The sequence below is a fragment of the Lathamus discolor genome, chromosome 4 (genome assembly GCF_037157495.1).
Source record: "Lathamus discolor isolate bLatDis1 chromosome 4, bLatDis1.hap1, whole genome shotgun sequence".
NCBI lineage: Eukaryota > Metazoa > Chordata > Aves > Psittaciformes > Psittacidae > Lathamus > Lathamus discolor.
Window position 1 is genome coordinate 24672624 of NC_088887.1, and position 144179 is coordinate 24816802.

At 36.5% G+C, this 144179-nt stretch overlaps 2 protein-coding genes across 5 annotated transcripts; one reads left to right on the forward strand and one right to left on the reverse strand.

Moving 5' to 3' along the window:
* The first annotated feature begins 6404 nt into the window (after positions 1 to 6404).
* Positions 6405 to 32822, forward strand: CHODL (chondrolectin). Of its 4 annotated transcripts, none has more exons than XM_065675674.1 (8): positions 6405 to 6581; positions 21738 to 22050; positions 22796 to 22953; positions 26290 to 26337; positions 26687 to 26770; positions 28405 to 28507; positions 30724 to 30796; positions 32644 to 32723. In XM_065675674.1, exons 1-7 carry the CDS (start codon positions 6491 to 6493, stop codon positions 30791 to 30793), a joined length of 867 nt encoding a protein of 288 aa, XP_065531746.1. In that variant the 5' UTR covers positions 6405 to 6490; the 3' UTR covers positions 30794 to 30796; positions 32644 to 32723. The 4 variants fall into 4 exon arrangements, with proteins under 4 accessions (XP_065531746.1, XP_065531747.1, XP_065531744.1 ...); XM_065675675.1 differs by lacking the exon at positions 32644 to 32723 and adding an exon at positions 30928 to 30957; XM_065675672.1 differs by lacking the exon at positions 30724 to 30796 and having other exon boundaries at positions 32644 to 32822.
* Positions 32823 to 37062: 4240 nt separating this feature from the next.
* TMPRSS15 (transmembrane serine protease 15) lies at positions 37063 to 93612 on the reverse strand. The gene is made up of 26 exons (XM_065675813.1): positions 93468 to 93612; positions 90948 to 91078; positions 90581 to 90648; positions 89740 to 89784; positions 87475 to 87617; positions 85786 to 85827; positions 80852 to 80971; positions 74822 to 74930; positions 71991 to 72100; positions 71081 to 71218; positions 69637 to 69786; positions 67801 to 67903; positions 67178 to 67328; positions 65913 to 66054; positions 61035 to 61124; positions 59139 to 59264; positions 58534 to 58665; positions 56036 to 56146; positions 53437 to 53569; positions 46293 to 46388; positions 42971 to 43020; positions 42349 to 42523; positions 40274 to 40455; positions 39929 to 40024; positions 38913 to 39052; positions 37063 to 37218 (listed from the first exon to the last, which is right to left on the reverse strand). The coding sequence occupies exons 1-26, from the start codon at positions 93610 to 93612 to the stop codon at positions 37063 to 37065; spliced, it is 3084 nt and encodes a 1027-aa protein (XP_065531885.1).
* Between the last annotated feature and the right edge of the window lie 50567 nt (positions 93613 to 144179).

A 144179-nucleotide genomic window follows, 5' to 3' on the forward strand; every position in this document is an offset into this window, starting at 1 on the left:
TCCTGTGTATTTTTGATGTCCCTTTCCCTCTGCACTGCATTTCTGTTTCAGTTAATCATGACTCCACTAACTTACTGTCCACACAGTTCAGCCAGCAGAGGTGAAAGACATCATCTCTGCACACACACTCATGTCTTGCACTGCAGTCGTGTTCCTCCAGGCCAGGAGGAACAGGCTCAAACAGTTACTTATATGAGGTAGATCTTTAGTAATGTAGCCAGCATCCACATTGCCTCTTTCTTCGTTCTTGCTAACAAATTGCAGGATTTGATCAGAACACATTAAGAAACAGAACATGATTATAAATCAACGGTGTTATGTTATGTTGTGTTTGTTATGTTTGTTATGTTATGTTATGTTATGTTATATGTTTTGCTTTGTTTTGTTCTACTCCATGATTTGCACTAGAGCTACTTAGGTAATCAACAAGTTGAGACACTAACAAAAGCAAACACTAAGTGACAGGCAGGACTCCTTGCTCTACTTAAGAATCATTAAGTCCATCCCAGAGAAGGAGAAAGAAAGACATCCCTACTACTCACAGCTGCCAGAGAACTCTCACCTCTTTGGCTGACATGTAGATCCCACGTCTGAACATCAGGAGGCAGTGGAACCTGGACAAGAAAATAGACTTGTTGGTGAATCTAGATGAAAAAGAAAGGTGGGGCAAGGTACAAAGAAGGTTCTGTATGTGGCCATATCATTGCTATAGGAGATCAGCAGAGATCTCAGCAGCACTACAGAGTTGATTTCACAGCATTACAAGGCTTATGGAACATGATTCAAACTTATCAGGAGGAGCAAGAAGGAACTGCAGGCCTCACTGCCAGCAGTGTTAGATGTTCAAAGAGGATCGAGGCAGGGTAACGTAGCAGGATACTTGCAATAACAGTCATAGAATTATCAAATTGGGATAACAAGGTAAGGAGTAGAGGAACAGGAGAAGCATTGGTAGAGCTGAGAAAAACTGAGAGAGGCATTGCAAGAAGGTGCTTGGAAGGAAACAACATCCTCAAAAGTTAACACGCGATATTCACTTTGTCTCCGACAGCCTAGATGGTCCCCTTCTGTTGGTAGGTACAAATACCTCCAATGACAAGAAGAAACAGGAAGACACAACCCACAGCTCAGATTTCACAGGGAAAGGAAGGATTCTGTCAGGCAACCTCTACTGCTGAGCAGACCTAGCAGTCAACAGTCTTTATTGGTTACCACATCTTTTCAAATGTCTGAAAGCAGCTGAGCATGAAATGATGTGTGTCTGTGCCTAGTAGTCATACTTTAAGAAACAAAGATTTTAGGAGAAAGTAACACTTTGACTAAAGAAGTACAATCTGTAGTCCCTCTCACATGGTTAATGATTCACCAAAGCTCTTGATCAACCCTCCCCGAAAACCTCTCCTCCTAGTTGTCAACGTAGTAGTTAAGAGTAAGCAGGAAAAACCCTACCCGAAAAATTCCTGAGTGAATCTCATGACATTCCTGAACAAAGTCTGTCTAGAAAGTCTATAGAAAATTCCAGACTGCAAAGATTTTGATAAAATAAATAAGCACAAAATAAGATTAGAGAATCACAAAGGTCACAGCAGAAAGCAAATGTTCAGTGCATCTTTCTTGTGAAGTACAGTGGCAAGGTTTACATAAATACTGCTGGTGTCTGTAATACATAGAGACCTCCACATCCAAATGAGGTCATATTGTCATCTCTGGTAGACAGGGAAAACAGATGCTTGTGCTGGCCCAAAGATATAAATTAATCTCCTGCAGTAGAGGCCACCTAGACTTTGAAGCTGGGCATACATCTGAAGAGAATTATCACTGTGCACTTGCTGCTTCCCTGAGAGGACAGAGAAAGAAGTAGCTAGAAATTTGGTTCAGCTGTGAATTCTGGTGAACCACTATTTCTATCCAGAAAAATTAAGTTTCTAACAGCAGTTGTTTTCAATTATGTCCTTGCCTTAAATGTGTTTCTGTAATAAAGCTTTAGAGTTGTCAAAATGCTCATCTTGGCAGTTGTGTTCAAAACACAATTTACTTTCTCATTTTGGGACAAAACTGCTGCTCACTTTGAGTTAGTATTTTGCATCTGGTTGAGAATTAGGCTTCATTAATTAATGCACAGTTTCATTCTACTGATTAGTCTGATCCCAACCCAAGAGATATTAATAAATTGGGTCTGTAGCCACGAAGATTTTGATGAAGAACTAGCTTTAATGGGATTTTAAGGGGGGAGTGAGGGGGAGGACACATGATGTTACTTTAGTAGATACAAGATAGTACAGTCTAAGAATACTTAAAAAATCTGTGAACTTGCAATTTTTGTGCTAATATGTAAAAAAATGTCCTGTGGCCATTAAGAAAAACCATTTATCTAAACCATTTTGTTCTTTTTTTTTGGTTCTTTTTATTTTAAAGCCACTTCTGCTATATGTTACATTTAAATGGATTATAATAGAAGGTAATTAAATTACTTTGGCCCTCCTTGGCAGAACTTGGTGTAACTGTCAGTCATACTGCATTGCACATACAGCCACAACAGCATTTTGCACTGTGCAATGCAGCACTATGCAGAAATACCCGAGTTAGCGCTGAATTAGCTGGCTTCAGAGCTGGAAAGATTACGGTGGGAATCATGCCATTCTAATTGGGGTATTGCAATTCAAGCAAGCACACCTCGCTGTCGCCTGCTAGGTAGACCAGTAACTTGCAAGTAGTTTGGGAATTTCTAAGGGGCATCGTATTTTACAGGCTAGATACTCGTTCTTAGACACTTGGATAATGAACAATGGTACATCTCCTTCTTTCTCTCCTCTTTCCTGCTCCCCTTTTTGTTTTGATTTCTATTAACTTTGTGGGTTGATGGTACCTTAGATGTTGCTAAAAGAGGGGTGAAGTAAGCTTAAAATTTTTCTAATCACTTCCCTCCTCTAGTGCATCTCACATCTTCTCAAATGTTTTAAGCATCTATACTAATCCTTTTCCACAATTACAGAATAAAAAAAATATTAAAAATATAATCCTATTATAGTCCCATGGAAATTGGAAGAAGCTAAATAGCTTAAAATACTTTTGGAAGCCAATAAGATACCAAATTGATAGAGCTCTAGCAAAGTTATTTAATAAATTATCCATGTGCAAGCCATTGCACATGATAAATGCATAAAATTCCTTTTCCTACTTTCCTACTTTCAGTTGTATAACAGGGCAGCTTCAGAGAGTACATCATCTAGGCTCATGGGCAAATGACATCAGAGCTTTACATATAAGGGGGAAAAATAAAAAGAAAATGGAAATAATCATTGCTGAGAAATGAAGTGCGCAAACAGCTGTAACTCAGATTTTAAACAGCACTTCATGAAAGCAATTCACTCTGGTGAATGGCAAAATAGAGCCCAAAGGGCAACTATTACAACTTAAATTTCTTTTTTTCCCTCCTAGGCTTGTTTTGGAATTGACTAGTGACACTAAACAGTAATCATATTTCAGACTGGCCAAAAGTGTTTAAAAAGCAATAAGGAGAAACACATCAGCATTTAATGATCATATTTATTCACAAATTGATAGGCTAAATACCATTAAGTTATCCAGTGACTTAGCTACCTTATGGAACTGCTCAAATTTACCCATTTTCTTTTGTGATTTGGCAAAAAAATTGCCTTAGACTAAAAGTTACCTTTGAAAAGCACCTAGCCCTGATCTGAAAATGACAATATTTTGAAAGCTTTATGTTCAGCTGAACTATTCTCCTGGTACTTTTGTATTCTTCAAATTAGGAAATAAAACCTTGCAATGTGGCTAAATTATGATGCTAGAGAAAAGACAGTCCACGTTTCGGAGTTGTTTCATGGATGTATGAGTTATCAGGATTTTGCGATAAACATTATAAACTTTTAATGCAATAGAAGTTACTAATATTTTGGGTGCCAGAACCTTGAACTATGCATTGCTAGGTTCTGAGTTGCGATACAATTATCGTAATTTGTTAAAATTCCAAGTTGTTCAGTCACTTCATAACGCCACCGTGTCTTATGTTTGTACGTTGCGGATTAAACCACAGTATGAACAGAGTGTATGTATTATAAAGGCCATAAACCCGGTCCCAGCACTGAGTCCTGTTTCCCTCGTTTAGAAAGCCCAGATGAACAATTGCAAATTATGCAGTTGCCAGCTCTGGGAAGCAATTATTTTTAACTGAAAGTGAAATCACCATTTCCTGAAAAAATAAGTATACTTCAACTATGAAAGGGACAGGGAGAAGTAGACAGATTAATAAGTAGCTTCTTAGCTGGCACTACAGGAAACACCTCTTAAGCAGCATCACAGGGCTCTGTGTTTTCTTTCTTCAGGACAGAAAGCAGCAAGTGGCTGCAAGCAAGATGAAGACAAGCCTGGAAAGTTTCTGCAGATAATTATGAAAATGCAGTTTGGTCTCAACACAACTGCACTTACTCTTTTTTTCTTTTTCCCAAAAGACTTTATTGATGAGATGTGCAGCAAAGATCAGCAGAGTGCCAGGAACAGTCACTCTATGTACAATTTTGGCTAATAAACCAGCATAAAGCATGTCAAAAAAGTGCTGCGTAATTTGCTAAAGACAAAATTTGTTTTGTTTCCTTCTGCATACTGTTAATTCAATGGCAAAAGAGATGGTGGTGTGGGTGACTGGGAAGTTTAGCAGTGTGAATATATGAGTATTTTATTTCAATGTGGCTTTTGGAGCTGGCAAGCTAACGAAGTTTTGCAAGGCATAAGAAAAAGCCCTTTTCATTGCCTATGTGTGGTATTCAACATAAGATTCCCACCTATTTGGAGGGTTTAATCTGTGACCAGATGTCATTTTTGAGACAGGAGGAGACTTTACACTTGGGAAAACTTGTAACATTCTAATTTTCCCTGTCCTCTTTTGGTGGGACAACACTTGGGATCCAAGGTGATGCAGACAAACTTGAACTCCCTCATATTTACAACATAGGAGTAAGTTAAAAGCATATAGAGTTGAAAAGCTTTGATTACTGAACACATTTTAAACTTCTCATTGCATTCATTACAGGTTTTGGTCATGCTCTTCTCTTTCTGCATACCACCAGTTTTACATGAAGAAAAGGTTCAATCTCAGGTGCCATGGAGATTTTCTCTGTTTCAGAATGTGTTATTCAGTACAACCAGTTTTAGCCCACAGCTCAACTTACCTACAAACGTAGAAAAAAATAGTTATTGGCTTGGACACCTAAAATCCACATCGAAAAAATCTGTATCAGTCACGCAAATTAATGACTGCTGTTAAATCAAAAGTCAGTAGCAAAGCACAACAGCGCTTGAAATAGTTTCCCAATGCTACCTGAAAGTTTTTTTGGTAAGAAAGGTAGCTAGGAATTCATCAAGTGTTTTGAAATCCATAGTAATCTGAGATGTACTGACTTCAAAATCTGGCTATAACCACCCAAAGGGAAAATATTTATCAGTACATCAAACATATATATATATATATATATATATGAACTCTGATAAGAATTCTAAGATGAAGTTGACTGGCAAACCATCAAATACATACGAGATGTCCTTTAAACCTATCCATAACGATCTATCTCATTTAAAGAAAAGGACTCACAAGAACACAAGTAATAAATCTGCAAACTGTATTTGTAGAAAAAAACCCGTAACAACATGACTTTGAAGAACAAAGTGTTCAAAGCAGTCCTTTGAAGAGGTCCAAAGATTCACCACAACGCATTTTCAGTGACAGTAATGTGAATTTGACTACAGTATCTTCTAGGGCAGTGAGAGAAGGGAACTTCCCAGTACATACATCAGTACATATACTTGTATATATGGCTATAGATTGATACATTAGTAACTTGGCAGTAGAACATTCCTATTCTTGCTAGGGGAAGCACAGACCAGGAAAGCCTATAGAGCCTCTGGCAGATAAGAAATCACAAGGACCCAGGTCTTGCTCGCACTCACCAGCCGGTAAGACAGTTACTAACCCGGAACGACCCGACAGCGTGGGGCACGACGGCAGCCGCCGCTCCGACAGCCTCAAGCCCAGGGCGGGAGGCGACCGCCCCGACGGCAGCGAGCCGGCTGCCGCGCTCCGGCACCTTGGCCGCCCCCTGCTCAGCTCCAGCGGCCGGCGAAGAAGGGCGGCCGCTGGGCTCCTCTCCGCCTGAAACCAAGCCGCTACACGGCAGGACCGCCGCCCCACGGCGCCCCCGAAGGCGCACCTCCCGGGCGGGGTCTCCCCTCCTGCGGCGGGGCTGGGGCCGGGGCTGGGTCCTGTCGCCGTCGGGGCCTGCGGAGGGGCGGGGGCGGGGGCGGCCCCAGGCGCCCGGCTGGGCCGTCCCTCTGCTGGGGAGCAGATATAGGCAGGGCCACGGTAAGGAGGAGAGGTGCTGGCGGGAAGAGGTGCGGAGCCGGGCGGGAGCCCCTTCCTCACTGGCAGGCATCGGCCTGCCTTAAGCGCCTCTTGGAGGGGAGCGGGACAGCCGCTATGGGGTCCGGAGGTGGGCTGGGGCTGGCGGCGGTGCTGGCTGCCGCCGTGCTGTGCGGGCCCGGGGGTCTCGCTGGGCGCGTCCTCAGCGGTGAGTGCCGGGGCTGGTGTGCTGCGGGAATGGGGATTGGCGTGGGGCTGGCTGGTGTCCGGCGTCGGTGCGGGGCCGGTGTGGGGGATTCATCGCAGAGAGGAGCAGGAACCACGGAGGGGAGCACCTGGGAGCGAACCCACTCGTTAAATGACCCACTTGCTGTAAAGTCGCTGCGGAGGGGACCCGAGCTCCTGGCGCATCCCCTGCGCCTCGGCAGGTCCCGGGAGGCTCCGGCAGCAGCCAGGGCACAGGGCAGCTTCTGCCGGCCCCGCGAGGCTCTCCGGGGCTAGGGAGGTAGATGTGGCTCTTCGGGGCAGGAGCTCTGCAGCAGCCTTGAGTCAGCTCCCACCGACACGGGTTGCTCTCTTGTACAGGCAGAGTTTGGGGTGTGATTGATCGCCTGCATCGTGTAGCTCCGTTTTAATTCTTTAAAAAGAAAAGAGCGTGTGCTTGCTGCAGCGTCTTTCTGAGGAACGGCTGTACATTGAGATTTGTTTGCATCTATACAGGAATGTTTCTTCTTTGTTTATAAAGTAGCTAGGAGGTAAAAGCAAACTTTTAAGAGCATACATTGTAAATAGTTTTGTTATGTGCAGGTGTATCTACAACTGTCAAAACCGAGCGGAAGACAGAACTTCAGAAACCTGTATCTATCTAACATTTGAGCTTAGGTTTAACCGAAGAGCTGTGGGATCACATTGTGTGTTTCCAGCACACAGGTGCATATGTTTAGAAGCTGCTGAATTTTTTTTGCAGGTTCTGCTTTGGAGCAAACCCTGCAAGCTAGAGCTGACAGGCTGTTGGAGAGGCATGTTGTATGTGCAAGCACATCTGTACATTTGCCTTGAAACAAAGATTTACACACTTGACCACACTTGTTCACAAATTGTGTGTGTAAATCTTTGTGTGTATATATATATATAAGAACATGCCTTTTTACAGACTGATTCCAGGACAGTGCGCATGATATGTATACAGTTGTTTCAGAGGCTGTAATGGTAGTATGTTGAGATTATTTTTATTAATTTTTTATTTTTATTATTATTATTAGATTTTTTTTTTTTTTGTAGCAAAGATTTGGTTCCTGCTTTCAGATAATTTTTGTAGTTGCTGTTGGAGTACAGTCACTGACTGTTTTGGTGATGTCTTACTCGAAGCAGGTTCCTGTGCAGAACCGGGATGTGCAATTGGACTTTTGGTGAAACTGTATCTTCCAGGAAGCAATAACTAAGTAGCAGTGCCTGAAGTGTACCCTGGAATATTTCATGTATCTCTGTTATGTGAATTATAGTCACTGTTATGAATTATAGTCATGTGTGATACTGCAAAGCTCTTAGTTTAACAATTTCTATGGATACTGTGTAACACTGTTACTTCAATGAAAAGTGAAGATTACTCATTCACAAGATGCAATTTGCATTACTAGCCTCAGCGCAAGGGTCCATGTGTGGCTGAGGAAGTCCTGTCCATTAATCTTCCATCAGAAGCAAACTGAGTAGATGTGCAGCTTTTTAAACAATGTGCAGTATATGTATAGTGCTTAGTCAAGCTGTTCCTGGATGCATATCAGGCTTCGGGGTTTTGAAAGGATGCAGGCTCTACCCCATATTTCCCTGAAGCATTTCAAAGCATATGATGAGTCTCATGTCACTGTATTATGCAGCTAATACTTGGCTGGTAGAATATAGAAGAGGATTTTAAGCATCTCACAAAAGGAACCGTGTATGTGCTATCGGGTATTAGCTGAAGTTGTATTCACTAGATAAAGATTCTTTAGATTATAACAGCCAAAGATAACTAGCATGCTTATGCCAGAACATCCGGATGTACTGACAGGACTCCTCCCCAGCCACACCCCCACCCCCCCAAGGACCACACCCCTTTCCTGTCACATGCACATGGACCAGTCTAGTGCCAGTAGTAGCTGGTATTTCTTCAAACAAGAAATAGTAGTTTTGAATCATTGGGCAGTGTTTGCTGCCCACCTGACTTCCCCCTAGATTATCTGTCTGTATTATCGAAGAACCATCAGTCTGGGCTTAAGCAGGGTCTCATTTCAGATTTTAAGTCTACATCTTAACAGACTTGTTTCTGACAAACTGCTGGTTTATGCTTCAAAGATAACCTGGAATAAATAGAAATCTCACTGTTCTCACTCCAAATAAATTAAATGTGTAATTCTTATTACTCACATTAAAAGTATACCTGAAACTGATCTGACTGCTGATTGGACCTTGTGGAAAGCGCATTTACTGCAGAAAGTTAGTAGCAGGCCTAAATGCAAAGTAGCAACCATTTTAACCACAGTGTCAAGAAAGCAGAGAAGGAAAGCTCTAACTTTTCAAAATTGCATTTCCTTAGGTAAAGATTTTCTGTTTCTTTTTTTATAAGCTTGTTAATTTTCCTAGGTTGTAATTTAGATGGTTATTGGCATCAAACAATTCACATTTAGGTGTTATTTCTTTGTCATCTTTAATTTGGGAATTGTTGGAGAGAAGTAATACAAATGCCTTGTAATTTTTAGTGCAGTTAGATAGATGTTTTCAGAGCAGTGCTCACAAGCCTCCACATCAGAATATTTAGTGTTGCCAGAGAATTGATTCTTAAAGAAAAAAATCAAAGCAGGCTCAGGTGAAACTGCTGAGTCTGCCTTGCTGTCCCATGACATCACAATGAACATGAAGTGATGATAATGCAATTTGCAAAGATGCAATTACTTTAAGTATCTATTGGGCAGAAAGATGCAAGCTAATCTTATTACTAATCATTTAACTGGCTATATATTAATCATAGATGTTATAGCTTAATGACTGCTGTTTGCTGTCTTTTTTTATTTCTATGGGTTTTAAAATTGGCTCTTTGTTACTGTTATTCGTCACTGGCAGATTAAAAACTGATACGTTATTTTAAAGCAATAGGTATCTATTTTGATGTGAAGTATTAAATGCAGAAAAACATTTGGTGAACCGTGAAACAGCAAGAGTCGCCCCTAAACTATAGGCTTACTTGCTTCAGTTGCCTTTAAGGATGTGGATATGTTCATTTGCACAGCTTATGACCAGATTTGAGTTGGTCATAAAGTATTGTAAAGTAAGATAATTAAAGAAGTATCTTTATTGGTAATGAATTGAATAGAGATAACAAGCCCTTTCTCAAAAAGCACAATTTAATTTAGTTCAGTTGGCTTGGCCTGCTTATTACACCTGAGTTTTGTCTGTCAGACTTTCAGTATGTTCTGTGGATGAAACATTCTACTGTTTTTGTTCAGTGGGTTTTGTTTGTTTGTTGGTTGGCATGGACTGTTAACTTTTAGCTACACTTACATTTGTAGCTCAGAATTTGAGAAAGTGTAATTTGAAAGCACACTGCTAGTCTCACCTACAGGATACGTATACATTGTTGTGCATTGTGCATAACATTTTGTTGTGAATGCCCAGCATTAATTCCCATACTAGAAAAGCTTTTAATGGGTATGCATGACCACATGGTACAGGATCTTTTTGTTCAGTTGTAGGTCTCAAAAATCATTAAAGCTGAAACTCTGATGACTGCTGGTGAAGCTGGGCACTTAACTCTCCAGGATGTCTTAATTAATTAGTCTCCTTATGCACCTATCCTAAGCAGTGTCTGTCTGGGGACAAATTGATGATCTAGGTTCTTAAAGTGAAATAAAGTGATGACTCTTGGGTATAATACCTATTTCTGTTTAAACACAGCTTGCTTCTAACCAGGAAATTCCATAATAACCTGTAGAAAGATACTTTGTATTCTTATCTAAGAGTCATAGCAGTTTGCCTAATATAGTTTTGATAACCAGAGATGATGATGGTAGATAAATACTTGGTGGTATTGGAAGACTGCTATGGGGTCTCCCAAGAGCCTTCTCTTCTCAAGCTTCAACAAGCCTTGAGTATAAGATTTTTGCAGGAAAACATGCTTTGGTTCATAAAGTGCCATGTACAGCACTACTATTTGAAACTAACTCTCATAATGACTTTCTACTTGGAAATCTCTCAAGAATCAGAAAAGAATGTATAGTACTAATGTGAAATGAGATGAAGTAATGCCTTGGTAGCAATTTCTTGGTAGCAATTATTTGAGCCTCTTGCTGAAGCAGTCCCTACTCTCACCACTCACAGTTGGACCTTCAGTTCCAACCAGTCTCAAGAAATAATGAGTCCTAACTAAAAAGTTGGCATGGCTCTAACTAGATTTAAATGTAGCTGCGGTAAACAGCTAATCACTCTTGATTCATTTTATAAGCAATGAAGTTAAAAAATCAGTATTTGTAGGCTGGGTTAATTTCACTTAAAAATAGGTCTGGAAAATACTACAGCTACACCATAAAAATGCCTGTTTCTTTCAGCTGTCTACACAGTGAGGTCAGGGATCCAGCTCAGCTATAGACATGTACATTGTGAATAACTAAATTTTTGGCAAGGATGAATCCCACTGTATATCTCAACAGTTCTGTCCCATACAGGGTTGTATACATGTTACGTGAATTAACCAATTGTGCTTTACCTTCATTTGACTTTCTCAATAAAGGATCATTTACCCAAGAGAAAAACATTCTAACTTAATTCTCTTCCTCTCAAAGGTCCCTTCTGTGTTTGCTTTAAGTGAACTGTCACCACTTCTAAGATCCTATGTGGATTGTTTCCCCCCCCCCCTAGTTTTTTAGTAGAAGGTGAATGAGCAAGGATTTGCCTGTTACTTTCCTTTGAACTTGAATTGTTGAACCACTGCAGAAAGATGGGCACTTTGTTGCAATCATGTACTAAGATGCATATAACTTGGTCCATCCAGGGAAACTTTAAGTCCATAAGCCACAGAAATAAATATAATTTCACATCCATATATATATATACATTTTACCTACATCTCATGGCAAATACAATTATCTTGACAACAAATCCGTGAAAATACACTTGGAAAAAGGCATTCAAATTCCACTAAAAAAGAGTAAGAGAATGGATGATGCTTGCTCTGAATGATGACTGATGAAGAATATATTTTAACGACTAAAGTTCTATGAACTATTTTCTTCTAGACACAAGAAATGAGCAATCAGCAGGAGCTGTCAGAAGTGCTTAAGTTTATGCCTGTGAGAAATCCTGTTGAGGAGTTTATTGAGGTATATAAAGTTAGGTATGTGTGAAAATGTCTGCTGGTTTGGGACAGGAGAGTAAGAATATTCCTGTTCCCCTAGGCTGGTACATATTATACTTAAGCCATTCAGACTTGACAGTTTTTGCCAAGTCTATTCCACAACATGCTAACAACAATTTACTAGCTGCCATATTATGTCTGTCTTAAAAGTATCTGGGAAGCCTGTTCTGGTCTTTAGAGCTACACAGAAAGCTACTAATGAAGGGACATAATTTGCCAGTTTTGTCAGTATTTGTGTCAGTATTTATCTCCTTTCTCTCTCTCTCTCTATATATATATGTATATATATGTACATAAAAATACAGCTGAAATGATGGAACACTCTTGTGTGTCTTTAGGCTATGATATATAGAAAAATTATGTTAGTGTTTGTGTATATAAGACTTTTGGTTTTGTTTTCTTTTTTTTAGTCCTGTGTGAATAATACACACCCTGGAGTAGTCTTGTAGATGTGCAAATCTATCTAACACATCATATTTCATCTTATTTTGAAAAGGCTCAAAGAGATTCCGTTCACATTTGGGGTTTATCATTGGCTTGTCTGCTTGGATCAGTGGAATTGAATAGTGTTATTTATACCCATGGAGAGTGTTATACTTTGGGTAGTTTTTCATACTTTTTTTTTTTTTTAACATAATTTGTTGTCAGGGAGACTGAAGTCCTGAGTACGTATGTTTTTATTCCATGTCCTATGCTCATGGTGACTTTTTTCCTCTTACAAGTTGAGAAGATGCAGATTGTACCATGTTGAAATGTAAGTCTATCATCTCTGAGGATGCCAATGCTAAGGAGCTTGCATTGCTCACAGTGACAATGTTGCTAGACCATGCAAAGACAGGAGAAAAATATAGCTCTGACACCAGTCTTGGTTTCTTTTTAATACGGGAAAAGAGAAGGCAGCTTGCTGTTTTTAGGATGTTGTCTTAGCAACTGTTTTGGCACTTTTCATGAACCCTTAGGACGGTGCAGTTGTGGACTGGCCCCTTATAGAAGCAAGTGGCTCTCTGCCATGATCAGCCCTGTGACATATATATACACCTGTAAAGTTCTCATGATCAGAAGAATGGAAAACTGCTATTACAGGAAAAGCTAAATGGATCTCAGGCTTTAAATTTATGATGTGCTAGATAATGAAATGGAGCTGCTGCCAAAAAGTGGGTATTTTTCATGTAGAAGAAAGGGAAACTGTCAGAGTTTTACTGAGCTGGCTGGGGAGAAAAAAGTAGTTCTTGGGAAATACTTTATAGTTGGGCTTTTTTTCCTTTTTTTTTTTTTTTTTGACACTGACCTATCACTCAAATCGGTGACTAGAACTGTTTCATAAAAATGGATATTTATTTTCCAGTTGAAAACACCCTGTATTGATTTACATAATTGAAATTGTATGTTTTCCTGCAAGGGTAATTATGGATGTCGAAGTGTTGATTAACTCCTAATGAGATTTAGACATCAAGCTACTTCTTTACAGCTCCATTATCATTGGCCTGACATCCCTGCCATGTGTGCCAGGGCTGAGAAGCTAACTAAGAAATAAATGTGTGTATAATTTTCTTTGTTAAATGACTGAATAATCCTATCACTGCTTGGTGAAGATGGCAGCTTTTCATGTGGGCAGGTATTCAAGTTGCCAGCACATCAAGAACACGCCTTTATCTGAAACCCCACATTCCTGATTTTAAAAATCCAGGCAAACTTCTCTGCTCTGGGGAAGAAAAATCCTCCCAGCACTTTATTCAACATGATGAAAAGCTTACCTGTGTTTTGCAAGACAAGGATTCCTGGCTTGCATCTTTCCAAGACCTAGAACAGTGCAGGTTCTGAGCACATGGAGGCTTTAACAAACCTCCACTAAAATAATCTATTTAGTTCAGTACTTGTCATCAGTGTTTATATGTAATTTTTTTAACCATCTATTTTAGTAACCAGCTATCTTGCAGCAAAATGCAGGGAAGCTATCAGATTTCATTTTAATTGCATTTGCATTCAGCCAGATGGCAAAATCTAGGTGTTAGAGATCAGTGATATTCTTTAACATTTAAATTAGCACTGCCCAATGCTCCTTTACTAACAAGCTCCCCTTTCTGATCACTTGGTTTTTTGTAAAAATGTAGCTGTTCTGGATCTATTGAGAGCAGTTGTGATTCAGAAATAACCAAAATAACTACTTGTCCTCAAAAGCCCTTGGAAACACATCAGCATAACTAGCTAGTAAAGACCAACATACAGGTGAAAATTTGCTCTATTTCGGCAAAAAAAAAATTAAGTGAAAATCGATTCCCATGGCAAAAGAGAAAATAAAACAGACTGGGCTGGGACATGCTTCTTACGTAGCTTCATATGCTGAATGACTACTAAATCTATGAATGGTTTAATGCAGTGCTTTCTTTTTACTTAAAACTTCCATCCTGCCCTGTTTTCTCTCTGCAAGAGCTGAATTAATCCTAGAGATGGTTGTTTGGCTGGTGTCTGAAGACCTCTATCATAATCTTTGCTAATTCACAATATATGAATGGTTAATGGCTAAAGATAGGTTATCTGGCCTGTGACGGAATAGAAAGAATTTGCCTTTTACCTATGATTTCACACATGCTGTCTATACATCTATAGTTTTTACATGTTAATTCCGAAGAATTCATCAAGAAAGGGTCTCCCTTATGTCAAGTATTGTAAGAAGTCTGGCTGTGGATGAGTTTTGCTTAAGAGAGTTTGGAGCCAGCCTCTATTAAACCATCTTAGACATTGTCTACATGCTAATGACTGTATGATAAGATGCATACAAATTGTCTCTACACATGTATACTTGAAATAAAGCTACTTAATAGGCAAATTTGGACATCAATTATTTTAGCTAAGCTGTTAAAAGGGACTTGGAGCCTTTGAAAGTTTTTCACAAAAAAAAAAAACAACCTTTAAACAAACTGTTATGACAATTGAACCTAAACTCTAATCCAGAAAAAGTAGAAATAGATAACAGATGTATCTTCTGTGTTTGGGCTTGGTTATTAGGAGGTTGGGAGGAAAAAAATGCCTATTAAGGTATGTAAGAGTTAGCTATAAAGATATTAATACAGATAGATACAGGCTAACATAAGATCTGTATACCAGTTTGTATTTGAATGGCAAATTTGTGAACTCAGAAGTGTGAGCTGGGCAACACCTGTGGTTTGAATATTGTCTCAACTGGAGAATGATGTGTCTTCAGTATTACAAATTTTGGTAGAGAAGATGGCAATTTGCTTTTATCATAATTGAAGGCAATATAATAATGAAATCTTATAGCAGTATTTTTTTTAAAGTCATATGAATCATCAGAAAAAACAAATTCAGTAGTTGGGTACAAATATGATATAGTAGAACATCAACTGCAGTAACATAATACAGCAAAATATGATCAGCAGCTGAACCCATAAAATCTGACTGGATGATACAATGGTCAATTGACAAGATGCATCAGCTTTGAATCAAAATGTGATTAGGAAAATGTAATATCTTTTAGCCTCTTACTGACTGTGTTCTGAAGTGCATTACTGGGCCTTGGCATGGAGCACCCAGTGACACAGAGGCAGGTGTAAACAAATTGTGCCCAGTGTCCTGCATGCTGGTTATACAGCCTCAGAGGTCAGTGTCATCACACAAGCCCAACACCAAGGCAAGCAGAGAATAATTATCTTAATACAAACAGAGAAATATTATCTGACCAGTGGAATATTTTGGTTAATTCCCATAGATTTCTGTCTTGCTATTATTTCATGATCACTTTCACTTAAGCCCTCTTATTTTTATTTTGTTACTTTATTTTCAGTGGCCTCCATCAGCATTATGCTGGCTTTTGGGGCTCTGGTTACTGTTAAATATTTCACATTTCTTTGTACAAAATGCTCCTCTGTTTTCTGCTGAACCCTTTATCTTGAGAAGAAGAAAGTGGTAGTGTGAAGACATAATGGACTTTCCTGCATTTGTGCATTCCTTATCTCCTCCTTATCTCCATATGCTTTGCACATGCAGCAGCTATTCCCCTCTAATCTAGGTGGATGCTAATGGTAACGGACCCTGGACTGTAGGTTATTTTATGAAGATAAAGAGGAAGAGGGATGGGATTTACCAGCAGGGAGCTTATCTTCTATCTGACATGTTCAAAACTTCCAGCTGAATCATGTGTGTTACTCAAGATAGCCTTTGTGCCCCTCATGGTCCTTGGGGATGTAATAGTTAGGACTGAGCCTGATGCTCTTAGGGAGATGAGTCCTTGAGCCTGGATACTTTATCAGTAATTTTGCTTTGAAATGACATTTTGTTATAACTTCTGTCAAGACAGACCAAAGAACCTATTATTTCTGTTTAATGAAGCATCATTATTAAAACAGAACGGAGACATAATTGATTGAAATAGTAGCTGAGAATTTGCTCATTTCTCCTTTTCTTGAAAGATATTTTTTTTTTTCTTCCTGCAGAAATGTTTTAGCTAAGTATCCAGTATTTCAGCTAAAAGCTATCTTTGTTTTAATATTGATATCAAAACATTATAGTTTGGATCAGCTGTGTGACATGCAAAGACAAAAACTAATTCATATAGATGGAAATGGTAGCTAGCACTTACTAGAGCAAGTACTGTACACTTGCTTTCTTCACCTAATGGGATGGTGAGACAAAGCGAGTGCAAGGGGTTTTCAGCCAGATCAGGTTCTCCGCAGTAGGCAGCTAGAGCTGCTAAGGCTGAGGGAAATTACCAAAGCTGTATTGTATGGCTGGTGTTCACGGAAGGGATAGAAAGAACAAACCTGGAGACATTTCCATTAAGGACACTGAGGAGATCGAAACTTGCAGTTTTGGAAGCAGGAAAGACAGTAAGAATGAGTTCTTAGATCTTACTAAACTAAATTTTTGGTCTCATGCTGAAAGGAGAACTAAATACAATAACATGCATTTTCATTTCTGGATAACCTGTAGTGAAACACTGTTTTCCTTCATGTTTTCTTCCATCTCAAGCATCGCAGGGCAGATTTTGTGGATGGGTTGTAAATGCCTAACTTGCTAATATTTATTCCCATTGTGTAGTATCTTAGCCTGATTCATTCTAATAATAGACTGGCTTACAAACATAATTTCTATAAATTGTGAAAGGAAAAAAAATTGAATTCAATTTATTCAGTTGAAATAGCAAATGTTGCATTAGAATTAATGCTGGAATCTTGTCTGCTTCAAGATGTTAGAAGGTAAAATAGTCAATAGTAAATGTTTCCATACTTAGCTTGTCTACTGTACAATGTGGTCCATTATTTCATTTTTCATTGTTAAATTTCTGCTTTGTAGTTTAGAAATTAGTAGTGCAAGAAAGCTGTAAAAAATGAAGCTTGGAAACTTAACATCTCGACACGTTCCGAGAAGAGCACTAAAACGTCAACTGATTTGCCAGCTATTAAGGCACAACTGCAGATTTCCATTAACACATTGAACTAGCTCTGCTACAGCAGATGAAAGTCCCCTTCAAAAGAAGAAAGAGAAGATTCAGACTAGGTCACTGCCTAAACACAGGGACTAAATTAAGTAGAACAGAAAGAAAATCACAGCTTCTTGCAGAAAGCTTACTACTCTGCATCACATACTTCATTCACACTGGATAAGTGCCAAATATTTCTTGGTTTCTTGCTGGTTTCTCTATTGTTTTGTAGAGGTATATTCCTGCACAAGTGATCAGCCTCTAAGAAGGAAATAATTTCTATTGCCACAGCTATAGAGAGCAGCAAATGAGAGAAGTAATTTAGGAGTTAGATTGTATGCAAATATTAACTTGTTCAATTCTTTCACTATGTAATACTTGATTTTAGAGTTTGGGCCTTCACATCTGCATTCTGGATGGCTCCAAGAGGGTTTCCTGTTATGAGTACACAACAGTGACAAGCTGGGCATGTACTGTAGGCTGCAGTGACACCTATTGAGCAGCTCTGCTGCCATTGTACATCACATGTGCCTGTCCTCCTCACTGCTCTGTACAGTCCCACCTGGTTTCCTCAGCTTGGTGTGAGTGATGGAGTTGAGCCTTAACACCAATGCAACCTCCATACTGGACCAGTATACATCACAACTTATGGCTTACGGACACAAGCAGCTCAAGCAGCACGTGCCATTTGTCAGTATGAGTCTCTGTGTGTATGTGTGTGTTACAGATGGAAAACTATTTTCCCATGAGTTGGAGGCAAGCATAGGAACTGAGATGGGTAGTGGCCAGCCCATTCATCTCAGTGGATTGAACATTTCTGCATAACTGAAATCATGACAGGGATACTTTGATACCTGAATTTGCTCATAACTTATTACTTTGTGTCAAGGAGGAGTGTGTGTACAAAATAAAATGAATCGTGAAAGAGTTTATTTCTAAAAATTGCCCAATAAATATAAAGAACAAGGCAGTGGATAAAGCATTCTCCATAAATCTGCTTACACATCTTGAATTAATGTTCTGAATCCAATCTTTAGTTACATGGAGAGGTGTGGTCCCTTTTCCTTGTAAGCAATTAATGTCCTACATAATTCAGTGCTATCCTTTGGATGTTTGCACTGTTATGTGTACTTTGGCAATAAGCCATTGTCACCCACACTGTGGTGAAGATAAAAATGTTGATCAGCTCCATCTTCACTGTGCTCTCTATACTGTCAATGAGACAGAGGTCCTGGGAAAAATAAATGATCATGTTAACAAAATTGGAATTGCAGTGTTATAGATGAAGTGAATGAGCTGTGATTTCACATGCAGCTTTCATTCTTGCACCTACTACTTTTGAGTATTTTGTTATCACTTTGTTTCTTTGATAATAGGGAATTTTTTTTTTTTGTTTAAATAAGTCTTATGGAGAAATCCATTGTTTTACATGCATCTCTAGCAAAGGGTCTTCCTTTGATTCTTCAGCACCTTTGCTCAGCTAAGACTATGGCTTTTACTACATTAGACTCATAAAACCATAAAATGGTTTGGGTTGGAAAGGACCTTAAGGTTATCTAGTTCCAACCCTCCTGCCATGGGCAGGGTCACCTCACATTAGACCATGTCACCCAAGGCTCTGTCCAGCCTGGCACTGAACACTGCCAGGGATGGAGTATTTACCAATTCTTTGGGCAACCTGTTCCAGTGCCTCACTACCCTCAGAGTAAAGATCTTCTTCCTTATATCTAATCTGAGCTTCCCCTGTTTCAGTTTAAACCCTACTGCTACACCCCCTGGTGAAAGCATTCATTGATAGCAAGGCTTTAACCTATATATATATGGACAAAAGGAAATGGCAGGAGAGGACCTGGGACATACACAACATTGTTAGGACATTTTCAGAGGAAGTCCAAATAGGTGCTGTCTTCCTGATCTCAGATCCTGGCTTTTCCATAGTTATGTGTGGCACAAACTTGTCCTTACATTAGATTATTCTTGTTCCTGTGTTATTTTGGCAGATTAACTACCTATAAGTGACTCTTCAGATGCCTGTTTGCCAAGCCTAAGTAAGAATGAGATTGTAAAGACACTTTTCTTACTGACATTCTCCCAAGTGAAAGTTAATAGGGTATCATAAAGAATGGGTTTCAGAGATTTTTTTATTTTTCAGCAATATTACAAAAATTATACGAAACACTCGAAAACTAAATATGGTACTGCCCCTATAGTTTAGCTTTCCATGGTAAAAAAGGTGCCCAAAATAAGAGATACATTCACATTTAACTAAAAGTCATTAGATAATCTTGTTTTAATGTTCCTATATTCATGCAGCTTTGATACAGTCTTCTTATTCTCTGTGCAAATATAGAGAACTCTTCAGTCAGGTCTTGTGCTGTATGCAGCCTGCTGTGGCAAGTATGCTACTCATCATTAGTGACAAAAATGAAGCAACACTGAAGCAAGAAGAATTAACTTTATTGTGCCTTTTAGACTTTTTTTTTTTTTTTTTGGTGCCCACTTCTATCCTTATGTATAGAAAACACTGGCTTAAAAAGCTTAAGTACAGCTTAAGCTATAGGATGATGTTGCTGTTTTCGAGTGTCAAATTACTTCTCAAATTATTTCTATTTTTATTTTTACTTCTTTTTTTTTTTCTTTTTTTAATTTCAAGGTAAAGCAGGGTAAAACCCATTCAAAGGTAAAGCCAAAGGGCTATTTGCATGAGTTCTGTATTGCTTAGGAATGGTTAGTTCTGGTTTGCTTAGGTATGGGAGATGAATGCAAGATTTTCAAATGCAAACCTGACATGGTATGAAAATATACTGTCCTTGATGAATTTTCCAGTAAAATGATAAAATTTGTTGGTTTCTAAGTAATCTAGATAATGCCTGATAGTTTCTATTACTTTGCTATACTTCAGTAATTCTTGGTTTACAAAAGAAACTCTTCTACTTCTCTAATGACAAGTTTGCATCCTGAAAAAAGATAGTTAGCTTAATTCCTTGTATTTAGAGCCCTTCTGTGTCTCTAAATAAAACACACTGAAGTTGTTGCAGCTGATAGGTGAGTTTGTTCATTCCACATCTTGTATATGTTGAATAAACTCTAGAGACTCTCACTAGTTGAAGATAATGGTAATTTTTCCTTTTTGGGAAAAAGGCATATGTCTTTCTCATCCAAAGAACTAGAAAGAATAAACATTATTTCTTCATTTGGCTTTTGATTCTTTCTACAGACGTAACTCTGAAAGGGAAGGGGAAATTGGTGTGAATGCAGTAGATCTACTGCTTTCTGAAAGCATCACAAGGCATCTTTACGGTACCCAGTATTGTGATAGCTGCTAGTATCTGGAGTTGTTTGCTGTGTTAAGGGATGTTAAGAGTGTGGCTACCTCTTCCAGCTCCTCCAGTCCCAGGACTCCCTCCTGTCTAGCTGCTGGTGTTCACCCTAATACCCAGTGCCCCCCCTGAGCTGAGGAATGTGTATGGTGCTTTTGCCTTTGCTGGTTCAACCAGTAGCAAGGCTGAGCAGACCCACATGCACAGGCATCACACAGATTGCACAGACAAGGTGCTGCCTGCAACAGCACGCAGGTGAGGATCCCACATAAACAGACACCCAAATCCTCTCCTCCTCGTCAGCTGGCAGAGATGGGTTTTCACTAAAGAAGATGAACATCCAGGCACATACCCTGTTTTACATGTGACTGGCCCCTTTCTCTCTACTCCTGCTTTGTTCTTCCCCATTCCCTAACTCTACATAGCCTCTCAGCAGACTGCATAGTCCCACCAAACCCCGAAAGTCCTTATCAAGTTGCAAAATCCTGTTTGTCCTCAGTTTCTTGATAGCCCACCAATTAGTGTGTCTGATGAGGCTTTTTCTTCGTTTTGGGTTGTTTGGGGTTTTCTGGGGTTTTGGTTTGTTTTTTTTTTTTTTTTTTTTTTCATTATGTTTTCCTGTCTGGTTTGTGCCTGTACATTTTGTTTCTTTGTATTCTTTTTTGCCCTGACCAGATAGCTTAAAGGGGCAGGCACTCTCATTCCACACACCCTTAGAGACATGATAGCAAAGAGTAGCTATGAGGTCCTCCTGAATACAGCCTCTCAAGATTAGGTACCAAAATCAAGAAACTGCTAGCTTCTCGATGCCACTAAAATTGGGAAATGTAAGTACTTTTTTCTGATGAAATAAAAGTGGAGTTAGTCCATTAATATGAAATAGTTAAGAAAATACCCTTCAAACAGATCCTGGCTTTAACAGAGGGGCCTGATGGTACAGTCATTAAAGTAGAGAATATTTTTCTAGAAGTTAGTGGGAGTCTTTAGTGCCTTTCACAGGCCTTGGGAAGAAAGCCATGGATTCCTGTGAACTGTATGATATTTACAATTTAAATTAAAGCTAAAGTTTTCAGCAGTGTTGGCATCATAAGTCCTTTCAGACAGGGGCGTAAGAAAAAACCTACTGTCCTCCATCACTGTATACATGTTGTGCTATATAATTTTTTTTCCCAGTTGTGATATTTGTTACTATACTCTAAACACTCTCCTATTTATATTTTTCAGGTCAAAAGGTGTGCTATGGTGACTTCAAGCGTTCTTGTTACAAGTTAGCTTATTTCCAGGACTTGTCTAGACGTGTGGGCTTTCAGGAGGCCCGCCAAGCTTGTGAATTTGATGGTGGGTCTTTACTGAGCTTGGAAAGTGAAGCTGAACAGCAACTAATAGAAAACATGTTGCAAAACCTTACTAAATCAGGCACTGGGATTTCTGATGGTGATTTCTGGATTGGGTTGTGGAGAAGCAGTGATGGACTAGCCACCTCAAGTGCTTGCCCTGACCTCTACCAGTGGGCTGATGGAAGTATTTCACCATTCAGGTAAGTGTGTAAAACTGCTTATTGAGAAGGTTTCATGGAACAAAAGGGAGAGTTAAATGCCTAACAAGTCTTCTAGAAAGAAGCTTATAGACTTGCTGTCCCACAAAGTTAGTAGCATCCCTCCTTGACTTCTCCAGATAAAGGGGAGCTGGCTGGGTTTTGAATTTGAAGTGGTGAAAGTATGTCATAATGTTGCTTCAGCCTACAATTCTCTTTACTCACATCTCATGGGTTTGCCTCTGAAAGGCTTTCAGAGTTTTTTCTCCTACACACAGTCTTCAGGATGCGGTCTGAAAGGAGGAAGACAAATTGTGCAAGACTGGCCACCTTGAATCAGGGTGTCAGCCACCAAGTAGATTGTGCATGTTACTTAGTGTAAATTGCTCCATTTTCTGCCCTGTGTTTTGAAAAGCCTTTCATTTCCTGAGTAAGCCAAAGGCCAGAGTAGCAGCAGCTCAAAGGACTCGGGACAATGGGACAGGTAAGAGTCAGATAAGAAGAAAAACAGCAGAGCAGTAGGGTGTTATTTCTGCAGAGGTGCTTTGACTGGGCAGAGCTTTTGGTTTTTAAAATTCATAGATGTGGAGCGCAGGCCGTAAACTCCTATCACAGAGGATATGCAGCATATCTTGTAAGAGGATGGAGCCACTGAGGCTTGCGCATCTTCTCTGATGTAAACTCCTTTCCTTGGTGTCCTGATGAAATTTACTGTCAAATTTGAAAATTTGTCTTTGTGTACTGCTAGAAATTGGTATACAGATGAACCTTCCTGTGGAAGTGAAGCCTGTGTTGTGATGTATCATCAGCCAACTGCAAACCCTGGTCTGGGAGGACCATACCTTTATCAATGGAACGATGATAGATGTAACATGAAGCACAATTTTATCTGCAAGTATGGTCCAGGTAGGTGAAACTAAAGTTATGTTTCACAGGTTCGACACTTTCTTATAAAACCAATTGCCCTTTTGTGAGGGAATGTGCAAATATCTTGTGGGCTGTGGTACTGGTTCCTTTGGTGTGTGGGTGCCTGAGCTAGCATTAACAGGGGATATAATATGTCAAATCTAGTGATAATTTAAACAAACTTATCTGAATCCAATTAGAATGTTTCAAAGTTATCTTCACTATCATGCATTCCCAGGTTTACTTTGATGTAACTCATTCACTAGTTATTTTATTCTCCACAGAGTGATTTAACTGGCTATTTTCTACTTCCCTTGCTCGCTGTCAAGTAGAATGACCATGACATCTTCTGGTCCTACTGTAAAAAAAAAAAAAAAAAAAAAAGGAAGAAAAAGACATTGTCCTTTTAGGTGCAGACTTTTGTCATTTTATACCAACTCACATTTGTAACGTGACTTGTTTGTTTCAACATACGTTTGTTTCGAAAAGTTTTAGCTTAAGGAATGAAGTTCTGAACAGCAGGAAGAAAATTCTGCATTCGTGCATGCATTTCATAGATACAAAAAGCAGATGCACACTAATTCAGATGGTGACAGAAAAAGCCAGATCTTAGGCAGTTTGGCTGTACTTGCAGACATGACATGGGTTCTGTGTATGTCAGTAGAGGAAACGTGAACTATAAACTAGAGCTATGTGCAAACAGAAGGACCTGAAAAGTAAACTTTCAAGCTGGGCCTGAAATAGTTTCTACTTTTGGTGGTACTTATGGTAAATTAAAACATGTTTTTCAGCAGGGTCATGAAAACATTTTCAAATAATTTACGGTGTGTCTGCTTTTAAAAAATTGAGCTGAAAGTCAGAATGCATGTGAAATCCTACCCTTAGCAGCAATTTGACCTATATAATTCTGCAGTTTCATACCTGCTTTCTCTATGCTTGTGATCTAGCAATAATCACACTCTCTGTAGAGATCTATCTGTCTGTAGAGGTCCAGGCTATTTTCTTCCCCGAGTTTTGGTGGGTAGATAGCTTTCTCACAGTCTAATATCTTAATGGAGATATTAATGGTAATTAATATTGCAAGTAAATATTAAATACTTGGAAGGCTTGATATACCTACACATTTTACCCCCATCCCCCAGATATGTTACTAGTGAGTGTCACTATCTTATGGTAATTGGTAATTATCTTAGTCATATAGGCCATTCAAGGAACTGTGACATATGCAATTTATTACTTTTGGAACTGACCACAATTTTTTTAAATAAAAACACAATTGCAATGTTTTAGGCTGCTAAACTAACAAAATTTTTATATCAGAAAATACAGGTTTGATTAGCTAAAGGGCTCAGTTTCAAGTATATTTCATATCTTTAAACCCAAACAAATTTAAGTGAAGTAATTATTCTGTAATACCAAGTTACTACTTACCATTCTAGTTGAGACATGACAAATAATTGTGTTTTCTTATTGCTTTCACAACCTGAAAAAAAATGCCAGGTATTTTGGATTTGCAGAAAACCAAGTAATAAAAGTAACAATGAAAATGAATTTTTATTTCTTTCACTATGTATAAGTAGATTACGAGGGTGTAATGGCACATATAAGGCAAACAACATATAGGTAGGTTATTATGACTGGCATTGTTATGCAGCTAAATACAGTACTACTGAATTGTAGCTATTTATTTCTCAAGTTGTTGGAATTTCTGCTTTTTAGCAAAACAGCCTATTCTCTAGAAATATTTTTTTATCACATTAATGTATATAAATAGGTACATGGTATCACTTTCATTGCCTGAAGAAAGTCCCATAATATTTGTAAGCAAACAGAATTTGCTATATAAAACCTAGTGAGACTTACAAATGACATTTTTCCCCTGCCGCAAATCAGTGTAATGGCTTCAATGTCAACCATTTGCAGTACTAAATGCATCCATTTTACTAGGAGTATGAAAGTGCCACATGCATATTGAATTTCACTTTGTTACCTGAGTATATCATTTTTCACAGCTTTCCTGTCCATTTTGAGTATAGGGTATACCAGCCACAGGCCAAAACACAGAGGTTGTAAGTGACCATGATGAAATTGCATCTAGTTGTATCAGTGGCAAGCTGAAGAGCAGTGCTCATTAGGCAGTCTTACTGAGTAGCAACTGGATTTTTCTAAGCCTTTCTTATAGTACCTCCCTTGACAGCATTTACTGTTGCAATGTTCAGTCTGGCTTTAAATCATATTAATCATTCATCAGTCTTAAATTTAATTATAGGTTGGTAATTGCAGCCACAGTTAGTTCCTGACCAGCTCCTGTAGGTTTGATTGTGTAACCAAATTAAAAATTCGCCTCCTCTTCTGCTGTCTAGAGCCAGAAATTCAGTTCTTTGTGGTATTTTCATATCTTTCTTTATATATGGCCAAACACAGTCACTTCTTACCAGAGTAGATGAAATAATTGTCTTTGTTCTAGTAGTCCTTATTGCTCCTTTGATTTCTCCCAGCATTCTGTGTTTATCAGGACACTTGGAACTGCAAGTTCATAGCACTATTATGTTAATCTAATCCTATGATAAAGGAATGGTATTGAAACAGTCATTCAGTTTCCAATCGTATGCCCAATATGAAGTAATGAATTCTGTTGCCTTTGTAAACTTTTAGTTGTAACAATAGCCATCAGTAAACTCGCAAGCCTCTGTAATATAGCTCAAAGCCATCAATTGGTTCTCCAGTTTCTGATGCATTACAAGAAATGATAGGATCATTTATCTTCTTGTGATTTCATTTCCTTATGTGATGTGTTAGAACCAATTGCCCATGATTTGTATTTTCGGCTGCCTATTGCAAACCCAAACTGCACGAAGATGACATTTAACCTCACAAACTTGTGCTGCTATGTTTTGCTTCCTAGCCAACATTCTGTAAGCATTATTTTGAGAATGTCAATAAGATTTAAGTATTAATCAAGAACACTTCTTTTCCTATACTGTTTTAGGATTGTCTGCACAGATGAAACTTTTAATATGTTAGGAGTTTTATTCAGCACAAGAAATTAAGGGATTGAGTGATTTAATCAGTAACCTAGCACAGGTCACCATGAATTGGAGCCAGAATAAGCTATAGTTGTTTTCTAAGGAGCACAAAAGTATGAACTAGAAGTAATCTGGCACTAGTTTGCAGATAAGTGTTTGGTAGGCAGATTAAATGCTGAAGAATTAAGCAATTATTGATTTTGAGAATGTATCTATTTCTGTGATACTGCATGCAAAATAATGAAAATATCTGTTTTAATACAAGCGGTTTTCATTCTTCAACATTCCATTTCAAATATTGATTTGACAGATATTGTCTTAGAAAAAGAGTTAAGAGACAGAGCGGAGCCAGATTACGGTAAGAAATTTTGAAACATTAAGTTGAATTGCAATAGTAAATACATAATTATAGTGATAGCTTGCAAGAACCTCAATTACTCAAGCTTTACAGCCCATAGTTTAGAACTGGAACATAAGAAAAATGAATCCTTTAGAGAGCAATATCAACAAATATATGGCTGGTGTTCAGAATAGCACTGCTCATAATTCTTGTTCCAGATGTACTCCCAGTTTTGCAATAAAATGATGTTTGATAAAAAAAAAAGTTTGCTTTTCCAATTTAAATTAAGATGTAATTACTATTAATTTATTTAACAACATAAAAGCCATATTTTTTTACTCACTAAAATATCTGGTATCCTTTTCAGATATTTTTCCAACAGTGCCAGCAGGAAGTCCTTATGACACAAGCAAACCAGAAGATCAGTATCATGTTATTGCCACTGAAACAGGTAATGTGATCATATGAGTTTAGTATTCTGGTAAAAATATTAACAGTGGACTCAGTTAAATTAATCTTTGACAATTTCCATTATTGTCAGGGGGGAAAAGCAGCCTATTTCCCCAGGAAATGCCCCGAAAATGTACACTTTTGAATAACATTTCAAGAGTTTTAGTCAGTCCTCTTTGTAACTGTGGAAACAGATCTTTTCCGTGTCTCTGCAGACTTTGATATAAAGCTACAGTCTAGCAGTCCTTGAAATCTGCACTATTGTCTCTGACCCAGTTAGTCTCTGTCAAGATCCAAGATTTCAGCAATGTTCACCCAGCTGTGGGGCATCTCCTTCTGGGCTGTGGTAACCAGTGCTTTGCCTCTCCATCTCCTCCCCACCTCTTCCCCAACATGTGTGACAAACATACAGTGCATCTATTATCTTTTATATCTGATAGCCAAGGCTCACAAAAAAGGCACAAATTAGTCTTTCCTAATTTTCAAGTTATCTGCAGAATAGGCATTGTACCTATCCCAAGTACCCTGTGTTTTAAGGAACTCTACATGCTAAGCGGACTTAAGTGCCTTGCTGAAATTTCTATCAGAGATGACACCTGGTATTTTGAAAGTGGAAACCCACTGCCTAGGAGCCTGCTGTAATGCTCCTAGCTACTTTATTTAGCAATTTATGTCCTGAGTGGAGTCCTGAGTTTCAAGAGTTATATCATGGCCTTAATTCAAGGAATAAAACATCTCTAAGGAGCTACTCAGGATTTTACAGGATTACACCATGGGATTATGGAAAGGTGATGCTCCGTTTCCACACTGGTTGGTTGGATATGAGCCAGTTTCCCCGTTGTTTGTAACTCCAGAGGAATGGATATACTGATGAGCTGTATTTTAAAATCAATAATGATATTTATAAAAACCATGCAAAGACTCATGAACAAAACCAACCTGAACATTCAGATTTAGTCTTGCTAGTGAAAATATGTTCAAACAGGACAATGTGTAAGAAAGTCTCCACAATTTACACATTATATGTATACTGTTAAACATGGGCATATAGTTGTTGAAAAATGGTCGTTTTGGCAGTTGCAGACCTCATCATCTATTGCAGGCAGATAACAGAGTCTTAGCTTGAACCATTTCCCACTCCTTTTGTCCAGGGACCTGTAGAGCCCTGGCTTTAGCTCTCTCCTGGTTAGTCAAGGAGAGTGTATGTTTGCCTTTAAAGAGGAGTAAGGAGACAAGAGAAGGGTTTGTTCCTCTTGTGGTCCTGCATGGGTGGGAATCCAACATGTAAGGGCAACTAAATAGACAGATATATGGACTGTAAAAATAATAGGCTGTGAAATGTACTCTGTTAAAATACTTGAATTTTCAGTTACAAAATTGGAAGTCTTTCATGGATGCATAGTGAAAATATCAGAATTCATGTTTCCTTAAGATATGTTTTGCATGTAATTGAAGAAGTACTGTTTTATTCTTGATAGTGCAGAGTTATATTTTTGGACCTCTTCCTATAGAAGGAATGTATAAATGTCCTTTTGCTTACGTTAATATATTTCTGATATTTTACTCCAGAGTTTTACTCACATGGTTAAGAGTATTTCAACATGGGAGGCCTTAATGAGAACTTTTGTCTTGTAGGAATAATTCCGAATCTAATTTATGTTGTAATACCTACTATACCACTACTGCTGTTGATACTGGTGGCTTTTGGGACTTGCTGTTTCCAGATGCTTCACAAAAGGTAAAATTTATTAATCCATAATGGTTTTATATCACAGAATTCATGTTTCCATTGGCAAGCTATTCATACTGAAAGACTGCTTACATCTGTCCCCAAATATGCAAATGCACATCTTTTCATCTATTAGAATCCAAGTAATTTACAGGCGTTACAGATGAATATTCACCTTCAGGCTTTTCCACAACATGCTGGAATAGTTCCATGTTCTCAAAGTATATTGCCATTAGGACTTCACCTGTTTCTGAAGAAGATATCTTTGCCGACCTTTTGATAGGCTGAGCTACTAGCAGCACTTTTACTTACCCTCTTCCACCATGATTACCACCGATAGAGCATCTGGGCTATGGGAAATAGTAGTGGGGTCCTCACTGACACAGGGTGAACTCGAGGACTCGCCTCACTTTGACCTAAAGTCCAGTTTGTTCCAAGGATAAACCTAAGAGGCCTGCAGCTGCTTAATGTTGTTTCAGTGTGCATACCATACAAACAACAGATGGACCACTGGAGCAGACAAATTGAAAACAAAAAGCAAAAATATGTTTTGAGCCACACACCAGTGCAACTCCTTTGTACATCATGTATCTGCCAAAGAAAATGTGTAAATAAGTATGTGTACATAGATGAAATATCAAACAGATATATATAGGAAACACTTCAGCTTATGAAACAGAGTATGTATTGATCCATGATTTAAAATTCTTTTTCTCTTTCTCAAAATATAATATACCAAGATATGACAACATACTTTTTTTAACTCTGAACTAATCTTTCCAAAACTTTCAAGGGTGCTTTTTATGCTGCAGATTTTTTTTTCAGAAGCATTCTCAAGGTAATATAATCCAGAAAAGTTTAAACTGAAATATGTTTTATGGATAAACACTGTTTCGGCAAAATAGCAAGATTCACAAACTGTTATTCTTCTTGAAGAGCAGGAATACTAGTAAGGAATATAATATCACTTTTTTTAGGAAATCAGAAAAAAAGCTTCCTCCTTACTTTTAGTCTTTTTTTTTTTTTTTCTGTGTGCTTTTTATTTAGCATTTTCTGTACATAGCTGAAACATATTTTGGGTGTAAAAACACTCTAAATGTTAAGTCATCTTGTATCTTTATGAGGGTATAGTGATCACAGCACTCCTTAGTAATGTGTCTGTTTGAGATAAGTAATTGTAAAGAAAAGATGTTGTGAGGTGTGCATCACAAACTAGATTGTGTCTTTATTTTTTGCACTTTCCTATAAAGAAAAGGAGAAAATATGCACTTTTCAAAGTGTTTTATGGCAGGAAAATTCCTGCTTGTGAAAGCATGCCCCCTCAGCACTGGGTCTGTCGAAGGCTGGAAACTCAAAGAAAAAGAGTAGTAAAGGAATCGTATGTATATCAGTAGAAATTATTTAAGTATTCTAAATCTGGAACCATTATAACAATGGACCTGGATTTCTTGGTAAGTACAACATACATGTTCATGCCTTTTCTGGCAGCTCTTTCTCTCCCCAGAAAAAGTTCAGCTTTCAACTATTCCTGGGAAAACAATGAGAGTCACGGCCCACTGAAATCAATAGAAATGGTGGTGTTGACTTCACTGGGCTTTGATCAGGCCTATTTGATGCTATAGCAGGTCATCCAGAAGTAATTCAAATGAACTTCCAAGACTTAAAAATTGTATGACACATACTGGAAATTCAGCTTTGAAAATTGTATGTTTTCTGTTAGTTGATTAGTTTGGTATATCAAATGGTACAAAAATCAGAGCGAAAGTTATTTAAATCAAACCAGGTTTGGTTTGTGGTTGTGGATTTTTTAATGTGTGTATTCCCCCTCCCTTCAAAGTGTTCGTTTTGGGTTGCACCAGAGTTTTTAATTAAAGAAAAACTAAATTTACTTTAAAATTCATTGAAGTCAAAAGATGCTATTCTGGTATCACCAAAAATGAAGTATTTTGGTTTTTATCTGTTGAGAGAGAACTTTGTTGTTTTTTTTTTTTTTTTAATATTTTGCCATCTGTTTTCAGTAATATTTCCATGTATAACCTACCTTGTGAATCATTTTGGTTCAACACAGATGCCCAGTTCCTGGGCAAAAAGCAAATAGAAAAAAAAGGCAACCACTTGAACTTATCGGCTGGATGCTATAGAGCTTTAGGAAAGGGATTTTGTCCTGCTGGGGAAGGAGGGATCCCCAACTGTCAAAATGAACCTGACTTCTCATTCTTTTTTAGGCTTCCACAACATGGTGACCTTTCCTCTGAAAGCCACAATCCATGGCCAACCAGGACATGCCTAGCTTGAAAGGTCATGACTAATTTTGCCTAGTGTTGGGCTCTTAAAGGGTAGTAGTAAGGCAAAACAAAACATCACCCCTGTAGCTAGTAGAAATGATCAGCTCATTCATTCTTAGATGCTCTCCCTTTCATTTCTTCCAGGGAAGCAAGGAGAAACTGCTTCAAAGACCCATCTCCATTATCATCTGAATGCCTTGCAGAAAGTTTAAATTCCAACCTGGTATATTTCTCAGTTTTCTGATTGCATTTTATGGTCAAAACAGCAATATCAACATCTTCCTTACCTTTCTTACTAAAACCTATTTCCTGAACCAGATGTATAGTTGTTGAAAATCAGTGTAGGTTTGCTGAAGATAAGCTCATTTTGTACAGCAGAAGTTCTGATCCAAGGTATTTAGAAACTGTTCCTGCTGTGTGGCAAGGAATCTCCATTCAAAGCATTTCATCATTAATCTACACAATATGCCTGTTTTTGCAGTATTGATCTGGAAGGAAGCAGTGAATTTGTTTTGTAAAAAAAGAAGCACCGAAACTACTTGATTCATTGCAATTGCTTTGTTTATAGCATTGTGGCCTGATCTAAAGTCCACTGAAACCAATGGAGTTTTTTCAATTACTCCAATGGGCTCAGGTACTTAATGCATTACTTTGTAGGACTTCAGAGGTAAGTCTGGGGGGACTAGAAATTACTGTTCTGTCCAGTTCCCTCAAAGTATATTTAAAATCAACTCAGACTCACATTTACAACCAGGGAAAGGAGTAAACTGAATGTGTAAGACTGCTGGGATCTTGACTCTCAGGTTTCATCCTACAGAATTATGTAGAGCTACTTCTCCTCTGGTTTTTATCTAATTGGGGGGAAAAAAAAATCACTGTGAAATATTCTGGCCAGAGACTAAAAGATTTTGATTGAAATACAGCTGCAGATGCTCACAAAGAGCCTCTTCAGTAGACTGCAGTGCACTGTCACCTACCCTCTCTAAGTGAGGGGAAAGGGTGTGATGTAGCTGTCACACCAGAGATGCTAGCCATGTGGAAAGACTAGCATCAGTTTACAGGGTACTTCAGGGCTCCCTGTAAAGACTAGAATGAACACTCTTGCAGTATTGCAGAGCACATAGTTTTGTAAGCAGTTTAATCTCTTTTTTGTTGTTAAAAAAACCCAAACAAACGAACGCAGAAACTACTATTGACAGTTTTGAATGAAAACTGGCCTAAGGAAGCTTTCTACCAGTCATTCATTGCCAGAAGTCTGATTCATGTGCCATTACTCCATTAGAACCCAGGTCAAGCCCTGAAGGAAGCTGTACCAGTATGCACTGGAAGCCATGAGCGTACCGCAGTCATGGTGCGCAGCTCCTGGATGTGAATGCACAGGGTTGCTGTAGCTCCCTGGGGTGGGTGGGCTGCACCCTTGGCACATCTGATGTGGGTTCGCATGCTCCTGTCCCATGTACATCCCCTAGATGAGGGAAGTGCCCAGCCTTCCACCACCCTGGTCAAATAGTGTCTGCAACCATCTCGTGAGAAGGCCACCATGTATGAGTAAGTGTGGTTGAACATGCACTGAAAAACCAAAACGCGACAAGTCAGCTCTGTTCCTGGGAGCAGCGCAGCTGAGCAGGGTGGTCTGGTGACTTTGGTAATAGTTGCTTACCTCAGCCCACCACCATGGTGCTATGCTGGGTGCAGTATGGGCATGACCCTTTTGTTGTTCCCGCATGGGGAACCTATGCAATGAAAGCAGCAAATATGTCCTCCAAATAGGGGGTGGAATACCCAGGTCTGATTGCAAACCTGAATCAGGACTGCAAAGGCATGCATGCACTGAAAATAGTTTATATTTTTCTTTTTCAGTAAAGGAAGAACAAAAACCAGTCCAAACCAGTCCACACTATGGATTTCAAAGACGCCTAGGAAGGACAGTAGCATGGAGGTATAATGACTTACTGACTGAAAACAAAGCAAAAATAACATTCTGCAGTCAGGCTGTGTTATGTTGTCAAAGAACATTAGCTTGGAATGGCTTGAAAATGCAAAGGATCTACAAGAATGAACTGTAAGCTCCCCCTTGAGGCAAATGCTCAGATCATTTTTATATAATGTTTGATTATTAATTCAGTAACAAAGTATGCCATGCTAAATAAAGGGTATGTGTTTATTTTGCTAAGAGATGTAAGTTAGCTAGTTGTGAGCAATGAAATGAACAGAGTGTTTGAAGTTTTTATGGGGAAATAGCTACGGTGTATATCGGTTTTAAGACTGTTTGTAGTTAAACAAACCCTCTTTGTTTCCTTTAGTCTTTCACACATTGTAACCCAGTTGATGTACTGTAAATGGAACTGACAATTTTACAGTGTAACAATTACTTATCTTTGCATAAATGTTTGATACAAAATATTTGTTTAGTATTTATTTGCACACTTAACACAGTTTTTGAGCCTCCGGCACACAAATTATTAACATGGCCGCTAGCAGAGGTAGCCACCATGTTGTGACAACTATCTGGTGTGGCAAAATTCAAGGATTCATGAAAGTCATTTGATGTCATATAATGGATTCAGGGAATGACCGTAACTTTTTTACATAGTGGCCCAAGGTTAACATAAATAACTTGGCAAGTGATACCTCATTAATGAGGTGTCCTTTGAAGACAGCTGTTAGTTGTTATTTAAGTAAAATGCTTTTCACTTTTTTGAAAGAAAAGGAAAATCACAATGGACATGAGTTTAAGATGAAAATTACTTATTTGAGTAAATTACGTAAAAAAGACATTAAGGTTCATTGAAATACAGCTAATAGTTATTAATAATGTAAAGTTGGATCAAAGGAGACAAATGGATGTGGTACCAATAGATCGACCTGGTACTAATAGATTGATCCAAACATTATTGAGACTTAGCTAGAAAAGCGTTAATTGTGTTAATTGATAGACAGATTTACAGGTAACCTTGATGCACTGAAGGTTTTAAGAATTATTATTAACATTACTAATGTCTGTTTTCTTTGGTTCTTTAAGAGCTTTCTGAGCCATAAGAGAGGTTTTACTAGTCATTAGGAGCAGATCTTGGGGTGGCAGCAATAGCACTCTAGCTGATTTGTTGGTGACAGTCTGGTGCTATAGCAGAAAGTTAAGAGGTTTTCTGCAGCTGCAGCAAGAGTTCAAGAGCACAAGTTCAAGCCAGTTGGTTTTACATTAACACAGATTCAAAACTATCACTGGGTGGAAGTTGGGGAGAGACAGACAGAAGCAAAACTGTATTGCTCTTTGAATTGCCCAAGCTGTGCTAGCTGATCCTGGTCACAGCTTTGACCTCAGAGTAAAAAGTGTATCAATTTCTCTGAGTAAAGAAAAAAAAAAAATGTAAAGTTCAATGCCAGTAATACTAATGGTATTCATGCTATTGCTGAAGCACTTTTGAAAACATCTTAAAGTTACTGTTATGCCATGTTTTAACTTTCTTTTTGAAGAAGCTGTCTTCTGTATTCAGTTTAAGTATTGCTATTCCTACTTCAAATATTCTGTAGTTTTTCCAGTCAGTCACAACTTCTTTGCTCAATCCCCTACTTCAATTTCTTTTGTAGTTATTGTAGAGAGAAAATACTATGATTCTGTACCAAGACCAGGACTGGTTTTATCCTGACTTATGTGTTGCTTAAGTCAAGTGAGGGCAAGAGATTCCTCTTTCTTGGGAACATTTGCAGTAAAAAACTTAGCTCTTTTTTTATGGTCTTGAAGGATTAACTCCCTTTAACATGTTCCCTTCTCTGAATCTCTTCCAATGACAGCAATAGGTGAGACAAGGAAGAGAAGGATGAACAGTAAACCATAGCTAGTCCTCAGATGGGTGGCATGGGTTCACTTTGGTATTTTACAAACTTTATCCTCCCACCACCCTTATTTTCCCATGAGAAGAGAATTTTTATTATTTTGCTATTGTGCAAGAAATATTTGAGAGAGCAACTTGGTTCCTTTTTTAATCTTTTAAGCTTTTTGGGTGCAAGCAAGTGTAAGTCAGTATCAAGCTTCTGACCTCTCTTTCAAAGCATTTTGGAAGAGCAACTTGAAAATAATCCAAGCAGCCCACATGTTCCAACACAGTAATGACTGGCTTCTCCACAAGATAATATGCAAGCCACTGAAGTCATGGATGCTGAATGAAGGCTAGAATGTGGTTGATTGTTATGTTAGTTTTATGTAGACATAAGTTAGATGAAATAAAAAAAATATTTTTAGTCATACTAGTCTATATTAAATATAAATTTCTATACCAGTTTATAATAGGACATTTTTTAGTCTGATGGAATGGTTTATTAATGCATACCTCAAAATACATTTATGCTTTGCATTTTGGGATGCAAAAATATGTGTAAATAGAAGTATATTACTGTCTTTTTGGGAAGCATGTTTTCTACTAACTGGATCTGCTTTGAGTTGGCTCTCCTATTTCATTAACAGACTAAAACACAATTTGCAATAATGAATGGTAAATATGGTAAATAATGCAGAAATCATGTCACATTTAAATTAAGCATTTGAACGTAATTGCTTTACCACAGAATCATAGCATAGTTAGGGCTGGAAAGAACCTTAAGATCATCTTGTTTCAACCTCCCTGCCATGGGTAGGGACACCTCGCCAAATCAATTTACACTGATAGCAAAATGCATTTGATTTTCAGTGGCTCTTTTCAAGTGAAGGAGAGTAACAAGAGAAACAATAGTCCATCGTGAAAGCTAGGATTAACAGCTTTAACATTTTAATGTTAAAACCTGCGTTGTTTATATGAAAGAAGGTGTCTAAAATACCTTTTATTTTCTTTCTGGCTTAATTACAACTGTCTGTCTTCCTTGTGGTCACAGAGGTATTGATAAACATTTTGGTCTGGACCTAGTCCTGTAGTGCTTAAGAAGACCTGAAAACAGTTTGGGACTTGTTATTTGTTTTATCAATGACTGCCAACCTGTGTTTGTAAGCTAGCCTTTTATTCCCAGCACTTCATATCTGCATTTACTGTTGTAAGCACCAAGTGTGGGAGCTCCTTAAAAAAATCGTATCTCTATGAGTATATCTGTAGTTACGTATACACACTAAGTTAGAATGCATTTTGTATTTTCATGTAGTACTTTGGAATGAAAAATATATTAAATATCCTATACTAGCCTAAAAGAGAAATAAAGGAAATGCATCATATGACACAAACATTAAAACATGATTGCATTTAAGGCATTTCAACAAATAGATTTTTATATTTTAATAGAAACCTATTTAGAAAAGAGCTCAAGAAGATGAAACCAACCATTTCCGTCACATTCTTTCCTTTTTGGAGTGTTGTAATGGGCTATCATGATAGTTTTTATACGAAGCACAAACCCAGTATTTAAAGTCACCAGTACAGAGAAGCATATTGAAGGAACTCTATTACCTTTTATTCACTAGAAATAGCTGGTACTCATTATTGTCAGATGTTTTTAAAAGACATTACTGTTTGTAAGAGGATGTTGTAGTATTGTGCTTGGATGTACACAAGCACATATCTATAATTGCTTGAATAATTGCCAAAGCACTTTGCTAAAAAGAAAACTAAAAAGCTATATTCAATCCTTATTTAACTCTTATTAATTCCAACACATTACACAAGAGAGATCTTTTGGCTTACATTCAGTTTATTCATTAGAAAGCAGCATGATATATGATCAGTCTGTGCACAATCCATAAACCTCATTCCAGAGCTTTTTGTAATAGACAAAACAGAAGAAGTCCCATGAGCCCAGTTTAAACAGATAACATACCTTTGTTTTGATGTGTGATGAGATTACTGAGAAGAGTTGACTATTCATTGGAATGAAAATATACATTGAAAAATACAATGTAAAACATAAAAACGGATATTGTTTGACCTGGAATTAACAATCTAGACCATTTTTCAACAAAGCATTTGCAGTTTACAAGCTTTTTTTATTTTACTGCCCATGGTTTGTAAAGCCCTTCACTATGCATTTAATACACTCATGTTCAAAGAAACTGTTTCCTCACAGTCTCATAGAAAAATTGAAATGATAAAACTATTTGTTAACCAAATCATAGCATCTGTTTTGGAATATTACTCTCAATTGGTAATGGAGTTCTCAATTAGTAATATTTTCCTCCCTGAAATTTATATATTTGTTCAGTTTCTCTAACTGTGAGGTTGAAATGCCAGTCTGGTTTACATCATTATCTAATGGCTTATTTTCAACCTTGAAGTTCTATTTTTATCATTTATTAATATCATGCTAATAGATAATGTCTTTGATCCAGTCCACAAACATGGTGACTCGAACATACACTCCTGGTCGTTTGGAAAGTGCACACTTGTAGCCAAATGATGTTACACCAACCAAAACCCATTTGTCCCCATCTTCACATGTCAGAGGGCCACCTGAATCTCCCTGTAATATGAAATGCAGAAGTTAAAAGTGAACACTGTGAATTCTGAAGCAGAGCCTGTTTATGCTGTTTTGTTTGTGTTGATCCTTAATTGTAGACATTGTATACCTGTTTGTTTTGGGCACCAGAAGCGAAATCAATATGAATGCTTGCATGTGGAAGAATTCTTGAGATAGATAACAGATTTTTTTTTCTTTTTTTCCCCCTCTTTTTTAAAGAATATGATCTTAAGCTCTTATCAGTCTTTCAGTACAGAACTGGGTTTCAAATTATTTTTCTGCTTCTTACTTTTACATTTAGCCAAAGCCTGTGTAAATGTGTAGGATTATTTTTTAATTAAACCTATTCAGCCAACATGCAGTTATATTCTTGGTCATCCCAGACTTTCTGAAACTTCAGATTTAGAGAAAAAATTGCAATATTACCAGAATAGGAGGTGTCCTTTTCTCAAGGACATCTGCTGAACTTCTCAATAGTTTAGCAGATGTAGCATTGCAATTGAATGTGGAAGACCAAATTTGATTCATCCCACAGCCCGAGCAGGTGATGAGTCAGCCATGAGCGTCTTGTTTTGATGAGAAGGAAAGCAATGACTATTTTTTTGTTGTCTATCCAGTTAGTTGGGTATCGTCTATCCAGTATTATCTGTCTTTTTATGGCCCTGTGAATGGATCTTTATGGGAGAGTTCTGCAAAGACTTGAGTGTTAAAAGACTTCTGCCCGTAACTCTAGGGTGTCTGCAAATGTTCAAAGGCTGTGACAGCAGCCTAAAGGCTGAAGCGCTATTAGGACTCGTTCATCTCTCATGGTTGAATGGTCATTGATCACAATGCTGGTCACTTGTACTCTATGTCACCCTGCGTGCTAAGCTGTTTTTTTTTTTTTTTTTATTATGAGGTTCAGAAGGAAAAATGGAAAGATGAAAGCCACAGAGGCTGAAGGAATGGCAAGTAAATTTGGGCTTGCATACACCCCTTCTTCTAGACTAAACTAGCCAAAGCCACTGTACCTGATGAAGTCTTAGGTCATGAGGGCAAGGCAGTTGCACTTACATGGGAGAGCTCCTCATTAGACTTGACGAGACTCAGCCAGTCTCCATGCCATAGACTCCATATTGTTGGAAGAAAAATTATGTGACAGCCAGCTCTGACTAAATCCTCAAAGAGAAGCAGTGTGCTATGACCAGAGCTGGAACGGATAAAACTAGGTCCCCCAGGAAGCAGTATATGAGAACAATGAAGAAAGGCAACCTCTCCAAAACACTGTGGCATCCACCTACACAAGGTCTCCAGAGTCTACAGATTCTGGGAAAAAGCATCATTGATCTCTCCCTTCATGAAGCATTTCTGAGATTTCAGTCTATTTGGTATTTGTTTCTCTGTACTCTGCTTTTCCTTAAGCATGTCCTTTTCTTCATGGAATTACTAAGCAGGAATTATTCAAAGCTTAGTGAAGAAAATTTCCAGTCCTCATATTTATCTTCCTCCAAGGTTGTTTATGTCAAGATGACAAAAAATTGCTTTTTATCTTTTCAACTTTTATCCTGATAGAGTATCAAATGGGCAAAATACTGTGAATAGAAATTACATTGGTGAAAAGTGATTGTCCTGGTTTTAATGACTGGAGGATCAAGGAGCATTGTATTCAGTAATGAGGTGTGGTGTATTCTAGTATGAAATGAGTCACTTGTATTTACCTGACAAGAATCTACTCCTCCTTCGTCATATCCTGCACAGATCATATTATTAGTAATATGATATTCTGGCATCTGTTGTTGGCATTTTTCATTTGAAATGAGAGGGACCTCTGCTTCTTGCAACGTATCTGAAGTGGGACCTGATGAAAATACAAAGTACAGTTACCTGCTGTAATAAATATGTATATCCTGCTCAGAATTCTGATGGCTTTTTTCCTGTTCCAGCATGCTGGGCGTGCTATGGAGCAGCAGGAAACTTTCTCACTGCTGTACTATTCAGCCTTATAGGCCTGTAGCACAGTCACTGATTGAACAGTGCTCATTAACTGAATCCTATCTTGCACTTGTGTAATGGGACTGAATTTGGTTATAATTAAATCAAGATTACTAAAATCAATGACTATGAACTCACTGTGGGGAGATATAAGGGATAATAAAGCGTTTAGGAGCTTGAATTATCCTTACTTTTCATCATGTAACTTTGAGTATTTAAACTTTTAAAATTTTAAATGCAATTTTATTCTGAAAATGTAGAATTGAATGCATACAAGTAACCGCGGAACTGAAATGGCATGTTTATTATTTCACAGAGACTTCAAATCTGGAGTATATGATATACAAACAGAACATACGTTTCACAATACAGTCAGTGTGCTTGGCTTCTGGGGAAAACTGTTTGCACATTGTCATAAAGACTAATCTTCCTTCTCCCCCACCCAATACCTGGAAATAAGATGTATGTATTCCATGTTGAGAAAAGTTGTCATCATAAATTCTAAGGGGACGCAATAAGGTTTTTTCATGATTCAATTATCTTGGGTATGTATATATTTTTAAACAAGTAAGTTATAATTTATTTTGCTTTGGCAAAGAAACAGTGGAGGGGATAGTTCCCAAATTTTTATATGGGGGAGTATCTCTTTCAATTATTTGACTTTAGCAACCCCTGTGGAATCAGGAGCAAGCTTTCCTTCATGACTTCATGCCTATCATAATTTTCCAAGCAAATGACCCACCTTCACTAGTAATAGTACCCCAGCCAGCAATGGAGCAGTTAATTCCTGGTAAAAAGTGCTGATTTTTTTCTGGTAAGCAGATAGGTTGTATATAGCCTGTGAATAAGAAACAAGCAATCAATTTCAGCCTTTTCCCTGTATTCAGGTTTTTATAAAATCACATAAGAAAATGTTCATTAATTCAAACCTCCTTTTTGGGCAAGATAGCCAGGAAGTACTGGACTGCCTCCAGAATTATTAGGTTGTAAAAAAATGTATGACCACCTCATCACCCTCATGTGCTTAACACAGTTAAGAGTTTTGCACAATAGAGTAAATCTGCTTTATGGGAAAAGAACAACTCACCTGTATATTGCACTTTGTATTGCAGGTGCATGAGAGCAATATCGCTATCTTTTGTAGATTTCATGTAATGAGGATTTATAATTATTTGATCAATGTTTTGAACTACTGTTGAAGGCTGTGTCATATCTGATTGGTCATACAAGCCAAGAACTGCTTTCCACTGAGATGGTTTTAATTGCCTCCTAGAAGTTGCAAGGAATATTCACAATTATGAATGATTAATGAATGATTAATGAAAGTTTTGAAAAATATGTTAGGTAAAATGCTCATTTTTAACTTCATTGCAATTCATAGCATTTACACATTTTGTCAAAATAAATAGAATGTAGCAGAAGTGCTTACAATTTTGGCATAGTAATGCTATCTTAAATATCCAGACTCTGGAAATGCATGGTCGATTTTTTATGTTAGCCTTATAATGCATTATGTATGAAGAATTAATCAGACAGTAGTGCAGAGGAGGAAAATACATTAACTAAATTACTCTGTCTTTTTAAACACTGTGAAGAATATTGCTGACTGCCCACCAGGCAATTAATATTGGTCTCAGTTAGAAAATTATTATGGAATATCCAAAGAATAGTAGGCATAAGATGTCGTTCGGAATGCTGCAGCTTATAGACTCAGAAAACTGATCTCTTAATTTTTTAATCTAAATAATAAAAAAAGTAAAAATATGATATAATCAGCATTTTTTTTTGCTGTGCTATGCATGCTAGTTTGAGGCTGCATTTATGTTAGAGAACTTAATTATTTGTTATTTGTTAATCAACTGGTTCATACTTTCAAAAATATGTTTTCAGCCTGATTGTTGTACTGAATTGGTTTGACACCAAGAGGTTATCTTGTTCTAAACTACTAGCATTTAAGTTGAATGTTCAGGATTAAGGTGTAAAACTGCAAGCTCCCACTTGGGAAAATGCCAGTAAAGTCGAGATGATAAAATGAGATTTAAGTGAAAATAGAGAGGTGATTTAAGGGAAAAGGAAGTAAGAAGACAGGTGTGGATTTATTGTGTAAAAACTAAGAGGGGCCTGATCCTTCTCATTTCAATGTCTTTGAATGGAATATAGCTCCTGTCATGCAATGAGGCATCATTAATGTATCAGCATAGTCTCCACTGCCTCACTACTTAGTTATTTATAATGAAAGTTCAACTGTAATTTTGAATATTAATGTTTCTTTTTTTGCCATTCCATTTTCTAGGTGTCTTCCTCAGCACTTGTTTTTATTATAGATGTTATGGAAGCAAACCCTAGAAAATATTTTAATATGCATCACTTCTCACTTCTTTGAATGGTACAAATAACACCATCTAGAGGATGTCCAATATTGCCTATGGACATGAATCAAGATTCATGCACAGTAATTCTTATCAATCTGTGATAATGTACAGCAGGAACAGTCAATGCTGAGTTTACCTTTCTAAGATATGATGTCATCCTTTCTACCACTGGCAGAGATTCAACTCATTAATGGAAGATCACATTAATTATGGGTTAAGTGCAAATGCTCAGTAATGATATTTAAAGTGCAATTCTTCACTGTTCAGAAAATGCTGCTTAGTTTCCATGATTCTCTGCTTTAAAGTAAGGACTCAGGGTTTACCAGAAAGTAAAGAAGCATTTAGCTGAGTCTAAAAGTGATTCAAACCAGTAATTAAACAGTGAGCTAGCTGTTTATTTTTTATATTGGTGTCAAAAATTATTCATAATATGATGCCTCCTTAGTGAACCTGTGCATAAAGTAGATGTTTCATTATCATTAAAATAAAAAAGACATGGCATGGATATCATATGTCCGTCTCAGATGCCCTAGTCAGTGGAGAGAAAGCAGCACTTGTGAATTTATATCCATTTCATGCTAAAGTAAACATCTGAAAAAATGCCTTAAAAAGTGTCACACCACAGTGATTTCAGTATGATCCTTTGAAAGAGTGTTTTGCTCTATACAGGATTGATCAATGGCTCAGGTCATACTTTAACCCAGCCTTACTGACAACTATCCACCACTTGGATACTTGAATGCTGTGGGAGTATCAGAATGTGTTAGCTTCTGAGTGCAATGAACATTACCCATATACACAGTGTGCTGCTGTCACCAGCCATTCATCACTGACAAGGGAAGCTCCACAAACAGGTCTGGAATTAAAATGGAGTGAAACTATCCAAGGCCAAGCCTCTCTTCTGGCATTACTTCCACCTACAATCCTTGTTCCATAGCTCTGAGTTACCAGGTGTTTTCCACAAGCTAAAAAAAAAAAAAAAAAAAAAAAATCAATAAATTAAAAAAATGCAGCTTTTTAGAGGGATATAGCATGTTTTATTAGACTAGCTAATATTGTTGGAAAAATTGGCTTTGTAGTATCTAAACTCCTATTCAAAAATATTGTTACTATGGAAAAAAATTGAGGTTTTATAGCCGAAGTCAAGATACAATTTTATAACTTGGATTTAGATGTGTTCTTTCCTCATACCTTCTGGATTTTTTATATGTGTTTTCAGAATAGTCCCATCTCTAGTGTATACTTAACACTGAAAACAAGTGAAGACTTTAAATTTTCTTATGTTTATATCATCACAAGTATAGCTTTTATAGTCCATTCCCTAGCCTTTCAATTCAAACTATAAACATTAAGCGTTATGGACTGAGCAATTTGATTTCTATGTGAAATATTCCCAGGGTATGTGTACTTACGTTTATTGTTGCATTGCAGATGAACCACCCGATTGTTCAAACAGAATTCTCTAGAATGAAAATGCAATTAAATCACAAATATCTGCACATCAGCAAACACTATATGACTGTCAAGTATACGTACATACATATTTATATATAAATGTCTATATGCTTATAGACATTTCTATAGCTTATAGACACTTCTCTATATAAATACATTATCAGTATAACTGTTAAATGTAATATTTATCCAAGTTTTAATTATATTTTAATTATAAATACACATTATATATAGTACTGTATGTACATATTACTCTTCAATGGACATTGAATTTGTATATTTTACAAAAATAAAAGTAGACTCCCCTTGTTTTTTAGGGAAGTGAGTCATCTGTTTGTGACAGATTCTCCATTAAATTGTAACTGTGTATGGTATTATTCTACATTTTGAGATGTTTTTAATACCTTACCACTAGAGATCAGTGTGACCAAAGAATGTAAGAGGATAGTTTGATATCATTGTATCTTTACTAAGTTTATAATGCACTGTAAAATATATAGCTGCATTTAAATGGTTAGAAATTTTTTAGCAGAGATATAAAGCCAGAGTCTGAACAGCACAAGACCGCAGATCAAAACTACTCAAGCATTTCTGATACCCAGAGGTTTTAAGATTATCTTCATAACTTGTAATGAATCTAAACACTTCAGACAGTATGTGTAGTAGCAATTTAAATCTGATACACATAGAAATATATCAAAGGAGAAAAAAAAGTCTGCCAGTGGGTAGTTTACAATATGCATCTCTATATGATTTTTAAATAGAAAAGGGGAAGATATTATAAGTATTACATATCCCTCATTATGTTTGCTGTAAAATTTTGTTATAATGCGTGATATAACCCAGCATTTTCACAATGGCATAGTGGTGCAAGAAGGACAAGTGGGAACTGTAACCACCCCCCCTACATTCCCAATTAAATCTTCGCTACAAAGGCATAAGAATGAGATATGCCTCCAGCCATGAAAGTCCCAAATAGCAATTTTCCCCTTCAAGATAGATTAATAATTTTAAAACTAATTTAACAAATTACAATTTGTAGTCAAGTCTATATCGCCTTCATAAGGGTGTCCCTTGGTACTGAGATAAACATCAAAAGGACAATCAGAAATGCATAAATCCACAGGAAATCAATACCATTTTCTGCATAACACAGTAACTAAATACTCTTGACCAAGCTCCTCCCATAGGCTCTGGTCGGTACTGTGTATTAGCTCCTTCATCTGATCACACATTTTCTCTTAGGTAGATGCATAAACTAGCCAAAATAATATCCAATATGTCAGATTTGTCCACATTTTTTTTTTTACATGGAAACAGGGACTCACATGTATTGAGGGTCTTTTTCCCATCACCAGTACCTACAGACTGTTTTAGTAGAAATTAATTCATGCCTCTCTGAGTGCACTCTAAGAAGCAGCATACTGGGCAGAAACCTGGTATAGCTGGGAAATCTGAGAGTATGATCTTCACTTAGGACTGACAAAAGCAATTATACATGTGGAATCTGCTCATATATATCTGCAAGGCAGGATTTTTGTGATTCTGTGATTCTGTGATTTTTCCCTGTTACAAAACTATTCTGCCAAGGATATACATTGCCTAAGGACATCAGAGAGTAGTTTTGCTGTCTCTGCCACCACAGCTTTCAAGTTTTATCATATAAGTGCCCTCCTTTGGTTCAATGGTAGTTACATTTGAATAAAGACCAAAGGCAATGTGAGAAATACATTTCATAATTTGATGGATTTGGGTTTTTCTTAATTATCAAGTATGTGTGATCTTTCTATCATTCATTATATGTACAAAAAGCATGTGAATCTCTAACATTTTCACCCTGTAAAATGATTCCTACCAGCTGTCTAGATGAAACATGGTAGAAGATACCTATTTTTGCAACAGAAATACATCTAAGATGAATGAACTTATTCCATTTCCTCCTGAATTAATCACTTTTTGTGTTTAATAGTTATTAACAGAAGACATCTTTAAATCATTACCACTTTTTAAGATCTCTTGTGGCAATGCTGTTTTAGCCATCCACTCAAGAGGAAAAGAAAAATAGCTTGCAATGATATTCCATTAGTTGAAGATACTTCCACCACCAGTGAGAATGATAAATGTTTAGGATTATTAGGTTATAATAAGAACATAAACTGTATCTTTTTAATTTTTTTTTTTTTTTTACTGTAGATAAAACATGGCATAGAAAACTAAGAATTCTCTCCTGCTTCGTTACTACATGGTATGTCTATAAAGGAAACCTGAAAGAACATAGACTCTTTCCATCCTCAACATGGTTTCAGCATTTTAGCAATTAGGCAGTAATTTTCCGCCTCAGTGCTTTTGGTAGGATTCCAGAAAAATGTGTATAATAAGCCCTCTTATAAGCAGAAAGACAGTAATTGAAGTAATTGTGTCTTTTTTACTTTTTAATTTGATGATGGCAACCCTTTCTGCTTTTGGAGGTATATTCCAGAATTTCTTGAGAATATAATCCTGTGCTAACATTACATTTTCATTTAAGCTACAAGAAACTACAAGTCTGTAGGACCCTTCACAATCACTACAGATGTTATTTGGATTGAAAGAGATCAGAATATAATTGACAGTATGCTAACTTCATGATAATGATTCACCTCTAAAGGTGGAAACATCCAGAAGTCATTTATGAGTGGGACCAATTTGTCTAAATAAAGATACCTGTCTGTGAATTGCTTACCTTAGCAATCCACATGTAGTCTTAAATCCAAGAAAGTCAACAGATTATAGAGTGTGACAGTATTTCAAGAGATGCCTTGATGGAATGCTTATTTTTCTCTGTTGATAACAGACAGAACCTAGTATGACAACTGCTACATTACTATGGGTGTATGCCACTCCATTTTAATTCTCTCAGTATATTATATATTCATAATTTAGATATCTCTAGATAAAAAATGTTGGTTTTTTTTTTTTCTTTTAAATAGCAGTATTTACTGTTTCCACAGTAAATATATAAAGACTTCACATAAGGTTGTACTGAATGCTAGCTAAAGATGTAGCAAGTACCTCTCTTCTTTTAATTATACAATAGATGGGCAAAAAAGGAGGGGGGAAGAAAGAGTTTCCCAATGTCACATAGAATTCAGTAGTAGAAAGAGAATAAAACATAGATATGTTTATGGTCCAGACCTCATACAGAATCATTATACATCTTGGATAAACTTGAGCTAGAAATCAGTTGCCACCACACTTTAAGTTGTTCTTTGTATGAGAAAGAAACTGCACTCTACCCACCTTTTTGTAAATATTAGGCTGTTGTTAGCTGCTTTGGCAATGTTGACAAATGGGCCATCTGCAGTGAATAATGCTGTCGATGACACATTTGCGTCCCTGGAAGGGAAAGACATACATGCATATTTTTAGATATTTTTATGTGGAGGAATATTTGGGAAATTATTGCAGTACCAATTCTTACATATATGGAGCTAAAACTCAGTATGTAAAACAGAACAGAAATGGCTGAGCCTTGGAACATCACAGTTTTGGTTTTTTTTGAGGGGGTAATTACATTGATATTATACCTCTGTGTCTAGAGAAGAAATTAAGCTATATTTTATATAAAGAAGAATCTAATGGAATAAATGCTACCTTCCTTAGAAGCTGAGTTTCATGAGTTATGGATCGGTTGAAATAAAATAACTGTTTGGGGAATAAGTCAAGGGTACCGTGTTTGCTAGTGAACAAGAAAGTTCTTCTGAAGTGGGGGGTATTCCTTGACTAATTTTTCTTGCAACAACAGCCTTTTGAACAGCAAGAATTCTGTGTACTATTGATGAGATTTTTTATTTTTTTTTCCTACACTTAGAACCCATACCCAGATTTACTTTATAGCACATTTAAGATCATGTACTTTGTGATACTGCATATGCCCAGCTTGGAACATATACCCAAGAAACATTTGCTTTCTCTTGAAGACAGGGGGGGAGAGGGGGAGCGGAGTATAAATGCAGTCAAGCTAATTTTTTTTGGGGGGGGGGGGAACAGCCTATTCCCATCTGACTCAGACATACCTGAGTCACATACCTGAGTCACATACCTGACATCACAGCCAACATGGTTTTATGAGGGGGAAGTCATGTATGACCAACCTTATAGCCTTCTATGAGGAAGTGACTAGGTGGAGGGATGATGGTAGAGCGGTAGATGTAGTTTTTCTTGATTTCAGTAAGGCATTTGATACTGTCTCCCACAGCATCCTCATAGATAAGCTAAGGAAGTGTGGGCTTGATGATCAAGTAGTGAGGTGGATCGAGAACTGGTTGAAAGGAAGAAGGCAGAGAGTTGTGGTCAATGGCGCAGAATCTAGCTGGAGGTCTGTGACTAGTGGAGTTCCTCAGGGGTCGGTGCTGGGACCGGTGCTGTTTAATATTTTCATCAATGACCTGGATGAGGGAACTGAGTGCACCCTCAGCAAGTTTGCTGATGACACAAAACTGGGAGGAGTGGCTGACACACCAGAGGACTGTGCTGCCATTCAGCGAGACCTGGACAGGCTGGAGAGTTGGGCGGGGAGAAACTTGATGAAATTTAACAAGGGCAAGTGTAGAGTCTTGCATCTGGGGAAGAACAACCCCATGTACCAGTACAGGTTGGGGGTTGACCTGCTGGAAAGTAGTGAAGGGGAAAGGGACCTGGGGGTCCTGGTGGATAGGAGGATGACCATGAGCCAGCAATGTGCTCTTGTGGCCAAGAAGGCAAATGGCATCTTAGGGTGCATTGGAAAGGGTGTGGTTAGTAGGTCAAGAGAGGTTCTCCTCCCCCTCTACTCAGCCTTGGTGAGGCCGCATCTGGAATATTGCGTCCAGTTCTGGGCCCCTCTGTTCAAGAAGGACAGGGAATTGCTTGAAGGAGTCCAGCGCAGAGCCACAAAGATGATTAAGGGAGTGGAACATCTCCCTTATGAGGAGAGGCTGAGGGAGCTGGGTCTCTTTAGCTTGGAGAAGAGGAGACTGAGGGGTGACCTCATCAATGTTTACAAATATGTGAAGGGTAGGTGTCAGGATGATGGAGCTAGGCTTTTTTCAGTGATATCCAGTGATAGGACAAGGGGCAATGGGTGTAAACTGGAACATAGGAAGTTCCACGTTAACATCAGGAAGAACTTCTTTACTGTAAGAGTGACAGAGCACTGGAACAGGTTGCCCAGGGGGGTTGTGGAGTCTCCTACACTGGAGATATTCAAGGCCCGCCTGGACAAGTTCCTGTGTGATGTACTGTAGGTTACCCTGCTCTTGCAGGGGGGTTGGACTAGATGATCTTTTTAGGTCCCTTCCAACCCTTGGGATTCTGTGATTCTGTGATTCTGTGATACCTCAGGAGCAAGAGAACCATTTGTGCAGGTTTAATACACAGAGAGTACCCGTCTACCAAGGAAGCACCTTCTCTTCAAGTGCAGTACATCTCATTCCCCTGTAAAGTATGAAGTCCAGAATCTGCCTGCAAATCTGCTGTGTATGAAGAGTAAGACTAGACACAGGAGAAAGGAGATGTTCAATAGCCCTGCTGTGGCATTAAGGAAGCTGTGTGACTCACCATACTGGAAAAATCATTACTGCACCATAGCTCAACCTAGAAATGACAAAGTCCATTTAATTCTGTCTCTAGATATATAGACATATATAGACAGTCTGGGCACTCTAGTCTAGTGTACAGACTTTTTTCAATGTAAAACACTAATACGTACTTCAGAGATTACCCTGGAACCTTGGGGGTCCCTGGGGAAGCTTTTAAATGGTCTGGGAGAGTGGTAAAGTGCCAATCCAGGTAGGTGAAGTCAAATTCTACTATGAGGAACTTTGCTGAGACCAGTCTAATCACTGATCTATGAAAAGTGCAAATGTGTGAAAAAAGCATCAAGTTGTTTCTTGAGAATGTTAGTAAGCAGAAGCTTTTGTCAATGTAAAAAATGAACATGCTACCAGGAAAAAAATAGAGTATGTACATTTATGAATATTACTGGCTTATATTTTCCATGGCATATTATACCAGGAAACCTTCCAATTCATAGCTTCCACCAGCCTAACAATACTTGTGAAAATCTCACATCTTACCTCAGTGTCTTTATTGGTCTTTTTTGCAGCAAAGACTGAGCAAACCTTTTTTCACGCTTCTTCTTTTTATTTATTTTTTTTTTTTTTTAATTAATGCTGAAGTTTCTGTTCTACAGTTTGGAACTTCTCTGAGCTTTTCTGTAACCACAGGGGCTTTATTAAGCTTTCTCAGCTTTTTGAAATAAAATCTAAGCCCTTTTTTTGAGAAAACCTTTGATAATTTCATTTGGTTTCTTAGTGTGCTGAAGCACACACTACTGGAAATCAAAATGTCTAAGCTTTATGAATGACCACAAAAATCAATCTGCTACTCTTTTAATTAACTTATTGGTAAATGATGAGAGTTAAGCATTTCTGTAAATATAAAAAATCAGACACTTTTCTGGGGATATTCACCTTAGTAACAAGAATATAGCTTCCACAGCTCTTTAATTTCTGTTAATAAAAATGATCTTATAGAAGTCTTGCAGGTTGTGACACAAATGGACTTTAAGACACTAGCCTAGGTGTTAAGTAACCCTCATTCCATTCAATATGCTCACTAGGCAAAACTTACAGAAAAATTAGAGAATAGTCTTAGAAGTTTCTTGCAAATAGATGTACGGAGATATCTGTGCACTAAATGTCTCAGATATTATTGGTCTTCATGTACCTAAATACTGTATGAATCACTGATTTCAGTCTTTAACAGTCTCAGATGTACTCAGTAAAAATAAGCAGTAGCAATTGTTGAGAAAGATTCAGGTGGTATGGTACCATGTTGAAAAAAATATTCAGAATAAGGCTAGAAGGCCAACTGCCCAGCTGTCTGATAGCTACAATTCCTTTCTCTGTTAATAAAAAAAACCAAACCAACCAAACAACAACAACAAAACCCCAAATTTCTTATTTGAAGAAAATACGGTCATGTGTTTTGTAATTTATTGTTTAGGTATCAAGCTGTGGGATGTTTGCAGGGGAGTGTTTCAGTTTCACCTGCTGATTTTCTGACAGTAAAAGAAACAAACAATGAAGAATAGTAGCAAGTTACAAATAATGAACACTTTCTTTGTCATGAAAGCTTTTTTTCCACACGTAGATTCATATGAAGAGCTGCTGTTTTCTAAATGCTTGCATGCACCCAATTTTTTATGAAAATTTGCAAATTATAAATAAAAGTAACTTCTCTATACTTTCCAGGTTTGAAATGAAGACTCTTAAACCGTGTGTGTAAGCCAAGCTCTTAACCTACAAATCCAGAAAGAATCATTGAGATACCTCCTGTGGCTTTCAAGTTAAAGTACACATTATTACTTGGTGACAACTGAAATGAAATGAAATCTGTTACCAAATTATTAGGATCTCAATGGTTACAAACACAGCCCAAACACTCTGAGTACCAGGTTCTTTCTTATATTCAGCACATGGTTCTCATTGGCTCTACAGCAGAGCAAGACCATGTTATCTATTTATTATAGAATCATAGAATCATAGAATAGTCAGGGTTGGAAAGGACCTTAAGATCATTTAGTTCCAACACCCCTGCCATCATCAGAGACACATCACACTAAGCCACGGCTCTGTCCAACCTGGCCTTGAACACTGCCAGGGATGGAGCATTCACAACTTCCTTGGGCAGCCCATTCTAGTGCCTCACCACCCTTACAGGAAAGAACTTCTTGCTTATATCCAATCTAAACTTCCCCTGTTTAAGTTTTAACCCATTACCCCTTGTCCTATCACTACAGTCCGTAATGAAGAATCCCTCCCCAGCATCCTTATAGGCCCCTTCAGATACTGGAATTATCCTAATTTATCCATCAGATTTCTTTTTGATTTTTTTTCTGCATAGATTTTTGGGAATCATTCTTACCACTTTCAGGCCCTATATTTTATTCTCAGCACACTGGAGAACCCGGGTCTGATAGCCAAAGTCAGGATTTTCTGGGGTGCCACAAGGAGCTTAGCACGTAGCTACTACTGACCATTCATAAGTGGGGAGGATGAAAATCTAATTGACCTGGAAATCTCAAGCAAAACATTTTATTCTAATGAACTCATTTCCTTCTCAAGAATTTTGTGAGTTCATGAAGAAAATAAACTGCAGAGTTGAGAGCAAGGCTTAAACTCTCAGTCCTCATTGGACTTTTTGATATGGCAAAATTGCAAGGTCTACCCCCATTTCCAGGTACAATTCAATAAAGATCTGAATGGCTCTGGTTCCAGAGAAATGAGCTGGTTTCACACCACAGCGGTATAATGCTGAAAAGCTCAAGTTATGATTTTGTTGGTTCAAGGAAAAGCGATGCTAACAATACTCAGATTTTAAAAGCGTTGTCAGATGCACACAGTTACAAGTGTACAATGAGCAAAGGATCCTGTTCAGGTTTCTCAAGAGCATCAATTTGTGCACCTGGCACCCCAGACTCATTAAGAATATTTGTAAATTATTTGCCTCGGCTATATTTTGTAGCTGAACACATAGGCATACCTCCAGATTTGCTTCCTGCATAGCACACATCACAAATGTGACAGTCACATATTTGAAAAATGGAGGCAAAAGGATTCACACATGTGATGTATCAGAATCTGTGTGGAACATTGCACTTTCTAGCCCAGCTACATAAACAATCAGGATATGCTACAGGACTCCTATTATTTTAGTTCTTTTCATAACTTAAACAGTAAATGAGACTAGCAAACGTATAAGCAATTCTGCAAAAGTAAATTGTCCTAGATGAACCTTAGCTTCTTTCTTGAATAAAGCATGATTTGAGGTAATTATTCAGTATAGGTGCATGAGCTATACCCTACTTGAGACCTGTTATTACAAACATCCATTTAGTAATAAATATTGTGTCACAGTTATTAACAAATATGCTGCTACAGGAGGATTCATGGAAGGCAGAAATAACATGACGATTACAGGGGTTTTATATAGTTGTATATATGAGAATTTTATCCTAGACTGTAGGACCAGTAACAACAGTAGCACCCAGGATGTGACAATGTGATGCAATTTCAGTTTAAAAATACTTTCTCTTGACAATGGAAATATATAATAAACTGAGAAATTGACTTAAAAAGAAATAACTAGGAAACTTAATAGGAATATTTCTTTTTTAACAAGTGTATCTATCTTATAGAATATAAATATTATATTGTTATGGAGACAAATGTTATGGAGAACGTTATGGAGACAAAAGCATAAGTAATTTTTAAAAAGGTAGTAAAAATTGCCATAAGAGACAAAGTTCACTGAAGCCTATGAAATATAAAAATAGAAAGGAAACCAGCAGACTACAAAATTATTACTGTCCAGAAGTTATAGAGGGAAAAGAGTTAGGCAGGGGGGAGAAAGAATCAGGGGAAGAAGGCTACTGGCCACTGTAAAGGACAATGTGTTGACTAGAAGAACATTTAGTCATTGGATGTTCTTATATGCATGTGTAAATGAGATCACTATGTACATAAATTACAACCAGGATATGTGCATGCAGCTATCTGATATTTACATAAATGCAGTACCTACCCAAAGGGAAAAATGTAAACCAACGAATCAGCACACATTCATCTAATGATTAAAAATATTTTCAAATAACTGATATTTTTCTAAGTCCTAATTCTGTGATTTCTACAATTAATATATCAGAAGGGAATTTGCAGGCATCCTGCTTTGGAAAGAGACCAGCATAATGAATTTAGCTGAATGAAGCTTAGAATTTAATTTGGTTATTACTTGGATGAGTGACATTCTCTAAAAACACCAGCGCTGTCAGAAACCTATTTATTATTCAGTGGATGGCAGTGAATTTTCAGTTATATACCTCCCTCCTCCCTTAAAGTATACCTCAAGAGAAATACGGTTTCCTCTTCCAATAGCTCGTGTCTAATGATAGTTATGAAACATATTTGGAACCCAGCAGCATAATACCCAAGTGATTATCTTGAATTTACTTAAAATGAATATTAAAATGATGGCAGAACAGCCAAGGCTGCTGTTTACTCCAGCTTTACTCTTGAGTCATTCTCATACAAGTGAAGATTTAAATGATGACGTAAAGTGGTAAAAGACTAATATCTCCACATTAGTCTTCCAATGTTTTCCAATATGCATCCTAATGCCTAATCTGCCATATTCAGAGTCATCAATCCTTTAATGAATGCCATCAAAATAGGGTTTGCAATAGTTATGAAGTTGTTAGCACACCAAGCAGATTACTTACTACAGAAAAATATACTTGCCCCTTTTTTGGATGGTGAAGACACCAGCAAAGGGATGAAGAAAACACTGATATGCAGACTAAACAAACCTTCAAATAAGTTACAAAGACAATATTTTCACTCACCCTAAGCCCAGAAGCTGGCAAACACTGTCTGAAATCTCTTCATTCCAATCATCTGCACATGTCAGGTGCCACGTCTTCCCAATCCTGGCCTGTACCAGCCCTTCAGTGCTTAGAGAACCATTAAACAATCTCACTGTAGACCAAAATGGACAGAAGCATTTTAGATAGCTGGTAAATGACCCTCCCCCCTTCACACCCCCTTTGCTCCTCCTGGCCCAAGCAAGCAGAAATGTAATATAAACAAAAGGAAAAAAAAAAATTAAGAAAGAGATTAAAATACATTACAATGGTAATAAACCCAGAATCTCCAAGATGTTGTATTCCCACAGGAAGGAAATGTTATTGTTATCTCCTCCTAAATTTCTGTCACAGGAGGGTTTAATACCCTCATTTTGCAAACGTTTCACAAATAGACAATAAACTGTATATTTTCCTTCAACTCTAACCAATGTTTTTTCTTAGCCAGCATTATGTAATTTTCAGATATTGTGTGAAGTCTTAACTACACAATGCTTAGTAAGACTGATTGGAAATGAGGTTACAGCCAAAGCTGACAGAAAAATTGGGATTTTCCAGTTCCAACTGCTTTGAGAATGTTCACTGTTTTCATTGCAGCTTTAGTTAAAACACACATACACACAAATGGTAAAAGCTCCCTGGAAACCATTTGTTAAATGTCAGTTGTCCAGAAAACCTTTTCCCATCAAAATATTTCCACAAAAATGTAAAGCATATCCACTATAGTAAAACAAAAACCCAACCAAAAAACAAACCAAAAATGGATTGTTAGGAACACCTCTGACACCCACAGTGCACAAATGAAAGAAATGATAGCGATTAATCAATGGTAACCCTCAGTCATAAGAAATTTTTGAGCAGTCTTGAAAAATTTTGAAATCTCTACACTACAAGATTCCTCCAAATTTCTTTTGACACCTCTTCTCTCTTCTTCCACTTGAACTATAATTTCTTTTCTCCTCATCAGATCCATGTTCTTCTCCAAATACATTGTTAGTAAGGAGTAAGAGAGTGATTTAGCACTCAATAACTGCTTCATTCAAATGCCATATATTTTGAGAATTTTGCAAGGGAAAAGGTATCTATATTTTCTTTGCAGTTCCTGGGAAGTTTCTGAAGTTTTAGAATTTGAAAACGTCAGTTTGTCTAGTTCAAATCGCCACTTCTCATAAGAAATTGAAATTGGATTAAGCAAAATGAGCAATACTTTTGGACACTGAAAAGATTCAATGTGGAGATGTTTAACTGAATTTTCATTTTATTTTAAGACTTAGATTGATTCAGCCAGTGTTTGAATTAAATGGGGTTTTGGAAATAATTCTCCCAGTTCTTTAATGTGAGGTAATTTGTTATGAAGTAACAGACAATCTATGGCAAAATAGTAAATTCCCATCTTTGGAAATATGTACATCGTGTTAGTTTAGGTGATAGTTACCTTGTTCATATCTTCTTTAGCAATGACTGGAAAAAAAAAAATTCAAGTCCTCTTTGCTTAAGAAGCAGCTGAAGTGAATTTTATTCCATGCATTTTAAAGGAAGACTATCTTTGCAACAAAATAGCTAATTGCTCTATTGTGAAGAGTGAATCTGTACCTTTGGACATATGTATATGTATACATACATTTATATATGTCATATATAGAAATATATGGGGTTATATATGTATTACATATGCATATATATATGCATGTAAAGGATGTTTAAATCAATGAGAATTGTCAGCATACATCCAAGGACACATCTGGCCCCTAGCAGTCCTCTTTGAAACAAAGGAAGATGATGTTGTACTGAGCTAAAAAGCCCAATTACTGCTCCATAATAAATTGCCAGAACCACCACATTGTCAGAAACATCAATTTAATTTCTGTGCTAGGCCCAATATGCTTTTAATGTCAGTTTTACATTTAACTTATTGTTGAAAGAATGCTATTTCCGTGTTACGGGATATGAGGTCGCATACTCATTGTACACCTACATTTTGGAAATAACAGTTTTGCAAGGGGGCTAAGCAGCAGCATCCATTTGTCTGCTTGTAGCAACATGCACACCTACAATGGATGTTGCTTTTGCAGCTGTGCCATCCTTTCATCCTACGGCAGTGTTTACACAAGATGAAGTCTATGCAGGCTGGAGGGTGGTGCCGTGTGCTGTAGTTTGGCTTCGCAATTAGACTGTCTGGGAACTTCCATCAAGAAATAGAACTTCACTGCAGAATTTATACTGCTTTGAAACTCTAATTAATTACAGAAAAAAGCGATAGAATTTGGGAATAGAAATGGATACAGGAGGAAAACATGTAATGAGTTTTCATTTAATTTTGGGCTGTTATAAGCAGGCACAGTTTTAAGGACAGAGAACTTCCTACCTTTTCCAGAGATCTTCATCAGCTTACATACACTCTCTCAGAAAAGCAACTTTGGTTTTTTTTTGGTCCTGACAAACTCAATGAGCTACTACTGTGTAAACTGGCATGGTCTTCATGAAGCTGCAGTAGTTTACACTATCTGAGGTTTTGTGGCTGTTTTCCTGCATAATTCCTACTAAATATACATGCACTCTTTCTCTTTGAAAGAAACCTTACTGCACTTTGCTTCATCAGAGCCATCTTCACACTGAGGTACGTTGTCACAAAGGTTATGCAACGGTATACAATTCCCACTGCCACACTGATGCTCTTCAATTGCACAAGCTCCTGAAGTAAAACAGGAAAGGAAATTTAATTGGTAATTACAAGGAAGGTTGATGTTCATTGGAGATCATACAGTTCACCTGAAAGAAAGGTTGAGTACATAGAACCTTTGGTTTCCTTTCTTATCCATCTCTTTTTCAAAATAAAGATTATTTTGAGACAAATAGAAGCTAATTAAGAATAGAATCTATTGTATTATACTTTAGTTAATATTGGTTTAGTTAATATTGCTCCATTAATAATGTTCTTCTGTTACATGTAATAAACTTTGGAGAGATGAGAAAAATCAAATCCTGGCCAAATCTTGTCAAAGTGACAAATGATTTCAAGTTTCAGATGTTGAGTACTTTCATTAAGGTTTAGAGACCTTAAAGTATGTTAAGTCAAACATACAAGAGGCACTGAAACCAAGTATCTCCTTTCAGAACCTGCCTGGCAAGAAAGGTGGAAGAGACAAAAGTAACAGGGATGAATGAGAAAAGCATTCCCAAAAGTAGGACTAAGCTACTCCAATATCAGTTATACAACAAAAGCAGATCAAACAGAGAGTAAAAATAAAGTTGTATTTTTTTCTATGGCCGAAGTGTATTTTTAATGGCTCCATTGCATACATTTACAGGAAATCACACAGTCATAAATTTAAATTCTGTTGAAAAATTGTTTATTTTCTTTATTTTCCTGCCTGGACTTACTAACTGAAATATTTAAACATCTAGAAATCTTATTTAAGGCAAGATAATTGTTTTGCTTCTGCATTTTTAATATTAATCTAAAATGATTCATTCATCAGTCAGAATGGCCTGTTGCACAATATGGAGGCAAAATGATATAAAAGGCCTTAACCAGAATTTTCACAATATTGAGTGGCCGTAACTGATGCCAGATTTTCCATAGAATTTATTGGGCAGTTTTTTTATTATATTGCATACTGCCAAAACCTATTAATTATGCTTCCTTAAAAAAAAAAAAATCATAGAAAATTAAAATATGAGGAAAAATCTGCTTTTCTTTTAAAAATTACTTTATTTACTGACAATCCTTTTACCCTTGAGCCTGCATGCTAATGATAATATTCTCTATCATTTGGCTGAAAAGATCATGAATAAGCATCATTCTTTTGCAAATGGAGTTTCTTAATATATTTAACCAGAACTGGCAATGGCCACTTGGAGAACTCTGCCTTGCTAAGTTTAATTTTTGTTTTACAACAAAATATGGGCAAAGCTGGCTCAGCAAATATGCTGAACTAGCTAAAAAAAGGCATAGTGTTGGACTGTGCATATGTGATAAGAAGGCAGAATAAGAAGCAGCAAAATGGTCTTATGTCTGTATAAACCTACCTCTCAGTCTTGCACAGCAGGATTAAATGTAGTTGATTTTATAAAGATAAATCAATAGTTAATATTTTTAGTTTTAAGATTAAGAAAAATATTGCTGTTAATCCATAGAAAAGATGCAGCTGGCTAAACATGCTGGGAACCACTTGCCCTTATGATGTTTAAAGTACAAAAGAGAGTGTAGATTCTTGTTGACTTTCTGTTCATGTAAACTAATGGTATTTCACACATCTCTGAATACATACTGCTTTTTCTTTCCTTTCTTTTTTTTTCTGTTGTCAGACTTCCATAGAAGTAATACAAAGCTTTTAAATAATTCCAACAAGATTTGGCATAGAGTTAGTGTAAGTATTTGTCCTGGTAAGCATATTTCTGTTCCATGTACTTCAGCATTTGACTTCATTTTGCAAGTTTTTGGAGAGCTGATTTGCTGTATTACTTATACGTGTGTCAAATCTAATTGCAGTCCCCAACAAAACCTGAGACTTTTAGAAGGGGACTGGCTGGAAATAGAAACACTGCTGTCCAAATAATTAAAAGACTAACTCTTCTCAGATCCTTCATAAGCTGAGGACCAAATTTTTGAAGGTGCTAGGAGAACTGTATTGCAAACATTAATCAGAGTTACATATACATTTTTCTTTTCTAGTGGATGTAATTGATAATAAATATTTCACAAATGCATTTAAAAACACATTAACAACATCCTCAAGTGAATCACAAAGTGATCTTTTCTGGGGCTTGTATAGAGAACATTTTGCATTTGCATTCTAAACATTTGAATAGCTTTTGGTCAAAATAGTCAATTTTTCACATAATATTACACAGTTTTTCATAGGGTACAGGCATTGGTCCAGTTACAATAAAGCAACAAAAATGTCATTTTTCGTGCTAGAAAACAAACTACAGATGGGTAACTACCAGGCTTTTTCTCTTTAACTTTTTCATATTTCTGTTGATAAAGGACTGAGGGTCAACTTCCACTCTCCATTTTTTCTCACATGTCTTTGAACATCTTTATAACCTCTAAAACACATGGGTTCATATGCTTACCTAGATGGTAGCCAGTAGTAAATTTTGCAAGAAATCCCCTCTTCGTTGTAGATTCGTCCGTAAGGAGGATTACTGTCATCTGATTTGTTGTAGAGAAGACATCTGGCAATGGGTCTTGTCCTGTATATACAGCTATTCTCCAGGAGAACATGGATATATTTAAGCTACTTTTGTTCTTATGTATTTCAAAATGTTTTGGGTTCAAAAGCAAATAGTGCTACCACATGAATACAGTTATTTCCCCAAACACAACTGCTATCAGACTGCAATGATCAGAGCTCCACCCCAAATTTGACATTTGTTATAGAAAAATAAGGTTCAACTAAGAGATTATGCTTCTGTTTGTTAGCACAAATGAGCAGTCTTATTTATCAAGCAGTTAATTTTTTTTGGGATTGCATAGAAAGTTAAGTGTGTGCAAACATTTAGGAAATATGATGTCACACAGATTATGCTTTCTCGAGTTTTCCTTCTAATTTCTGAGACCCCCAAATATGAAGAAATGTTGAATAAAATTAGAGAGAGTTAATTTCCTTCATGTTATATCCAACAGTTTGCTCCAGCTATCTGATTATATTAATTTTGCATGCTATGCTGTTACTTGCCCAAAAGTAAGGACTCTGGTCCTCTGCCATCTCTGACTTCAACTACATCATAAATATTTTCCAGATCAAAAAACTGAAAATGAAGTTGAATGTTTTTTCCATTTTCAGCATTTAAGTACCACACACCTAGAAAATAGAAAAACACACACACACACAAAAAATCACCTTTTCAGCTGTTACATTTACAAATCCTTCTGGTTGAAGGATTTGGGGGGAAAACCCAACTCTGTTAAGCTATTAAGATCACCCAAGAGATTTAGAAGACTAAATCTTATCTTTAAAAGCAATTTATGCTGTCAAGACTCAAAATTCAATTGACTCTCATCTCTAAAACACTTTTGAAAACCGGATTTAGTCTCTTAAGACACACACATGCATTTTTTTACCATTCATTACAACTGTGAGTTTCCCTAAAGCAGCAAAGCTAACTCTTTTGTAACTGTGAAAATGTGACAGACTTGTCACTAAAGGCTTATTTGATAGTAAGATAATTTCTATAATCAGGCAGGCACAGAAGCCTGCCTTTCAAGTGAGATGTCTCTTTTAGAGTAGAAGTGTTTCCTTCTATTTAGCCTATGCTTTACAATATTTAATCTATGTAAGTGTGGAAGCTATTAAAATCTTCCAAAGAAAGTAAAAGAAAAAAAATAAAAAAAAGAAAAAGAAATCAAACCCAATTGTTTTATAATCTGTTCAGGGAATGAAAAACATTTTCTCAGTAGCAGGAATCTCATTTGGGAACTTGTGAAATTAATACCTGGAAATCAGAGCTATAACTCAAATGAGACAGAAACACAAAATTACAACCTTTGTGATTAGCAACACAACACAGTTCTCTAGTGAAAGGTGAAGTAATAAATAATTAAAATTTCATTAACAAGTAATGACAGAGTTCTGTTTCTTTTTTCATCCATCAACAGCACATAGTATACCACCTTGTAACATTTTCATTTTTGCCAGCTGTAGCTTAATCTATATCAAGTAGCATTAGTACAGTAACGGTGTCTTTCATAGAGCCATAAAATCATAGAATGGTTTGGGTTGAAAGAGACCTTAAAGACTGTCTAGTTCCAACCCTCCCCCTCCTACAGGCAGAGATACTTTCCACTATACCAGGTTGCTCCAGGCCCCATTCAGTCTGGCTTTGAGTGCTTCAAGGGATGGGGCATCTGCCAGTTCTTGGAGCAACCTGTTACAGTGTCCCACCACCCTTACGGTAAAGAATTTCTTCCTTAATATAAATCTACCCTCTTTCAGCTTAAAGCCATTACCCCTTGTTCTATCACTACTTATTCTTATATAAAGTCCCTCTCTAACTTCCAGGTACTGAAAGTATGCAATAAGTTCTTCCCAGAGCCTTCCCTTCTCCAGGCTGAACAAGCCAAACTCTCTCAGCCTGTCTTCATAGGAGAGATGCTCCTGCCCCCTGATCATCAATATTTTTCACTAGTGTGTTAAGAAACACTGTATAAAGAGAGGATCCCTTGCAAAATGTATACATACATTCTTTGGCCCTAGAAAAGCTTAGTTGTTTAACAGAAGAGATGATGACATTAACCTGGCAGATATGTTGAGGTATAATGGTAAAATGGGGATGTTCAGCAATTTGTCTGTTGTTACATTGACATAAAGATATTTAACATAATAGGCATGACAGAACTGGCCTGTCTGAACCCATTCCAAAGGATTATGCTGGTTTTCATCACTTTTTAGTCAACTGGAACATGATTCCTTAACTTCTGCTAAAAGCGATAGAGTCTTCAGTTAAAAGATCCCACTACGTATAGCTTAGATTTTTTTGTTTGACGGCATCTGACTTAGGAAAGCAGATTTAGTATGTCTACTTCTTATATATAGCTAAACTTTTTTCTGAAAAGTTGGAGAAGAATGACTTACAAGAAGCTTGATTAGGGTAATTGTTTGGAAAGTTTTCAGAGCTGAAGGTATTGTTTGGCTCCCAGAGTTCAACTGGCCCTCCACAGTCAGCTGTAAAAGAAAACATTTCAAAAACATAATTAGCCTATTGCTTACTTTTGCAATCTGTTGTTAAAAAGTTAGGAAGAAAATAATTTTATGAAGAGGATATTCAAGCTAACTTCATCACTGTAAGGGTAAGAGTTGCAGTGCTATTGATATAGAGCCTGAACAATATGTTGTGAGAAGCCAACACTCTGGTAAGGACACAGAGCATTGAAGAAAAAAGGTTTCTAAGAAATTCACTGTTCTTATTAGTTACAGTGTCTAAGACCTGCTGATACATGCAGTCGGTGCCATAGTGTTATAGCTATAGTTCTTGTACTGCTATTTGTGAAGTACTAGTGCCCAGATGCACAACTGTATTCATGATCATGCCATGAGAAGTCTTCCCCGTGTAGTTAGGGGAAGGACACTGTCTTTCATTTGGTGATTCTTGGTCTGCTGTGCACATGGCAGAAAATATAATAAAAGAATGTGATACATTCTTTAATAAATTATAATCAACTGTATAATTTACTATTACATTAATAGAAAAGCTAGAAAATGTCAAAGAAACAGATGAACATTCCCCCCCAAACATAACCTATTTATGCACTTAGCTTTTATGACTTGCTTATTATCTGATTCATCTTCTTGCAGCATTACCTGATAGCCAAGTATAAAGCACATTTTGTCATGTAGCAAATAAGCTTTATAGCAAAAACCCCATTATACTGTCATTTTGATTTCATCAGGACCCAAAAACTTTTACAGCTAAACCTTGTAAATGGTAAAAGTGGCCATTTGCTTTTTCTTTGAAACAACTGCTCCAATAAGAACTACTTATTATTTTCTTATTGACATCTTTATCATAAACATGTATATGCACTTATACATAAAAACAAATAAAATGTATTTACAAGCAAATATTGTAGATATGTATGTACAGATACATGCACTCACACAGACAGCTAATTGTACTTTATTTACTCAATATTCTCTTTCAATATATAGATGGCAGTTTACATCCAAAACATGCAGCTTCCCATTCCAAAACTTCACTATGTTGAGAAATATTATTTATTTTTAGTTCAGCCATACCATCTTAATGAACTTCGGTGTTTTCCGACTTCTTTTGTTTACAATTACTTTATCCAAAAATAAACAGTACTCCTTCACCTACTTCAGGAATTAGGAGTTGAGGCAAAAGAAATTTACTTTTTTAAATTTTGTTGTTTGCTTATTCTTTGAATTAAAATTGATTTATTTTTTTTTTTAACTTTCAGAATTTGGCTAAACTTCAACACTTCCCTCTGCCCTCACATTACAGCTGAAATTTTGTGTTTCATTATGACTTATCAGCACTCCATAATCTGAATCACTTGGTTGGAGACCGCATAATCTGCATATCCTACTGAGTTTGCCCATTGAATCACGCTGCATGGAAGCTCCTATATACAAGAAAGATCTGAACTTTATCACTTCATCATGACAACCATGCCACAGAACTTTCTATTTCACCACATCACTCCTGGCAAGAAAAAAAACAAACTCTTGTAAGGAAAAGGAACTGCTAACAATCACTCACTGATTAACAAATATATTATGTTTCAGTTATAGCTCACAATGAGGACTATCTGTAAATACAGTTAACAACAAATAAATATTATATTGGCTTTTTTTATAGAACATTATTGCATGTACAAACAGACACAACTATTGTAAAGCTGCATAAAAACCATATGACTCCTAGTCAGCATAATCTGATAATATGAGCAGAACAAACACGACTTTCTTAATAGCAGAACAGGTGCAATTTATGAAGAAATCTGATCTCGTGTTGACCACATGTAAGCCACATTAGTAATGATCTTTTTTCTCTTGCATGGAAAAACTAGAAATAATTTATTTTACTAATGTATGGAAAAAATGTTTTAATAATTTCTGGTAATCTTTAAACACAAATTTATATGGAGTTATTCATATAGCTGTCACTTGTTAGAAACCAAATAGTAATCAGCACAAACGATCTTGTTTTTTTCACTGAGTATAATAGACAATTTTTCTCAGCACTGAAGAAAATGACATATGACCTATTCATAAAGAAAATCCTCTGTGTATTGGCCAAGATTTTAATTTATTTTGACATATACATCTTAAGTGTGTAATCTACACTGTAATTTCCACACTGTTGTTTGTGTTAAAAGATAGGTTATAAATGAATATGAAGATGAAAGCAGTCTTTGTTTTAGATGAAAGTGTAAGCTGACAGTCTTGTGCAAAAGACAAAAGCAAATCCAGCTTCTCTATCGCACAACTAAAGATTTGGTTTTACTTTTCAATGACCTTTTGTGGCACTGTGAATGATGCCAGTGCCTCTTACTAAAGCTCTAAGTCTAGCAGAAGAAATTGGGTTAGCTCACATTCTTTTATCTCTTGTTTATAGACATGACATTTGTATTGAAACCATTAGTGTTAGAAAGCTTGCACCACATCCATCAAAGTAATTTCATGTTTCTTTGAAGATGACTGATAACATTCACGATGTTTTAGCAGGTTACAGACAGCATGTACATAGCATACCTCAATAAAGTTATGCACAAGTTAGTTTTTCCGCAGCAACAGCTTAGCCTGAGCTATCATATCATATAGAAGAACAGTATGGATCCTCTCTAATCTGCTTGAAAAGGAGTTATATGCTATGTGATCACTTCCTTCTTTTGAATATTAAAACTTGATCACCATATTTGCAGTAGAGCTCTATAGTTTGAGTGACATTTCTCTCGTGTTTTGACAGCAGCACTCAGCAACTATTTACCACATGGTCATAATACCACTAATCATTAGACTGACACTAATTTGTGAGGTGTGTTTACCCACAGCACCTGAAAGATGGCTGGAGGTGGCAGACATCAACACCTCTCTACTGTATGACTTTTATGAAAATTGCATTTAAATTCTAAAACCGACTTTGATGATTTATGACTGAAATTACTAGTGTTATTAAAATTTAATTTTGCTGACAGAGACATCTTATTGAATTCTGCTTTCCCATGTCTTCAAGATGGAGCTGCAAAACCAGAATTTTGCTCTTATATTTGGAAGGTTTTGGTTTCTTATCTGTCCTGATGCAGTAGATTTAAAGGCGATAGATTTGATAAAATGACAATATTAGTACACAGTACTTCAACATAAATAAAATGCAAACAGTCTTTTTCTATTATTTCAATTTTAGACCATTTTTATTTACTATATGCTGTCAAGACAGCAACTAGTTGTGCTTTGTAAGTGACAGTAAATCCAATAGGAGGCAATCCTGAAACATACTCACTGTGTGTTTTGATGATTTGAAGCCATCTGCGAATAGGTTTTTTGCAGAAATCTCTTTTTTTTTTTATTCTTCTTTCACATAAATTACAAAGCCCTATCAGATGTTTTAATGCTTTCCACAGGTTCTATTTATATTTGTACCAGTTTTTGCTTTGAATGTGTGTGGACCTGATTAACATCGTATGCTATTTTTATTCACCATTTTAGATATATTTTCCAGATGTATAATGATGGCAACAGGTATTTTTGTATATTTTTCTCAGTGAGATTCTGCTAACTAGCTCTGTGAAACTGGCATGTTTTGAGGAAGCTTACATGTCTGTGCTTTCCTCTAAACAACTCTGCATTTTGATGAGCCTGGATCAAGCTATATAATCTCTTTGGAGAACTGCACACGCACTTTAGGTAGCAATGTTTCATGTTCCATTAACTTCTACTTGACTTGGAGCAGATGGTAACTATGAACAAGCAAAATCAGCTCTCCTCCTATTTCCTTCTCCTTCCCTGACCCTGGGATTTGGAAGAGGTGAAAAGAAAATAGTGAGGTGAAACAAAATCAAGCAGAAAAAAAAGCCCTATCCATTATTACTAGGTCAATCACTTATTTATCACTCCTGCCTTACCACAAGTAGTAGTTACCAAAGGCAAAATTGAAGAAATCAGGCTTCAGTTTTGGCAGATTCAACAATTTGTGTAAATATTGAAACCTCTCATTAGATAAGAGAGTGTAAAGAGTCTCTTGATTGTTTTCTGGGGTTTTTTTTGGTCCACTCATTTCCTCTAAAACCAGAACTAACTGTCATTGTGTCCTTTCTGTTTCCCTATTTAAATTTTTATAAAGCAAATATTGCTTTATGTCATTAGATACAGTAGGAATAACTATATGGCCAAATGCATATTGGAAAGAACTCATACATTTTTGGTAATACCACCATTTTGGGTGTTAGACATTCCCATAGATCATGCTCCACTCTTAAACCATTCTTGCACTATTTTATAGATTCATTCCCCTAAATGTGGGAGTTTTCAGTGTGCATGTGTTCTCAGATCTTGGTGAATCGAGACCTCTAGAAATATTTTCATGTGACTTTGCTCATTCTCTTGTTATCCTGCTACATTGCTTATCATTCAAATATAGAGGTTATAATCTTCCTTTTTTTTTCATCTTTCTTTCTCTTCAGTGGCTTTCTGGCAGCTTTACTAATTAAAGCTTTTAGAGACAATTTTTTAATTATTTCATTATTCTCCAGGCTTCAAGTTTTGGAAGATACTGTGCTGGTATTAGCTTAAGCTGTGAATCTACCAGACATGTTACTATCAACAAAACCATAGGCAGAGAATCTGAACCCTAGTATGTTATCCTGAAGATAATTTTATAATGCTGAAGAGAGATTTTTATAAAACTGAAGGCAGAAAATTCTGAATCACTCATACTGAAATACTAATAGGAAATGTCAATCAACTAACTGTAATTTAGTGTTTACTTACTAGGAAAGGAAGGGACAGCAGTAACAGATGGAATCACAGTTGGCTCTACATAAATACTATCGTTACACTTCCCCTTTGTCAGGCCAATGTCATCCACGGCAATATCACTGAGACCGGGTCTTTTAAAGGCATCAAAAATAACCTGAAAAAAAAAATATATTTTAATTAAGCCTTTTTCATCTTCCTAGGCTGAATCACTTTGTCTTCTTTCTTGATTGCTCTTACTGAGTGCATCACTCAAAGAAGGGCATCGAGGAAAAAACAGAATTCTTCGCAAAAAAAATCCAGCACCATGCCAACCGAGTGGATCATTCTTAAGATTGCAGGAACTCTTCATATAAATGATGAACATGATTCAATGACTTTACTTTTTATATATAAATACATGCAATTTTTGAAATGCAAATTCTGTATCAGCTGTCAGTCCAAACTTCTGATCCAATGGCATACCTCCATGAAAAATTGAAATTAATCTCATTTGTTAATATCCACAGATCTAAAGTAACCCTGCTACCAAGGAATTTGTGCTGGTGAAATAAAGCTACATATAGTACTCTTCCTGAGATCATAAAACACACATTTGCTAGAAATCTGGTGCAGCCAGGTCACAGATGTGTTATTTTCTCAGATAGTAAATGTCTCTTGCTGGAAGCGCTTTTGCATCAATCAAAGCTACTATAGCAAGGCAAGCCATCCCAAATACCTATAAAAAGAAATTGTTTTCAATAGAGAGTTGCTGAAGGAATTATCTAGCAGAAGACTCCTCTTTTTGTTTACAGATAGATCGGGTTGGTTGTTAACCATGCAGCGCCAAATACATTTTCATCTGGAACACACTTTCAGTGCGTGATTCTGCAATCAATCAGTGAAAGTACTGCTTCAGATTCTGAAGTCATTTAAATATTCTCATGCCTAAATGCTTCATATCACATTCACTATTGAGATTATAACCTCCACTTCAGACGCTGATAGGCTTTAAACACCCTTGTTTCTTGGAAAGCTCTCTGTTGTGATAACACTGATTGCCCCATGAGTTAAGGTTTTCTGTTTTCCACAAAAGTAATACTTCAAATTCCAGAGTAGGGAAGAAGGAATGGGGAATGGCAATTCAAATGGGAACTCTAGTCTTCTGCATGCTAGCATGTATTAGTAAATAGTATTAGATATTATCTTTGGAGCTGTGGATTATTGGGTTAACTTGGCAGAAAATTCTGATATCAGTTTAGCTAAAATAAATTTTAAAAAGAACTAGTAATTTTACAAACCTTAAAATGAGATGATTCATTTAAAGTTATTTGACCATAATTCCAGTTGTTCCCATAGTTTCCTTTTTTCTCGAAAATTATCTTTTCCAAACCATGCACATTACTTATGCTCACTCTTAAACAATAAACATTATCACCATACATGAAATACCTAGAGGGACAGCAGCAATTTTGGTGTTATTAGAACATAGTGAGTTTTCATGAAAAAAAGATCAAGCTTTTTATAAATGGTTTTATGGAATTAGGACTAATTTGTAGTTAGCATGAAAATAAAATGAATCATATGTTTAGAATATACCTGGAAGTTTTAATTGGTACTGGCTATATTTTCTGCAGAGGCCTAGATAAGCTTCATGACAAGAAATTTTTCAGGGATTCTTAATGTAATTTCTGTATAGAAGTGAATATTTGATCCAGGGTGAAAAAGAAAATACATTAACTGCAAGAATCAAACCTATAAAGGAGTCAAAGTTGCAGGCCTGGAGTTGAGACTAACCATGGTAATCCAAACAGAAACAGGTGTGTATTCCTGGCACACTGATTTGGGTTAATATTATATATGAAGAAAGCTATTTGGTTTTATTCTTAAGCAAAGTATATATTTAGGTATTATGTAGGAATACCAAAAGCTTAGACAAGATAAATTTGAAGAGTTCAAAGGCAGACTCAGAATCCGGACTCTCTCTTCTATGAATGCATGTCCTATAGGTGTTGAAATATAAAAACCTGCAAGATAATGAGGACATTTCAGTCAGAATTACAGACTTTTTTTTTTAATGAAAGTTTTTACATTTTAAATATTAATAATAATTATTATTATAATGATAATATCAAGTACAAGTAGTGTTGCATGACTTGGGAGATTTCTGACACAATAAATGTGAATGATATCACCAGTTATATTCACCAGTCAATGACAGATTAAAATGAGCTTTTAAGCTTGTTGGACACTCCCCAGAACTAGACATGAAATGGGAAACTAGTCCTTTTGAATTCAGTGGGAGATCTGCCTTTTACTTAGTGAGGGCAGCAATTCACATGAGCAACTTCTATTTAGTTTATAAAAATGTCTCCCAGTTTGGCATTGCTTGTGATTTTACAGAAGAATTTCCTGGCATTTTTATAAATTTTTTTACACATAAAATTTTTCATACAAAATATGAGTTGCATATTGAGGGGGTGAGAGAATGACTACATGAATATTTCATACCAAGGTGAAGTATTTTAAACAAGAAAATTGGGGGTTTAGCTTTTTATGAGTTAATTCCTTGCAGCTGGAAATTTGGACTTCTGCTGCCATATGGAAATACAATGTGAGCCCAAGCTACAGAAGCATCACGATTTGTCAAAAGAAAAGCAAAATTAGGCAGAGTTAAAAGTCCTAAAATAAAATCCTTGTTTTATTGAAATCATGGATTTAATCTTAGATTTTATCCTGTAGATATTTTGATTGGTCTATCATGTAACATATGTAAATATTATATTCACAGAATCTAAAAATAAATGCAGTGACATAATTTCAATTATATATACTATATTCTGTAATTTATACTTCTAGATTAGCTAGCTTTTTCATGCAGAATGTTAAAGTACCTGACAATTAGTCTGAAATCTGAATCAGGCCTTTCACTTCCAGTGCTGACTTAGAAAGCATGCATTATTGCATAGAATACCTATAGCCATTGTAAGAGCCAAATTAATTTAATTAGTTTTAGCTGGACTGACAAATCAGCTGAGAAAGACTGGGTTTCCTTTTGAAGCAGAAAAAAACTTTTGGAGTCTAATTCTGGGATATGCAGTCATGATACACATATAGTCATGATATGAAATCTGATTCATATCAGTATGTCTCTAATTAAAGCACATGTTTGATATGATCACTTACAATTAAGTTGTTTCGCTATGGCAGTTGTGGGAGTATTTGTGGTTTTTGTACGTGTTTTAAATTATTGTGTTTGGTGCGCAATTCTAACTGGGGACGCAATTCTAACTTGTATCCTGCAAGTCAACTTTATGTCAGATCAATATTGTTCTCTGACAACCATGAGGATGTCACCTGTAGATATGGATGAAATAGAAGTGATTTGCCTTGAAGGTAACTACGCTTGCTTTTTTCCTTAAGGTAAACATGCAGTTATTTGACCTATAAAACTGTTACATAATAGAAACTGCTTTCTCAGATAAGGCACTTTGTCATACTGTTAACATTGACACCTTCAATACTTCACACTTTAATCCCTTCATATATTTCTTTATTTCTTCTTTAAGTTTTGGTACATTTCCACAAGGTGGCAACCAGCAGCATAAAACATTGTGTCTGGTGGCACTGACTCACTTTTATGGCAGAATAAAATTACATCTTGATAATACCACTATGAAGAATCCATTGTATAGTGATATAACATAAGCTAAATCAAGTTTTTCCTTTTTATCTGCAAGCAACTTGTATTTGACCTTACCTGACATGTTGCCAAATGTATGATCAAAATCAGGACCACTCATAGGGGGAAAAGTAGGACCCTGAATTCTCTCCCAGTCTGAATCATCATCTAAATCTTGTATCCAATAACAAAAGCTTTCTTCAAAAGTGCAATTGATTTTCTCATAATCTGGGAAAAAGAACCTCTAGTAGATAAAAATGACAGAGATGTGAAGTATTTTCACAGAATTATGCAAGGTGACAAGTATTTTTAAAACTTTAAAAACTGGAGCTCAGTGACTCAATTTTGTCTATGCAATGCAACATAATTACTCAAATAAATTTGCCATTTGTACTTGTTAACAAAGCACTATAGTTGAAGGTGGCTCTACATGCTCTTGCATTCATTCATCAACCTCCTTTTTTGATCCTTTGCCACTAATGTGTTGTGGGAACAAGAGAGGACCCTTTGCTTAGTTAACACAAAGAGCAAACCCTGTTCTTTCCCTCTTTTCTTTGCCAAGGCCTGGATTGCTTCAGCTGAAAGAGCCCACCACCAGAGCAGTGTTCACATGAGTGCTGTGTTCCATGTACCAGGGATGCTCCTCTCCTTGTCCTTCTCCTTTATTCCTTCTTTGCTCACATGTATTTACTGCAACATCCTAATCACTTCTCATGATATTTTGCTCAATGTCTTTTCATGGTGCCCTGGAGAGCAGGTCTGCCCCCAGTAAGGGCATCCACATGACAAAAGCTTGCTGGCACTCTGGATGTTTCCTGAATCATATCCCTTCCAAGTCACATCCCCTATTCATGTCCTGCTCAAAACTTAGCAGCTGAAGAAGCCTTCACTTGTCCAATCTGCATGTAAATGTTTCCTGAACTACCAAAAAACACTAATTCATGAGTCACATTGCTTTTTTTTGGTTATCACTGTAGATTTATTGCATCTGGACTTATTTCCAGTGCCTATTTACTGAAGCAGGAATTTTCCTGAATGTTAATTTTACTATTTGGAACTACTAATTGTGGCAATGATTCAGGCCATCAGAAACCCTGGTGAGCAGGTACTGTCAGGTGATAACAGAATAATGGTTAGTGTCAGTGATTCAACAGTGTTAATTAGTGAACAAAGTAGCTGAGAAGAATCTGACAGAGATATGGCCCAATTAACTTCATAAGGCATCACCCTACTGCTAGATACAGGCCTGTAAAACTGTGGACAGAAATCAACAATTTTATCTTTAAAATAGGATGAAGTTTCATGAAGTCAATCTAATTAGTAGACTGAGGCCAGAGAATACTGCTTCCCTTTTCATCTCCATTTTGTCAAACTGAAAATACACTTTCACCAAGCTTTCAGGATAAAAAACCACACACACACTGAAGTGTTAAACTACAAAAAAAAACAAACAAACAAAAAAAACAAAAAAAAAACCCAACCCAAAACCAACAAAAAACCCCCACAAAAAATGAACACTTACTGTTTAGTTCATTTGCATTAAATGTAGAGTATGTTGCATTAAAGCCATTGTAATTTTCAGAATAATCTGATACAAACTCTGCTGTAGCCTCATGAGAAAAAATGTAAATTGTCTCAGGATTAGTCCCTGACAGAGAAGCTGAGGACAAATAAAGAATCATATAGTCAGAGAGAAAATAATCCCATGGACATTAAAATCGACAGTGCTGTCATAAAAATGTAGTGGATTAGCTTTTTGAGTCTCAAAGAATGCTTTCCCTCTTGTACTGTGATCCTGCCTACAGTACCTTAGTAACTCTGAAGGCATTTAGTTGTTTGGCTACCATGTAAGTGCTCTGCATATCCCATCTCTCATAGCTCTTTCAGTACACATATTCAATACTACAAATTTCATATCCATGCTTATTATGCTGTAAAAGTTTTCGAAATTTACAGATATGCACTCTGAAACTCCAGAATCACAGGATGGATTACATAATTTTGTTATGCTATGTTTGTAATGAATTTCAGGGAGTATCACAGTACTCCCAGCGTTTTCAGTTTAGATGCTTTCATTTTATGTTACTGTGTGTGTTGTTACATGTTCTTCTGGCAATATACTTCCCATGAAAAATGGACACCACAAGACCATGGCTCTGATCAAGTTATCAAATTGTTCAAGTAAGATTTAAACCCAAGCAGATTTCTTAATATATTAGGGAATCATTTATCTGGTCACTTTGTATACTAAATGTATACTAAATGTATACAAAGTATCCAGATGTGTGTACTGAGATCCCAACAGGGTAACTTTATGCATATACATTCTTCTATTTAAACCTACACATGCCATTTTTTTCACTTCAAGATGCTTATTTTACCACTTAGATTTCATTATTGGAAAATTAATATTAGCTCAAAAACAACCTTACCTCTTAAAATCTTGTTTTGTCCTATACCTTCAAAAATATTTAAACTGTCTGCATATTTTTGTGTTTCGAAAGAAGTGAAGTTCAGTTTAATGGATAGCCCTTGAGGCACCCTAAGATAACAAGAGAAAAACCCCAAAACTGAAATCATGTTCTAGTAATACTTTTTGTTGTTGTTGTTGTTGTTGACTGCAGTAAGCTCATTGTGTGATTCAATGATGTTAAATTCAGAAACAATGCAAAATTACATTAATCAAGATTACTAACCTATTTGGTTAATTTCTAGTTTGTAAAATTACCAAGGGAATGGGGCATAAACCTTTTGTAACAGTATAAGTACTCCTTTACCTGCTGTAGTTAACTGTATTTTGGGAACTGAATCTTCTAAACTCTAGAATGAGATATTCATCTGAACAGCTTTTTATGTTTTGGGGTTTTTTTTAGGGTTGTTTTTTTTTTCCCCTTCTGCATTTCATTAATCTAACAATGACTTTTTAATACATTACTAATAGATAACATCTCACTGCTCAGGTAGATTTCCTAAGGTCAGAGAATTGATATCATGGTATCAATAAGAGCAACAACAAATTAAAATCTCTCTCCTGAAAGTACAAAATAATGTCTCTTATGACAAAACAAGGATTTGCATGAAGATTTGAAGATCTCAAACCCACTGTTTGGTAACATATTATCAAACCTAACCATCACCCAATAAGTTTAATAATAAAAGTCACTTTAACCAAAGTATAAAAAATGCTGGGTTTATTTTGCTGATGCTGTGTTCTTTCCTTAAGCTATATTTAAGCAGTTCTCCCATTGCCTTTCCAATAAGCATATATAAAAGTCCAAATTCTAAAACTCATCACAATCCATTTTCATTTAGCTTTCTGTACTATGGCTTGTTTTCTGGAATTGAGAGACCCAGTGAAAGACAGCTCAACAGCAACCTGCTGGTGCTTATCAGTACCAATTAGTACAGGAGCATGAAGTAAATATTTGAATATCTGTATTTGCCCTTTTTTTTTGGTTATTATTTCTCCATAGGAAAACAATATCTGTGGTTTGTAAAGGGTAAAACATAAAGTTGAAAGGAAGCTACTGTTTCAGGGAAATATTAAGCATACTGCTCTTACTTTTAAAAGGAGAGGAAATTACATCTTCATATGGGGAGGAGTAAAATGGGATGAAAATATAAAAGCTTTTCCTAAAGGTAATGGGGGAATCCTTCTAGGCAAAGAAAGGCACAAGAGAAATAAAATCTTGGAGGTATTGTAGGATGACTTTTAATACAAACACATTTTTATAGGGATAATAAAAACAATGGGACAAAATCTGTCCCATTTGTTAATGGAAAATCCCCAAAGTTCCCTCATAGAAACAATTCTGTTTAAAAGGAAGATAAAATTTGAGTGCCATATGGAATTTCTTATGCCTTTACTGTCAGTGTTGCCAGATTATTTTGAAAGCAGATAACTGGAAAATAAAACCAAACGGATGTTTTTGTCATTGGTCCATCTGTAGTAACACAGATTTGGGGCACCTGTACTACAATATTTGCATGATTCCTTCCAAAATTAAGTTTTTGTTAGCTACACGCCAGGTGCTGCTATCTACCTAATACAATGCTTCATGCAACTATAGCAGTGTTTTAAGCAAAATTAACATCTTAGAAGGAACTAGCACAATTGAGACAATTAAATTATCATGCTTAAATTCTGTGACCATGAATTGAGGAACATGCTTATATCCCAAAGAATAAAATTTTGTGCTTTTACTGTGACACACCTATTTCTCAAAACCCAATGTACCCAGTAATAATTGGTGAACAGTATTGCTGAAGATGAGAAGGAACAAAAGTATTCAACAGAAAGAAAACTATGACTTTTTTTGAAGACATAAGACCTGAACAAACTCAAATACTAGCACTTTCAAAGGAGCTTTGGAAATGAAAAGTCCAAATTTTATCCAATTTTAAAGGCATTTCCTTAATCTCCTTTGAAACTTTTCTATCAAACTAATACTTCTCAGAATCAAAGAATAGCTATTGTTACAAAGCCATAATAAGAATTACTGCCTTTCAAAGCATTAACTTCTGAATTGGCAGTCACTGTAGGGGTTTTCAGGAGCTTCCAGCTTGCAATCATCTAACTTAATTTAGATGTGTACTTTAGAATGAGATTTATCACATACTATGGCTATCTTTTTTCTCCCTGGTCTATGAAGTAGATCTAGAGTGTTAAAGTCAAATAGCTGTCCCTCCATGTAGGTATATATTCTCGATTAAACCAATTCCACTTCTTGTGCCTAGGCTTAAAAGACATTTGGTGCTATTATGTCAAATAATACCCATGCACTTTTAAAACATATTCTTAAATGACTTAGAAGTGAAGGTGCTGTTAACTCCCAGAAAAGCATACCCATAAATGACAAGGGAATTCTTGAAATTTTCATCTATTAGTAACAGTTATATCATATAAACCCATTATCTAAAGACTAGCATTTACTGTAATACTTTGAAACAAATATCTTGCAATTATTTTGAATTATGTGGTTTATTTTGACTTACAAATATATTCTTGTGCACGTATACAACACACAAGATTTCTTAAAATCATACCTAAGAATTTTTGTATGTGGGAAAAATATTGATATATTTGTGGGGTTTAGGTATATAAGTTTTTAAAGTTATGTCAATAGAAAGGAGAAAATTCTATTACATATTTTCCATATCAGGTGTTTGGGAATACAAACAAATGGCATAAATTTGACGTGCAGGAAAAAATATCACTTCATAATAAAAAAGCAAGTTAGAAAATTATAGGAAGATAGCTTACAGTATAATCCATTGGCAAATGATGTTTGTGTTATATGGTTTTGGATAATTCATAGAGTGAAAAAACCCAGAGGAATCAGTCAACATAAATTTTCCATCACAAACTGAAGCTGTAAAGATACAGTGAAGAACATTTGTCAAAATACTGTTTGAAAAACAGAATCAGAGCCAAAGTAAGAGTGAACTTAGACATTGGTTTACCTGTATTACCTTGGAAATGATTTGTAAGCAACAACGGGAAGACAAAATAAAACACACTACAAACTTACTCCCACTTAAAATTCCTATGGCTATTTGATCTCAAAGTACTATAGGAGAAGAAAAGCAGTACAGATCATTTACTTTTAAATTAGAGACAATCCAACTAATCCAAATTAGTCCAAACAAAATATTTCAAATTCAACAGTTAGACTCAACTAATCCAACTCTCTTTGGTTTTATTTTATACATATGTAAGGAAACAGGACCTTGCCTTTGCAGGTCTCAACTACAGCTACTTTAAATCAGGAAACTGTGTTTGCACTACCAGAAACAATATGATATTATGTGAATAAAAGCAAGAAAGGCTATGGTTGTCTATTGCTATCTCTGCTTCTATGACCTTCCTTGTCCCTTGCTTTATATATTACTGAGTACTCAAAGAGATAAGTGGATATCCCAAGTTTCCTGCCAGCTATCGAATTCATTCATCTGAGGTAAATGTCATCCATCATCATATAGTTTTTCAAAACCTTTTATTAGTTTGGTTTCCTTGGTGCTGCTAGTCCATTCTATGCACATTCTTCAGTTTAAAAACAATTATTTAAAAGAAATATCTTTTTAAGCCTCAGCAAGATTGGAAACATTAATGCATGTAGAGCTGCTTTTCTTCAGCAGACACAAAAGCACTGCTGAAACTTTTGCTGCATCTCTTGAACGTTACAGTAGGAATAAGTCTGTTTTTTCTTCAGTTATTCAGAAATCATAACAGAGCTTTCAAATAAGAATAAAATCGGTACCATACCTGATTATCTGGAGAGGTAAGGACAAGTTCATCAATTTGAGGCAGATAATCAGAAATTAGATAGAGTTTTTCATTAACATCAGAAATGAAATCATACCTATAATGACTATCCAAATTATGAATAATCGATCATATTGATAATTAAATGGAAATTTTATTGAGTGTAGTCCTCCTGTGGGAAATGCTATATAAAATGATAAATTTGGGCTCCTTTTCTGGTCATTTTCTAAGAGTAAAATTCTTTCTGACCACCACTGTAGCAAACACAACATAAAAATCAAGCTTTGTTTTAGCCAGGCTTAGGCATGTACTGTTATTAAAGACAGTGCAGAATGAACTTAACTAATGATTATATGTCTAATGCATGAGCTGGAATAGAAACATATTCCCTTTTGCAATCTTCATGGCCTTCAACAGGAAAACAGAACACATAAAATTTTAAATACAGAGAGAAAATGGCCCATGAAAGAGAGTTACTATTCTATATAACACTTTTTTTTTTTTTTTTTTTTTTTTCAGAAAAAGCTACAGCTTTAGAGCTGGGTATTGGTATAGAAGTATTTTTTCTGTCCACTTTAATTCATGTGTTTACCAGTGGACTGATATTTACAACCACTTCCCACTTAGAAGAATAAAATCAGTGTAAGAAGAAGGAAAGTGCCCAGTTTGTTACTAATGAAGTATGCAAAAAAGTGTTACTGTTAACAAGTGGTTAGCAATACACATCCTGAGCTAAAAAGTTTATAGCACTGGCAGTAATAAAAATAGATACAGCATATTGCTGTAATAAAATTAATGATAAAAGTTTGCTGTTGTCAAAAATTCATTTCTGTTTTCCTTGTTTCATCTTGTTTGTTTCTTCTTATCTCTTAAGAGACAGTAAGTAACTTGCAACAGGACAGCAAGATTCAGGCAAAGGTCCTTAGGCTGCTCATCCAGAGTCTAGCAATAGCTACTGAGCAGGAAGATAGCTGGGACTGGCATTATGTCTCTCTGCCTTTTTCTAGAAGGTGTATAGAAAAGAAAAATTTGTTCTTTACCTCCACTCAGACTTTTTGAAAGTAAAAAAAAATCCCAAACACTTGGCATGTTACCCAGGTCTTGTGGAGATCTATGTCCCAGGTACATAAGGCCAGGTTGGTTGGGGCTTTGAACAACGCTGTGTAGTGGAAGGTGTCCCCACCCACAGCAGGGGAGTTGGAACTAGGTCCCTTCCAACCCAGGATTCCATTCCAGGTTTCTATGATTCTGTTTCCCTGAAGAACTTCCTAGAAGTTCCTTGTTGCAGAAACAAGGTGGTCAAAGACTGGCAGAAGTCATTATACTTCTGCCTCCTCCTGGAGCCCTGAGGAAAAGCTTATTTGTTCTGCTAATGAGACAGGAGACATCTTTCGCAGGAACCACTTTCCCTGCTTCTCCAGCATGCACCTTGCTGTACATTCCTGTTTACTTACGTTACATACAGGGCACACTAGGAAGACTTCCTGTTATCCTTGAATTGCAGGGAGAAGCTCCCCAAACTGCTCAGATCAAGTCCACATATTTCACTTGACAGGACCTTTCTCTGCCAAGGGCAGTACATTTCTTCCTGACTTACATATGATTGATCTCTTATTACTGTAGTGCTGTGAGGTAGGTAATCACAAAATGTTAGCCTAGACATACAATAACTGCAAAGAAAGTCTGCAGAGAGAAACACCTCCTGGGGTCAGCCTCCAGTCTCCCTCTCCTCACACTTAGGTTCTACATGGCTGTTTTCAGTAATGCTAGTCATTATTAATAGATGCTGTTCCGACTTTCACATTTCTCTAGAGATCCTTTCATTGAAATTGCCAACCGCACTTTTGCAATATCTTTTGTTACTGCACTGCATTGCAGAGCCACAAAGAAACCTTTCAGGACAATTTTAATCAATAAACCCAAAGAAATGAAGGTGTTCAGTTGCCTGAATCTCTGATGAGTATCTGAGATTATACTGAATTCAGTCTCATGCACGAAAAAACCTATTAAAATTCATCCTTGTATCCTATATTTTAAAGCCACTAACATATTCTAAAATCAGAATTACTAGAGGGAATAATCATCAAGATGAAAAAACAAACCAAATTGTTTAAAGGCCAGCAAATCTGTTATGTGCAAGAGCACTTATAGCACGAAACACGAATTGGCTGTAAATCTCATTGTGAAACTCTGAAACACTCCTGAAAATCTAGGCCATTTTAGCTTTTATATGACTGTATTGTTAGTCTAGGATTCAGACATAAGCTAAATATCAAAGAGGTGGAAAACTTGGCAGGTATCCCAAACATGCATACTGCTTATTGCCACTCATTCCACTGGTTTTGCAAAGTCTGCTAAAAAACTTAAATATATAAATTTAGAAAAGCTCTGAGTTTTTGGATGGAAGATTTTAAGCCTGAAAATGTAAGATTCATGGAGCAACAATATGCCCTGCAGCCAGAACTGTGTTTCTTCAAGGTTATGAGCTGAAGCTGATAAACTAATGGTAGCTGAATGAATTGCTTGGAAATAGCAGGCATCAGTGAAGATGAACACAGGCACACCATCCAGCTCCCTGAAGTGGACTGTAACTGTAGTTGGTTTCCTTATGACAGCCTGTCTACTTTTATGCACATTCCTGAAATTTCCAGTTCAGTTGTGCATATTCTTTAATGACTGTTAAAATGCTGATTAAGAAATAATATCCTCAGTTACAAAGGAGCAAGGCATTCACAACTTATATATGGCAGACATTCAGGGAGATATCTGAATTGGATCCAAAAGCCATGAGCTATGCCTCAACTGAAAAGATCTACTCAAACACAATTCATAACTTAAACCACTGTGTAGCCTCCAGGGCAGGGCTAAGTCATATTTACAGAGCTTTGACTGCAAGTAGGTGAGTTTATTTTTGTCTGTATCTACCAATGTAAACATCAGTTAAATCCTTTCCTATATAGCAGGCCTGTCTGTAACATCTTTAATAAAATGTGAGCAAAACTTGTAACTAAAAAGCATTCATTTTGATGAGATATATGATACTACTTCTTAACTATCTGGATATGCAGTTTTTATTTAGCTATATCTAAAATAAAAAAATAAAAAATACAACAAAATAAAATAAAATACCAAGCAAAATCCATGTCTCAAAACAACTGTATGATGGTAGAAATGAATGACTGACTAACTGTTTGGGGTTGTACCACCTTAATGCTTGCAGTGGAACAAAGGTCTGGCTGAGTTTATTTTAGGACCTTTTGATTTCCTCAGCTGTGAAGGGACCTGCTCAGAGCCCATCATTGTTATGATCTAGCTGGATGCGGCTGTTACGCTAAATAAACATTTGGATGTGTTTCAGTAGATACTCTACTGAAGTATTTTGATGGATATATTCCCTAGACTTTCAGCTCAGTCTCCCTTCTGAGTTGGCTGCACTCAGAAAAATGCAGGTAATGGGCAGGTCTGCGATTTTCTCTGAAGAAATTTCCACTTCTGGCAGAAGGGGTCAGTCTGTCACCAGCCTTCAGAATCGAGCTTGCAGCTTGTTTAAAAAAATAAATTGGTCTTTACTTGCTTGTTTTTAAACCAGAGCCCAGCATTTTATGTTTCAGAAAGCTCAGACCAGACTGCCCACACCATTATTCTCAGAAAAGCTCAGAAGGCGTTCTCACAGAAGAAGGGAATAAGCTTTCCAGATTTCTAGCAACAAATTCTATATTTAATAGAAAAAAACCCCACCAAAAAAAAAAAAAAAAAAACCCACAAAACAAAACAAAACAAAAAAGTACCAAATAATGCAGTCAGGGAGTTAATTGCCCCATTGTCTCCTAAAACATCTGTGAAGCTCTCTACAATAAAATTTTACAGGCTTTTAACCAAGGCTGTGAAGATCAATGCAGACAACATTAACGTACATGCCTTCCTGTGTACCAAAAAGCTGCACACAAGCTTTGGTAATCAGCAACGTAGTCAGATGGCTTGGTACAATTTCATATTGTTTACTGCTACATGGAGCAGTGGCTGCTCTGCACAAAAAGGTGCTCAGGAAAACTAGCCAATCAGATATGCAAATAAACCCACAGGCACTGAAGGATATAAACTTTTTCCATTAAAAAAAAAAAAAAAATCAGGTGTCAGGTTTGTAAGGTTTTCACAGATTCACAGGAGGGTTGAGGTTGAAAGGGACCTCTGGAAGTCATGTATCTCAACCTGCTGCTCAAACAGGGCCACCTAGAGCTGCTTGCCCAGATTTTCACATCATCATCACTGGGGTGACAGCAACTCAAACATCTGTGTTAGAGTCATATAGACACTCCCATTCCCTGATACTGTGTAGTGAGATGCAAGTGGGTGACCAACACACAGTTATCCTGCTAGGGCTACATCCTGCTGTGGCAGCAGTCATATTCATCTGCTCTGACTACAAAATGCTGCCAGGACCTGACCCATCTAAGTTTCTGGATGTACAATATCAATGTAGCTGATGATACACAGTAACACAGAAAAAGCTATTTGCACTGTTTCTTATGACAATATTAATTCTGGAATAAAAAAAGAAAACTCTCTTCTGGCTCCAAATATGCAATTAGGTGGTTTCTGAAACTAGGTAATGTGACTTTGTATCTTTATAGGGTCATAATTTTAATTTATTTTGTATGAAAATTATTTGATATTACTGGTACACAACTTTATATGAAATTGCTATATTATTTTATAATTTTTGTTAAATTTATATATATTATTAATATTTATGTAGCAAGATGTTATGTCTATATTGTTGTATATTGATATAGCCAAATTGTAATGTTTCCTCATTATTTAAAAAGTATATACTTCATTAATGAGAAGTTAAAGAAAATTGTTTCTATTTACAATATAAAGATTATAACAATCATTCTTTTTAATATTTTTGTAGAATTGATTTGGTTAGAAAACACTGTGTGGTTTATTGCCTATAAACTATTTACTAACTCCTGACAGGTTTAAGCATGTTTTAAAAGACTTATTTACAGGGATTTACATTCTTACCACATCTTTTTTCAGATTCATCAGAACCACCTGGGCAGTCCAAGATTCCATCACAAAATAAATCATTTCTAATGCAGGTTACACCATCATCACAAAGTTCAGCAGGTGGCAAACATTCAGCTGAAATAATAAGGAAAATAGCAATAACAGAGGGCAGTAATGCAGTTTCACTACCAAGGAAAATTGACTTACCTCTGGTTACTTCAGCACAAATCAAATCACCTACTCTATTTTGTTTTACAAAACTGCATTTTCAGAAGCCTGGAATGAAATATCATACACTAAAAAGATAAATTTGGCACAGAATGGAGGAAGTTCTCAGAAGTGACATAGTTTTTGAAACTAAGCTTGAAGTAGGGCTGGAAGAAAATTTCCATGAATTCCCATTTACTTCCTCTACAAAAATAAACTATTTTATGCAATATAATAAACAAAATTTTCCTCTTGAATAACATGAGAAAACTGTACTTTGTTTTAAATACGAATGAAAAATGTCTGAGTTTAGTTGAATACAATTTAATTTCTTCAACTTTCCATTTCTTCAACTTATCATAATGTTGCACTTTGTTATGTTAGATAAATTTGGCTTTTAACCAGCATATCTGGAAAATTAAAGACTTTAAGACTGGATTTCAAAATAGTAGGAATATCAGAAACACTATTCTTTTCAGATTTTCAAAATAATTTGTAAGTTAAGAGCAAGTTTCTGCAAAAATAATACATGGGCAGGTACTTAAAATTGTGGAATCTCAGTATTAGTGTTTCTTTAGGGCATAAATATTCATCCACTGCAAACATCATCTTTTAGTCTTTAGATCACTTTGGTCTTAGACATCTGTAGAATTCAAGCAGGTCCTATTAAAGTGAACAAAAATATACAGTTAAAATGAACTTTGTATAACTACTAATTTCAAAATTCTTGATAATTGCATTAAATTCCATGGAAACTATTCACCTGGTATTATTCACATAGTTCCTTTTCTTTACTTTGGTAAATGATAACTGGAAAATTTCAAAATTGCAAGAATGAAAACATTCAAATTGCACTTGCAAAAGTGAAAATGAAAAATATTAATTTACAAAACTGAAATTGAAGCCTGTAAGCATTATTGCTTGATTTATTTCTTTCATAAAACTGCTAGTTCTGTTATCAAATTAACTAGATGTTTGTATAATATTGTATATCAGTGTAAGTGACAAAGGCTGAAATTGGTTTGGATGTATTTGGAAGTATTGTAGCATTTCATAATGTTTTACAAAACACTTCCAGTGTTAGCAGTGAAGACAGTGTAGAGAAAAAGAGCTGACATTTTGCATCCAATTGGTAATCAAAGAAAACCATACTTAAAGTGTTGGATACACAGTGCCAATGAATGAATTGCCACAGATGAACAGAGGTGAAACTCTGCATTCTAGACCCAGAGCAGTAACTCAGACAATGAGCAACGAATATGTTTTGCACAAGCCCAATATGCAAGAAAACATTGTTTACATACAACATGATTGAGTCCAATTTACACTTCAACTCAGAAAACTAAACAGTATTGCCACCTACTGGATAAAAAGAAATTAACATTTTCTAGTTAAATATTTGGACTTTTTTTTTTAAACAGCAGATTACCCTGGAGTGCAATTTAACTGTTACACTCAACTAAATAATGGCAGTAAATATATTAGATCCATTTGAAAATGCTTATAAATAACATATATTTCACCATTTAATAAGGCTAAGGGAGGTTTTCAAAGATTCAAACAGATTTTTCCTTTTTTTTTTTTTTTTTTGTTAAAACCTCAAGAAACAATAGGAAACGAAAATGAGCAGTCAGTATGAATGTCAATATATATATCAACATACACACACATATCATTTTTGTAGAATGTAAAGTCTTAGAAGTCCCTTCTCCTTGAAGAGATCTTCTTTGTCAAATCAAAGGTAAACCTTCATATCATGTATTTGTAGGAATGGGATGTGAGAACTGAATGATGCAAGAAGAGGTTGTATGAAAACAATGTATTCTAAGTGATTCTAAGATCTCAGATTATTTCACATAACCACCCTGCTTCTCCCCATACACAGTTACCTACCTGCAGTTGTTGAGGGCTCATTTGTAGTGAGCTGTCCTGAACCTGGGAAAATACAACCCAAGTTTAGAATTCTCCTTCTTGCTCTGTGAGAGCACCTCTGCAGTTGCTTAGGAAGAACTAAGCAGCAGCTAGTCTGCTCTTATATCTATACTATTTGCTATATCCCCAAATCCCAGCTTAGGTAATGGTACAGTAGCACCAGCTTGAGTGGCCTTGATCCTGAAGGCCAAGTGTCATAATAAACATAAGAAAAAAAATGTGGAATCCAAGTGTATTTTAAATTTCATTCTTTTAGCTCTAGTCACATGCTTTTCACTAACTTCAAAAGACCTTTTTTTGTTTGTCTGTTAGGGTTTTTTTGGTTAAAATAACATCAATTCTTCTTGTCTTCCTCTGGTATGTAAAAGTTCTGACCTGAAGGTGGTGCGAGGGAGCTTGTAGTTAGACTCATGGGATCTGTTGAACCTGAAACTGAAAAGTTACAACAGCTTCAATATTAGTACTAAATATATATGCATATTTTCCTATAAATAGCTCCACAAATTGCTCAACAAATGAATTATTGCAGTGTGAGGAGAGTAGCTTCAAACTATCTAGTATTTGTATATTTACATATATACATGCATAATTGCACATGAACAAATGCCTAGGTACATAAGTAGATTTGTATTAGTGATAGTAAACTGCAAAACACTCTGGAAAAATGGAATGCTCATTTGTGATGGCTCCAAAACAACTTCCATTTAGTGGTGCTTTTAATAGCAATCACTGAGCATGCCCCTGGTGTTTCCACTTCCAAAGAGTCTTTCTCTTCCTCTTTGAATTTGCATTAGCATCCCTGTTTACTATTTTCACTTTCTACATCAACTTAAGTATGAGAGTAGGATGATGATGTACTCAAGCTGAAAAAGATCCCTATGTCACTACAGTTAATTCATCTTATCCCTTAGTTTATAGGATGAAAGGCAAGAAGGAATAAAGTGAGAGAAATAGTAAGGCCTCTATAGTTTGTCATCTACCAGTTTTGCTGGCAAAAGTTTCTGATCATCAGACATCACACTTTTGTTAGATGTTCCTGCTCTCCCAAACCTAGAAGTGCACAAACTTGCATGAGGACTTCCTACCAATTTTCTATTAAAGCATGTTTATCTAGCAAACATCATTAAGCTAAGCTAGGTCATTATGTATTAAATGGATTACAAAGTGTTCTATGTCAGCAAGTTTAAGAACACAGTTCCTCTGGCAGAGATAGAGGAGAGCCCAGCAGAAGGTGCAGGGAGTGTGCGGCTGGATGGACTGTTCTCAGTTATTCGGAGAAGGAAGCTTCATTCATACCTTCACAGTAGTTGTCAAAGTGTTATATACATATACAAATACACACAAATATACGTTATATACCTATGTATGTGTTTAGTTACATATCTGTCTAAATAGTGTCTAAAGGATCACTATTTTGGAAAGAATTAAACATGCAAAGACCTAAAACATGGATACCTGAAGAAGCAAGCAGTTCTAACAGAACAATTATGAGGCAGGTGTGTCTTGAAGATATTGAAACAGATCTGGATTGTCACAGGCACTCCCAAAAGTGCACGTACAAGTTGACAGCAAAAAACATGCAAGGAAAAGCACAGGAAGGTGACAGAGGCATCAGTGGTATAAGCACAAATCAAAAATATTCAATTTCTGTGCAGTCTCACTAAAGTAACACGTGAGGTGGATAAGGATGGTTTTAGGGTCAATAGAGCCAAAACCCAAGCATCCAGGAGATGTAAATATACCATATGTTAATACTTGGGTATATTGTGGAGTGAAACAGGAAGCAGACATTGTTAGCAAACATACAAAAATGACCCCAGGCAAACCCAAGACCAAAGGGAGAAAAAGGAATCCATACCAGGAGCATTCTCCTTCCAGCCTGTGGTGCTGACAACTTCCAACTCCTTTCCTCCTTCCTTCCTCTGTCACTTTTTCTCCCCCTCCCCCCCCAATTCTTCTTAAGGATAATTAGCAACATTGAACTTATGACTCAGGGGAGCATCGAGATAGCATACCAGAGGCAGGGACAGATAGGAGAAAATTTGTATGTTAGCAGTTTTAACTGTATCATTAGGAATAAGCTGTAGCAATTATACACTTTGGACTATACATGTTAGTAGGCCTGTAACTAGGCTAATAATAATTCTTTCTTTGTTATGGCTGCAATTAGACTATCAACAAGTACTTGGCTCCTATATTCATAGGTGCATATCTTTAGCTCACGTAAGTTGCACAAAGCTCCTGGTCTTGCACCCTGTCCTGGAGAATTCGTACATGATAATTTGTATGCAGTTTGAATATGGCAAGCCTACCTGTATCTACAAAGCATCTACTGTATTATTCAGCTGTCTGGCTGACTTTTGGCAGGTCTGTACTCTGTGAATTTGTGAGATCAAGATGTGTCTGCTTCATATTGTCATAAGACTTCCGGTAGTAGTGGAAGGAAAATCAGTCAATCAACATTTCCCAGTATATTCATAACCACAGCATAAGAGTAGGACTCCACAGTCTCATCTACCTGCTTAAATCTACAAAAACTTCAGCTTGCAGCTCAGCTGGTTGGTGGAGACTCAACTTTTCCTTTGATCCACTAATAAAGCTCTTAGAGCTTTTGTACAGACTCCATATCTCTGCTTTCTCAAATGGTCAGAAATAATGGGGGTGGGTAACTATCACTGCATGGACCCTCTCTTTCAAGACCCAGCTACAGTCAAAGCACCTTTACTAAGTTATACCAGCTGAACAGCAAGTTTTATGTTTCTTCATGTTGTACTGGTGACAAAAAAAATAGTTTATTGAAAGTTACTAACCTGAAGTTAACGGCATCATTGTAGTAAGATTTTCAGCAGTTACTGGAAGAAAGCAAATTCATGATAAATTCCTTTTATAGCACTTCATCACCACTTGTAAAACTCAAAGAAAGGAAATTAAAAAAAAAAAAAAAACCAGCTGTGACTATTTCTTTTGAATTACTAGCAGTGTCCCAACTCCCTCATTATGATCACCTTACCCTGTTCCTAGTCTTTTCTCAAACTCTATGATCTTCCTAAGGAGGAAAGGTTCATATCAACACCTTTCAATCCTCAATCCGAGTTCATTGTATTGCATATAAAATGTCTTCATCTGGGAAATCTCTGTCTTGGCATTTTTTATACTATGCAGATTTTCAGAGCACCTGTGTCTTATAAAACATTATTTAGATCAGATAAATGAGTTAAAATTAACCTGGGATAATTTGCAAGAAAGTAAGTTACTTTTAATCACTGTGCAAACCATGATTTCAATCAAGCCACACCTGTGTTGTAGTTCTCTCCCTCTCTGAAATAAGAATAAGGCTTGAAGAACACATTGAGATATAGGATGCAAAAGTGCCATATATGATTATAAATGTTAATTAGTTATGGTTGTTATTTCATTGAAGCACTGCAGATGGAATGGACAGATAATATCTCGAGTGAAAAGGGGATTTTAATGATCCACAGCAATTCTTTTTGGTGGCATTTTTAAAGTATAATGAGCAATCACTTTAAACTGTGATGTGCAGGTATTCACAACAACTTCGGAAATGTGGTGCAAAGAGTAAAGCAAAATAAAGATGTCAAGATTCTGAATTTAGCTTTCAAACATCTGATATACTTAGCAAAAAATGTGCATTTTAGAATTTTAGAATACAGTAAGAGACATTGCACATCAGAGATCCCACCCCTCATAAAGCAATCAGTTGCTACTTAATAGTATCGCCAGCATGTCTTCAGATGTCAGCTAATCAACTTCCACTTCAAAGGATTCAAGTTATTTTTTATCCTCATCCTCAGTAAAGGTCTGGTTTGAAGCTTTTTGAGGTAAACCCAAGGAATCCCATTGATCTTGTTTGGCTTCTACACAGGCTTTGATATATTTTCTAGTACTTACATAAAGTCACTATATTTGTATATTTGCAAAATTTAAAATTACTTAAAAGCCACATTCCTTTTCTTCCATTTACATTTTACGTATCTTTAAGGCAATATGAGGTCAGTTCCTTGGGCATGCTTCTCCAGAAGCCACACTCTACTCGGTATGTTCTGACTGATATCTTTTCAATAAATGAGTCTTCGCTCACTGTAAGGCTGAGCTCTTTTTCTTATTCTTTAGAGAAACAAAACTGAATGTACTTATGAAACAACATTGTTGAGGCTTAATTGCTTTAATCTGAGTGATGAATGAAATAACAAATGTTACACTACATTAAAGAGATGAAATCGAGTGGTTTTCACTGGGAAATCACTACTTAAACTTTGCTCCTTCCTTAATGAACATACAGCATGCTGACATACTTCCCACCTGACAAAGTTGTAAATGGTTCATTTAACTGTTACTGTAAGCTCTCTAATGGGGAAGGAGGGCACCCATGGCCATAAGTAACAATCTGTTTGCTGGTTGGGAGTGTAAATTTTCATTCCTGTTACCTGCAGTTCTCAAGAATTTACATAGAGGAAAAAAGTGTTTACCAGTCTTACCTGTGACTTGTATGCTGTTCACATCAATTTTCAGTGTTTGGGTAAGATTAGTTTTATTTGAGTTGATATGCAAAACCAGCTCATCTTTTACTTTCTCAACTGTTACCATGTGGCTAAAATAAAGGGTGAAGATCACAACAACACTAGCAACACAAAAGAGAGAAGGTTATTAGCTATGCAAGCTAATGAAGTAAATTTGCTATATGACTTATCACCTAGACAGTATTTCATTCCAACACAGGTTCCATTTGTAAAGTCAGAGTATGTTTAAGTTTTGCCTGGCAAAGATCACACATGAATAAACACCCCTTGATTATCACTAGGTTTGAACCTTGAAGAAACAGGGTTTTTTTCTTTATCTGCTCTTATTTTCACTGTGGAAAAAAACAAAACAACATTTATATCAACTGCTGCAACAGAGATGAATTTTTAATAAACTGAAGAAGTAGTTTTATTGTTATTCAACAGGTCTTCTAGTTTAAGCCCCAAAATATTTATGGTAAACCTTGAAGTGTCATGAAAATTATGTAATATATTCATGATGCAAAACTAGAATACAAAGTGAACACTTCTATAAAGCGAACATCATCTGTGGATTCTGCGTCTGTGAGGATCTGCTGTATGACCACATAGATTCTCATAGGGAAACCGTAATGGCTAAAAGCACAGATGTTTTTAAATCAGTGATTAAACTACATTTGAATTCTAAGGCGCCTGAATTCTATCCAGAGTGTTTTCTGTTTGCTCTCTCCCATTCCTTCTAGATACTATTATTAAGTTTCATATTTGTAGCTAGACTAAGGTAGTGTCAAAGTATGATGCTTGCTAAAGGTTTTCTTTATTTATGTAAATATAGGTACAAACTTTGAATAGTTAAGCATGTATACTACCCAATTGCAACTGACTCAGGGGCGGTTTTGATAAGAGGAGATTAATCCTGCCATTTTGCTGACCATAGTCCACAGTTTGCAATAGATGGAAAAACTCTCCTCTTTAATTTCTTATATGTTTCTGATAATCTCTAGGCCATATGAGTAAAAAAAAAGCTTTTATTGCTATCCTTGTGACTCAGCAGAGTTTCAAGATTGCCCAAAGGGGTAAACATTTCAAATGAAGAATCAACTAGAAAAAAAACTTCTGAGACAAAAAAATATTTCAAATATTATTTCAAAGAAGAAATGAAGACAGATCCTTACTGGTGTATTCAAAGCCATATCCAACATTCACTGACATCAGATTTTTCTGTGATTTCTGTGGTATTTGTGTCAAGATACTGGGTGGAATGATTTTACCCAATACAGATGTTTACAGTGCAGATATCTAGATTCCCGTTGTAGATGATGGAAAAAAACTAAGCTGTTCTTTGGCATAATCTACCTCCTCCTAAAAAAGGCATCTAGATTGACCACATGAGAAAATTCTAGAAACCCATGTCTTGCATATAGAGTCTTCAGCAAATAGCTCAGAGATGCCCAAAGTTTAATAGGGATAGTCCTATTCTGTGTGCAGAAACTAAATTGTGCACTACTCCAATCAAAAGATAGCTCTAACGCAAATGTGCTTCCAATTTTCAACACACATGTATTCATGGTTGGCTAATACCCATTTTTGTTTTGCAAGCATGGTCATTCAAATGAACTAGCACCTCTGAATATTTATCCATTTTATGTATTTACAGAAAACATTGATATCATAAGAGCAGCTGGTATCACAGAATTGCATCATCTGCTGTCACAATATTTCTTTAATTTTGTTCTCTCACCTATAAAACAACTAATTATATAATTATTTTCTTGATGTACTCCAGTTCTACAGTCTTAACCTTTTGTTCTGTTTTGTTTGCCTGTCATAGTGTGTCATTAGACCTTCCTTTAATAAAACTTAAGTTGCTAATGATGACATGAGATCTGCCCCTCAATCTATGCAATTTTGCACAAGCAAGCTCAGTACAGATACTCTTTAATTTCTAGCTAATTTCCTGCCTGCTTTCTTGTCCATATTTCTGTCCATCTTTACTGTTTATCTTTCCCATTTTTCTTCCTAAATTGGCAGTCTCAGAGAGTATAACTTCTTTTTTTTTTTTTTTTTCTTCTTCTAATCCTGAAGAATGTTTTTGGAGGAAAGATTACATCTTGAAGCTTCATGTGTGCTTTAGAAAGCCTTGTCCAATCTCTAAAGATGTGTTTTCATATATATTCACTATCTACATAACTTTCTAAATTAATAGCATCATCATCTCTTGCCCACTTTGTTATCTGCCATTACCGAGTCTCTGACTTCCTGAATCTTTCAAGACCATCTTCAGATTTCCTGTAGGAAAAACAAAAACCAAAAACCTATAACACAAAACAGCAGAAAAGCATACAATTCCCCTTGAGTTTATAATATTGTGGATAATGTCGAAGCATGTTCTGAAACTGTTTGATAATAGAAGACAATATTACAAATGTTTTGCTGAATCAGGACCTTATTAAGAACAGACTTCACTGCATATACTGGTCTTTTTTGACAGCTGACCTTCAGCAGGGCAACAAACATAATAGGATAATAAAAAACAAGGTTAAACAAGATTAAATAAATAAAGCAGATCTTACTGTACCTATTTTATGGACTCTTTAGGACTTACAGGGTATAGCTTTACCTGTGTCAGATGCTAGCCTCACTTGGTAACATCCTAAGGAATATAAGTTAAGTGAATACAGGTCCATAAGTACACAAGTGTTATTTCTATTCATTTCAGCTTATGCCAGCAGATCTCTAACCTGACTTAGACGCAACCCTGCAAACATAGCAAACTAATAAGTCTTGAGGGGAGTGGAGGGAAAAATTATTGATTCTCTAAAATATAGAAATTATGTGAGCTGGTCTTAGAGTGAAGCCTTTCTGGTTTGGTCAAGACACGGATATATAGGAGTCCGTGAAGGAAGTTTGCTCAAGGAAACACAATGGTGTCCAACTTCCCACAGCAGCACTTGGAAGACATAAGACATGAAAGAAATAATACAGGATGTTCCCAAAGATCTCTTGAAAAGCAAGGTATTGGTAAGCACTCCTGAGATAAATAGCTAAGTGAGGACCTTGATGTTTATATGCAAGCTATACCTACTTGAACTGGGAAATTTCACATCTCTCAAATTCATTTTTCAGATCACTTGCTTGAAAAGCTTCTTGTATCTATATAGAAAAGAGAAATCTTGAGCAAATACAGGAATTAAAAATACACCCAATTGCACATTGCATTCGTGGTTTTAATACTAAACAATTTTTCCTTCCCAAATCTGGACTACAGAAGCAAACTTCCCCTTTGATGTTTCACTAATTTTCACAAATAAGGAATACACTGAAGTCTGAAGGTTTAGGACCAGAAATATCTCATTTTAGAGAGGGAAAAAAGCCATCAACAGCAGGTCATGTTAGGAAATTAATGTACCTACAAATGCTTTTGAATTAACCAGAGACCAGTAGGCTCTTACCAGTTGTTCAACATCAAAGGCAAGGACTTTGAAATCAGCTGATGATCTGTTTTGCAAAGCAGGAGTGAATGATGTCCCAGAGAGTATTTCAAATGTTCCCATGTAGCCATGTGTATTCCCATCTGCTTTGGCTAGATAATTAGAATAAAATTCAATGTTTTGAATTATATAGAAATTAATTTAAAACATTATATTAGATTTTATTCTACACAGATCAACAATACACTTCGAGCTTTCTGTTTTCTTTGCAACCAGAGATGTTTTACCAAGTGCTGATTTCAAAAAAGTGATAGAAGTTTTTCAATGTTTACAATAGTTACAACTATAAATATATTTTTATGAATACTATTTGTCCTTAGTTCTCATTACTTTCAATTTTGTGTCAAACGCTGTTTTCCAGAAGCACTGTAAGTGGATAAAGGGGACAATGTTATGCCCAGTTGTGTCTGACACAAGGGACAGATACATGGGAAGAATAATACTTAGTGAATTATGAGGGGGTTTTGTGTTTTGGATTAAAAATACTAAGAACTACTACTCCACACTTTCTTTATTAAATGCTGCTCGCTTTTTATATAAATATATGTTGGTTTTAATGACAACACTGGAAATACTAGTGTCAGAATAGTTAAACTATATTTGACCTGACATTTCTTACCAATACATGCATAAAGTGCTCGGAGGATTTATGAGGAAACTAGATAACTGGTCCTTACAGTAAATTTAATCTTGATATCTAATATGCTACAGCATATGAAATGTACATAAAGCAATTCATTATACATTAAAAATATTTCCTCGCTGTGTAACACACAGGGAATTTTCAGATAAGACCTGAATTAATGTGGTTGGTTGATTGATAGAAAAATGCTTTTGCATAGCAGTCACAGTAACATTGGTATTTGTAGATTGTGTTTGAAGGCATTAATATCAAGCAGTTATTATAATTTTTAAGATAAAGGCATATAACTAATAAATACTGTAATAAACAGCCTATTGACACCAATTTCCTATCAACTAGTAACAGCAGACTACTTAGAACTTCTTTGAAGGCCATTTATCCTTCCAACAACTGCAAAGCTGTTTAAACAAAGGTTTCTAAATAACAAAGGCCTTTTTCCCTATATAAGTCAAATATATTTTTTATTTTTTTATAATTATTATTTGTATATTATTAAATTATTGCCTGTTCATGTTCTAAATAGACAACATACCATCATTACCTTTAAGCTCATTGTGTTTTATTGTGTGATGGTATTCTGGTAAGAGTGGAAGAAAGTCAGGAGGGAAAACAAATTTTAAAATCTGGAATGAAAATCAATAGCAATTGAAAGAATAAACATGAGTATTCTGACAAAAGTTGGTTTGTTGTTTTTTTTTAAATACGGTTTACAGTAGCTTAGTCTTCATGTTCTTCAGTATGAAATAGTATGGACTTTTGGTTAATGATTGCCCAAATGATTTCCTTCACATTATTTCAAAATATCACTTTGCTATTAGCTGTGAGGGTTTCACAGAGCTAAATATATTTCCTTACAAACAAAAATTTAGATCACAGAAGGGTTGAGGTTGGAAGAAAGCTCTGTAGGTCATTTGATCCAACCCCACTGCTCAAGCAAGGCCACCTACAGCCAGCTGGCCAGGACCATGTGCAGACAGCTTTTGCACATCTCCAAGGACGGAGAACTCCTTGGGTGAGATGGTTTAATGTGAGGTGTCCCTGCCCATGGCAGGGGGGTAAGAACTAGATGATCTTGAGGTCCTTTCCAACCCTGACTATTCTATGATTCTATGATTCTATGACCAGTCCTTCACTGGACTCTGTCCAGTAACTCCGTATCTCTCCTATGCTGAGGAGCCCGGAACTGGACACAATACTCGAGATGTGGCTTTACCAGAACACAGTTAATATACATCCACAAGATCTTTAAACCAAAATTTCAGTTCCATTTGAAAATCATGACAGTTTTTAAAGATAGTTTACTTTGAGTCTTAGTAGCTATTCTATCACGTTCTAAGTATTGGCTAAATATTAAGAGTAACTATATTTACTGTCTAATGTAGGATCTCTCTCACATCAGTAGACAACTTTAAAATATTCTGGGTTTTTTATAAAAAATGAAAGATTCCAAGAGATGTAGAACAAGAGAATTATCATTGTCTTTCTGAATCAAACCCCATAAATGGTTACCATATTACCTTCTGTAGTTGATGAATACAACTAAATAACCAAAGCTTTGTAGCTTGGATTCCATTCCAGGGGTCTCACCCAAATTCCAAACCATGAAAATTCTTTTCTATAGTTTTGAGACATGCTTCAGATGCTTATATTTTTGCCTGTTTTTTTCACATTGATTTCCAGGGGAGGAGAGGAGGAAAATAAATATCCCCAACCTCTCTTGCCCCTGCATTAAATCATGGCATGAAATATGAAAAATAATCACAATGACGCCACCACTGCCTTCAAAGTCTGAACGTCCACTGAAGAATTCCTGGAAAAGTTAAAGGTTGGCTGCTTACCTCGTTCTAACTCCCGGACTGACATCCATGAGAGAACAATCAATCCAACAGAAACACACACAAAACCTGCAATGAGAGAAGCAAACAAAATTTCATAGTAACTAAGAGAAACATTCTTCTTGCCAGATGCTTTCTTCAGCTTCATTTCTAACTTGAAAGCTCTATGAATTACGGACTGACAAAAGACACAACCTAAAACGGAGGGTAATAATCCACATGAACAGATATTTATAGAAGATGCTTGTAAACTAATTACACCATAAACCATCACTGACATAGGTTTTTACAGCATTCCTGAACAGTCATACTCATGCACAAGATATGCAAATGTGAAGAAATCACTTCAGAACAGAAGGACTTATGTCTCAGATAAGGAATAAGCAAAACCACAGAAATGTAAGGTTGGTCACTGGATTTGCACTATTTCTTGTAATCTGATATTTTTAACTGAAGATTCATACAGAATACCAGTGTCAGATTTACTTCTTGTGCAGGTTTTTTGCTAATTCTTCACAAATGCAGTTATGAGGACAACAGGGAAAGTCGTATCTTTCATCATTCTGCTTGAAAAATTCTTTAAAAGTAATTTGTTTTATATAGGAAAGGCTGGCAAATTAGTTGTTTAGTACTGTGACAACAGCTGAGCACTGAACAGTAATTCAGCAGTAAAAATCTGATCTGCATAAGGCACGGTTCTTTGACTACATATCTGGAGAACTAACCAAAGAAGACATTATGAAATGTATGCTTCTTTTATATTTTCTTGCCAGGCATAAAAGTGCCAGGGGATGCAAACCCTTGATAAAGTTAAAGCATTGTGGATGGCCAGTGCTGCATCCTTAATAATGGAAAAGTAAATTAAACAAAAAATGTACTATCAGGTCCAAACCTTTTAGTCACAAGTTTAATCTGTCAAAATTTTTGAGTAAATCAGCTCCAGAAGAGTAAAATCATACTGATTTTATGTTTCATATCCTGTGAGATACTGTTCATGACCCTGGATCAGAGATCCTAAATCCAGATTTATGGTATGGCATTCCCCAGTTCTCCTTACAGAGCTGGAGATTCTGAGCAGACCAGCCACATTCACAATCCTTGGACAAGAGAGTCTCTAGCTAAGTGTAAATTGACAGAAATTGAGATAGTAAAAATTGGGAAGAACTTAGAAAAGATCAAAATAAGACTCTTGGATGACATACAAGTTCTTTGCCCGGTCTTTGAGAACTGGGATGTTCGAAAGCATCTTCCACACAACTAATCAGATTTAAAGCACTCTAAAGCACGATCAAAATGTTGGCCTGACAGTAGGCTCTTTAATTTAGTGCATTATCATAACAATGTAAGAAATTCTGTAATATTTCCCATTACTAACAATAAAAAGTGATTTATTTAAAACCAAATCTTTTAAAACAGAATTTTTAAAACAAAATTTGAGGAAGCTAAATCATACTGCCCTTGCAAAGCACGAGTAAATGAACTCCTGCAAATGGATGCAATCTTGGAGTGATCAGATGAATTAGAGTAAGAATTGCTTTTCTATATATTGTGTATGATACACATATATATGAACCTTTTTATACATACACTGATAAGCATATAAACACAGATTAATTTCAAACTCATCTCTGAGGAATGGCCGGGGTTGTTCCGCGCCAGACACAGCTGGTTCCAGGTGGATCCAATGGATCCACCACAGGCAGCCTGCCCAGCTGTGAGAGGAAAAGTGTGAGAAACACACTGTGAGCACTGTGGGGAGAGTGGCAGGAGGGGAAGAAGTGATCCAGGCACCCCAGCAGGGATCCCTGGCAGCCCCTGCAGTTACCACACTGAAGCAGATGTTTCCCTGTAGCTCATAGAGAGACCATGGTGGTGCAGTTACCCACACTGCAGTCATGGAGGACCTCACCCTGGAGTGGGAGCATATTTTGTGAAGGAAATGCAGTCTGTCGAGAGCCCAGGCTGGAGCAGCTTTATTCTGAAGGACTGCAACCCATGGGAAAGATCCACAGGGGAGCAGGGTCAGAATGTGAGGAGGAAGGATTGGCAGAGAGGACCTGTTATGGACTGACCATAATCCTCCCAGTTGCCATTTGCTTGTACTACTTGGAGATGGCAATAAATTAGATTTCTTTTCCCCAAGCTGTCTGTTTTGCCTCTGATGGTAACCAGTCTTTATCCCTGTCTTTATCTTGGCCCATGAGATTTCCTTTCCTGTTCGCTCTCCTGTCCTGTGAAGGAGTGGAAAGTGAAGAAAAGGCGGGGTGGATATCTGGAAGCTAGCCAAAGCTATATCACTGCAATCATCCATGCTGAATGAACCAGTACTAGTTTATGTCTATCTTATTCCTAATAGGACATTTTCTATTACAAATATGAGGAGTTTTGCACAGATGGATTTTGGATTCTTTTGTCATATTTTGCATAATTTAACCAGTTGTATCATTGACATTGTATACCTCTAGTAAAAGATACAACACTATTACTCAAAGATGTCACTGCGTTTGGAAATTCTGAATTTATGCCCTAGTGGTGAAGTGATTAACCAGAGAAATGAAAGTTGTGGATATTTACAGTTCAGTTCTTTTTCTAGCACTGGCATGTGATAGTGGAGTCCCACATGCATGTTCCAGCACTGACTACCTGCATAGTGACTTTTTTTTTTCCTTATGTTTTATTGGAATTTCAGTTGCTGCAATTTGCATTTATTGCTTCTTGGGCTTTCACTATGCAATTCTGAGAAGATTCTGCCTTCATCTTTTCTATAATCATCCCTCAGGTAGCTGAAGGCAGAAATTAGACACCCCTACTTAGACACCCCTACCAGCTTCTCAGCCCCCAGCCAGTGCTGGTACATAGGATCACTTCATCCCAGGTTCAGGATTTTCGACTTGTGGAACATGGTTAAACTTTATGGGGTTTGTGTCAGGCCATTTCTACATCTCAATGACAAGTACATCCTGTAACTGAAAACTTGCCTCTAGCCATCGATTTCACTTGCTACTACTCTTTTATTTCTCACTTAGTTACTTGTCTTCTGGTTCATTCTCCTTCTGAAGTCTTGGATGTATATTTTTTATTTTGCTTGTAATTCTAAAATTTATTTTTTGCCTTCATTTCCTCTATATACTGATAAGACTTTTGAAAGTTGGATTTGGTTGGTTTGCCAAATGACAAAAATGGTATGATCCATTCAGGAAAAGATATTAACTGATGTTACTACCCAACTAGAGAGAATTTCCATCTACTGCAAGTTGTGAGTATTCACTGGTCATGAACAGCCTGCAGTACAGAAATTATTCACTGCAGAAAATAAGATAAAATTAAAAATAATAAACTGACTATTCAATCTATTTGCAAAAAAATTGTCAATAGAAAACTAATGAAATACACTGCATGTTATCTTCCAAGTTCTAGTATTATGATACTCCTTGTGAGCTGCATGATAAAACAATTAAACCATAATTTTAAAACACTTTAAATGGCACAAAGGCAAATACTCTATTAATGTGTTCAAAAACAGAGAAATATGGCAACTTATTTAAGTATTGCTAATTGATTTTTTTAATTATTACTATATCCATAGTGGTGAGATATGAGATTATATAGTTCTTAAAAACATAGGTAATTGCAGTGGTAGAAGCCTAACAGACTCACATTTTAGTTTATATTGCATCCACACCTGCAGCTCCACAGGTTTTATAACCTTATTGGGCTGTTTTTATTTTCTTCTTCAATCAATCTCCAGCCAGGATGAAAAGACTGATATAGAAAGGAGGGGATGCTGTGTTCATATCATTCCTCTAACACCCAGTCTATCACAAATATATCTCCTCATGCATATTTGACCCAGCAAGACATAGGTTGTCAGAGGAGTCATGACTTAGCAGAGGACCACGTAGTCTTTCTATACACCCTATTTTCACCTGTTTCCAGGATGACCCAACTTGCAGGACTTGCTGAATATTTAGTTTTCCAGGATGATATTTCTTATTCTGAGGTTCTTATACAAGATCACAAAATTTTAAAAGTGCTTACAGTATTAAAGATGTAAGTAATGAGCAATTTCCTTTTTTTTTTAATATTGGACTAGAGCTGATGAAAGAACAGTACTGAAGAACACAAAAATATGTTTTAGTTAACTGAAAGTTGTGAAGGAATTATGTCTTCACTCACTCCCCTGAAGTCATATGTTTTGAGATAATTAAAAAAACAAACCAAACCCCTCCAAAAACAAACCTCAAACCCAACCTCTTTTCAGAGTCATGTAACAAGTGTAACTGCTCAGAAGCTTAGGTCTCTATTTGACTAAGGTATGTCAAAGGTGGGAAAATAGAAAATAGAACAGGACACTGATACCATCCTTCAGTCCCTAAGCATTTCCCAGACTGAAGGTCTAAATATATATTGAAATAACAGTTGTTAAAAGCTCTGAGTTGATGTCTGGTAGAGCTCATCACACTGAAAAGATTTAGTGGTAGTGGGAAGATTTGCTCATAGAGTCATCTGGGAAGGGTGTTTGCTCTAAGACACTTCCTAAGAACTTTCACATGCACACCTGACAAGAAATGTTTCCTAGGGATGATCACTAAGCAGATGGGATGTGTAATGTACAAAATAATGCAGTAATGGGTAACTGAATACAATTAAGTAATTGATGTGTTTATTTTACATGGAAAACCATACTGAAATGCTGACAAAGCTTTCTGAGGAATTTTAGATTCCTATCACACGAGCTAATATCTATGCTGTTTTGTGCATTCACAATTTAATTAAATTCTGACTTCCAATAAGCATAGAACAAAAAAGAAAAGAATAAGCATAAGCCCCTCATGTATTTTATACAACCCTTGAGGAAGGTTCAGAAAGATGGGTTAAATTTAAGTATTTACTGAAAGGATCCAAACGGATTGCTGGGAACTAATCTGTCTCCACATTAATTAATCCATATCAGGAAAATAATAATAAATGCATTGCTGTTGTTAGGAGTTGAAACTCTTCAGACTGGCTTGGTGAAAAAAAAATAAATCACAGAAAGTAGAAATGGAATATGTTACCTTTCTTACAATTTGGAGGAAGACCTCCATTTTTAAAAAGCAACAACACCAAAACCTCACAAAAAAAAAACAACCCTGCACCAACAAAATTGTAACTTCCTTTCTTTAGACACATCCAGAAGGACTCCACAGGACAGCACTGATGTTCTTTTCCACATCAATCAATATCTTGTCTGACTTTGGGTAGATGCAGCTCAACAGTCACTAACTTTTGCAGCGGTACCCAACACAGAATAAGAGAATGTTTTTTTTTAAGACAGAATAAGAAAGATGTGCTTATTAAATGATTATAATAAAAAATAGGGTAAATTAAGAGTATCCAGAAAGAAACCTGTGATGAATCCAGTTTAGTAGAAGTGATCACAGAGTTAATAGCTAGCACCAAGAGTAAAGGAAGTTTTGCACATAACTTGCACATAAGATCTAATGATGAGGGGAAGAATTTTCTTCTGGAGGCAGTCAATCCTTCTTCACTGACTAAAGAAACATCATAAATAAATATTTTAACATAAATGTCTAATTTTTAGGTAGTTAAAATTAGGTGAGCTGAGTATAACATGATGTCTTGCATTCAGAAAACAAGTTACTTAGTCATGTTGAATTATTTAGCTGGTTTTGCACTCCTGGATGTATGTGCTTCCTTATATTCCCTCTTATTATTGGGAGAAAAAGGTATAGAACATAGGAACAAACTGAAGAGAATAGTAATAAACAAATAAAACACTAGTTAGTGGAGGCTGACGACAGAAAACAAAATAGCATGGATTATCTGAGTAATGAAATGAGCATGTCAATGCAAAGTTCTTTGTGACGAATAAATAGGACAAGGCAGAAACTGAAACGGCACACATGGGAAAGAATGTCTTAACTCAGCTGATAACACTGTGTGGTAAAGTAAGCAGGTAAAAGACAAAGGTCAAGAGGAAGTAGCAACATTGCTGCTGCTGTGGTTGATTTAACGTAAAAGCCAGTGTGGAGCAGTAGCTGAAAACAGCAGTAAATTTTCCACAATGTAATAGTTTCCACGAATAAAAGCAATTACAGCAACAGTATTGTGCATACAGATTTGTGCCTTATAGGCCAATATGGAGGCATTGAAAAGAAAGGTAAAATGTCAGGAGAATGGTTCTCTTCTGTCTTCCTTATCTTTTATTATAAATGATAGAATAAATGCAAACTATTTTTGCTATACTAGACACACAGATTTTGTTAGTATATATTTGTTTCTAAAGAAGCTTTGGAATAAAAATTTAGCATCTGTTTGCATGTTAAAGAAACACAAAACACAGAAAACAAAAAGGCCTGAAACAAAGACTTAGATATGGGGTAGTCTAACCTCTTTCCATCCTATATAAACCATTTAATGATATTGATAGCCTCTGCATAACATGGGGGGAAAACACTGGTTTTATATTCAGTAACTGTCATTAAAATGCATCTTCATCTTCTTGTGTAGTCTCCAACAATCTTTCCCAAGGTTGTCCATGATAATTAGCAAACTGTTAGTCTTCATATATATTCAAACAGAAGTGTTTCTAACCTGTATAATCAATACTACAAAGACCAAGATAGTTTGTCCATAAGCCTTTGAAATGATTTGGGAAATTTGTATGTGAAATCCAATTTGGTTTTATGAAACATTTCTACTTCTGTGTAGCTGTCTTACGGACATGACAGGATTCTTAACTGACTGAAACTCTGAAAGGCAAACCATAGAAACAGACCCTCAAATATCTCCAATATTATGCCATTTGTTACCACCTCATTGGGTTAATTATGGTTTACAATATCAGCCAGAGCAAAGAAAAATCAGATACACAGAAAATACTCAGTTTAAAGGAGAAGCAGTAGCATACCAGAAATCCTTGGAGTTCACAGTGCAGAAAATGAGGAGAAAGTTGAGACAAAAGAATCATAGAATCATTGAACAGTTAGGGTTGGAAAGGACCTTCAGATCAACCAGACCAACCCCCCTGCCATGGTCAGGGACACCACACACTAAACCATGTCACCCAAGGCTATGTCCAACCCAGCCTTGAACACCACCACGGATGGAGCATTCACAACTTCCTTGGGCAACTCATTCCAGTGCCTCACCACCATAACAGTAAAGAACTTCTTCCTTATATCTAACTTAAACTTCTCTTGTTTAAATTTGAACCTGCTACCCCTTGTTCTACCTTTACAGTCCCTAATGAAAAGTCCCTCCCCAGCATCCCTGTAGTCTAGTCCCCTTTCAGATACTGGAAGGCTGCTATGAGGTCTCCACACAACTTCTTTTCTCCAGGCTGAACATTCCCAGCTTTCTCAGCCTGTCTTCATATGGGAGGTAAAAGAGCACTGATAAGCATTGACCTAGTGCTCAGTGTGTCAAATGTAAACATAAGCTTGCTCTCTCTAAATACACATATTACAAAGCATTTTGACAGCATGACATTTTTTGATATTAAAATTACTTTGCACATCCTTCCAAAGACATTCAGTGTCAGTCTTGCTCCTTTCCTTTTGAAATTCATGGTAAAGCCTTCAATAGAAGCTCAGCCTGACTTGAAGAAATACATCAGTGGAGAATCCTTTGAAAAATCCCCCTTTACACTTAACATAACAGTAGGACAGCAATTATATTTGTTTTTGGGGAAAGGGATGATTGTACTACATCTTTCAAGATCCCACAAACAAGATAACACATATCAAAAGTTATATAACTAGATTATTCTCTCTAGAATAAGAGATCACTCTTATTTTCTTGTCCTCTGTACTTGAGCCACAAAATAAGTATTGAGCAAAAGATTATATTCTTTCAAATACATGTGGAAAAGCATCCAGGCTAGACCTCTGTGACATTTCATTTAGCTCCTTGCAGCAAATTAACTTTTCCTATTGGACAACTGACAAGATACTTGAGAAATAAAATAATGTACAATAGGTTTCTTATTTTTATTTTTTCCATTATAATGATTTTAACAGCAACTGACAGATAACACAGAAGGATAAGGAAAATGCTCTTGGATATTGAAAATGAGGTCAACTAAGCATATAATTACTTTCTCAAAGGTTCATATAATTGGACTTGTCTATTTGAACAGGAGTTCAAATTTTGGTCATTGTGTTCATATTGTTCCTCCTTACCCATTTTAAGTGCTACAAAAATAAGACTATCTCTTTCAAGCCAATTTAAATTCTCCCAAAATGCTGAATAATAAAAGGTTTTATAACTTTCTACTGTTAAAACTATTGATGACTTCTTTATTTTAATGTCCATCCAAAATGGGAAGAAAACACCTGATAACAAATAGAACACATGAAATATTAACAATGATATTTGGAATTGTAGAGCTTTTTTGTATAACAAGCTTTCAGCCTCAATTTGTCTCTATTTAAAAATCAAAATTGCCACTAAAAACACAATAAAAACCAGAAAACTGAGACACAGAACTACTCTGCATAGAGAATTTACATACAAATGCAAATCAACTGACAGATTTTATATGCTTTGGAGGAAAAAAAACCCACAACAAGACAAACAATCAAAACCTCACCAAAACAAAACATAAAGAGAAAATCAGTCTGAAATGTGGCAGAGTAAAAAAAATTACTAGAAACTGTCCAAAGGACAATGCTGTCAAAAAACAGGCCTTAAAAAATTCCCTACATATGAGACCAATATTTCTGATTTCATACAATATTCTTTTCCTCAGGGGATGGGAGAGACAGGGAACAGGAAGGGGATGCTTCAATATAATTCTACAAGAAAGTATTTTAAAGTCCACAAATACATCAGCATTTTAGCTTTTATGGATCTTTCTTACTTTTGCTATGCAATTATACAAGAGTTTCAGAATTTCCACCTAACAAAGATGTCAATGATTACAATAGAAACATCAAAAACCTGTAATCATTATACAGTCTATAAACCCCATGATTTTTCCCAACTTTTCGTAAGGGACCCACTTTGAATCAATTTAGCTTTAAAAATATATCTTATTAAGTATTAGCCTTGCAAATGGATTGGAGATCCTCTTCTTCATTTACATATAGAAGCAATGAAAGATTACAGAAATGGAACCAAGCTGGTAATTCTGTTAATAAAAACGTAATTCCCTCTCTCATACCTCTGTCAATTCTTTAAACTATAAATGGAAAATTCAACTATTTTCAGTCACAAAATAATCTTAAATTGGGAGATTAAGTTGAGCTGCACATATATTCTAAGGCATCATTTTTTGCATACCACAATATTGCAAGCTTTCCCTGTTACTACCAACTGCAAAAATTAAACAAAAGAAAAGAGTCCATATATATTTAAAGTTACTGGAGTTATCGTCTTGGGAAAAAAAGCATTTTAGAACAGTCTGCTAGAAACTGGCCTCCAAGGCTGCTTTGGAGGAATAATGACCCATAGCTCCAACATTTTTTCAGAGATTCAGAGTGCCAATTTAGGTAGGCAGGGCAACAGAGATGTAACATTCAGAATCTGGAAATGACGAATTAGCAGAGTCCCACAACTTTTGTAACAAATATTAAGCTCAAGTTTCTATTTTTTTTTTCCAGAAGTAACAAAGAACAGTTATGATAGATGAGTGCTTCTGAAAGAACAGGCATGAAAATTAAATCTGGTTTATTTAATTTTTTTTCCTTATTTCTTAAATAAAATGTTTTCCTACACTGTAGCAAACACCTGACTTTCTTCAATAAGCCTACATTATGATTTGGGGACACAAATGTTCTTCTTGTACCAGTATGTGTTTTCCTGCCCTCCCCACTCCCTCACTCCCCATAATATTTATTCTTTGTTATCTTTGAAAATTAATCTTTGAGATCACATTTATCCAAGAGAAAAAGGAGGTCATAAATTATAGTCAAATTGTGGTATCTCATGCATTTTTCTAGTGTTTTCAAAAAAAAAAAAAAAAAGCAAATGGGGGATGAAAACAGCATAATCTTCCAGAACAATGATTTTCACTGCAGGTACCTGTGATCACGTGAATACCTAAATACAAAGGAAAATGGCAATTTTTCAGGGTGAAGTGATCTAGTAAAATGACTATTAAATGGTGCAATAATACAACTATACAAACAACAATATTTATACAAACTGCTAAAAGGTGAAAAATAAAAGGATAATGGAATTATAAATAGCATTCATTGCTATTGTATAATTTCAGTTGTTTTGGCTAAAAATTATGTGAAACAAATTAAAATACTTAGAGATATTTTTGTTTGAAACTTATTTCTAACCTGTTTTCTAAAAAGGCATGAAAATAAGATACTTTCAAAATAGGCGGGATAATTAATAGCATTTTTACTGCTAAAGCTGGGAGGAGCAGTTATAACTCGGGAAAAAAATCCTGGGAGAATTATTAGCAGTTGTCTGAAATCTTCAACTCAGTGCATGGTGGAGGCTAAGAGAGAAAAGAAAATATTGAGGGCACCATTAGGGGGTTAATGGCAACAATAAGGAGGACATCAGTAAAATTTACTTAAAATCCTACTGAAAGCCCTTGGGGCATTCTCGAGTGCAGCTTCTGCTGAATGGGCAGTTTGCATTTTCTGTTTCTGAAGGATAACAGAGCACACTCAGGGAGGGTACAAAGGAGGGTGACTAAAGTTACTAGGTTTGGTAGTAACCAGGTTTCTGCATGCTTCCTAAGCAGTGTCTCCCATTAACAGCTAGATTATCCTATTGGGATTACCTGGATAGATGGGTCATTTGTCTGACAAAGTTGCCTTGTGTTTTTTTTAGAAGCCTACTTTATACACATGTATTGTGTTGCTTTATTTTCTAAACACAAGTCCAGCAACGATCCCAAGTTTACATGTTTCCTGAGCCTTCAACAGAATTCGGATTATCCTGACTTGGTGAAGAGTAAGAAACATGTTCACCTTAAAACTCTTGTATGGAGAACTCGATACAGCTACTAAACATGTCAGAGCACTACATTTGTCTCGTGCTTGAACCTGGTTGCCTTGATATGGTCCCTTCTTAGTTCAGGAGTGATCTGCTTCTGAAATGGTGCTCAGAATTTCTGAATGTGACTTTCTCAAAATGAATGCCACCTCTGCAGTACAGCTGAATATGAACTAGCAAATTCACACCCAGTGACTCATCTTGACACAGAGAGGTGCCATTGACCTTCTGTTGACACCTGCACTTACAAACAGTATCAAGGAATTACAAAGGTTCATGTATATCTCCCCAATAAGATTAGTTACAAGTACTTATAGTATTTTTTATTGCTAAACATGATATTAAATGGCATGGAATATCTGTCTGACCAACCTGTATCAGCCGACCTGACTTTGCCCCTGCCTAATTTCTTGGCCACCTCCTCCTACTGACTGTGGGGTCAGAGTGCAAAAACAGAGAAAACTTTGGCACTGTGCAAGCATTGTTCAGCAATAGCCAAAGTGTTTTAGCTGCAAATACAAAACACATACCCATACAGGCTGCTATGAAGAAAGTTAACTCCACCCCAGCCAGACCCAGTACAATAGATAAAAATAACATTACTTAATATAATGATGTAATATACTGAGTAAATAAATAACCATGAAGTTGATATGATAATCATTACATCTAATACAGTGATATGAAGAATACACATTGATGAAAGTTGGTGACACTCTGGCTACTGAATGACAAGAAAAAAAGAAAAAACAAAAAAGATGAAAGTTATTACTTTAACAGTTAACACTATTCAGGTAGTAGGGAATTCCTATGGAGGGAATTCTTAACTAACAGCTCAATTCTGAAAAGTTTGAAGAAAATATGAACTCCTACATAAACACATCTCACAGTCAGTCCAAAACTGTCATGCCAGATCTTTCTTTTATCATCTTAAGCACTAATTTAGAACTACCTAAATCTATATAGGGAAACTCATAAGTTTATAGGCTGTAAATTATGACGTACTTTGCAGTTAGGCTATTTATTCTGACCTTTTCACTTATGGAAAACTCCAGTTCACCTCTTTCTGATATCTCCAGTATTTCCTGATTATCTTGCTTCCAGTTAGCCTAACCTAATGGTGTATGACACCAGATTGCTGTTGTGTACTTAATGTTGTGGCCCTTATTTGTGCTAAGACACTCAATCTACTTCCTTATTCTATTTTACAACATTTTGTATAAGATAACAAGAAGTGTGGAACAACAATGATAATATTTGAAGAATATAGTTATCCAGAGTATAAAAATGATTGCATGATGGAAATTTCTACATTCTACTATACTAAAGTCTACTAGACCTACAGTAAAAAGTGGTGGCCAAGACCCATATAATGGTTGATGTAAGTCCAGATATTTTGTTATTTTCAGAGTATTAGATCTGATTTGGTCTGAAAAATGAACTACAGAATTTTCTGAAATTATGTTCCCATATGTCTTATTCTAAATAAGTTCTAAATAATTTCCATGATGAGCAAAAAAAGGTAACAGAGAGAAAATAACCAAACATTACCAAATATCAGTAATATCTGAAAAGCAGATGGTTGAAGTGCTTCAGATACTCTTTATTTGCAAACTGTATTAATTTTAATGAGCATGTCTGCTTCCTAAGTTACAGACCCTGTCAGAAATGATATTTTGTAAAAATTTATGACTGTGCTACTTAAACTTATTTCACTTTCAATAAGCACCGAAATTTTTACATGTATTTTTTAAGACCCTATATTCAAAAAGACTTGTTTCTGGACTATGCTCCCTCTGCCACTTTTCCTTTTTGTTTACCTCTAAGCTTTTTTCTTTTTGTACTCTGCTAAAGTGGGCAGTGAGCAAAATTCAGAAAATCATTTTCACATTTTACAAAGGATACTAGAATATTCCTGTATTCACAGGCTAACTCTGTTAAATTGCTTTACTTATATTTGAAGCACTCTTTTTGTTAATTCACATTAAATAATTCTTTTTTTTCAAAGAAGCATCTAAGAGTAAGTACGCCTAATAAAGACAGTAAAGAGTTGCATGATTTAAATGAATAAATTTAAAATGTCCAAGACTACACAAGTTATGTATTTTGAAAGGACAAAAGGCAAGCAAGGCAAGGCAAGGCAAGGCAAGGAGATATATAAATAAAGAAAAAGGCATATACCTCCCTGGATCAAATTTATTCTCCGGGAAATCTCCCATTTCTGTAGTCTTAGCTCTGTATTTCCTGAATGAAACAGGAGAGTGTACTTCCTTCAAATAGTTATTTAGACAATTTAATTTTGAATTAGACATTAGGGCTTCAATTAACACAATACAATATCCAGAAGAAAATAATTGTTAATCACACTTGCTCTGATTCTAAAAATTTCTTTAACAAACAGAATACTCATTCATCTTCATAAAAGTTTTTGTAAGTTCATACGCTCTCCTTTTGCAAGAGGAAAAGATCTGAAACCTGTGAATCTTAATATTGTGGATGAAGGAAGAATCTATGTCCTATTCTCGACAAGAATCCAGAAATATGGTCTAAATAAACTTTCTATGACTGCATGTAGAGATGCATTTTTAACAATTCTGAAAGGAATTTTACTAGTATAGGTTACAACATGTACACAGTTTCAGCTGGATAAAGAAACCATGTTGCAGTAGTTTGAAGACATGAATATTATGATGGTGTACAGTCTACCTAATCCGCTTTCTGGTAGATCCATATGAGAATAAAAAAAAAAGGTCTCTACCTTATTTGCTTTATGGAATAAGGTATATAATAGAATATAAGATATTCAAACTCTTAATATTAATGGAAATGTATTCTCCAATTTTTGAGAGAAAAAAGTTGAAACACTTCAAAGGCATTTCATGTGTTAAAAAAACCTTCACATATTCACTCATAATATCCAACAAAAAGACTTTGTATTTTGTTTTCTCTGAGAGTAAAACCAGTTTGTGTTGAGCTACCGTTCAGCAAAGAAAGGCAGTTCTGTTAGGTCTTGTTCACAGTTTCAGGTAGTAACTGGTTTATAACTGGTTGCAATTAACTCCACTTTCCATCCTAATACAGACTGTTGTGAGGCTTACAGGATATGATATGATATCACACAAGACAGTTTCAGCCTCTGAAGACAAGTGAACTCAAAGAATTTAACATAATCTCAATAGTATTCAGGAAAATGGAATGCAGAACACAATAAAAATTATAATATTAACCCTAGTTTTGTAAATACATCATTGTAATAGAGTGCAGCCAAATACTTCCTCTTTTCTTGTCTGGATGTGTCACAGTAGGAATCTGAGGAAATACGTATCATCTTATCTATTCCTAACACTTCATGTTCACTTTTATTAACGTAAAATCTACATACCACAAGCTAGTGCAATCACCAAACTCAAAAGATATTTTCTGTGAAGTTGTAAGCTAAAATGTTGATTTCACCATTAAGTCAATATTAAAATCAACCAACCAAACACCCTCAACCTTACAACAAAATGCTCAGACAAAAACCAGAAGGGGTTAGTTAAACATTTTTCACACAAGCCAGTGTGTGCTACTGAGAGAATGGGACAGGTGAAGATAATTTTAGATAATGAAGTATTTGCAACTAGAAACATTCTTACATTAGCACAGCTGGTGAAGATCAGAAATCACTTTCATCGTGTTCTGTTATTGTGGTGGTAGCAGCAGTGGACTTCTGAGTGCAGTGGAGGTACAGGCTAAAAGTTAATAGCATTATTATAGCTGCAGTTCTTATAGTAAGGAACTTCTCTTTGTTGTGCTACTTAGAAAAGCTTTTGGAAATAACCTTTATTTGGGATGGGGTGTGAGAAAACAGGAGACTGAGGAAAAAACTGCTATAAGCTACTCAGCCTGGGACAGAGTGAAGAATAGCAAGTCATGTAGAAGCTGCCTCTGGTGGGCTGAGCCACAAGAGAGTATACCACATTGCTGCATCCTTAAATAAGTGGTTCTCAGTTAGAATTCTTTCCCGAGTCTGTGGCTCTCAGCACTTTCTTTCATCAAGGGGCTGTGGCATTCTTGTTTCATCTGAAAAAAAAAAAAAAAAAAGAAGCAGGGCTATTACAAGCTCTGAATTTAGGGTTGTATTCCCATTACTGCACCAAAGGAAGAATCATATCCCCTCTCTTATTAAACCAAAACTAAAGGCTGCAAGAAATTGCTGTACTGTTTGAAAGCTTCTGCTCATGTGGCATATTCTTTCACTAGAGTCCCTTTTTGCATAGAAAGGTATATATTTTTTATTCTGCTGAACAATCTTCTGGGAGAAAATTAAATCATTTCAGCTTATTTAGTAGAGTAGAAAGAACACACTGGATTTTCTTATTTTAGTTTTATTGTTGTGGGGTTTTACAAAGTATAAATTACTTGAATTTTTCTTCATTCCCCTTTACATATCAGGCAGAAATTTGATTCCATCTCTGTCATTATGAGCAGAGTAAACGCATAACGCTAAGACCACAGTTGTAACAGTCTTTTTTCAGGGCTTGTTTACTTTAATGCATTGACTCTCTTTTTAGTTACCTGGATTGTTAACCGTCTTTCATAGGCAATAATCAGTTGTGAGAAGAACATCTATTTATTAAAGTGGATTTAAATGAATCTAAAGTATTTTTTATCTTCTGTACCCCCAGATCCTCTTGTTAAAACCTTTACCTTGAAGTATTGATAACTTAAAGGATGTAAAATTTGAAGCTAACTTTGGGTGACTAACTACAACTAGGAAAAAATTACTCAGCAAACACAGAATGAAAAAACACCAGAACCTTTTGACTCTAAGTGAATACTCAACTGAGAGAGCAGACAAAGCTACACCTCCCTTATTTTTCCTGAAAAATACCTGTGCCATCTATTGCAGGATAGGCCTCACTTTTGTCAATGCATAAGTAAGTTCTTAACAGTTGTAATATTGGGTAATAAAACACTTTATTAAGGTTGTGGGGGAATATTTTTATATATCTATATACAGAATACACATAAAGAAATAAATCATGAAAACTGTATATATTTAAAATAATAATAAAAAGTATATATTAATAGTATTCATTAAAAGTCTATTCAAATATATTTTTATTTAGTAATCCAGTATCTACTCAAACATTACCCACTATTAATTAGGACTGTAGAGACATGCCTTTCTTTCTTGAGCATATATATGTAATTTCAAATGGATTAAGAACAACAATTATCTGCCTCCAGATACACAGTATGATTTTTCAGCAGACTTCAGCAGTTAATCACATTAGCTGTGAGCAGAAAACTGTGTGGCCATGACAATGACACTATGCACCTACACAGATGAGGTCGCTGCAGCAGAGCCTAAGATCTTGATTCAGAAGAGCACGTAAGCTCACATCTATCTGCAAATATGTCCTTAAGCCTCACTGACACTGAAACAAAAAAGTTGACTAGAAGTTATTTTGTGACCTTGGACATCACAACAAACACAGCATGTTGCAAGATAGCACTTCACTCATAAGATCTCTAGACATTACCACAATAAAACAAGCAACTCTGATTTCAGACAATGGGTAGCAATTGCTAACCTACAATCTAACATCCTTCTTTTCAGGATGTAATTTGATCTGCAAAAAAGCAAATGCAGGAAAATGAAAGGAAGCCATCTGCCCCTTCAAGATAGTGACTGATCTTGGTACTGTTTGTTTTTCTGGATATTTTTTCTTCAGGTATGTACACTTTTGAATACAAATATAATAATTCTAGTGAGAATGAAAAAATAGATCTCTGAATAAAGCAGAACTACAAAATTTGTCAGCAAAACCAGCTAAAACAGGGAAAAGAAAAATCAAGGGAAAGTGGTTAAGGTCTTCACAGAAGAAACTGTACAGTTCAGAGCTCACACTGGAAGAAGTATTATTACGTATAGAAGGAAGAGAAATGTTAGATAAAAGTGACTGAATAGCCTAACATGAAAAAACACCAAATGTTGTGTGAGTAAAATCTACCCACTTACTTAGGACTGATTTTGATGTCATCAACCAAAGGAAAGAAGACAATCAGATGTAATGAAAAGGTCATACAGGCTTCATGTTACACATTTTCTCTTTTAAAATGTTTCAAATAAAGGAAGTGAGTAATGCACAAGAATAAAGCCTATCACCAAATTTAATAGAATCATAGAATCATAGAATAGTTAGGGTTGGAAAGGACCTCAAGATCATCTAGTTCCAACCCCCCTGCCAAGGACAGGGACACCTCACACTAAACCATCCCACACAAGGCTTCATCCAACCTGGCCTTGAACACCGCCAGGGATGGAGCACTCACAACCTCCCTGGGCAACCGATTCCAGTGTCTCACCACCCTAACAGGAAAGAATTTCCTCCTTATACCCAATTTAAACTTCCCCTGTTTAAGTTTTAACCCATTACCCCTTGTCCTGTCACTACAGTCCCTGACGAAGAGTCCCTCCCCAGCATCCCTATAGGCCCCCTTCAGATACTGGAAGGCTGCTATTAGGTCCCCACGCAGCCTTTGCAAACTTAGCCTTAAGTTAGCCAATGAGAAGAAGAGCACTGAGGCATTTTACTGTACAAATCTGGAGCAAATTTAATTAAAAAAAAAAAAAAAAGAGATGTCTCTTAGAAAATGAGCTACTGTAGTTAGGTATGATACGCTGGAAAGCTGATTTTATGAGTCAGAAACAGCACACAGATGAGCGAGGTTTGCACTTTGTTAAAATTGTACTGATTTTTTTTTAAAAGTTTATGTAAGGAAATAGGTATTTAATAGAATCATAGAATAGTATTTGTCTTTAGCCTTTTGAAAGCTTGTAAATGATAATGCATAGCTTTGGTATAGTTTTTAATGTGAGAAAAGGATATAAGCTATAGCTCAAACTTTTGCTAGAAAACACAAAACTTACAGTCTTTCTACTATTCTTCCTAAATTCCTTAGTCCACATGGGGCTTACCTGAAAGGGCTCAGGGAGCTATCAGTGATATAGTAGAGGCTATTGGTTCAGGCTCTGAATGCCTCCTTGGAAAGGCAGCTAGGGTGCGCCCCTGAAAAACTTAAACATTAAAGGTCATGCTGTTACATATCTCAGTAAAGAGTGGATGAGTAGGAGGTCCTGCAGGAAAGGACAAACAAGTGTTCCCCCATGCCTTTTTTTTTTTTTTTTAAGATATTTCTTCAACCTTTGAAAACCAGGAGGAAAACATACTTTTCTCACAGGCAGATAACATATTCTTATGGAAATTTAAAATCTGGATTAAAATAAGAGCCTGTCTAAAGCACAGCCAACTACACCTACAGTGCGTTAGTGGCTTTATAGGCCAAAAAAAAAAAAAAAGAAATCAACCCATAAGCAAAACTCCTTCTCTTCATGACTTTTACAACCCACTTTACTGACCTAAAGCCAAAATGATGGCACACTTCTTAGCTCTAAACTTCATGAAGAGTACGGATATGGATGCTGACAGACAGTAGGAATGAACAGAAATGCATTAAGTTATGTAGGATGTAAATGAGGGAGGAAGACTACTAGCAGTCAGTTGTACTCCACTCACCTTTTGATAGGCTAGAATCCCCTTGGATCTCAGACAGAAGACTTTTGCTATATTAATCAACAACATAACCTGCTTTCAAACTTCACACAGGACCTGATATATGTCATATTCATACTTCAAAAAAAGACTGAACTCTCATAAAAATTGAGCCCTACTCTTGGACTATGTTCCTCTAAAAACACCAGATGAGAATTCAGGACCAGAAACTTTATGCAGAATAAAAAGGAAAAGCTGAGGATAGTGCAATTTTACTTCTTGTTGTTCAAGACATATTCTTATTCAGTAAATTTGGAGTAAAAAAGGCACAGCATGATCATTCCCAGAAGTTCTGCACATTAGTGCAAATCCAGGTGAGTATTTAACATTTCCGGAAAACTAAAACTTTCCTATTTTTCAATTTCAGAGTTTCCTACGTTAAACATAACCCCCCTTGTTCAATTTGCACCACCCCCCCACCCCCCCACCCCCCCCGGAAAACATATTAGGTATCAGGAGGCAGCCACTTTCTTTACTAACTTACTGTTTTCACATTATTCCTATTTTAACTCACACAAATAAGTTTTCTTGTAGGCTTATAGCTTATCTTCTGCAAGATTTTTGAGTCTTGCTGGTGAGGTTTTATACTACTGTGTGAATCACTAAGATTTCTGCATTGTGCTACAGCAGTTACAATGACAACCTCTTCTGTTTAACTTTCATAGTGATGCTTCACTCCACAGTGAAGTTGATATTACAAATTTTAAACAGACACTTGACTCTAGCAAGTATGCTCTGCTCACTGTACACCATTTCAGTAGTGACTATTTTGGAACCAGCAGCCTATTTTCAGGCAATTTGAGATGCATCTTTCTAAAAGCCCTCCTTTATAAAAAGAGGTTCATCTATGCAGACTTTAGGCTCATGGAATGTCAAAGGAATTTTTCTAAGAACTTCTGAAAGCTTCTAAACCTTTTCTTCATTATCATGTATATGTATTAAAATTTCAGAGATTTTCCCCAGGAAGATACACACCAGAAAGTGTCAAACGCTTTTCGCAAATTTTCTGTACACAAATTTTACTTGCTAAATTTCTATTATTTGTTATTCATTCCCCAATTACTTCAGTCTAGTTAATAATTATAGTTACTTCAATGATATTATGCTCTTGTCTTTAAGACCAATTAAAAATCAGAAATTTAATCAAATGTCATATATTTCCAAGCAATGCATTTATTTTTCATAGTAGAATCATAGAACCCATTCCAGGGCACCCGGCCCTTCACAAAGAAAAGAGAATTCTCCCCGGGGCTCCCGCCGGCTTCTCCGGGATCAGTTGCATCGCCGCACTGGGCGCCTCGCGGTGCCCGTCTCCGCCACTCCGGATTCGGGGATATGAACCCAACTCCCTTTCGATCGGCTGAGGGCAATGGAGGCCATCGCCCGCCCTTTCGGAACGGTGCTTGCCTATCGCTTAGGACCAACTGACCCATGTTCAACTGCTGTTCACATGGAACCCTGCTCCACTTCAGCCTTCAAAGCTCTCATTTGAATATTTGCTACTACCACCAAGATCTGCACCTGCGGCGGCTCCACCCGGGCCCGCGCCCCAGGCTTCGAGGCTCACCGCAGCGGCCCTCCTACTCGTCACGGCCTAACCCCCGGCCCCGCACGCGGGGCCTTGCACCGCCGGCGACGGCCGGGTATGGGCCCGTACTTTATGCTGTGATGATTATAATTTAAGTAGACATGAAAATTTAAAAAATCTTAAATAACCAGAAAAAGATTAACATAAAATTAAATGTTAATTAAAATTATCCCTTATTTCATGTTGTAAATGTAATATTCCCCAAGAAATTATTAATTTCTTTAACCTAATTTTTCTTGTCTCTTCTACAGAGACACAGAACACAGCATGTGATCTGCTCATGCGGCCTACCAACATCAAAGTGTACCCAGGTAGGTGATCCAGGAGATTCTGGCGCTGATGAACAGATAGATAGCTTAAGCAGCATGGATAAAGGAAATAAGAGATAAATTCATAATCTATATTAGGGATCAATTCAGTGGATTATACAGGGAACCAGAGCTGGGCAGCCCTGTAAGCACCCTGAATCATTCTTTGTTTCCTTGAACTTGGACATCATGGTATGCAAAGTAACAGAACTAATTATAAAGAGTGTCCTCCAACTACAGTAAAAGACGACTTTAGCTTTCAATTGTTAAAGTGTTTCTGGGGAGAGTCTGTCTCTCATGCTTTGTACAGTCAATATGATATTAGAGTTAAATGAAAAGTTGAGGAAAAAACAACATTGTTGAATATTTTGTCTCTGTGTTGATCTCATTTGGACTTGGCCTTTTGCCTGGTCATTTCTTGGTGCCCAGTGGGAAACATCAAGGAGGCTGATGCATTAGCTTTCACTATCTGCAAACTAAGAAGGAAAAAAAACCCAGACCGATTTCATGGCACAAAGTCCAAAGTGATAGTGAAGGCAAAAGGTTCCAAATGCCATTACCCACTGTCAGAAATGGATCTTTAAAAGCAGATAAAAGCTGATCATGTCCCTAAAGTAAAATAAACCAGGGGATGACAGGAAAAGATATTTATAGGGAAGGAAAGGAAAATGCTTTGCTTTGGAATCAGGCCATAAGGAAGACTGCAGCTAAGGATAATTCATTTTACAAGGTTTCCCAGGTTGTAATAGCCCTCTAGCAATTTTAACAACCAAAATGTTATTTTCTGGACCTGTGGGTTCAGCTTCATTAGGGGTTTGTTTCTTTTGGGGTTGCTTTGTTTTGTTTTGTTCATACTGTCATTTAGATAGCAGTCACCCAAAATGGATAAATACAGGTAATCAGGCTACCCATTCTAGTATCTGGAAGGATCAGCTAAGCTAAGGGGTGTAGTTTCTTTAGAAATAAATAGCCCACTGTTTTTTTTAGGAATTTCAGCAACTTTTATAAATCCAGTTGGTTGTAGTTGGAAATCATTAACAGGCCTGATCCGAAGCCCACTGGACTGGGGAGAAACGCATACTGACATCATCATTGCTGCCATCACTGATGTCAGCTAGTTATGAAGTTAGATCCAGGAGACCACAGAATGGTGATTATATTAAAAAAAAAATTGTATTTGCATTTGAATGTTGCAGTACCACATATTTAGAGGTTAATTAAAATCTAAATTCGCTGTGAATACTCCAGATTTCAGCAGTATTTTAAATCTATCCAAATACAACTTGTCTAAACACATACCTAATTAAAAAACACATTTCAAAATAATGTTTCAAAGACTGGAATGCCTATTGTTCAGTTCCTGTATTTATGAAAGTGTCAGCTTAATTCTGAACTTTTTTCAATATTTAAAATCAGCTGAGCCACATTAAAAAGCTCTACATTTTGACTAATCAATCTACTTAAAAAACAGTGAAGTTTAGTTCCATGTTTTAAAAAGTGTTTAAGTAGGATGAGCTGGTGGTCAACTTTAGAATCGTTTTGAAACATCTTGTTTATGAATAATAAACAAATTCAGTTTTGAGGGAAACTTATTGCCACAACAGTTGGAATATCATCAAGAGAAAATTAAACCTGATTCATAATTTTAGCTTTGATTCAGTAAAGCATGCAAACATATGCTTAAAGCTAAGCATGTTCTATCATACTTTGCTTAATCCTGTCTGTAACATGCAGCCTACATGAATGACAAAATTTAAACAAAGAACATGCAAAGTAAAGGGATGTTGCAGCATAAGATTTCAAGTATGAGTTTACACCTTTGAAGAAGATGGGTAGGGGGAAGTGGAAATCTGTCAAGAAAACTAAGGTACTAGTAGACAGCGATATGATGATGGTGGCCTTAAAGACCCATCTGAAAATGAAGATCATATGCGATGTGTTTGGGGTTTTTTTCTTAATGTAAAGATGGCACCTGGAAGGACAAGAAACACAAGTTTATGTCATAGTCAGGGATGTCATCCACTTTACTACAGGCATAGACCTGGTAAAGTCAACTCGAAGAACAAGGGGAGTAAAAAAATCCTCACACTGAGGAATTTCTATTGAGCCAGGGAGACTATACACAGGTGAAAATAATGTTAGTGCTTGAAAAATACACTTGGAAGATGTGCCAATGAAAAGAACAAAGGAGTAAATATTACTCTTCCATTAGAAATTCCAGCCATGTTCACATGGCTGTGAATATTAATATTAAAGAAGTGAATATTAACAAGACAGTGAAAAGGCCTCGGCCTGAAATATGGAGGAAGAAAACAGGTTATAGAGTAGTTCAGATAAATTAGATGTTTCCAGCTAGCTGGATGTGAGGAATTTTTTTTTTAAGGTACTTAACCTAAAACACCTCTCTAAAGGAATCTTAAAACACAAATGCTAAATAACCACAGAAGGACTGCCAGGTAATATATTTACAAATGAGGAAGAAAGAACTGGCTAAACCCCACAAATCTATCAGTGCAGATTGAACTCCCAGGACAAACATCCAAAAAGCAATGGAAGAAATACTCCAAATAGTTGTAAGCATCCTAAATGAAGATGTTAGGAAAACAGAGAAGTTAGAACACGGACTTTTCAAGAACAGTTCGCTCAGAACAAACTCATAGTTTTCTTTTTTTTTTTTCTTTTCCCTAGGATGGCAGAGGGTATAGATTGGGTCAGTCAGATGTTTGGACTTCAACAGACTTCTGGTTCTGTTTTACATAAAAATTTTTCATAATAAAGTTTTGTAAGGTAGAGGCAAAGCTTTTGAAAATTCATTCTCAGAGTTCTGCTATCAGTGGTCTGGTAACTGGAAGAATGCCTGTGAAAGGGTTCTATGAGGGTTACATTTAAGAAGAAACCACTGCTTAACAGTTCTATGTAAATGTGGTTGTATACACATAAACTTAAAATACAGACATTTTATTCTCCTGCTTCTTTCTGTTTAGCTTCAAATAAAAATATTTTTGCTATTTATCTGAGCTAGTGTCTACTGTGCTTTGTCCAGTGGCTACAAGATTAAGATCTAAAAAAGCTGAATATTTTATTCTAAACAGGTTAATAGTAAGTCCTCCTTGAATCCTTTATCTCAGGGCTGAAAACTTGTGAGACAGTAATTATAAACTCATAAGACAGTGAATGAGACATGAAACAAATGAATTTATCTTTACTGACATAGTAGTGTTCATAGGTTAAAATGACAAATTTAGTTCATTTTTATTTTGCAGTGATTTCTAATCTTGCATTGGAATATTTTACAGATTACTCTTATAACAAAAAACAAACCAACCAACAACCAAAAAAAACCCCAAACCGAAAAAAGCCAACAACAACAAAACAAAATAAACAAACAAAAAACCTCCAAGATCCCAAATAATGCTCTTCATTATTTATATTAAAACACTGACTTGAAAATTTCAATCCCATGCACGCATGTTTTGCTGGACGTACAGCCAAAGCACTGCTCTGAAAATCTACCTCTTCGAAGTGCTGAAGGAAAAGCTAAGCCTTACCTCTGTGAAGGATTAATTTGCCCACCGGAGGGCAGTGCTGCTCTTCACCAATCTCATTTTTTTCCTCCGTTATTTGAAATTAAAAAAGGATGAGAGTAGCAAACCTGGGTTTCAGGGTACAGCTCTGAAAAGTGCACTTTACCGCTTGCTGTTCCTAGTGTTGCACGAACAGTTTAGAATAGGGAAAGCACAGAAGCGTTCCCACACTGAGCTGTGTTCTGGATGTAGTTAATTAACCAGCAGGTAGGCAGCTATATATTACGCACATATACTTTCTGGGGTTGCTTCAACAATTTACAGTTTTGTCCTGGTATTGACTACATGGAGTCTGTGCAACTTTCACTGAAATAACAGATCACAGTTTGAGCCACGAAAAACCAGAAGAATTTAACAACAAACTATGTTTATAAAAGTGACAGCTCCTGAGCACTGTTGTTGCCGTTCTATTGTTATTGTTACAGTTATGAAATTTTAGAAAGCTGCTGCAAATAAACTTTGTGCCTGAGAAAAGTTGCAGTTACCAGAAATTGTTCTGCTATGCTTTAAGCACTACATTTTGCTGTCTGAGTAGTTACCAAAATTGTTTGGTTCTTTCATTCACTTGGAAATTGACTATCACATATGCTATGAGAGAACAATTCTGCATCTTGATAAAGTGATTGCCTTTTCCTAAAAAGATCAGGAAAAGCAACACATGCCATATGGCTGGATGAATATCTTGGGTATGAATCTTTCAGGAACGCAAGCGCCTATGTATCTGCAAGATTCACTTCCTTTTCAAATCCTTTAAAACAAAGGAACATACCAACAAAAATTAATTGAGATTATTTATGTTGAAATGTTTCCCTTTAATAAAAATAAAAAAGTATGAGGGTTTTTTTTTCTTCAGCATTAATTCTCACCTTCAGTACTTCACGTTAAGGTAAGAGAAGCAATTCTTAGGTTCTGCTTTACCAGTAAGTGTGTAAACAGTACTATTTTATCAACTTCAAACGTGTAAATGGGGGTACAACTCAGGATTTTTCTGAAAAACAAAGTTTCAAAAGCCCAGGAATATACCAAAAAGCTTTCTAAGATGGTGACATCTTGTTGCACAGAGAAGTTGTGGATGCCCCACCCCTGAAAGTATTCAAGGCCAAGCTGAATGCGGTTTGAGCAACCTGGCCTACTGGAAGGTGTCCCTGCCCATGGCAGCAGGATTGGAACCAGATGAGCTTTAAGGTCCTTTCTAAGCCAAACCATTCTATGATTCTATGATCTCCAGCGTGGTGGTGATTTTATGCACAATTTAATATAGTCTTCTCTGCAGGATTTTTAACAAAATTCAACCAAGTTCATCAACAGTGGTAGATGAGAAACAAAGTTGAATATGACAGAGAGGATTCCTATGTAGGTCATTATTTCTGGGCAGAACATAACGAGAGCTGTCCTGGGGAAAGAGTTATGGCCCTGAAACTTTGATCCAGCGACAAAGGTTTCAAAAAAGGATATTAAGCTCTTTGTGAACTGATAGCCCTAGTTAGTTTGTTTGTTTAATTGCAAAATTAAATTGCTGCTTAAAAAAAAAAAAAAAACGTCTGGGTAGAATTTCTCAAATAAAGATAAGTGAATCCAGTTGTACTCTCACTACATCTGTTTGCTTCCTGTTTTCCACTCACTCTTGCTCATATTGTCACTTTTAAAAGGTTTTGGGTACTGAAACTGCAACTCCCTGTTAGATAACTGGAAGGGTCCCTCTAGATTTGTTGATGTATTTGTATCACCTGAGCTTCTTACAGCTGCAGAGGCAAAACCTGGTCTGGTATTAAATTAGGACAAGTTTTGCATGGTAATGGCAAGGCTCAAGAGTCAACTTGGTTTATCTCTCAGTACCTTTATATTGGCCTTTTCCAGCCTGCTCCCCCTACCCTCATCTCAATTCTAATAAAATTACTGTCTCTTCCAAATTTATTGATTTTTTATATTTAGCTTCACAAAAATAATAAAAACAATCACTATTTCTCATGTTTTTTCCATTTGCATGTTTTCATAATGTTGGACTACAATCAGAAGCCAGGAGGAGAAAGTCAGACACTTCATAAGGAATTCTTCTATTTCATACTCTTACTGCAAAGGGGTTTTAAGCTGACAGGATCAAGTTAATTAGTACATAAGAAAACTTAGCTCACTTCTTTTAACCTTTGAACAAGAACCATGGAGAAGTGAATTGCCACAAATTATCTGCAAAACGTCCTTGATAACTCAGATGCTAGTGATACCATCAAGAACAAGGGCTTTGATTTGAAGGAAAATAAGAAGAAAAATAGCTGTCAGTTTAAAATAGTATCCTTGTAACTCATAATATCTACTTGTGTCTTTTTCTTACTCTTCTATTGCTTCAGCCTTATTTTAAATTAAGGTCTGATTTTTTGCAATAAAGGCAAGTGGAATCTGCTGATACAGCTGTAGGTTCCACTAGCACATAAAGACTCCATTCTGAGGTTTCATGTACACTAATTTCCCTGTCTTCATCTCTTACTGAGTATGCTGTGCTATGCCTTGATTTTGTCTCAGAATTTGATGTGACTTGAAAGTAAATGTGTTAATCTTTTTTATTTATTACTCTGCATGCATGGCAGTGTACACTGTTAAAAATCTTGTTATGGGTGGAAGGGACTACACCTTATACACAGAGCCAAGAATTTACTGTTAGCCTCATAAAGTCTTAGCACTCTAATGAAAATGAAGCAGCAGTTAATCCAGTTACAAAACACCAACACTTGTAGTTCAAACTAGCAAAAAAAAAAAAACCAAAACAAAAAAACCTCACTGACTATAACACCCTTCCAACAACTGTACAAGACTTACTAGTTATCTATTCCTCTAATGTGTTATGCTCACATTTCTTCTGGCTGCTAGGGTCAATAGTGACAGTTTTCTTAAAGCACAGAGGTGCAGAGTGACATCAGATCCCAAATTCCTCTTAAGGGACTGATAATGGTGGATTTTCTTTTCACCACCTGCTCCCCTCCCCTGCTTCTAAGGAAGGAATGAAAGCTACTCTGCTGCCTCCTATGCCCTTATAGGCCGCTGTCCAGCAGGGACTACTTGGGGCTCTCAGCCCCTTCCCCGGCAGCACTCTCAGAACTGGAGCTCGGACAGGTTGCTCAATGGGCACTTGGCCATGGGGTACCTGATAAACACAGATCAGCCTTGCTTAGGCCAAGGGCAGCCCAGCCTAGCCCTGCACAAGCAGCTCCGTGCAAATAACAGTCATAACAAAAAGATACCACTCATAGCTCTAAGTGGGTTATGTGAGGTTATCCTAAGGCCTGCCTAGTAATGACTGTGGCCATTTTTCATGTGTACTGTCTCTAAATATAAGTGTACTTTATGACATTACATTCAGAGGTCATAAAAAAAGATTTTTTCATTTGCTACAGTAAGAAAATATTCTGTTCCAAATATAAATTATGTCTATTTTAATTACTGGAGTAATCATTAGAACATCAGCCCACCCTAATGGTTTCTAGAAACCGGAAGAAAAACTGAAGAAACATCAGAGGTACTTCATTTTATATTGGAAAGTTGATTTTTGCTGAAGTTAATAGCTAAAAGTAGAATGAAAAAAAAGTTTTATCTTTTAAACTCACTGTGATTATTTACCTTTTGCAAAGGAGTAGGAAGAGCTTTTCTTCCACAGTCAGGCTACTCCCATCAGAAGAACCAGAAGATTTACGTATTGAAAATCATAGCTTATATTGTATTTTGTAATAAAGTCCTTGGAAGATAAGATTTTGCACATACAGTCAGTAATGAATCGCGAAAAATAAATTAGCTCAGACTGGAATGTGTTTCTCTTACTTAAGGAACACTATTTAACTTGGGAAAACTTTCTTTCCCTTTCCCCTTCCTTTCTTCCTCCTCTGGATTCCTATCAGAGGATTCCCTCTCTGATAGGAAGATCACTCACGGGGATACAGCTAAGTATGTCAAAAACATTTATTTTGACCAACCTTTGGCCACTGCAGGAAGAATAAAAACCTTTCATCTGTATAAATGCAGCAGGTACAAACTACCTGTGAATATGTATACACTAAAATTAATAGGTTTAAGAAGCATAGACAGAGAGTCTTCCAAATATAGTCAAGAGATGACAAAAATGGACTCATCTTAAAATCAGACTGTGAAGAAAAGCTATGCTGGCACTGCCCAAGGTAGCACACACCTGCAGCTCCTGTCACAGAAGTTATAGGTAGTCATCGATTGGCTCTTGTTCCAGCTTTCTGGGGTCAGAGTTTCCTGAGCCAGTTATGATACCTCAGTTACAGATTACTGTGTTTGAATACTAGTTCTAAAATGGCCTTGTTTTTGAAGAGGCTTAAGTGGCTATCTGGCATTCATTTAGACTTTTCCAATGCATCTGAGGCTAATGCATTACATATAGGCCCTTCTACGTGGTCTATAGAAGAACAGAATGTCCTGAGTTCCCATTTGAATAGAGAAAGCATTATAATAGCTAACAATTTCTTTGGAAGTTTTCATTTAACTTTGTTTAATTTCAAACCATAGATGCAGAAAATGGAATTGTGTAAGACAGAATACTTTTCCCACTAGACTTTGGGAAGCATGGTACTTTAAGTGAGGAACCACTGGAAGTAAAAGCTGTTTGTCTATCACTGCAGTAAAAAAAAGAATGCTTAGGCACTCAGCAAGGATGTGGTGATGATTGAGCTATCCTTTGATAAAATACATTCTCTTATAATCTCCACTCAAAAGACCATTAGCAATATAAAGTTCACATGAGGTGATAAAATTCACAAACAACTACCTACATTTTTCATGCAAAATAAAAGATGATATGATACATCTTCTGCAAAGCTTGTTAACTATCTGGCTTTTCAGGTTGTGATATCTATTAATGTGAGCATTTTGACTTTAATTACAAATTTAGCACAGTCTATCACTTACAGAATTTCAGGCATTTTTCCCCAGCTGCTCCAGCCAAACTTCTAAGCTGAAGGGTATAAATACATCAAGTTAGCCAAAAAGCTTTTGAAGCAGATCCAACAGCAGTCAGACTGCTGAGGCTTTCATGCTTCCTGGAGTGATGAAGGGGAGGTAGAGGAAGAATGAGCACCCTTGCCATCAGCTAGGGAACCATTTTGCTCATAGATATGTGAGGTAGAAATCAAAGAACTTGTCAGAAAATTCATAAATATAAGAAATAATGAATTAAGGAATCCATGTCTTAGACTAGTCTGTATAAAGGGAATTGAGACACTGTTTATCATGTTTGGTTTTATTTTTGCTAATGAGTTCATAAAATAATGCTTAAATTACAGTGTAAAGTGTACTGTAAATTCAGGATGTTCAAATGGACCGTGACAATAATGCTCTGTAAAATAGGACCTCACATTCCTCTGCTGCATAGATGCTATTGTGTCCCAAACAAATAATAATAATATTATGAATTTTCATATTTTCATGAATTTCATATTAGTTATCATTAGTAGCAAGAGCCATGGGGTCAGTAAAGTTGTTAATGATTGCTTCATTCATAGACCAGGTGCAAAGGCAAGATAAGGAGCCCTTGGAACAGCTGCATTCAGGCTGGTATTGTACAAATTTGAGCAAAGGTTGGCATATCATGTTGTAAAATTCTGAGTCTGAGCAAATCACACTTTCTCTATTATTCGCAATCTGTTTTTAGTCAAGACCAGAAGCTCAGAGTGAATTTGATATTTTTAGGCTGGGCCTGAGATGTATATTATTTATAAATATCTTACTCAAGAATTTCTAAAGTCAAAAAGTTTAAAAATAATGCTGGAGGTCTGGCTCACCCCTCTTCCCCCCTCTCTCCCATACACAGGTTACTATGTGATTTCAGAAAAGAGTGTGACCTCTCATCATATCAATATTTGATCAGGTAATAAATACAGCTTGCTCAGAAACTCAAGTCTGTCAGAATTCTCAGTGATTGTGTTCTGTATGTTAAAACGAGAGCAAACGATTTTAATGTGTATTGGTGATACAACAAAAGCTATGCTGTTCTTTTAGTCCCTATACATTCTTCACATAGAACATAATATCTGAGTATCTCAGAGCACCTTTGATTTAAGTCTTATACCTATGAACAGTTATATTTCTCTCTTTCTAGCCTTCCCCTATGATCCTGAAAGAGATACATATTTCTGGGAATAATTTTTTATCAGTGTTAACCATCACCTATATTACTATAGTTATTTTCATCTTATGGGCCAAGATCCCATTGTAGTAAACACTGTGCAAATACAGAAAGAGTTCCAAAACTATAAAAAGCTATGGGCTAAGTGTGAGACTGTCAATAATGACAGACATAGGAAAATGAAGAGAAAATGAGACATTTTGTTCCGCTTAATATATATTGATGGCAACACACTAAGATCTTAACTCTATAAACAGAGTTGCTTGCAGAGTTGGGTATCAAAGTATAAGGCTGCAGAGGAGTTGATATTTTAGTGAGTAAACATTATAGAGATTTTTCAAAGAAACAAAAGGAAGCTGAAAAATATCTGAAGCCCAGAAAAATACTTAAAACTGTTGAGACATCTTTTTTCTCCATACCACAGGGCTATTCTCTCTTTTCAGCAGTGAATTTAATAGAGATTAATAGCATAAACAAAAACTCCCATGATACCAGAAGTTACTCTCCATGAGAAATGAAGCAGGAAGAACAACCCTTGAAGTGATACATTATTATTTCTGGGTCACACTTGCAGGGAGGATATTCAAAATACTGCTCTGCGCAATAATATTATGGGATCAATAGAGATTTTTTCTGCATTCTTTCCTGAGTCAGCTTTGCATAATAAACAACTCTGAAATTACCATTCCTGCACTTTCAGCCTTTTATGAGGAAGTGACTAGGTGGAGGGATGATGGTAGAGCGGTAGATGTAGTTTTTCTTGATTTCAGTAAGGCATTTGATACTGTCTCCCACAGCATCCTTATAGATAAGCTAAGGAAGTGTGGGCTTGACGATCAAGTAGTGAGGTGGATCGAGAACTGGTTGAAAGGAAGAAGGCAGAGAGTTGTGGTCAATGGCGCAGAATCTAGCTGGAGGTCTGTGACTAGTGGAGTCCCTCAGGGGTCGGTGCTGGGACCGGTGCTGTTTAATATTTTCATCAATGACCTGGATGAGGGAACTGAGTGCACCCTCAGCAAGTTCGCTGATGACACAAAACTGGGAGGAGTGGCTGACACACCAGAGGACTGTGCTGCCATTCAGCGAGACCTGGACAGGCTGGAGAGTTGGGCGGGGAGAAACTTGATGAAATTTAACAAGGGCAAGTATAGAGTCTTGCATCTGGGGAAGAACAACCCCATGTACCAGTACAGGTTGGGGGGTGACCTGCTGGAAAGTAGCGAAGGGGAAAGGGATCTGGGGGTCCTGGTGGATAGGAGGATGACCATGAGCCAGCAATGTGCTCTTGCGGCCAAGAAGGCAAATGGCATCTTAGGGTGCATTAGAAAGGGTGTGGTTAGTAGGTCAAGAGAGGTTCTCCTCCCCCTCTACTCAGCCTTGGTGAGGCCGCATCTGGAATATTGTGTCCAGTTCTGGGCCCCTCTGTTCAAGAAGGACAGGGAATTGCTTGAAGGAGTCCAGCGCAGAGCCACAAAGATGATTAAGGGAGTGGAACATCTCCCTTATGAGGAGAGGCTGAGGGAGCTGGGTCTCTTTAGCTTGCAAAAGAGGAGACTGAGGGGTGACCTCATCAATGTTTACAAATATGTATAGGGTAGGTGTCAGGATGATGGAGATAGGCTTTTTTCAGTGATATCCAGTGATAGGACAAGGGGCAATGGGTGTAAACTGGAGCATAGGAAGTTCCACGTTAACATCAGGAAGAACTTCTTTACTGTAAGAGTGACAGAGCACTGGAACAGGTTGCCCAGGGGGGTTGTGGAGTCTCCTACACTGGAGATATTCAAGGCCCGCCTGGACAAGTTCCTGTGTGATGTACTGTAGGTTACCCTGCTCTTGTGGGGGGGTTGGACTAGATGATCTTTTGAGGTCCCTTCCAACCCTTGGGATTCTGTGATTCTGTGATTCTGTGAATCAGACTGTCTGGATGGTGCATTTTTGGATCAGTTCTAATAACTATATTTCTCCACATATATGCAATTGCACTTAAGCAATCCCATCTCATTCAAACAAAACTTTGCTTTCAGCAGGGATTAATTAATCAGCAAAGGTTAATTCTGCAAGGTATACTGGACAGCTGTAATGCTTATTGGTCTTCAGCTTCCCTGGTTTAGCTTTTGAAAAAAGTTTTAACCAAACTGATCCCACTCACTTCTCAAAACAAAATGATATCTGGATCAAAACCACTTCTGCTTTGGAACCTTTTGGAACATATCTGGTAAAATGGAAACAAAATTTGATGCATTTGACCTAACTACAACAAAAGCACATAGTATGGGAAAAATTCAGACTGCAGGGAGATAATCACACTTACTGGGTTAACAATTGTCCTAAGATATAGTACATTCAAGGTTAAAGAAATGAACAATCAGATTCAGAAAGTACAGACTTGATGTCATTAATAATTTTTTCATACCTGCTTCTTCAGAGCAGCTTATAGCCTTGTGGTAAGCAGAAAAAGCAAAGGTAGTAAACCAGACAAATATACACAGAGGTGAGGAAAGAAAGCATGTTTAGACTGAGCTGGCAAATATAATAGACATAGAAAACAGTTATGGGGGAAAGAAACTAGGGAAAGGACAAAAAAAAGGAAAACTTCTGATAATAAGGAGAACTTGAACAGCTGTCCATTTCTAATTTCATTGTAACTAGTGGTAGAAGGCTTACAAAAATTTCAGGCCAACAGTTCCAGCACTATGGTACAAACATCACCAACGGTACAAGACCTGTGAAAATAATTTGTGACTCCTCACCAGACCCTAATATTGCCACTGTGGCTACTAACACTGTGGCTAAAATGATGATGAAGATGCAGTTCAGTGGTTTTTCATGTTGAGAAAAAAGTGCAGTTTTTACCAGTTTCTGTGTGTAGACCCTAGCTGGGAAATTATTCAAGGAAAATTAACTCATAGGTATTTTGAAAGATGTGACAGAGGATTTACAGTAGTTACTGCACAGTTATGTTTTAATAAGCATATTACAATCTACTTGCAGATTTCTTTCTACTTGAGAATTAAATTTTTCTTCCTACATTTAACAAAATTCTGATACTTTCTTTTCTTCTCAATGTAGTTTATTAAGACAGCATGAGACTCCATAATGGAACATACCCAAAGAAATTACTGTTTTCTTATTTAAGCAATTACCTCAGAGAATGTCTCCTTAGTTTGGGAAATTGGCTTTTATACACTGTTATCTTAGCTAGATGATTCAGACCTGCAGAAGATCATGGTGTTACTATCCAGTGAACCCTCCTTGGGCAAAGGGATATTGCCTTTAGTGATTCCAATAAATACAGAAGCAGTACGTTCTGTATCAATATCATAGGTCAGTCTTTAAAATAAAATATATCATAGATGATTTATCTTGGTGGGAGAACAAACTGGTATATTTGTACCATTAACTTTCCATAAACTGTTAATTATTTATCAACTGTTTAAAGACCTAAATCATATTTTTGCCTGTGAGCCAATTCCAGCAGAAAGGGGAAGATTAGCTGAGAGAAAGGTTTTTCTAGTTGGTTGCAAATTGGTTAAGTGATATAAAAATAGAATTGCTGAATTTAATTTTATTTTCTCTTTTTTAACATTTTTTTTTCTGATAATAGTATCAAAAAAATCGTAGCACAAAAACATGAATTTCATCCTGTGGATGGCGCTCTTGGACTGTCAGAAAACTAGATACTGGCAAACTATGCCTTTGATGAAATTTTATAGGAAAATTCAGATTTGTTTGTTCCATACCCACAATATATTCAGAAGGCAAGACGTGAATAGCCAAGGTACTCTTAAAATGACTGTAAATGCTCTTTATTAAGTGCAGTTTTTATAACCTCAGCACCCAGTCAAACATTTACAGGTAAGTTCAACAAATACAGTATTTCATCTGATAAATGAGAAACTAAATCTGCTAGAGAAGCAGCAGAGAGATATTATTACAATTCCAGAGTCGTTTATGTTGTTCATGATTAAAGCAAGAGTCCTGGAGCGAGCTTCTGTTCCAGAAAACAGTGGAGTGCATTGTCCTATTGGAGGGTAATGGTTTTACTATGTCTTCTGCTTTCTCTCCCTCGACATCCTGAGGTAATTCTCTCAGTTTCTGGAGTGGGGAAGATGATGATGAAACACAGCCTTGGGGATAACATGCACTCATGTATCTTTTATGATGGAAAAGGGAGGGACAAGGAATACAAGAAAGAATACATATTGGTGGCCCTATATTTGCCCTTTTGCCTAGCCTAAAATAAAATTCCCTCATCCTTTGGGGTGGCCAGGGTCTCTAGCCTCTCCTTGGATGCTGAAGAAGGAGCACTTAAGGCCAAGAAATGAAAAGAAACAATTTCCACAAGTTAAAATCAGCAATAGTTTGAACAGAGCTGTTTGATATTAATCAGCAGGCAAGAAGTAATGACTTCATCTCTGTCTATACTGCTCAGGAGGATTCACAGGTTAAGAAGTGATTCACAGAGTAAGCAGAAAATACTGGCCACAGAGGAAGACCCCACATACACTTCATGTGAATGTCTTTCTCAAGCCTCCTGTGCTTGTAACCACAATTAAAAGAAACCGCATTTGAAGACTGGACTTCATGTCTTTCATCACATACACATACAAGTCCTCTTTCCTTTTCCATTTTTCTCACACAAGCAACATCATATTGAACAGCTACTGCATATTACTGCTGTTGCCACAACCATTCAGGGCAGGCAAAAGTAGGTAGCTCTGTTCTGTTAATAATTTTTTCTTTAGAAAGCATGCAGTGTTCAGAGGTTACATCCCCCCAGCTCAAACTAACTGCTGTGACAAATAGGATCATCTACAGGACAGTAAACAACCACACAGTTGTAGCCATTTGCTGCATCTAAGTGATAAATTTTAATGTCCTAAATAGAGACAGTCTATAATCTGTGTAAGCAACCTGTAAATCAAGATAATGAGTAGCCAAATAAAATTGCTATTCCTTTGGTGAAAAATATCTTGAGAATAAAGAATGCAGAAAAAATGAGTGTCATCTCTGCAAGGAATAGTATAAAACAATTTAATAATTAAGACTCCAAGGTCATGCTGGGAGTGACTGATCAAAAGTTACACTTTTGTGAGAGCTCAGTGAATGAGCATGTTAAACTTCCTTGCTGCACAAGTTAAAGGTTGCTAAAAGAGTTCAAAATGGTATTCATCCTAGATGCTACTCCAGGAAAATCCATGTTCCAGTACTAGCCAAATCTACATAACAGTGTCTGTATATTTGCTTTAGATAAGTATCAGTTTGTAAGAATTACCAGGTTCCTTGTAGGTATAATAGTATTTCCTCCAAATAAGGAGACACAGTTAAGTTAGAATACCTGTGCCATACTGCATATTCATATTCCAAATATGACTTAGCTTAAAAAAATTATTAAGTTTCATATCTTCAACAAAACATGTTTCTTATTCTTAGAAACTCAATTAAGCCAAGTGTGCTGAAGAAAATATCTCAACAGGTTAGAACTTTGTGAAGAATGAAAAGTAACATTTTCTTCAAGGAGGCATTTTTAGTACACAGCTAGCCTAGCAAATAGGAATTGCATTACTTAAATACCAAACTCCATTTTAGCAGATATTGATTACATCATATAAGGCAGTTCTTTCAATACCCCTCACAGAAATTTTCAACGTACTTCCATATTACCGCCTGCTTCAAACAGATCTTTACTAAAGCATTTAAGGTACCTTCACAGGTGTACCAGAAGTATGATTTCTTGCAAGAAACTTTTACTATAACCCTATCCACTTCAATATCTCAGCCTACTGTCAGTCATTTCAGACCAGAAGATTCATCACTTGTCCTTTGAATGTATCATACCAAGTATCTTCTTGAATGCTAGACTGCCATTCTGAGCATAACACTCTCTAGTAGAAAGGCCAAAACCAAACTGGCTTAAATAAATTATTCTATGACATATCTTCAGAGAATTACAGTGCGTTATTTGGTTGTCACCCTGTAGAAGCTACCAGGCATCTCTGGCACTAATGGCAGCCACATCCCTTTGGCAGTATCTGCTCAACAAATACCTTCTATTCAATTGCATTTCAAGTATTCTGCTTGCAAGATATCAGATTCTAGGTGACATTCAGTTGCCTTAAGCTACAAACATGGTATAAAGCACTGTACACCTTCTTCTTGATCAGGCAGGGGTCTGTCCATTGTTAAACACCAGCATCCTCAGGGGTAATGTCACTATTTCTTACATGGTGCAAAAACAGCACATAACAGTCCACACAATATATTTCTTTTTCTTAAAAGGTCTTCCTCCACCCTGAGCTCGTGCTATGAGGTGCTTTGGCCGTCAGTGCTGAAGGGAGGGCAGTCCAGTGCTTTCATGTTTTCTGAGGACTGTCAGAAGCAGCTGCCTTTGTCAGGGTTATTTGCCATACCCCACAGTTATCATAGCAAACTCACACCAAGGTGGATCCAGTCAATGCCTTTAGGAAGAATTATGATGAGATCACTCAGGAAAGATGAATGTTTGATGTAGAGAACATCACTATCATTTCTGTGAATATGTAGTTCCTATTTGCCAGCCTTTCCTTAGAAAAACCTTTCTCTCACTTTGAAGGTGACTTAACAGATACATTTGTTATAGCATGTTTAGTCCAGTGCAAGTACAAAGAAAACAGATCCACAGAAACTGGAAATTATCTCATAAAGAGAAAGAAAGGGGGAAAGAGTACATCCAGCTCACAGTGCAGGGGGTATGGCACAGAGGACATGAAAATCATCAGGTGCCTGGCACCAGCAGCAAGTTCTGAGTTTTAGCAGAGAATGGGAATTCACTTCTGTGTAAATATATTAATCTGTTACAGGTTTGAGGCTGTTTGAGACAGAGTACTAAATATGTCTGTGATACAACACAGCAGCAATGGGAGTTACTGAGACTTTAATGAAATTATACAAAAATCAAGTGCTTACTCTTTTTCCAGGAAGGCAAATACAATTTTCCCAGAACAACCCAGGCAGCACAAATTTGGAGGAGAAAGCTAATGACTTTCAAAAATGAATGCGTTTCCTCAAGCAGTGTTAAGGCTTCTATTCAGACCAAGCTGTGCTGACTGCCAGTGGGATAACAAACAAGTGGGTACTTTATGATACCCATATGGCTAGGGCATTTTTACTAATGCTGTCTGAGACCACTGAGTTGTTAAAAGGGAATGGTGGTGCTTTGCTGTTGAACTCCACTTCTCTTAAACTGACTAATATTACTGGTTGCCTACAGTACGCTATGTTATGAGCAGGCAGACGCAGAAGCGAATTGCCATGCCTAATCTTCCTAAAATAAAGATTTTTCACCCTTTCCTTACTAATTTTTCTCTATTTTGATCATCATTTCTACTTCTGTTCTTAGTGTAGGCCTTATCTCTACTGTTAATTGATATTAGTGAGGAATTCAAAAGAGTGTGGTCTAAATCTGGTAGCTTTGTAATTTATTCTGACACTGCTTTTCTAACTGCCACTTGATGGAAACCTACTTTTGTGCCAGATTTCTTCTGAATTTCAAATGGAATAAATAAAAAAAAAAAAAAGGCAGATAAAGAAATTCCTCACTCAGATGGCTCAAAATTAATTTTAGGATTAGAGAATGGGATTCATTCTCTTGCATATACTATTGTAGTCCTACAATTGCAGAGTGGAAATTCTGCATTCTCAATTAAACCTCATGGTTGGATCCTAAAAGAAAATAATAAGAGACTTTCAGAGAGCATAGGAACCGAGAAGAGTGCTTTGTGGATATGTGACAGAGAGAAAAGAAGATAAATGAAAGTGCTGAATAAAGTGTAACCTTTTTAAACATATTTTACTTTATTGTGTTTAGTAGTCATTGAAAAGGAGGCCCATAGCTAACCAGAGGAAATTCTGGAGCTATAACAAAATAGGAAAATGCAGCCAACTCACAACTCTATTTCTGACATAAATGCTCACCTGAAGCACCAACTCTGTAGGGCTGTGGATGCAAAGTTATGAGCTATGAAAAAAGTGGGATATTTTACTCAAGTTTCCAGCAAAGCAGTTGAAGTTGGATAAATGATGTTATATATGCTGTGTCAGCCCACAGTGATGCTTGCATTCTAAAAGCTGAACTAAGAGAAATTATTAGCAAAACTGCAGTAGTCAAAGAAGGTCACTGAGCAAACAGTGACGGGGGGGGGGTAGCAAGGAACAACTGGCAGAGTAGAAAATGGATAACGAAACATGACAGAAGTGTGAGAAGTAAGGAATAGGTGACAGAAGAAAAAGAGCTCACAACATAGGATCAGCTTCATCTTATATAGGGGCTTGCTACCATGCAGAACCTTGAGAACAGCAAACTATGAATGAGATGAATACTCTATAATCAAAAGAAAGCAACTAGCTGATTTAGCAATTGCCTCATAATCTCATTAGAGAAGTATACTGTGAAATAGTTACAGCTACTGTGTATAAGACAGTTATCTTATGGATCTACTTTCAAATGGTTTTCCTTTTCTCTAGTTGATAAAATAGAGAAAGCTAAGTCAACTGATTGACATTAGTACGCAGAGAAAATCAGCTCAGTGAAACCAAAAAGTGTAATTCATTTTTCCTGAAGTTTCAAGATGAGGCCTGAGTTGTCATTTTATTAACCCTGTCTTAAAACAACATCCTTGTCCTGATTCCTGGACATCAGCCCTAACAGGCTGAGCTTCCTTGTATTTGTCAATTGAAAGTGTGATTGAGATGAGTGTTAGAAATGTGTTTTTAGGGAAAGTTTGAACTGTGGTAAATATTTTCTAGCAATGTAGGAATAGAGATGGCTAAGATCTAAAAGAAAACGGAACAGTTGCATCTTTTTTAGCTATAGAGAGTATATAACCTTTAGGAATAGAAATATATATTATGGGCCTGGTTAACCTGTACAAATTAAACTATCTTGTTCAAGCATGGCAAGACCCTGTTCTCCCAGAAAACAACTGGTTTAATGCATATAAGCTACAAACTCCCTGTGGAAAGAAGGCAGCTAGTAATGGCTAACAATTACTTCAGCATACTCTTGGTCACCTTTTTCCTTTAGGCATTTCAGAAAATGATAAGGAGAGGAATGAAAGATGGATGAACTGTCTTAGTGATTACAGCTGGTGCTTAGTTGTCATCCTTCCAAAGGGTCCAGTAGCCTCTGTTATATTGCCATGTTTGTTCTCAGCATGAAAGAAGAGGGGCTGCCAAGCACCTAGAAAGGATAACAGCTGTGAGCAGCTATCATTTTTGGAAAAAAAATAGCTGTTAGCAGAGCATAAGGTATCTTCGAACAGGCAGAAAACAAGATCAATTGTCCTGATGACATGGGAGCTAGCCTAAGGAGACAACAGGTTAGGCACCCAAAAATAAAGCAGGCAGACTGAAAGGAAACCTTTTCCACTGCACTGTTCAGTAATTTTACAGCTTTTCACAACCCTAGTTTGAAATATGTTAGTGGAGAAAGAGTGAACCCAGCCATTTCTCATTAAAACTCTTTGTTGCACAGAAATAAAGTCAGAAGTGTATCTTGAAGGTTGCTTCCCTGCTTGGTTAATGACCATTTATGCTTTCCTAAGCAGCATAGTCCAGGTTTCAGGGGTCAGTGCAAACACTGCTGGTATTCTGCTACATAAGTCCACAGCTAGGAAACTTTTCCCTCTCCCAGCCTGTGGTACTCCATATTTCAGTGCTCTTCAGCCTTTCACACAGAAAAACAGTTGACATTACATCCTTTACAATGTTGTTGTTGTTCTGCTTGAATTAGCATGTGTCGTGGTTTAAGCCCAGCTGGTAACTCAGAATCACACAGCCGTTCACTCACCCTCTATTTTCCCCCATCCTCTGGGTGAGATGAGGAGGAGAACTGAAAAAATGTAAACCTCATGGGTTGAGATAAGAACAGTCCAGTAACGAAAATATAATATAAAACTACTACCACCACTAATAATAATAATGATAAGGAAAACAATAAGGAGATAAAAACATAATATAAAACTAAAAAGGAAAAGAAAAAAAACACCCCACAATAATAAACACAAGTGATGCACAATTGCTTACCACTCGCTGACAGATACCGAGCCTAACCCGAGTAGCAATCTGTTCCTTCTGGGTAACTCCCCTCCCCGTGTATATACTGGGCATGATGTGCTGCAGTATGGAATACCCCTTTGGCTAGTTTGGGTCAGGTGTCCTGCCTCTGCTTCCTCCCGGCTTCCTGTGCACCTCCTCACTGGCAGAGCATGAGAAACTGAAAAGTCCTTGATTGGGGTAAGTATTACTTAGCAACAACTAGAACACTGTTGTGTTATCAGCATTGTTCTCAGACTAAAGCCAAAATGCAGCACTACACCAGCTACTAGGAAGGAGAAAAATAACTTACAACTGAACCCAGATCAGCACAGGTTTAAACCATTTGCTTTGGAAACATGCTGTTTACTCTCATCTGTAGGTAGCACTGTTTAGCTTTGTATTTGAGACCTTTATAGGAAAGGTTGCAATCTGAAGACACACCTATGCCTGAAATATGTGAAATTTTAAGTTCATCCATAACAACATGTATCCATAACAACTCCATCTACAGTTGTTCATATAATTCTAGCAATTAAGGACTTTAGTCTACATTATGTCAAACATGGCAAAGCTAAGTTCTTTGGCTTTACTAAGGCTTACAGAACCAAATGCTACATTTTATAGACAAACCTGCGGATCACTAAGATCAAGTAGAACCTCTACAACTCATCAGCAATCTGCTATGGCTTCCACAGTGCATCCATGATGCACTCTGAAACAGGTCATCCAAAGAGGCTTCAAACGATGAATTATTTTTTTTCTTGGCTCTCTTAATCAGTCCTGTGTGCTAACTTTTTCCAAAGTTAAAGATCAGGAGAATTAGCATAGGATAACGTTTGTTTCAGAGTCTAGAAGGATGCCACAAGAAAATCATAAAGGGGGTATCTCAGAAATAAAAACATGATATATCTTTTCTTTGTGTGTCTTTTACGACCATGGATTTCATTTCATGGGACATTGTCACACACACAGACATGAGGGAGATAGTCCCACAACTGCATTATTGGTTGATGGTGCAAGAGAAATGTAAATAAAAGCTCAAACTTTAAATATGGAAGATCTACTACTCAGTTACATATGCAAGGACAAACAAGAAGAGCAAAACAAAAACCCATATACTTCAAAATAATTTCATTGCCATTACTTCCAAACGTGTGATCAATCTGATTGATTCTGATCTTACTATATTTAATAAAGATTATATTGAAATATTTTATACATTTATCTTTTTTTTTTGCCAAGTAAAAATAGTTTTAAGTTGTATAGTATTCACTCTCATCCCCCAAAAGCTTGTCCTTTTTTAAATAGTACAAAAGCTTCTTATTTACCAGACCTTGACTCAGAAGCGTTATCCATTTCTACCAAGAAACACCAGTACTGCAGAGCTTTGGAGCCACAGTGAGAAGTTGCTGTTCATGCTTCAGTTTCCTGAACATCTAGGAAACGCCTAGAAATACCCATTAGTCAGAGTGTATATAAGCAGCACTATATCTGTTCAACTATTTGCCCACACTCTCATGATGAAACCACTGAATCATCAAAATTATTTTTACATTCAGTTTAATTGCTTTACTAGCCTCAGATCCTCATCAGCAAATGAAAATAACTGAGTGTGTTTAACTAAAGTAATGGCATTTCAGCCATGACCTTGCATGCCTAGCAACAGCCACCGCAGTATACTACAATGTGAAACAGTTCAGAGTCTGATGGGAAGCATTTAAACCCCAGACATCACTGACAATAATGATTGTCAGTAGATGAAAGGCAATTAGGATCATAGGGAAGGAGTTAAGTGACAGGCCATAAAAATGAGCCATTCAATTGTTTTTATTATCCATGTAAAAGTAAATAATCTTCTTATAAATATATAACTGTAATTAATCAGGTCCTCCTTTACCTGCATTACTCTTGCATTTAGTTTTCTTCTGAATCCTTTTATCCTTCCATACTCACTGAAGGAACAGGAGATATAAGGGAGTCTCCTTTTGGAAAAAAAAAAAAAAAAAAAAAAATTTGCCTGCTCCTTACAAGGAAAACTTGCCTCCAGCCACAAGTGCAGGCAAAGCAGACATTTTGTAGACGTTTCAGCATCAAGTTTTTAGTGTCAAGTTTTCTACTTTTATTCTTTGTTACTTAATTTCAACCTCAACAGTGCTATAAGGAGAAATATCTTTTGCAAATGGTTTAAAAGACCTTGCCAATGTAGTATTAAAAAGTTGGGGGGAGGGGGGGGGGTGAAGGGGGAGGAAATCAGTTACCAAATCAGGAGGTTATCCAGAAATCTAGAAACACTATTTGATGTTTATTCATTATGAGAAATGAAAAAAGGGCATGACAACAATCATATCAAAATGGTCTCAACAAGCCCTGGAAGCTTTACATTCAGATGGGAGCCAGAAAAATAAACCAACTGCTCATTTTTTCTTCCTTTGCTAATTTGGAGAATGGATTTTCTCTCAGGAGTACTTCGTATGTAAATTGGAGGCACTAAGTGACACAAAGTAGGCATAAAATTTAGGTCTGAACATAAGCTGTCCCTTCTCCCAGTGGTTAGGGGGAGGGTTTATTGTATGTTTGTTTGTTTGTTTTTAGGAAAAAATGGATTTTTTTCATGTTTTCTGGTCAAACAAAGCCTTATCCAGTTGAAACAGGAACAGCATTTTAATGAAAAATCAGGTTAAGTGACAAGAATCCAGTCAACTTAAAATTCCTATTTAGTACTCTTGTACTGAGCATGCATCTATACAAGGATTATGCCTACTACAACAATGGGCAAAGTATGGGGAAGAGAACTACAGGGTGGAAAACAAATTTGCTTCAATTACAAGATAGTTATTCTGACAGAATAATGTACTGAAAACTTATGGACATAAGAGTGAGGGATAATTTGGCAGAACACAGCCCATAATTTGCAAATATCTTGGTAATTTCAGTCAAGAACTATCTCTGGACTGAAGTCTGCTCAAAGTATCCCATGAAGATACTGTGCAATGCAAAAGAGACATTGAAGTTTGTGGGGTTTTTTTAGATACCTGAAAGTCTGATTTATTCCCACTACAAAACAAAAGATGAAAACACAGGACTTGGAAATAAACAAATATTTTAAATTAAGACAGATATCCCCACAGTATTACAAGCTAAATTAAGAAATAAATAAATTCTCACTCCATGAATAACTTCATTTCATCTCTACGTCTATGAAGACAGGCTCTATTTATTTCCATGGATACTGAGCACTACTTGGAAGTCATCACTTAATTACTACTACAAATCTTCAGCAAAACAAACAGTGAGGTGGTAGTTACAAACAATTCATAATCCACCCTGGTTTTGCCTAAATTGAAAACCACATTCTTCTGAATTTAAACCTTGTCTCTCTTGGGTTTCACTTCTATTTGAGTTGTTAAGATATTTGCTCTTCTAATAGCTACCTGATTGTAGGAGACAGACATGCCTTCCTTCTATTAATCTATATTTAAACATTCTAAAGTAGTGGCAGTGACCTGACAAGGAATGGAGATTAAGGTTTAAGGCTAATAATCAGCTATATCTTTTATTTTAAGCTTTACGCTCATTAAGAGAAATGTCTGAAGAAAAGTACATTACCTTTTGTTTGGCAGCAGTGAAAGTGGGATAGCATAGCTTTTATTGCATTTAGGAGAAGTAACTGTCATTTGCTTCTTGTTGATATTTTAAATTTCTTACTAAAACATAGTCTAGATTTGCATAGAAGAATAAAAGATAATACAAAACTTGTTCAAATTTTCTCAGTAGAAACTCTTTCCACCAGAACCATTACATCCTGTGAGGTATACAAATGCCATGTCTTTACATCTATTTAGCTGCAAGAACTTTGGGGTCATACATTTAAAAAATCCCTGTGATGATTTGCATGTTGTAAAATATGCATGTGGAAACAAAAGCTGAGGGTAAGTTTAAACCAGCTCTCTCAGCCTCTTATGCACCTTCAAAACATCTCATTAAACTCAGAGAACAGAAAAGTCGTCCCCATCTTCTAACAGTTCTTCCAACAGGCAGGAGCCTTTTTATTGTCTTCAGGCTCTTTCTCCTGTTACCTTCATGCTCGCCTTCTTGGTTTGTTCTTTCTTACATATCTCTGTGAATGTGCTCAGTTCTGGGCATTTCAAACACATCCTCTGTGGCTCAGGAAAAGAATTAATTAATTAATTAATTAAAAATGTGAGTATATTTGGTTTCATTTAGGGATAATCCAGTTTCCTCCCTTTATTTCTGTAATTTCCCTGACCATGTAGGGGCTTTCCTTTATATTCTGCATTTCAGATGGGCAGTCGGGCTGCTTACAATCTTTTACAAAATTGACTCTCAATGTAAAAAGTATCATTTTGATGGTTGAAAGAATTTAATCTGCTTGATGTCCGAGCTCACGCTCTATTTAAAATGGGCGGTAGATCACTCTGGTAATCAATACAGCTTTCCTTGTGCAGGCAGATGCCCATAAGAATGAAAAGGGAGGCATTTGAGACATAAATCTCTTGAGATTTCTTTTTAACAAATTGTTAATTTTGGGGGTGGAGACACGGAATGGCTCACATTAGTCATAAGGAAAATTAATGTGTTACTGTCTTTAATCATAGAATCATAGAATCATAGAATAGTTAGGGTTGGAAAGGACCTTAAGATCATCTAGTTCCAACCCTCTGCCATGGGCAGGGACACCTCACACTAAATCATCGCACCAAAGGCTTCATCCAACCTGTCCTTGAACACTGCCAGGGATGGAGCACTCACAACCTCCCCGGGCAACCCATTCCAGTGCCTTCCCACCCTAACAGGAAAGAATTTCCTCCTTATATCCAATCTAAACTTCCCCTGTTTAAGTTTTAACTCGTTACCCCTTGTCCTGTCACTACAGTCCCTGACGAAGATGCTGTACAAGGTATTGTTAAATTATTTGGAAGTTTCTTTATGCTCCCTTTACGACTTATGCCATACGCCTAGGGAAAAAAGATAAATGTCTTCCCTTTTGTCAGCAGATTTCGTGATGGGCTGGGAAGAAGCAAAACCAAACAGAAGCAATAAAGCATAAACTTGTTATTTAGCTAACAAAAAAAAGGCATCTAATGGGGTAGCATAGCTCATTCATTATTTTTATTGGCCTCGGAGTTGCTTAGATTTTTTTCTTTTATATATTTTCATAGAAATAACTCCACTTGCCTTTCAGAGCACTAGCAGCTAATGTGCTTCCTCCCCTTCAGCCTTGATATAAAATATCCAGTAACACAACTAACATTTGTAGCAGCAAGCCAAAGACTGCACAGTTCTCCAAGTCTGCAGCATTTGACTCAAGAGTGTGGAGCTGAAAGTGACGGAACTCAAAAGCACTAGTGAACAGATACATTTCTTAGGAGGACTTAGGACTTTATTGTCTGTGGCATTTCTCTAGACTCTATTCCCGAATAAGGATTTTCCTGCTGAAAGCCTACTCCATTTTTATTTCTTTTCCCCAAGAGATTCTATGATGTTTTACTACTTTCATGTATATTGGTAGTGCTGTCATTGTAATGCCATGTGAACAGTATATTTGATCATAGGAAACATTTATACTTAAGCTTTTATATCACATCACTCTAGACTCTCTTCTTGCCTTTCCTCAGTTCTTGAGGTTTTGTGGTCTTGACATCATTTAAATAAAATTACTGCAAGTATATGAATGAGAATCTTCAGTAACCCAAATCATGCAAGCCAACATCTTTTTCATAGTGTCCCTACATCTTATGATCCTCACTGACCTGGTTTTGGCTGGGAGAGAGTTAATCTTCTTCCTGATGCAGTGCTGTGTTTCGGCTTTAGTCTGAGAACAGTGTTGATAACACATCAATGTTTTAGTTGTTGCTAAGTAATGCTTACCCTGATCAAGGACTTTTCAGTCTCTCATGCTCTGCTAGTGAGGAGTAGCACAAGAAGCAGTGAGTAACCAGAGACAGGACACCTGACCCAAACTATCCAAAGGGGTATTCCATACCACAGCACGTCATGTCCAGTATATAAACTGAGGGGAGCTACATAGAAGGCTGGATCGCTGCTCGGGTTGGGCTGGGTATCAGTTGGCAAGTGGTGAGCAACTGTATTGTACATCACTTGTGTTTATTGTTTTTTTCGTTTCTTCTTTTAGTTTTATATTCTCTCCCCTTGTTATTTTCCTTATCATTATTATTAGTATTATATTTAGTTATTAAACTGCTCTTATCTCAAGTGTGTGGTTTTACATTCTTTCTCTTCACTATCCCACTGGGGTTAGGGTGAGCAAGCAGCTGTGTGGTACTTAGTTACTGGCTGGGTTTAAAGCATGACAGTCCTTTTTTTCGCCTAACATGGGGCACAGAGAGTTGAGATAACAACAGATCTGACCAGAGTGTGACAAAACAAATTTGTTATAAGCATCCTTTGTTTTGGTTTAATAGTCACTGGTCACAATGTTGACTTGGAGTTGTTGCATTTGGTCTCAGAATTTTGTTATGTCACACCTTACTTGCAGCCTATAGTCTACGGGAAGTGTGACCACTAAAGGCACAAAAACCCCAGGCATAGTTACATGTCAGATATGCAAGTAAAAAAAAAAAAAAAAAATTAAAAATAAATAATAATAATAATAAATAAAAAAAAACACAACAAAACTAAACAACAAAACAACAAAACAAAGAGTCCTTACAAAGAGGACAAGTTAAGCATAAAGGACTATAAACAGCCAGAACTTACTCCCAAGTACACAAGAACGACTAGCAAAGCCAAGACCAAGATAAGCAGTACAGGGAGGAAAGGAAAAGTCACCTTTTTGGAAGGGGAATAATAGAATAGAAACATGAGGCAAAAGGAAGGAAAATCAGAGAAACTCACAGAGAGAAAGGACAGAAACTCACTTTGGTTTCAGTTTCACTTAACCAGATTTTACAGCAGAATCAAGTTTGAAATGACTTTCACATTATCCTAAAAAGGTACCTAATGTAAAAATTTTAACATGTACCAAAATATGTTTGCATATTCAACTTGAGCTAGCAGTTCTGCTCGATGATAGTGGGATATCTTGAAATTTATTTGATTTATATTTTGATTAATTACATTGTTCAGAATATCCCATCATTTTACTTGAGCTTTATATGCATTCTCTGACATAATAGATAGCATCAACCTGTACTATACAAAATTAACTTTATAAATTAGAAACAGCTGTATGCTGAAATAGGAAATGCCGAGGCTTTCTGAGAAGCTGATAATATCCAGAAAGAAATGCAAGATGTCCCATCAGCATGCATTTATCCAGATAAATAGATATTATGTGGAGAAATGATAATATCCACGTAATATCCAGAAAGAAAGGCAAGATGTTATCATCATTACCATTTGCTACATTCAGTGCATTGATGAAAAGACTGCTCAGGTCACTGCTGAATCCCATGGGTGCAACTCTATTTCATGACAGACTATATTTAAAAACTTTGCCTAGTGATATGGCCTTACTTTGACATAAATTCATTATATGCTATACCAAAGTAGACACAGGGTCTGCCTGTGGGGAAAATGTACAGTTGGCTTCTAAATCCATTGAACAGAAAATCAAGGAAATTTAAACTCAGGGTGTGCCAAAATATTTTGTCCCTTGAAGGTAGTGAATGATTTACACAAACCAATTTACTCTTCATGTTGCACGCATTAAGCAAACCCAGGGCTCACTAAGGAGTTATCAGAAGAATGGGAGAACAAGCTGAATGGGGAATCCTTTCAGTGATGTCGGTGGTAAATTGGGTGTACCAGGATCACAATAAGAATACACAGAGTATCCAGGATTATGTTAATTACCTTTGTTGACTTGAAATGTTGGAATTTAGCTGGAAACAAAATAAGGAAAGCTTTTAAGCCTCAATTATTTTTGTATTTCCAGACAGCTACCTCTCTTTGAAGTACAAGATGCCTTTTCATTTCACTGGAAAGGGAGGAGCCAAAAGGAAGAGTAATATCACTGCCTATATAAGCAGGGCATTTGATAATTATTCTCATGTTGACTACAAGGAACAGCATAGCAGAGGGAAGTTCCATCTGCAAGGTTTCTTCAGTTGAATTTAGGTTAGATTAGTAAATTATTCTTATGTCTTGGAAAAATTTTCATTATCCTATCCCTCAAATTGAAAACTTAAAAGTAGAGTGCTTCAAAAGTCACCTTTTGTTGTGCTGGCACATTGTAGGCTTTTTAGAAATTAAAATCATTAGTAATCTTCTGGTAAAAAAAAAAAAAGTCAAGGACCGATTTTCCTATAGCAACCTTTCCATTAAATCCATGATTTGCATATGACAAAGACCCAGGAAAAGATTTAGAAATCTTCACTACCTGTAATTTTTTTTTTTCTGTTTTTGGAAGCTCAGTCAGTGTTGATGTCTATTTTATTTGAGCTTATTATGCACCTCCTACAGCGTGTGCATTACCAAACAATCCTATGGTAAGAGTTTTAGCGCAGGGCTAATCTGAAGGAACAGGAGCCAATCCTCCATACGAAATTTTATAATATAGTTTTTGCTCACTTCTGAGACCTTTAATTACATTGCACAGCTGAGTCAGACCTGGCAGCCACCTTTTCATTGAGAAGGGAATGTCTCCATCTGTTATGACAAAGCCAGATGGCTACTTTTTGCAAGTGCTTTCCAGGTTGAAAAGGGAAATGTCAGGATTCTATGCCAATGACTCAGCATTTCAAGGCCCTGGGGAACAGGATATGTTTCTCAGGGCTCATTTGTTGCCTGTAATTTAGGATACTCAGAGAGAATAATGGCTGAGGGATCATTAGGGTAAAAAAAATTTACAATAATCTAACAAGCAATAGATGACTGCCTGAAAATATATGATGGCATGTTTGTGTACTGTGTGGGAAATAATTTTGTTTACAATCACACCACCACAAATTTAGTACGTGTGAATGCAATGTTACATATAGTTATTTTAAAATTTTATTTTGCTTTCAGTGGTTGCCACTACATTAATTGCCAAAAAAAAAAAAGGAAAGAAAAAAATGTGCATGCTTCAAGGTATTCTTTTTTCTTAAAACATCTGTGCATGTGTGATATCAGCAGTGACTTTGCCGCTAGTTCCAATCACCTTTGCATAAGCTCTTGTAAAATATTTTCTCCACCCCCACAGAACCAAGAGTGAATTTTGCTGAAGCATTTCATTGTCAGGAGTGAACAGAAAATATATTTGGCAAGCCACTAAAAAGGCTCAAACCTCTGTGGAGCTTTCTGGGAATATATCTTTAACAGTGCCCAAAATAGAATTCAAAAAAGCTGTTTAGTATGTCTAACCCCTCACTTAATCTACATGTTTGCACAATTATTGCTAGAATAAAATTAAAAAAAAAAAAACCAACTATGAAATACTGCTGGTGGTCACTACTGACAGTTGGAGGTCAGAGAGTAAAAAGCTTTCAGAAGTTCTATTAAGAAGCAAAAAAGATGAATGTATAAATACTGGCAGGAAATAACTTATCACTGCTTTGCTACACCACGCTGACATTTTTATAATGTAATTTCAGTTCAGGTCACTTCCTAGTCTACATGGTGGTTTTACTGTTTACTTTTCTAAAATATAATCATTTACCAGATACTATTTCAAGTGTAACTTTTCAGACACAGGGAAGAAAATATTATATTGAACTACTTTACCTACAGTACCACATCCTACACACTGTGGCAGAATCACAGTTGCAGCCTTTGTGTGTATCTGCTATGCAGGACCATTATCAGATCTCATGTTTTTGGCATAGCCCAGAAGACTGGAGAAATCATAGAACCATAGAATAGTTTGGGTTGGAAGGGACAATCAATGTAAGCTTTCAATCAAAACAAGCACTTTCTAATGAGAATTCAGCTGAGAACAATAAAACATTTAGCAACCAAAGGTTACAGAAATAAACACCACCCTTGTAATTCCAAATTAACTGATAAAGATTTTATTTTTCTTTTTTGATGATGAACTTATTTTTTGATTTGTTAAACCATAGGAGACAAGGTTCACCTTGTTCACCAGGTTCAATCCTGTACTCTGTGCTAGCACAGAAACTTCACTAAAAGAAGTTACTTTTGTTCTTTGGGAGGGAAGACACCTCCTGGATAGCTCAAAACTGATCAAACAGCAGGCAGTGCAGTTGTCCAGATTAAACAACAAAAGCTTTCTCTTAGCTTCAATTAAGATGCTGTAAAAACACTTTCTCTTCAAGCATTCCTTGGTTGCCCTCATTTACTAATACTGATCACAATCTAAACGAAAGAAGAAATTGAATGAAACGAGCTGTATCCCCGCTAATTAACTCCTATAAGAGAGAAGTGAATCTGCAGAGAATAAATCACACTTTCTCAGGGGAAAGCTGTTGTGGTTTAACCCCAGCCAGCAACTAAGCACCACCAGCCCCCTTGCTCACTCTGCCCCCATAGTGGTATG

Coding starts and splice junctions, on each gene's coding strand:
- TMPRSS15 (XM_065675813.1), bottom strand. CDS start 93,612: ATGAAGCTGAAGAAAGCATCTGGCAAGAAGAATGTTTCTCTTAGTTAC. Junction 53,570..56,035: donor CTCTGATGAAGCAAAGTGCA/GTAAGGTTTCTT, acceptor TTTGGTCTACAG/TGAGATTGTTTAATGGTTCT. Junction 40,025..40,273: donor ATACAAAGTGCAATATACAG/GTGAGTTGTTCT, acceptor TCTTATTCACAG/GCTATATACAACCTATCTGC.
- CHODL (XM_065675672.1), top strand. CDS start 6,491: ATGGGGTCCGGAGGTGGGCTGGGGCTGGCGGCGGTGCTGGCTGCCGCC. Junction 26,338..26,686: donor CAGAGCGGAGCCAGATTACG/GTAAGAAATTTT, acceptor TATCCTTTTCAG/ATATTTTTCCAACAGTGCCA. Junction 26,771..28,404: donor TGTTATTGCCACTGAAACAG/GTAATGTGATCA, acceptor TTTGTCTTGTAG/GAATAATTCCGAATCTAATT.